The sequence below is a fragment of the Anguilla rostrata genome, chromosome 8 (assembly GCF_018555375.3).
Source record: "Anguilla rostrata isolate EN2019 chromosome 8, ASM1855537v3, whole genome shotgun sequence".
NCBI classification, from domain to species: Eukaryota; Metazoa; Chordata; class Actinopteri; order Anguilliformes; family Anguillidae; genus Anguilla; species Anguilla rostrata.
Window position 1 is genome coordinate 11,428,938 of NC_057940.1, and position 114,892 is coordinate 11,543,829.

General features: G+C 43.1%; 5 protein-coding genes, 2 long non-coding RNA genes and 2 other non-coding genes across 17 annotated transcripts in view; 3 read left to right on the forward strand and 6 right to left on the reverse strand.

Annotated features, from left to right (window-relative positions):
* The window catches only part of LOC135260803 (uncharacterized), a 19,496-nt gene extending 3,827 nt beyond the window's left edge, over positions 1-15,669 (forward strand). The window contains exon 2 of the long non-coding RNA XR_010331754.1: positions 14,859-15,669. This is a non-coding gene — a long non-coding RNA (uncharacterized LOC135260803). The remainder of the gene's footprint in view (positions 1-14,858) is intronic.
* A 14,351-nt stretch (positions 15,670-30,020) lies between these two features.
* Positions 30,021-31,653, reverse strand: LOC135260802 (uncharacterized). The gene is made up of 2 exons (XR_010331753.1): positions 31,455-31,653; positions 30,021-30,623 (listed from the first exon to the last, which is right to left on the reverse strand). It is a non-coding gene; the product is annotated as an uncharacterized LOC135260802 (long non-coding RNA).
* Positions 31,654-34,211: 2,558 nt separating this feature from the next.
* LOC135260804 (class E basic helix-loop-helix protein 22-like) lies at positions 34,212-36,370 on the forward strand. Its single transcript, XM_064346400.1, has one exon. The coding sequence runs from the start codon at positions 34,677-34,679 to the stop codon at positions 35,388-35,390; it is 714 nt and encodes a 237-aa protein (XP_064202470.1). The 5' UTR covers positions 34,212-34,676; the 3' UTR covers positions 35,391-36,370.
* Positions 36,371-50,255: 13,885 nt separating this feature from the next.
* Positions 50,256-60,963, reverse strand: LOC135260806 (armadillo repeat-containing protein 1-like). 3 transcript variants are annotated; one of them, XM_064346403.1, is made up of 8 exons: positions 60,730-60,963; positions 59,894-59,929; positions 59,373-59,582; positions 58,522-58,613; positions 57,096-57,285; positions 56,311-56,427; positions 55,004-55,078; positions 50,256-53,452 (listed from the first exon to the last, which is right to left on the reverse strand). In XM_064346403.1, exons 3-8 carry the CDS (start codon positions 59,532-59,534, stop codon positions 53,261-53,263), a joined length of 828 nt encoding a protein of 275 aa, XP_064202473.1. In that variant the 5' UTR covers positions 59,535-59,582; positions 59,894-59,929; positions 60,730-60,963; the 3' UTR covers positions 50,256-53,260. The 3 variants fall into 3 exon arrangements, with proteins under 3 accessions (XP_064202473.1, XP_064202472.1, XP_064202471.1); XM_064346402.1 differs by lacking the exon at positions 59,894-59,929 and having other exon boundaries at positions 59,373-59,579; XM_064346401.1 differs by lacking the exon at positions 59,894-59,929.
* Positions 60,964-61,575: 612 nt separating this feature from the next.
* On the reverse strand, positions 61,576-90,231 carry LOC135260807 (high affinity 3',5'-cyclic-AMP phosphodiesterase 7A-like). Of its 4 annotated transcripts, none has more exons than XM_064346404.1 (13): positions 89,251-90,231; positions 72,996-73,056; positions 71,574-71,663; positions 68,670-68,821; positions 68,434-68,497; positions 67,978-68,073; positions 67,433-67,533; positions 66,821-66,952; positions 66,256-66,347; positions 65,493-65,637; positions 65,278-65,374; positions 64,897-64,977; positions 61,576-64,419 (listed from the first exon to the last, which is right to left on the reverse strand). In XM_064346404.1, the coding sequence occupies exons 1-13, from the start codon at positions 89,386-89,388 to the stop codon at positions 64,223-64,225; spliced, it is 1,446 nt and encodes a 481-aa protein (XP_064202474.1). In that variant the 5' UTR covers positions 89,389-90,231; the 3' UTR covers positions 61,576-64,222. The 4 variants fall into 4 exon arrangements, with proteins under 4 accessions (XP_064202474.1, XP_064202476.1, XP_064202477.1 ...); XM_064346406.1 differs by having other exon boundaries at positions 71,574-71,660; positions 89,251-90,230; XM_064346407.1 differs by lacking the exon at positions 89,251-90,231 and adding an exon at positions 73,560-73,884.
* Positions 90,232-94,126: 3,895 nt separating this feature from the next.
* On the reverse strand, positions 94,127-94,212 carry trnay-gua (transfer RNA tyrosine (anticodon GUA)). Its single transcript is given in 2 exon segments — positions 94,127-94,162; positions 94,176-94,212. It is a non-coding gene; the product is annotated as a tRNA-Tyr (tRNA).
* An 805-nt stretch (positions 94,213-95,017) lies between these two features.
* trnaa-agc (transfer RNA alanine (anticodon AGC)) lies at positions 95,018-95,090 on the reverse strand. The gene has a single exon. It is a non-coding gene; the product is annotated as a tRNA-Ala (tRNA).
* A 116-nt stretch (positions 95,091-95,206) lies between these two features.
* LOC135260809 (tripartite motif-containing protein 54-like) lies at positions 95,207-110,249 on the forward strand. 4 transcript variants are annotated; one of them, XM_064346419.1, is made up of 11 exons: positions 95,211-95,956; positions 96,359-96,531; positions 100,310-100,487; positions 101,064-101,159; positions 101,491-101,724; positions 101,969-101,991; positions 102,089-102,213; positions 103,185-103,438; positions 105,128-105,367; positions 106,086-106,176; positions 108,588-110,249. In XM_064346419.1, exons 1-11 carry the CDS (start codon positions 95,792-95,794, stop codon positions 108,596-108,598), a joined length of 1,590 nt encoding a protein of 529 aa, XP_064202489.1. In that variant the 5' UTR covers positions 95,211-95,791; the 3' UTR covers positions 108,599-110,249. The 4 variants fall into 4 exon arrangements, with proteins under 4 accessions (XP_064202488.1, XP_064202489.1, XP_064202487.1 ...); XM_064346418.1 differs by lacking the exon at positions 106,086-106,176 and having other exon boundaries at positions 95,207-95,956; positions 103,188-103,438; XM_064346417.1 differs by lacking the exon at positions 106,086-106,176.
* LOC135260814 (corticoliberin-like) lies at positions 108,965-109,952 on the reverse strand. Its single transcript, XM_064346429.1, has one exon. It carries the CDS (start codon positions 109,950-109,952, stop codon positions 109,458-109,460), a length of 495 nt encoding a protein of 164 aa, XP_064202499.1. The 3' UTR covers positions 108,965-109,457.
* Positions 110,250-114,892: the final 4,643 nt, after the last annotated feature.

The window sequence follows — 114,892 nt, forward strand, 5'->3', positions numbered from 1 at the left end:
TTTAAAGAAGACTTGCAGTCTCTTATGCTTTGCTAGCATCTCTGAAGTGTTCGCCATTCTGGCTCAGAATCCAAATCTACAAGGAAAGCACTGCAGCAGCCATTCTGGCTCATACTGTTAGAAACCCAGTCTTGCAGTGGAAGTGGCAGCCATTGTGGCTCACTCTGTCAGAAGCTCAGTCTGCAAGCAAAAAGGCAGTCATTCTTGCTCACACGGTCTGATGTACAATACGTCTGCTGCAATTTCTGATCCTTAATTGAAGAAGACAAATACAAGGCAGCCAACAAGGCAGAAGACAAAAAACACTCAGTAATGTCCCTTAATTAGAGACAATTCAGACAAAACATACCATAGACCTTGTTACAGAATGTGGTAAACAATATACAATATTGTATATTGCAGGTAGGTTGCCCCAGATCCAGGCCTACCTGGGATATACTGTCAGAACTCTATTATATGGACATGCCACTGTCTGTGTGTCTTCATGGCTTCTGTGCTATTTCAATAGTCTGTGTGGTGTAATTACTTAACCTCTCCTGTTCACACTTTCTTCAATTAAATTTGCAGACACAATATAAAATACACCACAAGGAATTAAAATTGATAGACTGGGGTGTTTCCATAGAAACGTATATAATTGTGATGATAGCAGTATAGTACAAACTGTGAATATGTCCTCTGCAGAAATACTTTGATTCTCTTGGCTGACACATACATCAAATAAGCCAATATAAAAAAGGCTTATTTGAAGACAGAGAAGATAATAAAAACTTCAAATATTTGATTCATTTCTCAGTACACAATGCTTCAAATGATTCTAAATGATTTTGGGCACAACCATTCATTAAAAAGCTAATAGGTAATCTATAATAATCTTTTAATCAGAAAGCAATTAAATTGTATTGGCACAACTGGTACTGGAGGTAAGCATTAAAACAAACCTGACCACACAGGTCATACAATTTAATAACCATTTACTGTAATAACTGCTTGCTACTCATTTGCCTACTTTTTTAGAAAGTGAGCCATACTTAATTATTAGCTACTGCCAACTGTATAAATAGCCCTTTAAATAACATGTGGCCATTATATCCTTGTAGTTAATGACATCCTTACTTATTTGACCTTGCTTTAACAGAAGTTCTCCTCTTTAAATATTTTTCATGTTTAATGGTGTTTGTTGTCGTACAGAAACTGCGATGTGGTGTTTGTAATGGGAGTGTGTGGGGGCCTCGGCCTTGATGACCCAGAGAACACAACCATTTAAAACTCTCTTCTCATGCCCCTGGTCTTCCCGATAAATAAAGTTAGAACAGAAAAAACAACTTCCTGGATTCCTGACCTTGAGCCAACGTCTCATCAACAATTAAAGTATCAGTCAAAGGGTCAATTTACTGCTCTGTAATCACAGGAAGACAGATGTTAATGTACACTTTTAACAGCCCACAACCAGGGCAGGAATAATGAATCACAGCATTTTAAAAGGGAATTTAAATGACTCAAATTGGGTTGGGGGCAAAGGTTGCATTGATTTTTCTGGTTGTTCCGTTTGGAGCTCTGTCCATTCTCGAATTTAAAGAGATGCATGTTGGGAGATTTTTTTTTTAACCTTTATTTTACCATGTAAGGTCAATGGAAACACAAGTCTTACGTACAGGTTACAAAGGTCTGTCTGGGAAGCTACTTCCCTAGCGCAGGGCAGGGAAAACCCTTATAAATGCCACAACTGAGAACCTTCCAGAGCAAAACTCTGAATCAACTGCAGTGTTCAGTCCTCCCCCCAACAGCCTCATTTCAATCAATCCATCCATCCACTGGTTCGATCGATCGATCAATCAATACACAAACAGCTAAGTGCAATAACTGAGCTACAACATTCAATTACTTTCTGTAAGAACAAAGGCCACCAGGGACACAACCACTCAGACAGAACTCATTCCTAATTAAACCATTATGACTGGGAAAGCAATTAAGAATTACATTTATGTTTCTGTGGAGGTGGTAGGTGGACAGTTCGGTCTCCTACCATGCAATTCAAGCAGCTGCATCATATCTTTTATTTAAATATGATCATAAACAAACATATCTTGGATGATCTCAATGAGGTCTGACTATATAGAATGAAATACAGAAAGCAATAATCCAAAGATATATTATATAATAACTTTTTATATACAATTTTTTTCCTTTTTTAAAAACTGACTTGTGCTGTGCTCAGAAAGGGCTGTTGTAGTTCTGAATATTGATGCTGCGTAGTATTAGTGGTGGTCATCGATTGAACCCCTTGCCTTTGTGGCAGAGTGACACCTTCAGTCACAGAAGCTTATCATGCGGGAATCCTATTGCAGAATAGTGGTCAGATCTAATTGGACCTGGGGCCTTCTAGGAAGGGAGGGAAGGTTTCAGGCAACGAGGCATTGTTTTATTGGCTAATTATCGTTGTTTTACTAAGCAAGAGCAGCTCCTCAACTGGATTCCAGCAGTCTGCCTGCGTCGGCTGCACACAAAGTGTGCTGCTGCAACGCAGCGACTTGCACAGCCAAACTGGGGGACTGCGGAATGAACAGAAGCAGCCAATGGGCAGCCTTCGTTTTGGAGAAGAGTTTGCCTTTGTGCTGTCCGCGCTCTAACAAATTTACTGATGATGTTGCAGGGATAAGACAGGCCTTCTGATACAATCAGACCTTCCAAGTTGAGAAAGAGAGAGAAATTAGGGTCAAAGATTGGGGCGAAAAACTGCGCATATTGAAACCAGCCTCAGAAGCTGGACTTGTAAATGTGTATGCCTAACCACAATCCCCTAGGTTCTGGTCATTCCAATAGTCTAATTTAGGGGGCTAATGGATTTTTTTTCTTCACAAGGGATTTCCCCACACAGTAACACAAAACCACAACCGCCATCTTCTCTGTAATGTATCACTAGCACTGATACCTGAGACTGGGTCCTATGAAATTACATTCACAATGGATGTGATTAATAGTCTTTAACTGTCTGCTGGTGTACACGGTTGTGTTTCCATGGAGATAGGGATATTACAGCACATCCAAGAATCATTCTTTGCCAAATGCTTTGTGCTAGTTAGTGTGAAAATCCACAGTACTAATGGACTGTTTTGTTCAGCACTTTATTTGAAACCAGTGAAACCTCTAGACAAAATTGTGTTGGTTTTAGAAAAGAGAATCCTGATCAAAGCATCTATTGTTCTCACTTTAATTTTTTTTAAAAACACTGATGTTTTTTTGTAATTTTTTATTAATACTATTTTTTGCAATCTGAGTGTTAATGCTCTGGATTAAGGTTACGGTCATCTGTTTCACACATACAGATATACAGATATACAGAACTTGGAAATATATTTCTTTGTATCACTGCTATCACTCACACAAAGCCTCCTAACAGACTGCTGCAAGAAATAGCACGCTTAAAACGGCGAGCTCTGATTGGATGAGCAGGTTAGAGGCAGCGACATTACGGAGCAAGGGATTGGCTGGGAGGACAGCTCAGGGATTACCCTGCAGGGGGTTGGGGCCACAGAGCTCATGCTAATCTGTGCTCCTAGGATCAGTTCTTTAGCTGAGCCCTGCTGTTCTCAGTCATTGTGTGTGTGTGCGCGTTTATATGCACACGCATTTGCATGCATGTTCATGTGTGTGTACATATGTGTCCATGCGTGAGTGTGTGTATGTGTGTTTATATGCACACGCATTTGCATGCATGTTCATGTGTGTGTACATATGTGTCCATGCGTGAGTGTGTGTATGTGTTTATATGCACACGCATTTGCATGCATGTTCATGTGTGTGTACATATGTGTCCATGCGTGAGTGTGTGTATGTGTGTTTATATGCACACGCATTTGCATGCATGTTCATGTGTGTGTACATGTGTGTCCATGCGTGAGTGTGCGTATGTGTTTATATGCACACGAATTTGCATGCATGTTCATGTGTGTGTACATGTGTCCATGCGTGAGTGTGTGTATGTGTGTTTATATGCGCACGCATTTGCATGCATGTTCATGTGCGCACATACATACACACTCACACATGGACATGTATGTGCATGTGGGTGGGTGGGTGCTCACCTGTATACATTCATGATCACAAGCACACATAACTATACGTATGCACATTTATGCATACATGTTTTGTGTGTGAATGTGTGGTTTGCACACCTGTGTGTATGCATCTGTGTGTGCACTTAAGTGTCTCAGTAAATCAGTAGGACACAGACAGGAACTATATCCTCAGCAAAGGATGCTCAGCAAAGAACACTTATGGTCTGTCCTGGGTGATGAGTGTGTGAAAATGTTTATCCTAATCACTCTCTAATGACAGAGTCGCCCATAGCACAGTTGATTTGTTTCCTTCTAAAAGTAGATTACTTCCATGGGACAGATTTAGCATAAGCCTTGCAGAAAACACTAGCACTGCACTTCAACCCTGATTCAGGATTTTAGCCAAGGCTAATCTGCTTAAAACAACATTTAAATGCTTTTCCTCAGATGCAACACGTGACCTCTAAATTTCTTTGCCACCCAGTATTCTTAGGCCAGAAAACAAATGTCACTTTGATTGAGGGTGTCAAGTTTATTTTGTGACAAAATAGGACGTTTCAAAATATTATTCAGAACAATGCATCACAGAACAGTTTACTGATTAGGACTGTTGTGGTATTGGTCTCTTTGGAGCAGCTGACACTTATTTTACTGACAAAAATAAATAAAAAAAATCTTCTGTACAAGAGTCCCGCTTGCGTCTGCTGTTCAGAGCTCTGTGTTTAAACAACAAATGGTGATTCAGTCCCATCAAATGAATTCAAACGGTCGTTTTAAACTGCATTAAAAGCAGCCGGTTCTTTCTAAAAACCTGTGACTGTAATTGCATAAAATGTGCCATTACTGGGTCAACCATTGGTAGATGTGGTAATCATATGAATAATCTGGATGAGAGCATCATTAACGTAATGTAGTGTAATGAAAGGTTCGCTCACAATATCCAGCTGCATGATGTGTAAAAATATGAGGTGTGCATTGCAGTTGTTAATGGCGCCTGCTTGTGAGTATGTGTCAGTCACCCTGCTAGTGGGGAACCATATAATTTTACTTCTTTTTCATGTTAGAATTTTAAAAGTGAAGCAGAACCACTCCTTTCTGATTTTAAAAAAAAACAGACAAGAAAATAAAGAGTGAGCCCTAACTGCAGTGGTCCTCGATTTTAGTCCTGGAGAGCTGCATGAACTTCTGGATTTTTTGTTTTTAAATTACATTTTTCAACCAGACCGAGGAAACCGGGTGAGGTCAGTGCAACAAATTAAGTGCTGAGTACAACAACAAAAACCAGCCAACCCTACAGCTCTCCGAGAGCAGGATTGAAGACCACTGCTATACTGTGTTAGCGTTTTCTGATCTATTAGCAGGTGTAATTTTGTATCATGCCACCAGGGGGCTTGCAGCCCCTTGAGTCTCTGCTGTGTTGAATGGTTCTCTCAGTGGTTGCAAAGAGAACAGGGAGCGGGAGATCTTGCCTCTAAATTTTTAATTGGCTTCAATGAATTTTAAAATGTTTCTCATGATTAAGAAATTTACATAAGAGTGACCCAGGAGCAGCTGTGTCACCCTTGTTCAGTTGTGTCTTGCCCCCTTGCATTCCTTTAAAAAAATTTGCTTCTTGCATTTTACCTCTATTTGAGAGCAGATCACTATTTAATTTATTAGATTTTTTATTTATTCAGAGATTTGGTGAATAGAATAAGCTAGAAAATATTTTCATAACGTTTTTCGATCACGGTTAGAAACTCAAAATGAATGTATCTCAAATGTGGTATCTAAATGATCTAATTCGATGTGCTCTAAGAAATATTACCATGCATAATCAGAGATAAACAGGAGTTGGTTGCTGATGGGTGATCTTCAGCAAAACCTGGAAGGAAATTATGAAATAAAAACTAGCTGAGGACCACTGTCAGTTTAAAGCAAGCCTTGATACCCCTTCACCCCATGGACCACCATTGGTGGACTTTATCTCTGTATGTGATCCTCCATTGCATGTAGATGTGTCCCCTGTAATGAGACTAGGAGGCACCATCTGTGCGTTTAAATGGAGGAAGCAGCTTGGAGCACACTGCCACTTTCACCTTTGACCCCGAGGACTGGGCCTGTGTCATGTGCCCTGGGGGGGAGCACTGATACCAACACCTCCAGCAGACATGAGGTCAGAGTTCAACTCATTTGAAGGGGACCGGTGAATATTAACAGCATCATCCATAACCTTAATATGAGTTTTTCACCCTCCTGTCCCAGAAAAAAGGAAACTCATCAAATGATTATTTTTGACCATGCGCACACACACACACACACACACACAATAATATATGTCCAAACACACGCATACACACAGCAGAACGTAACCTTGTTTGAACCCCAGTTGGTTCTTTTTTTTTGTAATTTCTGTTTAGGGCCTTTCTCTTTTTGCTATTGCGTGATCTCATCGGGGTGTGTGTGTGGGGGGGGGGGAGGGTGTGTGTTATAGCTCTCCTCCTCTCACCAACACATTTTAGTGATTTCACTGGAGGGCTGTGAAGGGAGCGGCACAGGGAGAAGAACTGTAACAGGCAGCCCATCCAGCAGAGAGAATTACACTGCAATTACACAGGCTGCGCCTTCAGTCCCAAATAAGAACAGGGGGGATAAACACGAAAGGACTCACTGCAGCAATGGCCTCATAGTCACTGTTCTCAACAAAACACTTACTATACAGTTACGTATATAGGACATAGATACCTTAGTTAGATATAACGGGTATATGGATGGATAAAAGGAGAGATAGATAAATGTTAACCTCATTATTATTCTGTGTCTGTTCCTAACTTGGGCACTTGTAAGTACGTGTTGTATGCCTGTGAATCCAGCAGAGTGATAAAAAATGTTAGTGCTAAAGTGTGTTAATGGATAAAAACAAATGGCTTGAATTTTAAAAAAGATAGTGTGCTTAACTATGCAAACCTAACACGCGGTCAGAATCCTTAAGCGAGGGCTTACAGTCTCTGATTGGGGTAATTGATGGCCACTCAGAATCTGATCTGCGTCCAGCTCCGGAGAAGGGATTTGCCTTAAAGCTCCTCGGGGTAAAGCCAGGATAAGTCAGCTCGGTGCCCTGAGCTACATTTGGCCCCCGCGGGTCCCCCTGCGTCTCCACTGACTCCGCAGCAGATGCCTGCAATCTGACCATCATCCTGCACGTCATCCAAAACCCTGCATGCTGGACGAGGGACGCCAAGCCCGCGGGATTCCCAATCAATCAATCAATCAATCAACCAATCAATCAACCAATCAGGCTTTTTTCTTTTAATGAACACACTTTGAGGGACAAACACTAATTTGACGACATATCCACAGCGTACAGCCACTCCCCCAACCCCCACGCAGAAAGGGCCGGTGTGGGTGCAGGCTTTTGTTCCAACCAAGCAGTTTCACACCTGATTCTACTAATCAACCTTTGGAGTCTTTACTAAGGACCTTGATTAGTAGAATCAGGTGTGTAACTGCTTGGTTGGAACAAAAGCCTGCACCCACACCGGCCCTTTCTGGCCCGAGTTGAGAACCACTGCCCCACGCTGTAGCCATGCTGAAATCAGAGAACGCTAAACATATGCTAAATATAATATTGTGATCGTTATGATTTATGAAGTACTTTTATAAATAGCTGCCAGGCACTAAATAGCTATGTGACACAGATCCATAGTGACGTCAAGAACACCTTACTGTATGTGAACATAAACCTCCTACTGCCTGCCTGCCCCCCACCTCCCACCACCACCACCAATATCGTCTGCCTTTTTCCTCAGTCTTTTCACTTTTACAGATTTGTGGCTCTTTGTATATTTGATGTACAGGCTACTAGTACTTTAGTTTGCAATAAAAAATTTAAAAAACTGCCTACTGCCACTTCCCCGCCCCGCCCCCTTCCCAGCACACCCCAACCCCCCAGACAAAAGAAACCGCACTGGATGAAAGTGCAGCAAATTAACATTTTCATTTCATTAGGATACCTAATGGTGCGCGTCCACTGACTTTGCGGCAGATGCCTGCAGTTCAACTGTCGTCCTCCGTGTCGTCCAATCAGTGCGCAATGCATTGTGTGATTGGTAAAAAAAAATAAAAATGCTCAACAGGAATTGGGAGTTCTGATGTACAATAATAATAATAATAATAATAAACCAAGGCAATCTCTTGTGTGTTTGGAACCATTTACTTGGAACTCTCTTGTGCACATTAAATCACATGAGCAATGCAGAGATTGCAAAATAAATAAATAAATAAAAAGTTGAGAAGGAATCCAGGGTTTTTCAGTTGATGATTCCACGTGTGTGTCACTGTCCACCGCCTCCCACAGGGCAAACACAAATGACTGAATATTCACACGCAGCCCACGGCCCGCGGCGGAAATGCATTATTCACAAACTCTGCGTCGGTCGCTGGAACAGACGTGTCACTCGTGCCACCGCGAATTGTCAAATGTGCATATTTAACCCCTGGAGAGGAGCTGCACCACCGTGCAATTACGGGCCAGGTCTCCTGGATGCAAGTGCCATAATTGGGGGCAGGGGGTGCTGGGTAAAAAAATATCTCGAAATAGCGTTCAGATAGCTGTAGCCAAGCTGTTTTATTATTGTAGACACCATTGTTCCGGTGTTGCAGTTATCAGTATGTTTTATCATTGATACATTGATGTTTAGTTGATTGATCCTCGTTTAGTATTTTAGGTTACATTTTAAGTCAAATAAGCATTTCTGTAAATATCTAACAGTATTTTTGGCCTTTTTATAATTCTTTTTTTTTTTTAATGGAAGTTTCTATAATCAAACACCTGACCTAAACTAGTGATGTAAAAAATATTTTATTTGAGGATTACAAAATAAGAAGCTGTTAACGTAATCTTGACACTAATCAGCTCAAAGGAGCAGAGAAATAGTCCAAATGTGAACATATAATGTGATGTCAGCAGTCAATGTGAATATCTGTGGTGTGTTCCTTCGTCATGGTATATGATGGTGGATTATGGATTGTAATTTGAATTTTTCCTTTTCTTTTTTTTTTTTTTACTTTTTCTGGCAGCTTACGTATTGTTTAATGAGTTCCGACTGTTCATTTTTCAGTCTCTAGATGCTAACTTCGCCAATTACAACTACAACAGTCAAAGTTTTTTTGTGGTTATTTGACAGATGGGGGGATAATTCAGAGAGCACATGCCTCCTTGCTCAACCAGACGAAAATCTGATTAGAGAAGTTCAATAACGGAGGACAAGGTAGTGTGAAGATTAGTGCAGAGAAAAGAAAACAAGGAGCACTGCTCCATTTTTAATGAAGGTCATGAAAAAGTGCAGTAATAATCTAATTAGCAACACAGCACAAGAAACAAATTACACACAAGATGAAAAACAAAACGATCATGTGATTAATTAGTTTCTCCCTGAAATGTTTTAATTTGGGGTGAGCTATAGAAAACAATTTTACCAGACTTCCTGAATATGATATTTTGGAAGATAAATCACTTTTTTTCCCCATTTTAAATGATTCCAGAAAATATGCTAAGATTACATATTTAGTGTAATGCTAACTTTCAAAAATTCAGCTGTTTCGAAGCCGCATCACCATTGTCTCATGACAATGTTTTAAAAAAGGCAGTAAATGAATTGTCATTCAGTCACTTCAAATGCAGTGTAGATTAAATTTCTTGGGGAAGAACTTTGCAATTGCATTTCCACAGTTTTCAGCAGTAACATACAGCAGGATTATGTTGATACAGTTGTTTGTATAAATTTAAGTAAAATGTTTTTTTTTTTCATTAAATTTAAAGGAAATGCTCATACTCCTAACAATATGTTTTATCAATATTTTGGTTTGTATTAGAGTACATTTACTGCACATATGCATTCTCTTATTTTGTCTGTCCTTTCTTGCAGTATTTTAAGTATACGTCAGTGAAGCACTTTGGAATGCTCGGACACGGGAGATGATGTCATTGTTGGCATCTTGGTCTCTGATAACTTGGCTGAACCTGCAGGGGGCATTAGAGAGCAGGCCTCCCAGCGTTTTTTAAAGTCTAATCAATTAAATGAATCCATAACTTCATTCACATCTGACCTCTCTTAAAACTCTGCCCTCTGAAACCCAGGTAATGTGATATCCACACCAAATTTAAAGAGTGTATTGAAAGTTGAAAAAGATTAGCCTAGCTCAAACTGCAAATGCTTATCTTACATACGGTGCATACCCTTCTAAATGTGCAGAGTGCTCAGTACAGCGTAGGATCGCACTTTAAAAACAAATGGCCCTGCGCATGTTCAGGCACGCAGCAAACAGTTATAATTCACAAATAATAAAAATCGTTTCTTTTTTCCAACTGCTAACTACGTTTTTACTTGTTAAAAGGTTTGCAGGGCGGACGCTGCAAGGCTATAAATCTATGGACAGGGCCTTCTCACAGGTCAGATGAGGAGAAAGTGCTGAGTCAGCGGCATGACCTTGATTAAATGCTTTTGCATTTCCTGGGCAGTGCTTTAAACCCTCACTAAAGAACACTGGCCTGAAGAGGGTTTTACCCAAGTGCACTTTGAAGTGAATTACTTTACTCCTCTCCCCCTGGGCTCGTGAGAGTCTCTCTGGGACTGTTAGGGGAAACACAAGGTAGTTCCTGTTCCATTATGCAAGCAACCTCCGTCCCCACTTTGCCAAAGCTGCAGCCAGGGGAGGGAGGGAGGGTGGAGGAGGGAGAGGGGGAGAGAGAGAGCGAGAGAGGGAGGGAGGGAATGCAGGAGAGAGAAGGACAGGGGGAGAGGGAGGAAGAAAAAGAACAGAAAAGAGAAATGGGGAGAGACAAAAGGAGAAAGGGAGAGGATATTTATAAAATTGGGGTGCAAGTGAGGACAGAGTGAGAGACGGGGTTGGAGAGAGGGAATGAAGAAAGGAGAAAGCTAGGGAGGGTGGGGTGGGGGGTAAGAAAGGAAGAAGAAAATGAGAGAAGAGAGAAGAAGAGAAAAGAGGGAGAAAAGAAGAGCATAAAGGGAGAGATGAGAGGAAAGAATAGAAAGAGAAAGAGGTATAGCGTGCAGAAGAGGAGATAAAGAATTGGGAGCTACTTGCGCTTGCCCAGTGCACAGACTCACAAGGCTCCACGGCCCTTCAGCCTGCGGAGTGGCCGGACGGCACCCCTGTCCCAGCCGGGGGGGGGGGCGCTCTGTCACGGCGGGACCGTGGCACGCCTCCTGTGCTTATAGCGCCACCGCCAGGTTAACCAGCCCCGTCCAGCCCACTCGCTGGGCAGACGCCCGGCGACAAAGACCGCCCTCATTAGCCTCTCGCTAGCACAGAGATCGCTGAGACAAAGAGGCATTCACTGCACCCCCCTCACACACCCCCCCTCGAAACACGCACACGTCCTGGCAACCAGCCAGCATCCCCCCCCTGGCCCACCCCTCTTCTCCACGTGTGATGGCACTCGCCAGTCCGGGTACCGGCGGTGGGACAGGACTGCAGGCACACGCCAGTGTTGGCACCATACCAGAGTGCCTCCATCCCGCCCCCCCCCCCCCCCCCCCGCGCTACCTCTCCCTCCCCCAGCCGTTTCAGCCACTCCTCTCTCCCACCCTGCAGCACCTCCAGTCATTCTGCTTACAGCAGCATCGTCCCCGCTGCATGATGGGGGAAGAACTCCCCGAAAAACAGGCGTGTGCATCCTGCCCATTATAAGCCTACGGAGTTCAGGCTGAAGACCCTCTCCCCCCACCCCCACCCCCCCCCCCCTCCCAGCCAGTGGAGGTGGGCTGGCCTGCGCTGCGACAGCTACCCCTGCCTGTGACTGGAGAGCCTTATCAGCCAGCAAGCAGGTGCAATTCTTTAATAAGACGCTCTCGCAGGGCATTATGGGTGAATGCCAATCATCTTGAATTTTCAGCTGTTTTCTGTTTTCCGGAATTATTCATGAGATCCAGGGCTCCCTGGCTCGCAGCCAGCTGATACAGCACTGCGCTCTCTCTCTCTGAAAAATTAGAGCGCAGTCTATCCCAATTTATCAAATAACAACGAGTACTACATGGACGCTGCGTTTAACACGATAGCACGCTTCAGCCTCAGACGCATCGATTACATTTGTGAATCTATGCATCCACCATTTTAAAAAATGCTCCTGGTCTCCATTAAGTGCAGTTTCCCCCCCCCAAATCTCATATATAAATGTCTATGGTCTGTATCAGAACACCACCGCTAATATTCCCCGCTCCCCGCGGCTTCCAGTCGGCCATGTTTCGCACGTTTCCCGCCGTGGGGTCAGAACGGTTAAATGATTTATATTCAGGCAGGCCCCTCCCTATTATTAGAATGGCAACAGAAACAGCTGGGCAGAACGCTGTGATGTCATGTCGGAATGCTTTGTTCCGCCGGTGTGTGTGTGTGCGCTGTGTGCGCGGGCAGCCCGCGCGTGTGGCGCTACCTGGGTCTGCGGGAAGCGACCTGCTGCCTAGAGCTGCAGACGCGGCGTGCAGACGATAGCTTTTTTACACTCGTTTGTTTTGTCTGCACCTCTCATTACATTATGACCTGTGACCTACAGGAAGGAGAAGATCACTAGCCAACATCTCCACACTCATTGCTGGTTTTCTAAGTCAGCAAAATGTTTTTTTTTTTCTTTTTTTCCAAAATATCTATACAGCCGTGCGTGTGTGTGTGTGTGTGTCTGTTCACGTGCTTCCACGCACTCAGGCTTGTGTTCTCCTAAATAGGACATAGCGCGCGCGCACACACGCGCACACACACAGAAGAACACTAAAGGGCACGCTACAGAATAAAAAAATACATGCAGTGATACTGTACATGGGTAAGAATGCATAACATACATGAAGGCATTTATCAGAAATAGGGGTTCATTTCCCTGGCGTCCACTCCTTTACAGTGTGATTTGCAACCCCCTTCCCCATTAAGTGCTCCCCACCACCACTGTAACCCATCGGGGACATTTGAGCTGAACGGCGGTACAGTAATTCACCAACATTCACAGTCCCCCGTGCCGAACGTGAGATAAGCAATTTGACAGCGTTTACAGTTTTGCGTGCGTGCAGCACGAGGGGGTCTTATGCTCTTATATTTTTAGTAAGCCTTTGGGCATTTTCAGGGTCCCGCACGGTTGCCTGGCAACCGTGATAGTTGCCATGGAGACTCACTTGTAGGCAGCGGCTGCGATCGGCGTTAACCCCAGGCGCGTTACAGTCCTCTTTCATTCCGACACTCAGACAGCGGTATATGGGACAACGCTTTACCGCGTGCAGGAAGCGGCCGGCTATCGTTGAATGGATATCTGTTCCTGCATTCTCGGTCATACTGCTTTGCTGATGTCATATGACCACACAACAGATAATTAAACATAACGGAAAATAACTATTTACGTAAATCCGCATGCAGTGGCGTACAATGCTCTATGACAAGGATTTTCAAATAGCTACAGTGAGGTACATCCAGTCTAAAATAAATGTAAAAGATTAGATGTTGACGTCATGGCAGTATGACACATTATTCTAGACAACAGACAATGAATTGGATAGTGTTCAATGATAGGCCCTTTAAATATTTAGGTTGAGGGTACATCCAGTGTAAAATAGTCTTAATGTGAAAGAAAATGGGAGGAAATTCAAAAACACCATGCTTACACTTCACAAATCTCTTTGTAGGATATTTTGTAATAACATTGCCGCAGCAACTGCATACAGTTGTTGAATTATTGTTGTGGTTAAAAATAATTCTGGTAAAGCAATACAAAAATCAGGGTAGCTGGGGTGTAAGAAACATGTTATGCTGAGGGAAATGCTGTCCTCGTACCGATAAAAGCCAGTGAACCAGCTGACCTACATTTCTGTACAGATCCGAATCGCTCTGATGAATAACTGTGGATTGAGTAGCTAACCCCATCTGGCTGCTTCATCTTCTCACGTTTAAAAAAAAAAAAAAAAAAACTTGATTTGCAAAAGGCAAAATTTCAGGCCGGCCAGATTTTTTTAAGCCTGAAAAAAATATTTTTTCATACATGGTTTTAATTGGGACAGATTCCCACCATCTTCAGAAAGAGATGGACAATTCTCTGAGCACCTCAGACAGCTAAATGTGAATTTCAGGTTAAAATGCATGAATTAATACATTCGTGTTTTTCTTTTTGTCTCATAATTTGGACATGGATATATTGGATTCATTTATCATTTAGGACAAGTTGGAAATGTCATACAGCGTTCGTTTTGTCTGTGTGACTGTGTGCTTGAGTGCTTGTGCTCCGGCCTGCTGACCAAATAAACGCATGCACAATACAGCATTGACCTTCCAATTCATATTCACAAAGACATTATTAAAAACAGGACTTTCAGGTGGAATAAAGTCATCTCTTACTCTGTACAAAGATGTATCATTCCAACGAGAGTGCCTTAATATCCTACAGTGGAGTGGGTATTTTTATCGAATGCATTACAGGCTTTTTTAAGAATTATCAATCTGAAGAAGAGATATGATAGATTGATTAGGCCTGTCAATTTAAATCCTAGCATCTTGTTGCCTGTCTTACCATGTATGCTTTTGTGAATTAAACTCACATCTCCAGACCAATAAGCACACAGTCAAAAAGGCACCTTACATGTGCTGTAAAAGAGAGGTAAGTATAGTATATAAAAGCTTCATTTCCCTCAGAGATAGCCATTGGTAGCCTCTTACAGTGCCACTGCTATTGGCTTTTCAGATTTTTGTTTGTTTGTTTTGTTTCATTATTTAATTTAATTTTTCAGTTGGGCGGTTCTGGATCTGTGACTCGCCTCTAATAATTTGCAGGGTCGCCACACCTTCCTCCGCTGCCGCGTTCGTCCAGCTCTCCGATCCCGCGTTCGAGAATCCGATTAAGGCGCCGTCCCGAGGTCAGTTTGCCGCGTCAGCATTCGCGGCCCAAACGGAGGGAGATGTTTATTCATCGCCGGCGGACGGCTTGGCAGGAGCCGCTGGGAACGCAGAACCGCATTCCAATGAGGTCTGCAGAAACGGCGCTCGTCTCTGCGCACCAGAGGCCTGGAACGAGTCCCCTGTCAATCTCATTCACAGCGCTTAGTCTTCAAGAGCGGAAAATATCTTAACGTAAAAAATCACTTACATATGCGTAAATACAGGAAAAGACAATGCACAATGAGTGTGCATTCCCAATAAAAAAACATATTTTCACAAAAGTCAGAAATAAATATTAACCATTTTTGTGGCCAATTTGTAACTAGGCTGCTGTCATAGAGAAGAGAAAGTCCTTATCAGTCTGCTATAGTGAACCACTATGTTTTTCTTGAGCAAATGAAGGGGTTGTGGCTCTCTGTTAGAGGTGATCAAAGTAAGAAATGAAGAAGACCATGAAACAGGTCATCTGTTAGTGGATAATTACCTGGTGTATAGTTAGCATGTTACAACTATCTTTGATGAGGTCATCCAAAGGTTACCTAAACCTTTTTCAGCTCTTTGAGCTCCTTGCTCATTAGCAAGTCAAATATTTCAACCATGCGATTTCAGTCCCACAGAATTTCAAACAATAAAGCTTTATAAAGGGACTGAAAGATATGCAGATGTAAATGTTTGCCTACAAATAAAACACATGGACTCAGTAATATTGCTGGTCTGCTAAAACATTTTTTTAAAAAGATTTAATTGACTGAATTTGATGAATAAAAGTGTATTTCTGATGTCTGGGAGGTTATTCCCTACTTTTCGGGATGTGGGGGCTTTTCAGCAACCCTTCAGTTCAGGGTCAAGTGTCATCTGGTCATGAAGGAGGGGTGGGCCAGGACCTCAACGGTCACAGCGAGCCATGAAATCATTTCCCCTACTGTTGGAGACGGACGGTTTTGCGCTTTTCTTAAGCTAACATCGTACAGTTGTACATTTCATTAAACACTCTCTTTCCATTTTTGTTTTTAACGGGGATTCCTAGGAAACATAAAATATAGCCCACCACCTCCAGCACTTGAGTCATCCTTGGAAATGGCATGTAAAGCCCCCTTATATTTATTTATTATATGACCAACAGCATCACAATTTTTGTATCTCACAGAACTACAGTATAGGCCTCTTTGATATTTTGATTCACAGTATGTACACTTCATACTGGATGGTACAGCCCATTTTTAAAAGTCTTCCTCAAGAAGTGATCTGTTGTTAGTAATGTTTATCAGTTTGAAAGCCTGTTGGTATGCAAGCAAAGCTGCTCTTCTGCTTAATTTCAGGATTGAAAACAAGCAGGTGTTTTAAAGTCGACTGGAGAAGGGAACACAGAACTCTTCTTCCCAGCTCTCACTTGGCATTGGAACATATGCTTTCACAAGGAGTCTGGTTATGGCACGTTTATGGTGTTATGTTATATATTTTACAGTTTTATGTTTCTCTGTTTAGGGCTTGTTATGAAACTATGCCTGTAATGTTTTTCGAATTTGTACTTTGGTTTTTGGTTAGCATAGTTAGCTTGCTCAACTGCTTCGGTGTTGCTAAATCCTTACTCTCTGGTCCAGGAATGTAATTTAATATAAGCCAGCTCTGTCACTATTGTTTACATAAATCAGGCACAAATATTTTTTCATATATTGTAAATTACCCTGGATTAGAGCACCTCCTAAATAAATGCAATATAATGTGACATAAGGTAAATATTGGCTCAGACAGGGAAAGGCTGCTTCAGACATTATGCAAAATGCATGTTAAACATGGGTCAGTGACTCAGCAGGAAAACACACTGTAAACCATACTGCAGAAGGACAGTGTGTCACCTACAGGTATGACCAAAGAAGGTGCAATGAGATTCTGATTGTAGGTGGGGTTGAACCACTGGAAAAATTACCATCTGGAAGGAGAATTTATGTATGACCTACTTTAATATAATCTCGACGGTGTTCAGCACAGCGCGGAGGAATTTAATCTAGGGGGAAACAGGTTGGTCAGGTAAAAAGAAATCAACAGTGTACATGCTTGAAACACACAAAGGCTCGCCCAAGACGCAACCGAGAAAAAAAAAACAGTGATTATTTGAGGGCTAAAGACTGGGGAATGTATGACACCATCATCTACACACAGATACCGGCGTGGTGAAGTATTTCAAAGAACTGCCATCATACCCGAGAGGTACAGTAGCTGGTTTGATTCGCTGAAGGCACTGCTGTTGCGACCATGAGTGAGATAGAACACGAGCAGATTCAGTAAATGTCCAGTTGTATAGCATGCAAACCGTGCAAGTTTTTTTGCGCGCGAGGGGCATTCGCACGCAAATGAACAAGGCAGCAACGCTCCTCACACAAGCTGCTCAAAAAGAGACGCTGTTTTTGGTCGCTATATTGACAAACAATTTCCGGAATAAGTTAGAAAAGCGTAATAGCCAAATTCTCGAGCGATGTTTCATACAGGCTACATGGACACTGCGATACGATTCTTGGAACAAACCAGAAAACCGCACAAGAACGATCTCTGCCCAAAGTGTGAAAGGCGAAACAACGACAGTTTGCTACGAACCCTAAGCTTATAAAATAACATAAATACTGTTGACATGTTTTAATGACATATTATGAACAGTAGCTTTGAAAATGTAGCCTACATCAATTCTAGTTTGCGTTGTATGAAAGAAAAAAAACAAAACGTAGGCTATATATTTTTTTCTTTATTTATATTTCATAAGAAGTAGCCCTCCCCCAAAAGATACATAAACAGGATTAATCACCTTCAGCAGCACAATAACTCCTGGAAGCAAACGTTAACATGTTATTACTATTTCTCGTCTGAATAAAGTAAATGTTCCTACATTTTCAGCATTTTGTTTATTTCGATTTGACATTTATTGAGGATTTCTGACACAATTAAACAAATAATAATAATAATTATTATTATTATACGAGTGGGCTACAGTGGTTGCCGATATTATTTTCTTCACGAAAATGTTGAGCAGATGCTTCATTAATATGTAACGTATTTTTATACATATTCACTGTTATTTTACAGTTAATAATAGCTTAATTAATCAATTTAGATATCGCAATTAATTATAAACGCGTACATATACATATAATTTAGTAGATAATTTCCAAATCCTTTGCCTGAACATTTGAAATGAAAAGTAACAAATGTATAAAAAATAACGAAAACGCAGTAATTAGTACCTTCGAACGTATATCTTATTAATATTTTATATAAACATAAATATTACATCACACAAATTGCTATTTAATTACATTTTTTCCATTACACTGTATGAAGTCGGTGAATTAATTGTGTGTATACAGTAGGCTACTAAAGCCAAACTTAAAACTGGACCTCTAATTTTAAATGCAGTATGCACTTACTGTGCATATTCCTATATAACCCAATCCCACCACAAGTCTAATCGAAATGAATTATTCAGCAATGGTGTGCATATGTCCATTTATCCTGAAATACCTCTTACTTGAAGCCGCCCTGTAAGCTTTCATGTCTCTCTCCAGATAGGTACGAGTCCTGTGGCTTTTCTATGAATCACATGTTTTATAACAAAGTTTTAACAAGTTACAGTTCTGGTCATCTTGCTACATCTGGAGTGACTGGTCAGTTTTTCCTGCTTCTTTTCTTTCGTATTCCCGCCCTCCTCCCTCTCTCCTGCGTTGAAAAGAGGCCTCCGGTCATTGCTGATTAACAAATGTTTTTCTGTTGTGAAGTGTGGGACAATGAGCGATGCCCTGTGACCCCGTGGAGCCTCGACCTCGCGCAGGTTTATTGTGGCGGGCTGGGAAAGGGGCTTTGGTATGGAGACCCCGGGCAATGACCCGCGCACATCCTGCGGTTTCTCCATTCATCCCTGGTCCAATGCAGTCGCCGCGCAGTTCCCATTGTTTCAAATGCAACAATGGCTTTTTTCTAAGGGAAAGTAAGCTCTTTAACAGAAATTATTTTATTGTTGTTTCCCAACATTTAGCTAACTATTTTCACTCCCCTTTACGCGTTTGCTCCAAGTCCCCATTTTGAGATTGCTGCTGTGGTGTTAACCGGTCGAAATTAACGCCGTATTTTTAATCTGAAGAAGAATTTCGATGCCAAAACTAAAGGAATACCCTTTTGCTCTCGTGCCTCAATCAGACAAATAAATTCGAACATCATTCGTTTGATGCTAAAACGGCAACGAATAGGTTACATTTTGGAAGAGAAAATTAGCACTGCAGACTTATAACATTGCAGACTTATTGTAGATTCAGTGGGGTAACCGACTTAAAGGAGCGTAATGTGGTCCAGCATGCTTCTTTTTTTTTTTGCATTTTTATTCGAACACCTCGTGTTGTTGTTTTTTATTGTAGAGAAATGTTGTCTACTTTCCATATGCGAGGACCGTTTGAAAATGTATGAAGCTGAACCTTGTTTGGCATCCTAGCAAAATGAAAAGAAATAGTCCGCATATTAACTTCCCTTTGATGTCCCCTATGTCTTATCCTCGTTCATTTCAGCATACAGTGACACTGCTGAATACGTGCAGAGAGGAACACTATATAGGCCAAACAAGCGTCATGTATGTTTTCCGTGTGCCAATTCCACACACGCTCAAGGCATGGTTCTCCCTGTCTCTCTCTCTCTCTCTGTCTGTCTTACATGTGAGATCAGTAGTTTTGTATTTTCTTAGAATGTATTTACATGTTTGTCTATGCAATTTAAAAATACATATAGAGCTGCTATAGTGGGAAAACCAATTCCGATTTGACACTAGGTGTAAGAGAAATACTAAATCAAGAGAGTGAATATGTTATGACGCTTTCTAAAATAACTGTTTAGATCCAAACCTAAGACCGCCTTTTAAGTTTTTTTTTTTTTTGGCATGCCATGTAATGATATTCGCATACAGCGCTCAGTCTTCACCTTTTGAAACCAAGAGGAATGAATCGGAAAATACTACCCTATAATTAATACATCATTACATTACATCACAGTTTGCTTGCGAGTATAGGCTAAATGCAAGAAGTACGAGATTGTAGGTGCGAATCTCTACATGTATCAGACATGAAAGAAAACTTGGTGAGACGGAAAAGGCCTACCACAGAATAGCACAGAAAAGCTAAAGCTTTGGGCTATTTCTGCGTGTATTTAATGACGTTTTTCCAAAGAGAGTTGTCAGTGTGTATGCCAGTTGCCAGGTCATACCGAACAGGCAGAAGCTCTCGGTATATTCGAGGCCAGGCTTGACGCAGTACTGGATACACTCTATTCTGCTAGGTAGGGGACAAGGGGCGAGCTTTGATGGGATGAATGGCCTACTCCCGTCATCGCGCATCCTTATGTAGCCTACTTGCGCTCTTAACATGGACTGAAACATTACTCAGCCGTGGCGAGTTCCATTATTCCTCCTCTTGAACCTGAACGCACGGGAAGCACAGTCATTTGTTGTCAGAGCGTCGTTGGGCTTTTTTATTTTTATGTTTTAGTCTCTTCCAACATTATACCGAGTCCATTTTATTGTAAACAGATCACGTGATCGCCTTTTGTAGTTAAACCACATGCCAGCCTGCATGTAAGTGTCGGAATATGAAGAAATTGATTTCACTTTCACAAAATAGGAATACGAAATATCAGGCTATTCAAAATGTTCATATAATCGTGCTTATAGTGTGGTTCACATACATGGCCTACACGTGTCGATGGATACAGTGTTGACAGTTTTTGTAGCCAATTATAGTGAATAACTTGCATTATCTAATATCCAATATGATACTGAATTTATATTTTTCTCATCTCCTGGCATACAAGATTATGATTTAATTATGGATCATTTTTAGGAAACGGCATGTTATTAAAACTGTCAAACGCAATACTTAATGCAGAGATAAGAGCAGCCTGCATTGGGCAATTTGCTGTTAATAAACTTTATATTGGATAAATATACGAGACGAAGCAATGGAACAATGTGACAAATGGCATGTAGCCTATTATTAGGAGGCTCAATTTACAGTGATATTTCTGTCCGTTATCCGACAGTGTCAGAATATCCACAATACAACACATTTAAAGCATTATTTAGGCTATAGAGATAAACAATTAATATAAGACTATATAATATTAAAAAACATTGTATTAATTTTCAATTTGAATTGTAATTTCTGATCCCTCTGTACAGAATGAGTCGCCTAGTTTCTTACTGGTAATGATACTGTAGGCTATACTGCATTGTGTGCGTTAGTTTTAGGGGAGGGGGTGGCAGAGCGAGATTTAACTCATTGTTATGCAGGGCCGAGCTGCCCACCCACTTTTAAAAAAGAAAAAAAAATTCAGTCATGCTTTGCCGCGACACCCGAATACTTCACAAGCAAATGGAATCTGCAGCGAGCGAAACATGGACTGTGCTTTTCTGTCTGCGATTTCAGACATTATGTTCACGCCGGAAGCGAAACACGAGTAATTATCGTACTAATCCTTCGTCTAAACGAAACTGATGCCGTTCAATGTGGATTGTTAATCGGGCAAGATTAGCCTACAACGTGCGATCGTGTTTTGTGTCGACCATTAAACGACAGCCCGTAAGTATGGATGATTTACAGACTATTTTTTCAAATATGGGATACATTATATATACTTCCAACGATGCTTGTTTGTTCCCGTTTTTCGACAGTAACTAACAGTTAGTAACCTATGTGCTTGCCTCTCTAGCTGCTCATTTTCAGAATACCAGCGGGGTAACGCAACGTGTCTCTCAAGTTATAAACGCCCTTTTACGGGATGCGGAGACTGACACGCTGCACGTCTGGAGAGCAAGAGTATTCCCCCTAAAATTATTTAGCGATGACCACCTAACTGTCTCCGCACGTGCAGGGTAAGGTAGTTACATAATCCACAGCGAGGCCACGGCCGCTGAGATGCAGAGGCATTGCAGCACTACTGAATAGCCTAGCTTCGTGTTCCTTTGGACAATTCCATCGTCTTCGTGATCGTGCCCAATGGAATTATACAATTCTCTGGTAAATTGTTATATTTTCTGAAAGCAATGGCACATGTTCGGGGTTGTTTAAAAATGGGCTTTATTTACTGAGAGGAAGGTGTTTAACGCAATAATAGCGCTTTAAACCTTCCTATTTTTCCTGTGTGTTGTTCTCCTTATACGAGTTTACTTAACTTCCTAATTGAATTATTCATAATCTTTTTCAAAACTACCAGAGCATCAAAACAATCTTACATATGAAAGTAATTTATAATGCGATTATATACCAGAGGATGTATATATAATACCATTATACTTGAATTGCTACCACCACTGCAGAAGTTGCCTATTCATTTTCTTATCGTACGTAAAATTGCCGTTGTCTTTCATAATAATTTTGCATTTACATGTGACGAATTGTCCAAGCAAAACATAACTAAGTTACTGATATGTTTAAACAATATCCTGAATATGAGCGATATTTAGTCAAGATCTCAGAGGATTTGGCTTTGCAAAATGCAAGACACACTTGCATTTACATTTTAGGAATTTTGTACCAGTGGTGTACGGAGTGTTGTCTACACGGTTTTCCAGTATGGTCAACGACAGTCCCTTAATGAATACAAGCTACACTGTCTCTTATCAGGGATTTCTCTTTGTCACTAATTCTGTAGCCCAGTTGCACTGGTGGGTTGGAAGGGAAATTATATTAAATATTTTTCATTTTCAATGCTGTGTTTATTCATCTTTTTCTAAAAGAAAAATATAACTATAACGTAGGCCTATATATATTGTTTTTTGTTTTCATTTGAATTAAAAGTACAATTTTCTAGTATCTCTGGCAATAGTGTGTGTGTGTGTGTGTGTGTGTACGTGAGCGAGAGAGAGAGAGAGAGTGCCAGCGCGCGTGTGTGCCCGCGCTCTCGCTTGTGCGTGCGTGCGCGCGTGCATGTACGACTATAGTCCTCTTCAAAACCTTGGACAGCGAAATGTAGTAAAACTGTGGCTAAGTAGGTCACAGTAGCACTTTTCGACTTAGTCATCACACAAGAGTGTGCACGCGTGTATGAGCGAAAGAGGAAGGAAGATTTACATTCGTGAAGGCTAATTATATTACTGTGAGACAATGTAAACCCTTTTTATGCAAGCTGCGTCTCAAGATGTCGCCTCTGACTAAAACTAAAGCAGATTTTCCTTGCTGTATTGAAACATGTTTTATCTGTGGGCACGCAGCTATTATGAATATTTAAGAAAGCGAAAGACCAAAGACAAGGATAACGTGAGAATGCATTTGTGCACAGAAGTCATCGACTAAATGCAAACATAATTAGAAATTAAATTACACGGACGATTTCGTTTGTCCGAATGGATTTCAAGCATTCTCCAAATTACAACAGGTGAGGCACAGCCTGTTAAGGTCGAAATGAGGATTTACACGCACGCGCTTTAGTTTCAAGGACACAGAGAGATGATCAGGACTTTGGTAGCAAACATCTGTCTGCCTCGTGACGTCACCGACCCCCCATGTAATCCTCTTTTTGCTGAAGGCAGATGCCGTATTTGTTTGGCCGGAGAGCCATTAATCTCAAAGTCTGGTTTAGCGCACAGGAAGAAAAGACTGCAGAGTAAACCGGTGCAATTTAAAGACAGAAAAATGGAAATACATTTACGCATTTTCGTCGGCCCCAAAATTAACTACAGCGAGGAGAATGCGCTATGCTGTCGGTTGACTGGTATTATGTGGGAATTGGACGCGGTTCTTGAATTTGAGAGCCCACTCTGGAGAAAGAATGCAAACTGCTACGCAGCCACATTTTAACGACTCGCTTTGCATCGTAGTTGCGAGGGCCTGTTGCCAATCTGTTTTCTTTTCTTTGATCTCAGTTTATAATTTTCTCTCTTTCTGTCAGCGTTATTTCAGATCGTGTGCATGTTCGTAGGGAAACTGGTGGCGCTTTGTCGAAAATTCAGCTTCTAAATTGACTCGTTCTCTCGTTCTATGGAATTGATGCAACGCCTGGTAGAAAATATATTCAAAGCATACCAGTGCCTTTGTTAGCATTTGTAGTGTCGTTAATTGCACCGCTTTTGCATCTGACTTGTACGTTTTTGTGTCTGTCTCTCTGTAGGTGCTTGAACGGACGTGACTGAAGGCTATCGCCGTTATTTCGCTGTCAACGCAGACATCCTTTGAAGGAGATGAAACGGACCGCCCCTTTTCACCCAGGCTGGATTCTGGCTTGCAGTCGTTTTGAATCGAGCACCAAAATCCAGTGTTGGGGACTATTTTAACCCTATGTGCTGAAAGTGCATTGCGTAAATGAATGATCGACCAAAGCGCTTGGACGCTTAAAGCTGTTGGTTGCATTCGGCTTTGAAAATCAAAGGGCCGCACAGAAGAGATTCTACCTGCGTTTGCTGAATATTTTAAGCGAAATTCCAGATGGACCTTCAGTGTCACTTGGGATAGACAAATGTATTAAGTTCGACCTCTACGGAAATAAGATAATGTCTCCTCACTGTACCTCGAAGAATTAATAAGAGACTGCGTGGAAGAGTCACGGAATGCCTGCGGAGATTACGCCTCAGGATTAGCAACCCACGTGCATTTTTGTGTGTTTCCTCATGCTTTTAAAAATACAGTATCAAGCAAATAGGGACAACGCCGCAGCGCTTGATGTTTACACGCTTTGCCTCGTGATCTGAGGCTCGCTCTCCGTGTTCACAGCGGACCTTGATTTAATGTCATACAATTAAGGCACGCGGTGAATGCCAAAAGCGAGGCCTTCAACCTCCTGCACGCTCCATTTAAACCCCACGACGACAACAACAAAAGAAGCTAGAGAAAATGAAAATACACATAAATATCATCTCCATTTTAATATAATTCTTTGTGAGAATAGTATGCATCTAGACTGGCATTTTAAGAACCAAATAGGGGTGCATGATTCGTTCGTATATGTAGCATTGCGCTGTTCAAATAATGAATGAGAAAATTGTGAATTGTTATGTATGGTCTAATTTACTATTGAAATAAGAACCGTACGGTTGAACCGAGCTATACAGACAGGTTCTGTAGGCACGAAAGCGCTGTCCGCCTCTCTTGGTGCTGAACTCATTCCGTTGCAGTACAAATGTTTTTCGGACCAATTATGTCAACTACGACTGGGAAATAACCGCGAAACAACCTACCGCGTAAGTACACAGGTTAGAAAAAATAACAGAAACACCACCTAAATAACAATTAGAACGGCTTCTACGCGTGCGAGTCATATTAGGTTTAATGTCACCTGAAGCCGAATAAACACCTTTGGTGAGTCAGTCTCCAGAAAGTACATTGTGAACTTCGCAAAGCGGGTAGGCATATTTATGGAATTTCGCTATAAATAGTTTCCAAGGCTAATGCACAAAGTTGCATGACGTGATGTAAGGAGCCCAAAACCATCGGAAAAAAGGAATATGGTCTGATGAATCATTTTTTGCTATTTTTGTTCTGTATCTGGACCTTTTATGTTTATGTCAGGAGAATGCTGTAGTAAGCCTCCAACCCACAGTGTCTGTTGCTAAATGTTAAACACAGTGGTTGATCTGTAATGGTATGAGTAGCCATCTCATAAGAGTCATGGGTCTGATGATTTCTCTGTATGGTCGTATAGTGACAAAGGACTATGGAGCCATTTTACAAGACCAGATACAACCTATGGTGCAAATACTCTTCCCTCATGATGTGCCCATATTCTAAGATGATAATGCCCCCATACACACTGATAAACAAGAACTGGAGGCTTTCCTTCTCGAAGAATGGAGTAATATCCCACTACACTCAGTTCAAATCTAACAGCTATTGAAGAAGGACTAGAGCTATTCTAAGGGCAAACTCTTAATTTAAAACTTGAAACTCGTGTTAAGCTTCTCCATTATTTTTTCAGCCCCTGTATTTGGCCTAAAAGTAACACTTAGAAAATGAAAGTTTTAACCCTCAGCAAGATGAGAAAACACATGCAGCCATTTAAAGTTGTAACAGTCATGCGCTATGGCAACAGTGCCTATAGACGTTAAAAATCATAATTTGCATTAATTTAATGTGTGCTAAAATATCAATTAGCACATTTGTATTGCAAAGGAAATAAGATCTAGACAAGAAATTAAATTATAACACAGACTGACAAGTAATCAAAAAATTCAATTTTATGTGTAACGTGGAAATATATCAAGTGCTAAACCGACCTCTAACTATAATTCCGTTCCTTGTTGGAATTTTTTTGTTGAGTCTACTGCCTCCTAGCGGTAGTTGATAAAAGTACATTTAAGTCGATCGTAGGACCAGCATGAAATAGATACTCCAGCCTCTAGTGCTAGCAGGGCTACAGTTGCTAGAACAACTGTTAAGAATAATAACAATTATTATTATTACAAGAACTATATTTTTTATATGCATGTGTGTGTTAATGCAACAACTGTACCAACTGAGGTGTATTTGTTTGGCCACCTGGCAACACAATTCTAACAGGTGCAAAACTCTCAAGCATTCTCATGGCACAATAAAAGATTATCCTCTGTCTCACTGCCTCTCCTCTGTCTCACGGCTCTCCATGTTCCTCACTGGCGATGGCCAGAGCATGAAGCACTGGCACTGCCGCAGTCTGCCATGCAGAGCACGTGCTCTCCATAGGATTAATTAAAAAATAGAAAAAGTGGGCTAGCATATTTTGGTAAATGCATATTACCTTTTCTAAGATGACCATTACATCACATTACATCACAAAAGGTGTCCCACACATGTAACATGTGAGACAACAATGTGAAAGTAGTCATACACTGTTAAACACTATATAATGGTGACACTCATCTGCAGATTAATGAAGTTATCATACCTTTGATCTCTGAAAGAAAGGCACAAACCCAACTTGTCCTATTCCTTCATTCAGCACAGTGTCAGGTCACATGTCCCTGCAGTGTGTGATAAGTGCAGAAGTGATAAGACCGTGATAATGACTTGTGGTTACTGCAGAGGGTCATTTTTTAGTTTTTCTTCACTTCAAAGCTATTTCATAAATGCAGTTAAGCAAGGTGCAGAGAAATATATACTGTAACAAATGTGGAATGTGTACATCTGAATATGACCCAAACTCTATGACTTCCATTCATTGGTGTGAGAATGTCTCTTATAGGCATCTGGCCATTTTATCAAATATAATGCTTCAGTTAAAATATAGTTTTGGAGGCTTATAACGAAAAAGACTGATCAAAAAATAAAACAGAGCATATTCCACATAGGACTTACAAATAAGCCCGTGATCTTTCATGGGTACACATAAATATTAATGGATATGCAAGTGCTCATTCCCATTGTTCCCCTCATCAGTTGATCTGAATTTATTTCTCCATGGTACTTATATACCCAGGTAATTATGTAAATTAAGCAGGGTCCTGATGTTGTAAAGTAATGCATTCAGCTGTGATTTGCATATAAGCAAATTAGGGATCATAATTGCCAAATGCAGTTTTGTTATGTGGTGTCTTAATACATACAAATAAGCGACTATGACCTTTTCTTTGCTGTAATTAAGGGCACTTTTTAAAAAAGACCTGCCTAGGATTTATTTTTACAGATATCACACTTTTTGGCTGATATTGGTCTATTGGAATGTGTTTTTATCAATAGCGACACTTTAAAAACCTAAATCGCTCATCACTTTAATGCTTCTGTCAACATTCAATATATTCCTTGTTAAATATTCAGTTTGTTTCAACAAAAAATGTTGAGCTAGCTGCTAAAAAAATGTGGGAAATTATTATAATTCCTTTTTGATTTTAGTCATTCATAAAAGCTAAACACAATGTAAAAGTATTACACTGAACAAGAATATATCCAAAAGTATTCGTTAAAAACAAACAGATGCAATCAATGCTCCATGTAGGACAGAATAACATATTAACCCTAAGTTTGGAATGTCCTGCTATGATTATATTCGTTTCTGCAAGCCCCCATTTCAGTTTTGGGGAGAGCAGACAAGCACACGCTCTCCTGCGAAGCACAAGTGTCCTCCGCCATTTCTCTTTACTCCACCAATCAAGCGCACTCCCTCACTGAGTCAGAGGGCGGCGGTTCACGTGCACACTCACGTAGACATCTGATGGTTCGCAAGTGCAGGATGAGACATGGTCGCCCCACCAACTGTAATCCCACCCTCCCCCTGATGACGCTAGCTCCTACCGCCAAGTATGCCCTCAGCCACTGCTGCTGCAGCTTTCCTAAATATTCATACACATCATGGGCTTTACAGACAGCATTTAAAATTATGTTTATACATTATATGACAAAAAGTATCTGGACACCCCTTGGCCTCGGGCTGCTCTTCATGGTTTGGGCTGGACGCCTTAGTTCCAGTGAAGGCAGATCTTAATGCTACAGCATACGAATACAATCCTGACGATGCTGTGCTTCCCCAACAGTCTGGGGAAGGTCCTTTCCTATTTCAGAATGACAATGTAAATTAAGCGTTATTCTTAAATGCGCTAACACAGTGCACTTCATGCGCAGCCATCAAAAAGAATGCAATTCCTCCATAACTAGCAGATAATTAATTTACCATATAGCATAAACATTATGTAGAGATACGATTGCATCCACGCCAAAGTGGGATTTTATAATTAACAGCTCAGTAGTAGTTTTCTGCGTGAGCCACTATTTAATCTACAAATCGATCGTGAGACCATTTCATGAGAGAAACTCCAGGACTCAACCCAATCACCACAGCCGTGTGATAGGAGTTAGACCGAGCAGTTCGAAGGCTGGGGATTTGGTTGCCTGCTAACCTCCGTACTGCCATCTTGTGGTTTGATGTAGTTACTGCAATGTGAAAATGACCACATTTATTTGTCATTCCTGCGGTTTGTAACATTTACATTTACAGGAATGGGCAACACTCCGCTGCTGTACGTGCACAGCTCCATCCAACAGCTCACTGTCACTGACAAAGCGGGATCCTCCAGGGTAATTTGGGCTTCTTGTCAAGACAGCGTGATGCACAGCACAGATTGAGAAATTCCATCTCAACCTAGGAAGGCAAAACCCTGAAAAGCAGCATGATGCTTTTAACCAACAGTGAAATGATTCTATCAGTAAGGGAAAAGGTCCCCCTCGCAAAAGAGATTTCTATTTCAATAGGGTATTCCTGGTTAAATAAAAATAAAGAAAAAACCATGAACGCTATAATGGTGTGGTACCCAAACTGTGGCAAAATATAGTCCAAGAGTTCTTTCATGGCTGTTGTTTGCAATTGTACTATGCTGTATCATATGTTATGCTGAGTGCTGCAACCTCTTGGCCAGTGCTCCCTTGAAAAACAAAGTCTCTCAATTGGACTCATCTGGATAAATGTAAACAGACACACACTCAACCGCTGTAGCCCCAAGGCTAAAACTAATGCTAACTGTAACCACATTTGATAGGTTTAGCTGGAAGCATGTCACATCTAGAGACAGGCCGGCTTGGACAAGCTTGCATGTTTTTGAACGCTGGGCCTCTGGCATTTGCAGCAGATAATTATTGCCACTAGATGGCGATTTCAGCCAATATGGTCTTTCTTGAGACATATAATTAAATATGAACAAACTAACTTTATCAACAGTTTATAGAAATTCTTATTTGTAACGCCAAAAATGTGTTTTGACACATTTTGTGAACAGACCATCTGAGTGGGCAGAGAGAGAACAGCAGGAGTTGGCATCCTTGGCTGGTTCCTCTGCAGCTGAACGTGGCTTCAGTTATATCCATTTATAGTCACTAAAAAAGGTGTTATTTACAATCTAAATCAACTTTGTAAAATTTCACGGCTTCTCTTGGGAGTATTACTATTGGGGAATCTATGCCTTAGGACTTCTGAATCAAATTAAAGTATTACTGGATAACGGTCTTCCTTCAATACACTAGCTTGGTCAGAGTGGTTTTGAAATTAAACATTTGTTTCTAAGCCTTCAGGCTGTACTCATCTTACTGAACTGTACGGAGATCAAAGGTGGGTCCATTTTTGCATGGGTCTTGAACAACAAAATGGGTCTTAATTAGGTTTTATTAACAGAGAAATAACAGCAGAGTTCATAGCAGCGAAGACAGAACAAGTTAAAAACAATCATTAACTATTCTCATAAATAGAGGAGATAAGAGGGTACATAAACGTTCATGAAATTCTGCTGGGAAGTCAAATTAATCAAATCAAATCAATTTTATTTGTATACGGATTTTTACAGAGAACTGTCACAAAGACACTTTACAGAGTAACAGAAGAATAGCAAGAAACAGACAAAGAGTAAAAACCTGGCCTGAACCCCCAAAATATGAAGCACATGAGGTACAAAAAAACTCCCATTTGGAGAGAAAAACACCAAATGATGGTGAGAAAAAACTCCCAGATGGGACAAAACCCAGCAATACAGAGGGAGCCCACCCTCCACTGGTCTGGTGTAAAGCAGAGGTAATCGTCTGTGCCAGGTGATCGGTTGTTTACTAGAGTATGCAGTTTTCCGGACCTTTTCTTCAGAGAGCAGCAAGATTGAATAGTTTTTTTCTGGGCTGGTGTTAGCTGAGGTCAGTCCAGCTGTCCAAAATTGTTGTCTTCAACTCAGGCTTTCTGAAAACACTGTTTAAGTACATGGAGCTGTGCACAAAAATTATTTTATCTTCATCAATATGAGTTATCATGGATGACTTCTTATCTCATTTAATTAATGTTTGAAGGAGTTTTTGCATTTTGCACAAAATTTAAATTAATCTGTTTCAGTCTCTTATCAGCAAACTTTGTTTGCTTTTAAAAATACCACAACAGAAGAATAATAAGTATTTCTCAGATGAATGGTTTGCGTAGTTATAAATTAAATTATTAAAAATACTTCCCTCATGGATTACATTGCTTTTTCTTGTATGAGTTCTCCAGTTTTATAAATGAAATTGGAAATGAATATATCTATATGGTCAGTTTTCAGACTCTGCTTTGGTTGGGTGACAAATACTTCCCACTATCAGTGACCCAAAATCAGTGACTAGTATTGAGGAGACGTTCTTCTTTATCTGTATGAAATGTTTCAAATGCATTTAAAGTATGCATTTCAGAGACTTTTCACCTGAATCAATTCTCAGATGATGATATAAACAAGACAAGCGACTGTTGAAATCCCCACACTTGTTTACCGTTTACTCGCCATAAATATAAACATTTTACCCAGAAGGGATGAATTATTGTCTCAGTAATATTCCAAGCTCTGAACAGCAAGAGCAACAACGGGCATTAGAAAATCTTCATTGACAACCAGAATCTGTGTTTTTCATTTTGCGCGCTTCACCGTATTTTGGCCAACATTCCCCGTGGGATATAGGCTAGCTGTTATATGCACATCATGGCGCGACGTAAACACGTGTGTGACTTACACGCTTCCTAAACATCTATCTCGCAAGTGAGAAAGAAAAATTCAAACTAAGGAGCATAGCTTACCTGTATTCGCCAAACCTGCGTTGCTGTCCCTCGGTCTGGCTGAAATTTTTTGTCAAATCGTCTGTATGTATTAATATAAATCTTACTCTGTGACCAATTCACAATATACCAAACTAAGTTTCTTCCTCCATAGCATTCAAACTGCAAACGACTTCAAACTTCTTCTTCCTTGATGTTTATTACGTTCATTTATCCAACTTATGTGTACATTACCGCCACCTACTGCGCTGGAGTGTAGAGACAAGAAGGCAGGCTACTCAAAATCTTAGTGGCTAAGTTTGCCCACTCAATTTTGTTTGTTAACCACAAGAATTTAAAATCTTCCTGTTATAAATTTTCTGATCTGAACTGCAAAGTTCAGTCAATGTTCACATGTTCCCAGTCAGGGGCAACATAATGGGGCTAATAGTGGAAGTGCTTACCCAGGGCCCCAAGGGGGTGGAGTCTGACAAGGTCTGGGCTAAAACATTTGCTTTGGGAAGGGGGCCGACAGAGACTCCATTTTAAAAGGACCCAGAATTTCCTGTTATACCCCGGTTCCTAGTACCCACATATATATTAGATTTCAATGGCTATCGATCCTCTACACATAACAAATAAACAGAACATAGTCCACAACCTCAGGAACCTGGGGTGCATTGTGAGTTAATTTGATCCTGTGTGTTCCATGTGTATTCTAACTAAGAGGATATCCTCACTCCTGTTCATCATTGTAACTCGTGTTACTACTACTCCATTCTGCAGTCTCCATAGAGATGTTCCCCTACTCTCCACAGCCCACACGTCCGCCATTACATCTCCACACAGGCATTGGCTTTTGGCCTCGGCACCGCCTCTGCCACCGCAAAGGCAGACATTAATGTCAACCTGCCTCACTTCAACGGCTGCTTTAGCCAGCCTGTCGGACACTGCATTTCTCTGGACCCTGAGAGACGAAAGCTGAAACCCATGTGGCCCTCAAGCCCGTCAGCGGTTTCTTCAGTCTAAGTGCGTGCGCCATATCCAGCACTATGTCTTATCCACCATGTGTTCTCCACATGATGACTTGAAAGAAGCAACAGTGTAGTATAACAGGTAAAGAACTGGACTTGTAACCTAAAGGTTGCATGTTCGATTCCTGGATAGGTCGCCACTGTTGTACCCTTGAGCAAGGTGCTTAGCCTGCAGTGCTTCAGTATACACCCAGCTGGATGCACTGTAAACGCTATGTAAAAGTTGTGTAAGTCACTCTCAATAAAAGCATCTGCTAAATGCCTGTAATGTAATGTAATGTGAAATGCTGTATGCCCTGCAGGGCCACTGAAGAATCAGAGCAAATGATAACTCTATCACGGCCTTATGTACTCCTTTCAGTACAATAGGACGGAGTGTAGCACAGTGGGTAGGGAACTAGACTTGTAACGGAAAGGTCGCAGGTTCGATTCCCGGGTAAGGACACTGCCGTTGTACCCTTGAGCAAGGTACTTAACCTGCATTGCTTCAGTACATATCCAGCTGTATAAATGGATACAATGTAAAAATGCTATGTAGAAGTTGTGTAAGTCGCTCTGGATAAGAGCGTCTGCTAAATGCCTGTAATGTAATGTAATGTAATGTACAATGTCAGTACTCCACTGTGCATACAGATAAATTGTTTTTCTTTCAGCTATATTACATCTGTCTGAATACTGAATACATTAATTCTTTTCACCATGGTACTGCCTCTTTCTTCCTGAGCCTTTTTTTCTACAGGACTGTCACCCTAGTGACCTGTCTGGTTATTACGCCCAGCTACATCTTCTTCTGCGTCGACCATACGTAAGTTTGTTTTTACAAAGCCTATCAAACCTTTAAATGCATTTTTATGTTTAATGTGCATTCTTGAAATAATATCCACTTAAAGGTTTAATGAAAATATACTATCGATCTTTGCCCAAGTTTATATGTAGAAGCTACTGCAATAATGACCGCCCACCTTGCACATGAGTGACAACATTCTTTGAGCTTGTTATTGCAGAAATTTGAACGACTGCAGTAGAGCAGTGGATCCCACGTGCCTAACGTTCCAGTTAAAAGATGACCAAACGGCTGAGATCACGCCTACATAATTTGGCTCGGTGGAGACTTGTATGAATCTGTATTACAGATATTGTGCCCGCCCACTTCGATCTGGTATCAGTAAAATAGTTTAACCTTATGGGGAAATGAGAATTTTAATTCGAATTTATAATTTTCAAAAATTATCTAATTTGGTTCACATTACATTTTAATTAGTGGTTATAATGAAAAGAGTCTCGCACCTGGGGCCCAGACTAAGCCTAGCAATTACAAGGGTTTTAATGAAAACCTTATCTTTGTGTTCACAAGAATCGGGGTAGGTTACCTTTACTCAAAGGTCCGGTAAAATTGATTTTACAAACCTGGGTCAAGCTACATACTACAACAGAAAGGTTCTGCCTTTCAATGTCCATATTTAATAAACCAGAAAACAAGAGTACCATTAATATGCCGGCCTTCAGTTAAAACCACCGGTGGCAAGAGGTGTCAAATTAAAAATCTAATTCGAAATAAGCACTGGTGGTTAATCCCGTTTAAAAAGACAGCTGAAAATGACTTTTTTCTCAGACAATTGCTATATGCAGCGTTGTAGGCACTCATTCGTACTCACTGAGGGGGAAAATTTCGCCACATGTAACGCTAAAGGCATTTGTCAGACTACCAACAGACCCCTGGCAAACACACACAGTCAGCTGCCAGTACAGATGGCGGTGAGATTAACAGACCCGCCGCCTTTTATAAAGCAGCGTGCAGCTATTCCCCTCAAATGACTGGACTGTTCCGAGAGGGACCGATAACGCTTGGCTTTTATTAGGCTATTTACCATTTCAGTCTCATTTACCGTTAACCTACTACAGAGAAAGAACTCCATCCTAATGCGTAAAAATCTTGATAACAACGTGCTTAAGTTCAAACGCTGATCGCGTTCAAAATCTCGTGTGGGTGAATCAAGACTGGGTACGGGCTTGCGGACAGCGCTACAGTTCGAGCCGCTACCCACATCAAGTGACAGGAAAACGTCGTTTGAAGATTACTGGCTACGTGAGAGGTAGACTTTTAAACTTTAAACGCGACGATAGGTGGAGGAAACAGCGGGGGGGAAGCCGACCCATAAAAACTAGCCAAGGCACCGGAATACGAACTTGAAGAGATCTGGGTGTTTTCCACAAAACTCTCAGTGCGCAAATGGAGGCAATGCGATCTATTACCAATATGGATCTTCCACCTCAGAATCTCCTGTCATCAATCAGCTGTTTCGACCAAACTGACTCGGTACCACATCAGCCAGGAGGACTGGTCGCGGGCCGAATTGGGGCACTTGGCTTACCTACCGGATCTATGAGGGAGAGGTACGGGGAAAGTGGCGACATGAATACGGTAGCAGAGAGCAGCGGCGGGGAGCAGAGCCCGGACGATGACAGCGATGAAAGGTGCTACTTGACAGACACAGTGGCGTGCAGTGGTCAGTCTTACGTGGGTAAGAAACACGGAGAGCAGAAATCGCTGAGGCTGAACATAAACGCGCGCGAGCGGAGGCGTATGCACGACCTGAACGATGCGCTGGACGAGCTGAGGTCAGTGATCCCGTACGCGCACAGCCCTTCTGTAAGGAAACTCTCAAAAATTGCTACTCTGCTCCTGGCCAAAAATTACATCCTCATGCAGGCGCAGGCATTAGAGGAAATGAAAAGGTTGGTGGCTTATCTAAACCAAAGTCAAGGCATTTCTACAACTTCTCTGACCCCAGCACCTGCACCCAGTCCAGCCTTGGGTGGCTACGAACAACAAAGCCGTTACGCATTCGGTGCGGGACTTACAGTCTCGTCGTGTGCCGATAAATGCGCACTTTTCAGCAACCTCACATCCAGTGTCTACAAGCCGTGTGCGGACAAGCCCTAAATGCAAAAAAAAAAAAAAAAAAAAAACGAAAATGACTCAGAGTCTATTTTAACAAAATATTTAGACCGGAATCACCTTCACTCTACCAGGAAAAAAGAAAAATGTTTGTAGGCCTAGTTATCAACTCACCCAAAGTGGCGCAGTTTGAAAACTAATTTCTGTATATGTGTGTGAAAACCATTATGGCAAGTTACAAGTGATTTTAATTTGATCGTTTTAAAAAGTAAGGTTTGTAACGGGACATTTTCGATTTCATGGAGGGTATGAATATTCCGTGCTTACACAGGGTCCCAGTTCATACATGAGGGCTAAATGCATCTTTAACATGTTATTAAGTGTTAATCAATTTCATCTGCATAATCATTTGATCTTACTGCCTGTGGTATTGCTATCCATTATACAATTATCATGCTCAATGTAGGCCTGTGTATACTTGACTTATTTCCATCAAGGTAAGCATGATAATGCAGTTGTCATGGCAATGTTAATTGAGTGATTTTAGCCAATGTATAGCCCACGATTGTGAAAGAACGGAGGCAGCTACGGCTGTTGAGGGTAACTGTCTGGAACTCCAAATTCCCAAATGTTGGATGATTCTGCAAACAACCAATGCTCATTAGGCAGCATGTAACGTCCATGGTTCTGAAAAAGTTATTTTGTCCATGCCCTTAATTTTCCCAGAGTGTTTGTTTCATCACTTTAACATTGATTTATTCGGACAACTTGAAACTGCCTGTTCGCTGCATTGGTAGCCTACTGTTGTGGGAGAAGGGGGTGTTATATTTTCTGCTGGTGTTTTTAATTCCACTAGGCTTAATGCAGTATCTTTCTTGGGGTGACGTTAAACTGTTTAAGCTGCTTGCCAGATCAAAGGCATAAAATCACGAGGCTACATATGTTGGCTCACACAGTGCAGCACACGAAGAACACCTGTAATTATTATTGTTTTCGAAGGCTTTATTAAAATATTTTGAACAAAACTGTTTCATTGTATCGTTCACTGGCTGTGTTTTGATGTGATTTTTATTTGGACGAAGTTTTTCGGAGAAGTTTTGCTTTTTATTGATTATAACGATTTCTAAACATCCGACTATTGCTTAACGGTTAACAACAACTATTTGAAAACTGTCTGTAATGCCAAAATGGGACAACCGAAATAATTCGATACGGCAAGCACTTAAACTCCAATTCTATCCTCCATGCTATTAGAGAATGTAATTTAAACACTGCTCAATGCCTTAATTAGGTATCTTCAATCACGAGGCACGTGGTGTGGTGACACTTCTGTTAATTTATTAGCTATTCATCGGCCTTTCTGTGAAAAAGGAGACGCCTTATGGGATTGGAATTCACAGTGAAAACTGATCACAACAACATTTTATTCAACTGAATCCATTGCTAATGGTTTTTAACGTTTAAAATGCACTGTGTCGTCAACATTGTCGTATGAAAAAATTTAGTCTATTATTTGTGGCTTAGAAATGTCTAGGTTATTTCAACCCATACTAAAGCTTAGTCAGAAATGCTGTAATATCAAGAGCTAATATAATAATTTTAAACAACTGTGCAATAAATAATGTAGGTTCAATTAAACTCTGTTTGATCCATTTTTATATGTTTTATGTTTTCAGATAAAACATCTCTCGGTGTTTTTTAAAAAAATAATTAGATTTACAATTTCTGATTTAAATATTTATGTTGGCTATTTCCACGGCTCCCGGTCGGTCTCGTTCATTTTGACAAGCACTTCAGTTGGTCTTAATGAACTAAGTATGCAAATTTGTTGAAAGTATGAAAACCCTTGTAACAGTGCGAATGCAGTAGCACATTGATGCTCTCTGGCCCGCAGTTCCATATGAAACTAATGGCGTATGACATATGTAGGTCTACCGGTTATCATGACCAATCAAATGAGAAACAAACATCTGATAAACTAAAAATCCTCTTTGGAATTTTTGTTACTTAAAATTTTCAATTGTATTTATATTGTACCATTGTATTGCATGCAGGTACTGTCGTAAGATTTTTTTAGAGAGAACGTGGGATTTCACGATCGCAGAATCCCAAGGCCTATCTTACAAGGGGCTGTAATGTCTTATAAGAACGAGTACTGTCGATACAATGAATGTTTAGACATTAATTTCTTCCCTAAAACAGGACTTTCCTTTCTGGCCGAGTACAGTCTGACGATTCCCGCTGAACTTGAGCAACGGTTCGCATCGTTTCAGAACCACGGACAGCACCATCAACGAAAAAATGAATGTATGTCTCGATAAAATTCATTATGTTTCTAAATAAAATTGTGGTCCTATAATATTTAACGTTGTACAGTAGGTTATATGATACCAATGATTCCTTTTGGTGAAAATTTGAAAGAAGATACATAATTTCATTTGAACAACATTGATTCTTGTCCCTTAAGATACGATTATTTTCCTTTCAAGGAATAAACCAAACTGATCTTTAATGAAAGATTCAAATGTTTTAGATTGGATTCAAGTTAAACTGGTGGACTTGTAGTTCCCTAGATCAGAAAAATCCCCCTTCTCAGACGTTGGTATTATACAACCGTGCTTCCGGTTACCTGGCATTTCTCCAGTTTTAAGAGAATGCATAAAATACCCGTTAGTAGTATATAGATGAGTTTCCCGAGCCCTTTGAGTACTACTGGACACATTCCATAGAGGCCTGCTGTCTTATTTGTCTTAATTTCCCCATAATTTTTCTAGTAGGCCTACTTCTCAGTCTTTTATCTCAATATCTGCTACAACGTTCTGAATACTGGATATGCTTTCATTCACACTAGTAGCTTCTTCTCTGGCAAAACGCTCAACCAAGTAATTAACTGTTGGTGTATCAGCAATATCCTGACATAGAATCATCTGTTTCTATTACTGAGGCTCATTTACTTAGCAAACTCGGAGAGACCATTCTGCATGTAGCTTCGCCGCTAACTCTTTCTGTTCAGCTGATACAGGATAAATACAGGATTAAAAAGTAAATGAAAACGTCTCTCACTCACTCTCCATATGTTGTGATCTTGAATTTTTTTAGCCACAAACACTTCAGCAAAGAGCCATTATCTGGGTGTTAGACACTGGATTAACCTGCCCACTCTCCATCAAGACAGGACCCTGCTTTGTTTTTCTAAGGTACAGTGTCGTGTGCGGTGTACTGCGAGTGACAGCATGACAGGTCTACAAACAGGACTGTTGTTGCCGTGGTGCCTCCTCCACCTGAAGGGCCCGCCCTCCTCTTGGTGCTGTCAGATCAGAAGCAGTAACAGGCAGTGTCTGACCGCAGGGCACAGCTGACACTGCTCACAGACCTGGAGGATAGCGGTCCAGATTCCACACCTGAGAAGGCTCTCATTGGGAGCTGTGTCCATCTCAGACACTCACACATGCACACACACACACGCAGGTATGCATGCAGACATGCACACACACAAACATGTATATACGCACGCATACATGCACACACATACATGCACACATACACATATACATGCACACACATACATGCACACACATGCATGCACGCACACACACATGCACGTACACACACACACACACACGCACACATGCACATACGCATACAGGGGTCCTCAGTCATGATCCTGTCATGTGTACACAGTCTTGTAAACATAATCCACATGCCAGCAGAACCACATCTTGCTTTTGGGATATTGCCTTCAACTGCATAAACTGGACAAAAATGTCAAAACCGAAAACAACTGAAATACACAGTCTGGTTTGTTGGGTGTGTCTGGCATATACTGTACATATGACTGTCTATTACAGATGCATGCATTTCCAAACACAATCTGAATGCATATTTCTGTCCTGGATGGCAGACTATGCCCAGCACTTGTCAAACAGGCCTCTGTGTCACAAACATCACATCACAAGCAGACAAAGGACAGCTCACAATATCCACGCGGGTGGACCCTCCAGTCAGAAAAATGAAATAGGCAGAAGATCATTCTGCTTCGGTATGCCAAAGTGACTCCTGACAGCATCACAGAGAGGATGAAGAACTGTTCCTTTGTTTGCAGTTCACTCCTGCAAGTAAGTTTTAAAAACACATTCATGTTGTACTGTATTTGTATTTCGTTGAGACATTTTCTCTGTGGGGTGTGTTGGATGCATATTTCTGCATTCCTATTTGGGTGTTTTTTACAAAGCAGGAGCCACTTACACAGCTTGCATTTTAGATAGCAATCCATTTATGTGGAAGCAACTTAGGTTAAGCACTTTGCACAAGAGTACAACAGCAGTACTTCACCTGGGAATCAAATCTGTAACCTCCAAGTTTTTAAAGTCCCTAAACCATTGCACTGGATTGCATCCCATGTTTAAAATCAGTGCTGACTGCATTAGGATCTGAAAAAAGGATTAAAATAGAGCAAAACACTCAAACAGAAAGGGAACATGGAAGTAAATGATGTGAGTGTTTTGGGCAGCATGCACAGGCCAATGCTGCCCACACCAGCATGCTGCCAAAGCATATCTGCATCTTTGACTGCTGCGTCTGAGATGCTGTACATACCACATCCAAAACATTTATACATGCTCTCTCTCACTCTCTCTCTCTCTTCCTCCTTTTCTCTCTATCTCTCTCTCTCTTTCTCCATCCTTCTCTCTGTCTCTCACACTCTCTCCCTCCTCTTTCTCTCACACTCCCTCCTTCTCTCTCTCTTCACTCTCTCCCTCCCTCTCTCTCCATCTCTCTCTCACGATCTCCCTCCTTCTCACTCTCTCATTCTCTCCCTCTTTCTCTCTCTGTCACTCTCTCTCTCGCCTCCTCCCTCCCTCCCTCTCATACCTAGTATCAGTTCTATGTGAAAGGATGGCAAACCCGTGATTTCCCATGAGGCAGCGGGGCACAGTGGGGTCGTGCAGGGTTTTCTGGGGGTAGATGGGGGAGGGGAAGGGGAGGCTTGCCCTTTGTCACAAATGCGCCCTCCTCCAAACTTCTCCTCCAAAGCATTCTCTATCCTGTCAGGACCAATTAGACAATCGGACTGTCACCGGAGTACTGAACTGTGCTATATCACTGTTCTGTCACTGTCGTCCCGAACCAATCAACATTTGTCATTAACTTTGACATAAACAAACACAAGTGTTGGAACATTTTGGTGCTTGCTGAACATGTTAAACTGCATTTGTGAAAAAAAGCAAGCATTTATATTTCATTATGAACTAATAGACACTGACATGGCTCTGTACGCCACATACTTTGTAAGGGCTCTGGGTTCAAAACACGTTTTTATTTTGTTGTTGTTGCTGTTGTGGACCAATCTTTCCAAATCTTTCAATGATTTTCAAAATAGTGTATTTTTAATAAGAACAAAGAAAAGATAAAATTTCTGTTTCCGATGGTGACTCTGACACTCGCAGTCGTTCAGCTTCTGTGTGATTCCTCAGGCTAACGCTGTCTGAATTAGCATTCCTCTAACACAGCCACACACTGAGCTTTCGCCCACCCCAAAAAAGCACACCCTCAAGCTGCAAACCTCGCATCGTATCAACTAACGCCAGGCTGAAGTCCTTCTCTGAAATGACCTCTACACAAATCACATGATGCAACATAAGAACGATAGTCAGTGCCGTTGTGTCCTCATATTCACTTAATGAACGAAACCGGTTTGATCCGGAGTGGAAGGTGGGTGTGACCGGTTTTATCCACCCTGTGATGCCCGTCTCCACCTTTCCTCCCCACAAACCCGAGGGGCAAAAGCCACATGATTAGAGTGGACAGATTACAGGTTCCCTGACCAACTGAATCTGTCTGAAGCCTTGGGTTTCACACGACCTTCAAAGACTACATATTTTCCAAGTGTTACAAAAATAAGCAAATAAACTAAACAGCTGAGCATTTCCCCCACTACACTTAATGATAAATTACATCTTTGTGAGGGTCAGGGGTTTTTTTACAATGAATTCATTGACCTCAGTTTTATTCATTACTCAGCTGTCACCCAAAACCCATTCAATCCTTTGACCCTGAGACCAAGACCACTGGCTTGCATAATCTGTCAAGAGCCAGTGTGACTAGCAGCAGGGCACGTTCTTGTACCCCAGGGGCAACCCATTTACAGCAGCCATCAACATTTATGAAAGATGCCATGATTCTTATCACTCGACGGCCCAAACTAGCATTGTCTGAACTGGGGCCTCATTCACTCTAATGCTGCACATAGTTTGTTTGCGCACTGGTGACCTCCTCAATTCAGGTCCAGGAGTTGACTTCATTTATTAGAAAGATAATTCACCATCTTCTCTTTATAATAATACATTCATGGTGAAGTCTATTTTTAAAAATTGCCAATCCCCAAACCATATCATACCGCTCCCAAAGTCCCCGCACATCTGGAGCATAATCACTAACAGATGGATGACTTCCCGGCGAGGAATCACTCATTAGCCCGATGCTCACCACACCAGATGGCACTGCCACCGTGCACCAACCCCAGAAAGACTCCGTCTGTGCCTTGCTCTGTCGCAACAAAATTAGTTCAACAATCTTTCCTCTACATACCCTACAAAGAAACGGACTTATTCTGCGAATATTCAGTGAATTCGTCGTGTAGTGCTTTATTCACAATTTTATGACGACAAATAACACTTATTTGTTTAAAAGGTCACTGGGCCTTTGGGTTCAGTGTTTGTGGTCATTCACAAAATCCTGTTTCTTGCACTCCACTGCGATGATGAAGGCACGTAACTGAAGTCACTTGTCACAGCAGAAACAGGATTTTGTGAATGACCGCAACAGAGACTGCAAATATTTTTGTGAACCCTCATGAAGCGGGAAGGGACCAATGATCACCCTCAGGAAGGTAACAGCTCCAGTGGGGCACGGTGGGGGTTCTGGATCCCAAATCTGTACCATCTGCTCGTGAGCCAGGACCCCAGTGCTCAGATTCAGGGCATTTCCCGCATATTCCAGCAGCAATCTATGGCTAAGCTGTTTCCTAAATTTGTCAAGAATATTTTCCCCGGGATAATTCTTTGGCAGAAACGGGAGCATTAAAGCGGATTACTTTCATCTGAGCACCGGCAGTCTCACCAAGCCTGCTCACCGCACACCCTTCATCCAAACTGACATTTTCAATGTGACTGTCTCCTTCACAGGGAAACAAATACCATCTGTGAGGCCCCGAGTCTATTTAGCATTGTTAAATTCCACCCTCTATGCTGTGCACCGCACCTGACAACGCTGCTTAAAATCCCAACCTATTCCGGCTTGCAGGCCGGCGAATTTGAGACATTTCCATAAACGGTCTCATCGGCTGCGTGTTGTGCATTGAGATCCGGAGGACGCTTTGCGCAGGACGTGCGTGAGGAGGCTTTGCAGGACGTTCTTCACATTCGCTCGGCCATCTGCTGCCTGTGACAAGCAAGTGTGAACGTCCTCCTCGCACGAAGGCAAACTGCTCACACGGCCTTATGGCGCAAGACAGAGAAATCTCACAGCATTCCTGTACATCCCAGTACTGCACAGCCTTTTTAAATGTATTAGTACATCCACGCCTAATTCATGTCCAGTAGAAGGGGATTCTTGGCTGATGCATGATGGGTAATCCTCATTCAGATGAAAAAGATTTCCAATTGTGCAGGTTATAAGCAGGCGCAAGGCACTTATTACATTCCATTTATCTCCTCAGTGGCCAACCCTGTTCCTGGAGGGCCACAGGGTCGGACCCAAAAAGCAGGTGAAGTAAAACAAATGAGTAATCAACAGCTTTTTTTTGGTTGATTATGTACTGAGCGGCAACAAAATCCAACAGATGCTGGATACTGCTACCGAGAGGTTTCAGCCAATGGGGAAGAGGGAGCAGTGAATGTGCCGTCAGACAGACTGACAGACGAACGGACTGACGGACAGGTGAGAAAAGATTACCTGACACAAGATAACGCAAGACAAGACAAGGCTTGCTTTGTCTGGATGAGCACTGCACAGTTTTATCATCATCATCTGGGTGGCTAGTTCTGCTCATCAAGTTAAATAACACAGAATACAGTCAGTGCGGCCTCAGCTGACCATGTTTTCCACAGCTAAGCATGAATTATGACATTTATCACATTAATGATTCATGCTGCTCTACTGTGGCTTTTATGGGTGATTATTAAAATTCCCATCCTGTGGGCTGTTCACAAACGTGCATGAAATGAGAACGCTCATAACGGTTATTAGATGATCAGAGAAAATTGGACACAGGCCAGTTACAGAGAGATGGATCGCCTCTACCAACCAAGTGTAAAACCTGTTTCATTCAGCAGGTTTTATGCACTGTGACCATGTGCTCAACTGAGGCAATATTTTCCTGGTTTTACTAACCATTCTTTTATAGTACATTCATCTCAGTGTACACAGCTGTAAAATAGCAAATGGTTTCTCAGGATTACTGTCTCCAACCACTCTCCAGTCTGAAAGTTAATTATCTGGATTACCATTCAGTAACACTTTCTCTCAGATTTTTTTTGAATCAGTCATTGTATTATGCTCGTATGTGACCACCATCTGACTAGGGTGGAATTCCCATCATAGCTGGTCAATGCCACATTCCAGACATGAACCAGCCACATCTAGTTCAAATCCTGGCTATGGGGCTAAGCCCATAATCAATTCACACAATGAAACAACTCTTGTTACAACAACTCCTGAAATACTTGTTATGATATAGTACATCTACATAAATGACAGATGACAGCCAGGCAAGTCCAATGACAGAAGAACGGCATCAGCCTACCATCTGTAATTATTATCACACACTTTTTCGTTCCTTGTTTAACACTTGCTTGATTTAAATCGGAAACTGCACAATCAAGACCAATGAACCCTCCCCCGTACAGTGTGTTTCACAAACACAAATTAATTCCTCGTCATTTATCAGAACCTTTTCCGTGTATTTGCGCTGCACCCACAGAGTGTTTACAGTTTCCCGCGGTATAATCATTTTGTCCTCAATTAGCAGTGTGTGCTGAACATTGAAAATGACAGATGTTCCTACACTCTGTCACAGTCCTGGTATAATTTGATTGTGGAGACTGAAGCACCCACACAGCGCTTGGCCCTCTAGCCACATGTTGGGGTCTGTTTGCAGACAGCTGGGCTCAGCTACAGTTCAGTGCAGAATTGCTTTCCATTGAAGAGCTGGACATGCTCCAAATCCAGGTTTTGGCATGACTCCATATCCCATAATGCAATGAGACCCGAGGGCTGGTGGGTCGGTTCAGAGCTGCCTACCTTCCACTCCAAAAGTAAAGAAGCAAAAAGTGTATGTGTGTGTGTATGTGTGCGTGCACGCGTGTGTGTGTGTGTGCGTGTGTGCGTGCGTGCATGTGTGTGTGTGTGTACATATGTGTATGTGTGTGTGTGTGTGTGTGTGCGCGTGCGTGTGTGTGAGTGTGTGTTGGAGGGCTAAGTGCTGTGATTACATCAACTTATTTTGTGTAAATGTAAGAAAAAACCCTCTAAATTATATTTATGTTTAACAGCACTAAAAAACTAGTCAGCTGTACAATCCTTTCAAGAATCCAAAAACATGATCCTACTCCCATTGAAAAGTATTTTATTTAAATAGTTGGATCTGTTGCAGTCTCATGACACTGGACTGGAAAGGAAGCACTGGCAGAGAGAGATAATTATCTTAATTAATGATAATGGGTTTAATGATTCAACATTGAGGCTAATTGATGGTGATTGATTGCATGCTGCCTTCCAGTGGGGGAAGCAAAAGAGGGATTTAAATCAAGGAGAAGATGACCAGTCGGCTCAGCACCAGCCCAGAGAGAGCAGGCAGCACACTGTTTATCTGTCTGCTGTGGAACCCACTGCAGTTTACATCATAGCAGGGAACTGCGTTTATTACTCAGAGGCTGCTGGGTGAAATTTCGAGCGATATGTTGCTTCTTCACTGGAGTCATTTTTGGGTAAGGTAATGAGCCTGAAACGCTTCAATAAATATCCAGTTTTATAAATGTTCACAAAATTAATAACAATATAGTAACTATCCATGATTCAGACCATTCTGGAGTTATAACCTGAGTGGAATAGGATAAAAAAGGGACGCAACATCTGTAACTTTTTTTTTTTTGGTGACAACATCAGATTGAATGACTTAATGATTTTGTTAATGTTGTCACACTTTCTTACTCAATCAACAAATATACTTGGTAGCTAGCTTGGTAGCGACCTAACCCTCAAGACTGTTGTTTCACTTAATTCTAAAGTTCTTCTTGAATATTCATGTAAATATTAATATGTTAAAATTGCTTGGCCTCACCATACATCCAGTATGTTGCCCAATGGAATGCTATTCAACTACAGCTTCTGAACACCATAATCCATCGACTTCCATTACAACTTGTGGAGCTTATTAGTCCTTTCCCCATCTTTGGCCTAGCCACTTTTCCAGAATGTGTAGAGTCCTGCCACCCTCCAGCACCAAGTGGTTTCTGTGATGGTATACTAATGAGCATTCTAACAAGCAATTAGTCACCATGATACATTTGAAAAGTTTTAATTAGCACAGCCATCAACGAGATCTCCAACCACAGAGGGCCATAATTAAAAAGGATGTTTTTACACATACCGATTATCACAAGTGTGCGGAGACCAGAAGGAAAAAAGAGAGCAAAGCATCTCCACTGTGAAATTGAAGGCTTGTCACCTACTGCAGAATGGTAGCAATATAAGGCCACACGCACCAGACCAGTGGAACCAGACCATTCATCATACTAATACTAATTTTCTTATACTAAAATGAGCAGAGCCCTATTGACAGCAAAGTTCACTATGTGACTGCCCCCATATACCAGGGGGAAATGTAATCAAAGTCTACAGTATAGAGAGCCATCAACAGGGATCTGTCCACTGTCAATGCTCCGTTTTATGACTGGTATTCTAACAAAGCCTGCACAGGGTTACATTTATTGACTGACAAATAAGCAGTTTGTCTGATTAAAGTGTCGCGTGAATTCATTGGTGAAGAGTAATTAGCCTTCGCATCTCCATGTGGTTTTTATTTCAAAGTAACAGCGTCCCTTAGATTTTGTTTTCATTAGGCACATGCTTGTGATAAATAATTCCTGATAGTTGGTTAATACTGTTAAATCTGTAGTCAGTGGACCTACACTGAGCTATATTTGCCTTTCCATCAAATGCAAATTAATGATAATATCGGATTTGAATCTCAATATCCCCAATGACAACAGTTGGAAAGTAATTACGTGGTGCTGGCGGTCATTTTCCCAGGTTTGAACAAAGCGCCAATTTCGTTCATTCCATTAAAATATCCCCATCATTTCACATTACTGAAGTCACAGCGTTTGATTTTAAGATGGCTGCCAGCTCTTTCCTCATAACTTCTTAGTCAAGGCAATCTGAGCTTTGAGCCATTATAAGGGCTGGCAGACCATCTGATTGGATGCTTTGAGATGACAGCAACATTATTTCTCAGTATCGCTGTATCTAATGAATAACTATGAATTATGTTTACTTTGTTATAAATTATCATTCTTTGTTACGGTAGGTGGATTTCTTGTAGCTTTTCTGAATGTTTACACTCCATTGGTGCAGGCAGACATTGTTTATGTAAGTTCATGTGCTTCTTTTACTATCAAATAAAATCTGTTAAAGCTAGATGTTATATTAAAGTCAAATACATTTTTATTTAGATTGTATCTCCATGTATTCCAGGGAGGGGTTCCCACATCCTGCTATTAACACAGGGAGCCTATGAGGAGCGGTGTTTCAAATATACACATATACACAACTATATACGCATACGTGCATGCTCACACACACGTTTGTATTGCTATACTTGTGAGGACTTCCCATTGACTTACATTCATTCTGTAACCTCTAACCCTAACCCTAACCCCAACCACGACATGCCTAACCCTAACCTTAACCTAATTTTAACCCTAACCCTAAGTCCTAACCCTAAAACAGCTTCTTGAACTTGTGGGGACCAGCAAAAGGTCCCCACCTTGCGTAATGTTCCTCATCTTTCTATCCTTGTGGAGACATTTGGTTCTAACAAAGATAGTAATACATACCCACACACACAGAGACACAGACACAGACACACACAACCACACAGACACACAACACACTTAGATTCTGTGTACAGTTGAGGAATTGATATGCCTCAGATAGGCCGATGACGTTTTACACAAAATAAAAAATGTGCCTTACTAAGCATAACTCCCATTATCCATAAGAACACAGTATCGCATGGTCCAGTTCAGTCTCAGTGGGGCAAATGTAGAAATATAAACTGATCTTCCAAAGGTAAAAGGCTGCAGCCTGTGCCCCTATACTGGAACTCCACATAACCACTTACATCAGCCCTGAGCTCAACAGACAATATTGCCCTCTTCATCTACTCGTAAAGACCAAGAACTATAACATTTAAATTAAATAACAAACCCAGGCTCTTCAGCGGGGTTGATCGCTGCTTCAGAAAGCAATCTCTGGAGCTCATTTGATAAACATTACCAGCATCGCATCATTTCCCTGGACGCAAAAGAGTAATTTGCCGCTCCCCCAGTTATCAGGGCGCTGAACCCTGAATAAAACTGTCAGACAATCTCGCCGCGGAGATGTAGCTGGAGTCTCTGGATGTACACCCAATCATTTCCTTTTCGCGCGCCTTCCGATAAACCGCGCTAAAACTGTCGGGAATTTGTTTGCGAATGGCGAGCCCAGCCCAATATCGCAGAGAGCCCGGGGGAAGCGGTAAAATAAACACTGATTGGATCTGATCAGCGGAGATTATTTCCCAGAATTTCACTATGTGCCCCGAACACTCCACTGGCTGCCTAATGGGTTCTGTCATCGCTTGTGTTTAACTCTGTTGCGTTCAGATTTTATTTTAATTTGGTGTACCATCACCGTTTTATTATGATTGGCAGTGGGATATTTCTCAACAGAACATTTATAAGGGTAAAAAGGTCAAGACTATACATTTCATATATATATATATATATATATATACACACACACAGTATATATATGTGTGTGTGCGCGTGTGTATGTATGTATGTGTGCGTACTGTAGTTACAATAGGTTTATTCACACAACACACACGTGGTTTCAAAGTGATTGCTTCATAATGTTTGCTGCGTTATGCAAAGATGAGCTAATGTACTGAAATGTGTAAATGCTATTGCAATTCCATACAGTAAGAGCTTTAGCCCAGGTTAAGACTGTCGGGCCAGTGACAGTATCCTGAGAAGAGGTTGTTTGAGTCACCTGTGAGAGAGCCTGGCAGCTTCAGCTTCTCCTCATTTAAGCAACCTGCATGTGTTCTACACAGCGAGGACAACTGGGACGGTTAGCGCCTGACAACTTCACACAGCACGTCTGGTAGGCTGCTGTTCGGACATTACTGGGAGCTGACTTTACGCCGCCGGTCTGTTTATGTGTGCAGAGAATACTGCTACTCATTCAGCGTCCCAAGCTAAACTGGGCCCTATCAACCCGGGATGTCACATTCCAAGCTGTTAAAACAAGGTGCCACATTGGTCCTTCGTGCAAGAACCTGTCACGCTGATGGACACTCTTGCTTCCTCACACCTTTCTGCATCACAATGCACTCTTTTACAGAAACTTTAGCAAGCTGGCTAGCAAGTTCAACCTGTTTTCAGCATCTGTTGGCTAGCTAGTTAGCATATTAGTTAATTAATCAGCTTAATAGCTGTAAAGAGAAATACAATTTTTTTTTAAACAGGAGGGAAACATCAATTTTCTAATATCACACTGGCCTATGAGCTGGCACTCCTAAAAGCTTATAAAGTGTCATTATCTATCCATCTGTTATTGGGACTTAATTTTTTGATTGATCATGCAAGATATCACATCTTTATTTAAACCTTCAAGATCTGGACCACTATTCAAAAGCATCTGACAGCAGAGTACTGATCTAGGAGCACTGTGGACTTTAAGCTCATAATGATTAAGGTTAGGACACAGACAGAGAAAACCTGATTCTGAATCAAGATGCAAAAACAGGCCTTGACCTCTAGTCTTTAAAACATTATCTTAAAATGAACAGTCGGCAGGGCTACGTATGAAAAGGAAAGATAACTAGCCAGTTTATGCAAAAAGATCATGTCTCATAGGGATAAAATGAAAATGAATTATAATCCCTCCTCCCTCCTGAAATAATTCATAATTGTCTTTGACTTGTCAAGGTCGAACATATAAATCAGAATGCACGTCTGTTAATGACGCTCATTAGTATGCAGATTGCCAAGCCGAACGTCAGCTGTCTTACAGATCACCTGACCATATGAAATAAAACTGCCTTCGTTCAGCAGCCAACCCCCTCAGGAAAGGCCTTCTCCCGGCGTAACTGTCGCTTGGGGGGGGGGGGGGGGATATCCAGATCACATTTGTCTGGCTAATTCTAGTGTGGAAAAGAGACCCAAAAATCCCAGCCCATCGTTGGCCTTATTAGCACAGTAGACCCGCTTAAAATGGTGAATAGACACACACATATGACAATGAAATAACAATTCAAACAAATGGCTTCTCCATTCACACAGTACTCACTGGTCAGAATTTTTAATTGATGACATCGCTAACAATGTTATGGTAAACCCAAAATAACCCAACACCTCCTGCGGTGACAATTAATAGAGGGTACTCAACTCCTTTACATGTTGTCATGGTGGCCCCAATCCACTATTCCAAACTCAGGAGAACCCCAAAGCGCTTCACCCAATACCGTCCAGGGTTTTAGATCCGTTAAGTTCTCTTAGACGAGAGGCAAGAAAAAATTGGAAACTGCCTAACCTTCATGCAGCTCTAGAGGGGGGGAAAAAGAAGAAAAAAAATCATACAGGCTTGGTTTCAAATTTTATTATCCAATGTTCTCTGCAGGTATCCGTCAATGAGACAGGTAATGCTTCTGAGATCTCATGACACTTCACATACTGTACAATACACAAACACACTGTGGATGCAAAGCTCGAACGCATGAAGCCGGCAAAGCCGCTAACGAAGACTGTACTCAACTCCAGGGGTCACTTGGCTGCAGTGATGGTTTTTCTCTCATTGGCTCAAAGAGTAGCTCCCCTAAAGCAACAGTACCTGGCTTTCACCACTAGATGGTGCAAAGGGCCAACAGAGCAGCTACAGCCCCTGAACATTCTTTGCCTTGCATTTCTTCAGGAAGAACATAAAATATACATTTATATACAGACATACCTGAACAGATTCCAAGCACAAGTCATTGACATGGAAACACGATGGTGCCAGAAGTGATTTTAAAAAACAAAAACCATTGCAAATATTGGTTCTGTACATATCAGAAAATGTGGTGTTTAACAGTAGGTGGGGTGAAAATGTAACAGACTTTTTAAATTAAAAAACACTTTAAGAATAAAGTCAAAAGGTTGTGCGTGCAGCAACAAAACAAGTGTATGGACGCCACTTCAAATCTTTAATGCGGGGATTAGCATTAGGATCGGACCCTTAGCAAACATCAGTGGAATCACCACATACATTTCCCTTGGTTAGTACTTATGCTACATACTAAGGTAAATCACTGGATATTAGTGTAAATATCAACATTCGCAGTTTACACTTCGCACACTTAATAATCTGAATGGTTTCAAGCCAAAATGAAGGGAAAACTATCTGTGGGGTGACAACCGAATTTTGATACAAACATTGCATATTGTGGGGGAAAAAAAGCCAGACACATACTTGTAAGACATCGTGGTACGTTTCAGCCAGACATAGGCATGCACACAGCAAGCAAATGGGTCTTGTGAGTAAGATCTATACATTCCTGATGCGTCCAACCAAGCTCTAACCCTGGGTTTCAGGTGCGCGTAATGCTGCCCATGTTCAGTGTCTGAAAGCAGACCACAGCAGGTCCAGGCACGTCTCACAACGTGACCAACTGACAATTCAGGAGCATTACGAGATTAAATGCAGAGTGCTCCCTCTCCTTAGTTTGTGGCTCACCAGCCAATGCCATTCTCAGCCAATCAGCAACTCAGAATCTGTCCGGTTACAAATACCTGGAGGACATAATGTAACCTGTAAGATCTGAGCACGTACTTCAGAATTTTGAAGAGGCACCATTTCTGAGTGAATAAACCTGATTTAAAAAGAGAATTCATGTAATCTATTTGCTCTGTATCACGGACAAAGTATAAAGGACACTGCTGGCTGCCTGATTTCTGTACCACACTTCAGATGCAGGCATTAACAAAAACACACATTTGGCAAGTTTGGCAGTTTCTTTTTGCTAATCAATCTTTCAAGACTTGACAATGTTGAAAATCAGATAAGAACTTGATCAAAAGGGTCAAACTTAATTTCAGAAAAACACAAAAGTACTTAGAACATGGTTAAATAAACTGGCAAGCATTACTCGGGGCTTATCCTTGAATACACAGTTCAGAGGAGCACTGTAATTGTTTGCAGGAGCATTGTTGACCTTTATAATGCACACAGATGGTTAGAAAAACAAAAAAAGAGAAATAGGTGATATAGCCAAAATCAAGCCGTCAAAAAGAGAGACAGTATCTACGCAGAGCTGTGAACAGCAGTTAACTAGGGAAGTAAAACAGCGAGGCTCAGGGCACACACCACCCTTAACTCAACACCGTTTACACACGTCTGCCTTCTCACCACTCAGGGCTAACCCCTCTGCTCACTAAGCCAAACCCCTGTTCCTCTCACAACTGTGCACAGAACCTCCTTAACACAGACGGCCAAGCAAACGAAAGTGACAGTGGGGGGAAAAAAAAAAAACAGTCAACTGCCAAGTGAGCTAGCAGTGCGGATCTCCATCAAACCCCTGAGCACACAGAAGTGAGCCTCCTCTCACAGCGACAGGAGGCCCAGAGCCCAGAGAGAGAGAGAGAGAGAGAGAGAGCTGCACAGCACTCGCATAATCTGACCGCAGCCGGCGCGCTGGCCCGCTACGACTGCGTCTGCTCTGTGATCTTCTGTTTTAGATAGAGGGATCTTTTAGGGAGAAAAATAAAAGAGAGAAGACAGAAAAAAAAAAAAAGTTTTGCCAGGATTCCAAAAGGCACACACGACAAAAGTGGGCAGAAACCGTAAACCCAAAGAGAAGGCAGCAACCATGAGACACGGGGTTTTACAGCATGGAAATTAAATTAAGGAAAGATCCAGCGTGGGGAAAAAGGTCGAGAAAAAAAACAATGTAAAATAATTTCAGAGGTATCAGGCAAAGGCGAACACAAAAAGGAAAATGGAGCTTGTGAAGTTAACAAGTGCAGCTCCACCCTGGGCGGTCTGTGCCTGTGGGCGGAGCCTGCAGCCAGGATGGGGGTGGGATCTCCACTGGAAAAGCACCAGCGTGGGCCCCTTTGGTTTTCTCTTGCGCTTCGTTTTTAGAAAAAGATGGACCCGTTTCAGAACCAGAGAGCGGAATGTGGACATTTATTCAACACCTACCGCGCCCGCCTCCACCAAAAAAAAAAGTTTTAAAAAAAAGTTTGAAAAAAAAGAGATTAATAGAAAAAAAAAAAATTAAGAAACCACTTCTGAACCCAGTTCTCATCAGCTGATGTTTTCAGTTCTGTGAGCTGAGGATAAAAGTGTGCGTGCTTGCACTCATGTGCGAGGATGTGTGTGTGTGCATGTGCGTGTGCGTGTGTGCGTGTGTGTGTTCTGTCGGTTGTTGTTCTAGCTCATTTTCCCATCCTGCTAGTTTATTTAGAGTCGCTCCTTGCAGTCCTGCACTCCACAGACAGACAGACAGGCAGCCAATCGCAGTACAAGTTATTGAGTGATTGGGCAAGGAGTGAGGAGGGCGGGGTGGGTGGGCGGGGTCTGCGAAAGGGGCGAGGTTGGCAGCCAGCTCGTCACCAGTAGAAGGAGCGGGATAAAAAGTTTGCGGCGGTGTTCAGCCAGCCGACGCCCTCCTGGGTGGAGCCCACGCGGGACACCGCCTTGTCCGGCTCCTGGGAGGGGCTCTCCTCTTCCGGCAGGTAGTCCGGAAGATCCGTGTTCTGCTCCACCTCCACCGGGCCGTCCTCGGGGAACGGCACCAGCACCTGGGCCAGGCACACAATCAGCTGGTCACAACAGGTCTGCCAGTTTTACCGCAGAGTCGCCTAACGTACATGTGCCTTCAGTGAAAGGAAGTTTCGGGCTCCTTCAAGTTCATATTCTCCTAAATTCAAAGACCTATAAAAACTGTACAGTGGGCTGTACAAGTGCTGTCCACCAGCAATGCATCACAACAATGGACTCAGCACCCCTGAAAATGTCAGCTCTTACAACCCCGATACAAAACCCCAGCCATCTTAAGTAGAATAAGACAAAGGGGACAGTTTCATAAGAGAATAATTGATATAAAATGTGGGCATCAAAATATTTTTTGAAGAGCTCTGAACCCCCTGATATTTTTTGTTAATTTGGAAACCTTCTTATAATCTTAATGCCTTTAAGAACACTTACTAGTCTAGTATTTTTTTTACTCCTGGTAATTACAGGAAACATCCGTTTCCTGCTGTGGTTGGCAGCTGCTTCCCCCTGGTGGTGTAATCATGTATTGCAGCACAAACCTATCTACTAGTGTGTTAATATAACCTTAGAAACAAATGGAAGTGAAATGAACGTGTAACTCTGCTCTCAATGGCTGACTGCAGTTTAGGGAGCAAATGGGAGGCTGTCACCTGCTGGAAAAGTGTGGAAGAGCAGGAAACAGCAAAGGAAACAAGACCAGGTTAAAACCTAGTATATGGCTGGACCTAACACACGTGATCCGGCCGACCAATGGTGTAACTTCATCACTCACTCAGTCAGTCACAGGTCATTCGCATTTGTAGGGCTGGCCCCACTTTTGCGGTCCAGCCAAAAATAGGATCGGTAGATCGTGATGCTGGATTCAAATGTTTGGTTCACTGCTCAGTGCTTCCAACATGGAGAACTCTATCTCAGTCTTAAGTGAATATTAAATGAACAAAGAGTGCACTGTGAGCCCGTTTCACTCTCAGTCAGAGAGCCAGGCAGAGCAGCTAAGCTGCTTAAAAAGAAAGCAAGGGAATTACTCTGAAGGGCCACCCTTCCTTCCTGCAGTCCTTTTTCTCCTGCCTGACACTCGACCGTGTGACTGGACAGATGATTACTCCTGAGGGAGAAGCTCCCTGTGCTGTCCTTCACTCATGCTCTGACTGAACCGGTTCCCCTGCCCTGCGCTGCCCATCCCTGTGTGAGTGAGTCAGTGCTTTCAGGAGGGCTGGGAAACGTGCAGGGCTGCAGTCCTCTTACACAAGCACAGCTCAACGCCAGGTCCAGCAGTAAGCTCATAAGGGAAAAGGGTGTGTAGTACACAGTTTAAGAAAGTACCTCCAGATTCTGTGGCCAGCAGGAGCTGGTTAGTCCTGTCTTAGCCCACAGATTTAAAATTGATAGTCAATATACCTGCAGCTGAACCAGGATTCTGTTCTGTGAGTTAGAAGAAGGGGCACAGGAAGCCCTTTGTGTGAATCAGTGAGGCTCTTGCTGGCCTTGTGTGATTACATTTGTGTGATGACTTTTGACCTTGTTAAGGACACAGTGTTCTCTCTGAGTGTAGGGTGCCCTCCTGAAGCCAGACTCACCTCCTCCCCATCCTCGCTCTTCACCACCTGCTGAGCTTTCATCACTTTGGTGGAGGCGATGGCCGACCCCAGAGCCTGCAGAGAGAGAGCGAAACAGAGCACTTTTAACACCACGCATCAGCACACTGCTGGAGTACCCAGAATGCACAGCAGTGCTCTAATAATACACGCCCTGTCTGTGACTGCTCCAGGACTGCAAACTCACACTGGGTCTGTTCAAAGACTGCAGACTGACTCTGACTGGCTCCAAGACAGCATGCTCTGTGACTGTGACTGTTACAGCCCAAGACAGCATGCTCTGTCACTGTGACTGCCCCCAAGACTGCACTCCACGACTCTGACAGCCCTGAGAATGCATACTGTGCATACTGATCTCTCATTACTAGTCTGGAGAGAGGAATCAGTGAACAGCACAAAGGAGTCAGTGTCATAGATTACAGAAGTGCAGACAAGAGTCAGTGTTCCACATTATTATACTGGACAGAGGAGCCAACCTTCTACTATACTGGACATCTGAATCTCTGTTCTGCATTAATAAAATGAACAGAGTACTCACCACTCTACAGTACAATAGTAAAGAGAAGAATCACCGTTATAAGTATTATATTAAATGGAACAATTGGATTCTAGCTTCCTACACAGAAAAGAAGAGTCATCGCTCTACGTTTTGTCATTCAACGGGAACTACGCTGGAGTTCCTGTTGAATGTCACCAGGAACTACTGGAAAGAGGAGTCACTGGTCTAAATTACAACACTGCACACCTATAATAGATAGAGGAGTCACTGGTCTACATTTCTATACTATATTCCTATAGTAAATAGAAGAGTCACTGGTCTACATTTCTATAGGATTGAATAGTGGAGTCACTGGTCTACATTTCTATAGGATTGAATAGTGGAGTCACTGGTCTACATTGGGGAGAAGAGCCAATACTCTACATTACGATATGAAACAGGAGAGTCGTTTATCTACATTACTATACCAGAGAGGAGTCACTGTGCTAAATTACTATACTGGAGGGATGATGTCCGAATAAGGCCCCACCATGCCTGTGAAAAACCATAATGGAGAATTGGATTACTGCAATGTAGAGCCACTGACCTGCACTGGATGTACAACACGTTATATCTACATACCGTAGTTAAGTTAGCATTTCTTTTCTCTTTTCTGACGATTTCTCTTGTATCCAAGTATTATCAGTAAAGAGATCGTTATGAAGCCTAACTAGTCATTGCACAATTAGCTAGAAGGGAGGAGGGGGGCACACTGAAAGCCCCAGATGGGGGGGGGGGGTTTGGCTCTCACCTCGGCCTTCAGGTCGGAGCGGATGCGGACGATGCAGCGCTTCACGGCCATCTGGAAGGTGAAGCTGATGACGCCCCTGATCTTCAGCAGGGCCTCCTCACACAGGCTGCGGCGGCTCTGTCAGCGGAAAGGGACGGGCCGCATTACAAACGCATGCGTCAGAAACATCGCATTACAAACGCATGCGTCAGAAACATCGCATTTAAAACGCATTTATCAGAAACAGTGCATTACAAACGCACGTATCAGAAACAGTGCATTACAAACGCATGTATCAGAAACAGTGCATTACAAACGCATGTATCAGAAACAGTGCATTACAAACGCATGTATCAGAAACAGTGCATTACAAACGCATGTATCAGAAACAGTGCATTACAAACGCATGCGTCAGAAACAGGGCATTACAAACGCATGCGTCAGAAACAGGGCATTACAAACGCATGTATCAGAAACAGGGCATTACAAACGCACGCACCAGAAACAGGGCATTACAAACGCATGTATCAGAAACAGAGCATTACAAACACATGTATCGGAAACAGTGCATTAAACGCATGCACCAGAAACAGTGAATTTCAAACGCATGTGTCAGAAACATCGCATTTAAAACACATGCACCAGAAACAGTGCATTACAAACGCACGCACTAGAAACGTCGCATTTCAAACGCACACATCATAAACATCGCAATTAAAGCACACGAATGCGAAGCACTGTTCAGAATGCGGCGATGGGACAAGGCCGCATTTCGAACGCGCTTGTTTGAACGGCCAGCCACTCACCGAGTCGTCCAGGCCGTCGATGTGCAGCACCACGGTTTTGGCACGCTTGTTGGTGGTGCCCAGGAAGAACTGGGCCTTGCGCCGGCAGGAGGCCCCGCCCTCGGGCTGGTCGTCCGCGGCGCTGCCCGCCGCCTGCAGGAGCTCGTACACCTCGGAGGCCAGGAGCTTGGTCTCACCGGGGGTCGTCGTCCTGGCAACACAACAATCCCGCTTATCGCAAACACTGAACAGGAACAATCTGCATTTCAGTGGACATGGTACAAAAAAACTAGATATCCTCCAGCTCATTTTAAATCGGTCAACTATGCACAGACTTAAACTGAGACAAAACATTCATTCATAAGGACTGAAAACAACTCCTAAATTAGCTGTGCAATGTAATTTATCATCAGCTTGCCTTTGAACTGTAAAATTGGTCCATTTCTGTTCTTGGGCTGGGCCACAGGACTTCCCTTTGTACATTACATGCTGTGTGGGCACATTTCCCTTAAGGCAGCTCAGCTGCACACTTGATATATTGGACCACAGGAGCACTGTGGAGCCACCGGGGTCCAGCTAAGGGCTCTCTGGTTATGAACACAGGACTCGCCAGTCACCAGCTTGTTATTCTCTCTCCCTGAACTGAACCAGTCAGGACTTAAGCCTCAGAAAGGGTTTCTGAGTAGAAAAATGCAGGTATACAGGATAAATGCCCCATGTAGGTGAGAAAATTCAAACCCCCCAACTTATCTGAACATCTAAACGAGTCGCGTTGTAAATCCGGACTCAGTAAAGTCCTCTAAGCTGTTTAAACATATTACAGGGGGAAACACAAGGTAATTTATTAGCTATCTGAATGATAAGCACTTTGAGAAAAGTGTACACAAACACTGCTTTCAGGCCGGTATATCCACACAATAAAAAACACAAGCACACACAAAGACCTTCATTCATAAATGCTGTCTGCTAGATTCACTGGAGCAATTAAACAAAGCCACTGGAGCTTTGGGTTAGCACCTAAAACTACTCTGGGCCAAAGTGCAAGGAATCATCCATGACTGATCACAACTGCATTAAATGCACATTTTCTACCTTAAAAAATTTAATAAATAGCTTCATTTAACATGAACACCCCCCCCCCCCCCCAATCATTCTGCATCATTTCAGAAGTAGTACACCTCAGTAGTGTTTATGGGTAAACACGCTACACAGCTCTGCCTGACACAAAATAAACATGGAGCCAGATCTATACCCTGATCTGCTACACAAGAGAGAGCACACTTGAGACAGCACGCTCAGCAGGGATCAGAACAATGAACTCTGGCCATGGGAGTGAGTGGTGGGGGGGGGGGGATCTGGTGGTGTCAATCAAAGAAAGCAGGCATATGCAGGACTTCCCCTGTGTGAAACACCCATATCCCAGGTACTTCCAGCCAGAGGGACTTACTTCTGCATGACGTTCTGCAAGCTCAGCATCATGCCCAGCTCCCCCCTCATCTTCTCTCGGTTGGCACGGCATTCTGCCAGGTAACGAACGGCCTGCAGACAACAGTGACATGCATCAGTGAGGAGGGGCCACGGCCACACAACAGCGTCATGTGACCCCAGTAACAGGCAATTACACTTTACACCACTGACCCACATTGTCCCAAAGGGCTGAACTGGAACTTGACCTTTGAACTAAAGGTACAGCCTGCCACCGCATTTCACCATTATGTGTGTGCGAGAGAGAGAGCGCAAGCGAGCTAGGAAGAAAATAAGTGCGGATGTCTGTGTGTGTGTATGTGTGTGTGTGTGTGTCTAAGTGTGTATGATGAAGACAGAGGGGGGAGAGAGAGAGCAAGCTTGGGAGAAAGAAAGTGCAAATAAATGTGTATGCGTGAGTGTGAGATAGGAAGAGAGAATGAGTAAGAGTGTGTGTTATTTTCTTTTAATCCTACTGATGCACATGAGTCTTTCCACCGACAGCAAAGAAATTATTAAAAACACAGTGAATACTGGTTTATCCGACAGCACAAAATGAAAGACCCGAGCAGTGGATTTTAAGATGACTGCCTCCAAGCTTAAAGGAGTTTAATAAACACAGCTGATTCTGACAGCTAGTAGCAGAATCCCACATAATATAGAGAAAACAAACAGCATTTAGTTCTGCCATTGACCTTGAATCATTTTATGAATTTAACGCATGCTTTCATTCAAAAATTAGTTGACGGTTAAAATGCACCTCTAGTTTAATCCTGGAATTTCGAGTCGAGTGGTGTGCATCCTGGAAAAAGGAGGTGGGTATTCAGAACTTACCAGAAGGGCAGAGTACACCACCTGGGGGTTGGGATGGTCTAGAAAAAGGATGAGGCCGGGCAGACAGCCTTGATCCTGGACGATCGCTCGCCGGTTGAGTGGGTCGGCGGCCAGGTCACGCAGCTGGTTAACCACGGCCAACGCATCCGGCTCAGCGGTCATGGTGCGCTCGACTCAGTGTGCCATGAACGTCCAAATATCCCGCTTCTGCTGCAGGGACCAACAGTAACTTACGAAATCGGATGCAGGCACAATTGGAAGACGAGGTGAACACTGCATCAAGTTTTTAACACTTGGCATGTTTAATGGCAAAGGAAAATGTCCTTCTGGTTAGGCCATGCTAATCTACAAGCAATGTGACATGATAACAAAATCCTCCTGTGATAAAATAATTACACAATAAACATTAACTTGATCTTAGCGAGCTAATGATCCATTTACTTCAGGACTGGTGCAGTTGAATATTACAGGTGCTCAATATAAAGAATACCGGTTACACAAGGAGCAAATAGGCCTAATACATTCGGTGGGTGGTACCAAGGTGAGTTCAAGCCTAGCTGAAAGAAGATTAAAGTTTTAAAAGTATAGTATTTCTATAATAGCTAGTTGCCCGGCTGCGTTACGAACAATTGTTCTTGAATTTCACATGACGTCGGTTGACACTGTCGTCCCATTTGTATGGAAATTATTTAGGCAAGTCATAAACAAAAACAAATCAGGATAGACCAGCAAAAAGAAATACATCTGCCAAAACCTGACCGGCTGATGATTAGCACTAATAAAAAGCAGTGTAGCCTTAAAAGAACACAGCTTGCTACGGTGTTTGTTGGTCAGCCAGCTTGTCCGCGATATATACTTTTAAAACTGCAGCTAATGTCTCCGGCATTTCAACCCAAGTAGCAGTTCTGCTAGTTAGCCACACAATCACGAGTATTATTGTAGTGTCCCATGTCTCCTGATTCGGAATGAAACAAAAAGCTGTGGCTTTGTGCTGGGTAAGATGGATATAGTATAATACACTATATAAAGGACAGCATGTTTTGATGAGCCATAAAGCCAGCGTAAAATGAGTTGGCTACCCGGCCATTTTAGTGGTTCGGCTAGCCAACAAGCTCGTTAACGCTGCCATCACTAGCCAGCTGAATTATAGCTCGCTAACGTTAGCTATTCTTTTGTCTTCGCACTCTCCACCGACTAAAAGGAAGACCATCTACTTAGCGATCGGTGTTTCGCTCTGTTGCTTAATTAATAAAAGAACACATAGCGAGGACAGCGTAACTTCAGTTCGATAATTATTTTGGCACAGCAATGCTTTCATCCGACGCTGTCGGGAAACACCCTGGAAAAGCCAACATACCTCGGAGATCCGTCTTCGGCTGAGAAATGTGTCTTTAAACATATAGCGATATAACTTGGGAAGGATTCACGTAAGGCTGGTTATACATATACACCCGTATGAACAAGGTAGTGTTACGTTTAATTCTTGAGTGCGTTAATCTAAAAACAATAGCTATTTATTTTGCTTACGTCTGATCACGTTATTTTTTTCCACTTAATCAATGCTTTGGTAAACGCGTCAAACTTACGGTGTTTCTGATTGGGCAAATAACGCGGAGTAGCTTCGACAAATAGCCATTCAGCGTCTGCCTTATAAGAGTTCAAAGATCATCCATAGAATATATCATAGAGTTCGGTGATATAGCAGAATGGTTTTCACCGATCCCTTCTTATTCGCATCATACACGTCATTTATTACAATATAAATATTACAACTATGAAAATATAAATAAAATACATACAGGCGAACGTTCATTCACTTTGCTGAGGAATCCCTGGAACCTTCTAATGAATAACAGTTTTAGAATCCCAATGACAGCCTGCCTTTACTGAGTTGTAGCTGTGTGATTCCAAATGTACACAACTTTATTAAATCCAAATACTGTTTGGATGAAATATATTGCGGTCTCCACTTTTCCGTGGGAGCAGGCATTTGTTCTTGCACAGTAATAAATCACTAAATGCAATTAATCAACAACTCAGGGCCTCAATCAACACCTTGATTATTTTAATCAGGTACTTTAGGTTTTTGTTATATTGCCAGTACTAAACTCACACCAACCTTACTTGGATAAATGTTGAGATCCTAGCTGTAACTATCAGCTTCCAGTCATATGCTGTGAATCACTAAAAAAAAGGCTACCTGTTGTTTTTAAGCATTTTTATTAGGCAAATCTTTATCTGGCAATAAAACAGGCAAAATTTCTGCATTTGTAGAGTTTTATTACTCAAAATGTAACTGCAGTGGGCACATATCAAAAGGTCAAAACATCAAAGCTTATAAAAATGGCTTGATGCTAAAATCTTCTCCCCAAAATGGCTGTTACAAATTGTAAACAATTTTATGGAACAGTCTTAGTAGTAATTACAAGGGCAATATAGAAATAAGAGAAGCACCCAGTCTTATTTATAATAATAATAATAATAATAATAATACAAAATAAAACCAGAAACACAACTGAACCACCATAGTCAAAAACAATATTTAAAAAAACAAAATATGGAATGTTTGCTAAAATACATCTTACTACAGTTTTTTTTAATTTTTTAACATCAACAAAATCAAACCTTTTAACCGCAAAAGGCAATTGGACAGTGCAGTGAAGACCATGCATCTCTTATTAAGAACTGGTTTGGTCACTTAGCATTGTGCATAGCTTGGGCATCAGTTGCAGTTTCCCTGGTTGCATGTTTAAACATCAGCTCATACGAACACACTCCGATAGCTTCGGTCTGAGTTAACCTTGACTCACTGCGGGCAAAGTATGCAATCATAAAACCATTACGGTTAGAGTTATCTACTAACTCTTTACAAAACAACTTTTGTAACCAAAGGCCATGCTTTACAAAGGCTGATATAATGAGTTATGTAAAAAAAAAAAAAGCCTAGTCCCAAATGTGACCCAGCGAATGTCACTCAACTCAAGGTCAAACCTTATGACCAGCATTCCAGCACACATGCTAACGAAGGCATGAAGGCATGCTAACACATGCTTCATGTGGGGAGAGGGCTTTAGGAACAGGCTACACACTTTGTGCAGAGTGACCATTTATGCCACTCATGCTTTGCATTTAAGGGGAGAGAGGGCCCCCTACAGTAGCTTCCAAGCAGTGTTCCCCAAACTAGGAGCCCAGGACTCACATAATGAGCAAAAACATATTTTTGTAACCCTCCGCCCCCTTCTCACTCATCAGGTTCACATTCTGGTGCAAATTTGAGCCTGACAAGATTAGAGACTGATGAGTTATAAATCCAACCAAATTCCAGTGATTTTGCTGATAAAGCAATGATCAGTTGCTTCCTCTTACAAATTACAATCTTGTGGGCTTGACCTGAAGACAGTGACTGAAGCCAACCACTGACCAATGACACAACACCGTCTAAAACTTGGTAAAACCAACCAGATTGCAGGAATCTAATCTCATGAACGGTGAGACACAGAACCTTTCCAGACACAGAATACAGACAATCTGGGGTTGAGACAACATATCCTCAAATATGTAATTAACATTTTTAAACCATGTCAATACAACTGCATGTAAAATGTATTTAACTAGTGCAGATTTTAACCTTGCTGGTATGAATGCCAGCAGAAAGTATGATGTAGAGTATGTCATTTAATTTCTTTCTTCATATTTATACGGCGACCCACAGCTTTAGAACCACAGCTTTAAAGGAAGTTTGCTTTCTCCCAGATCCATCCACATAAATTGACAGACACCCTGAGCTAATTCTGTTCATCCAGGTTATAGCTGAACCTAGTGTGAGAGAGCGGTTTATTCCAGTGTTTGAAAGGCAGTGAAGGCTAGGTGCTTTTGTCATCCCAAGGAAGTGATGCGTTCTTGCTTCCTGCGATCCAGGGCTTAATCCCCCCCCCCCACCATCCTGGGTGAAAATGTAGTCCCTGCGGCTCTCGGAAGCGACCCCGTGGGCCACGAGTCCGCATTGGGCAGCGCCCGTGGAAGCGGAGGCAGCTTCTATGGCAATTTGGCTTGTTTGGAGCTGCACTCGAGACATTTGTTCAAACAACGTGTCATTGCTAGGACACAGTCCGCCTAGTGCCAGTGGATTTTCAGGATTTTCTGTGCTTAAAGGCAGAACAACAGAACCAAGATGCTTTAATACAGAATGCACGCATGCACGCTCACACACAAACACACAAACACACACACACACACACACACACACACACACACACACACACACACACACAAAGTTAAGACGCTGTAAAGACACTGTCTTCAGTGGTATCAAAAGGGAGTGGCTCTTCACTTTACAGTTTTTTTAACACAAAAAGGAAGATTCATTTCAAATCACACAGGCTGCGCTGGAGTCAGGAGCCTCTGCTCTGAACACTCATTCATTATTCATTTCACTAATCACTTTCAAAAGTCATTAAAAACAAGAACATTTCCCAAAATGGCACACGAACCCTCTCACCCTGTTCCCTTTAGGCCTCTACCAGGGTGGCCTGTGCAGTTATAGAGAAACAACAATATAACTAGGAAAAAATTAAAATAAAATAATAATAAATTATTAATAATAATAATAATGTTCTGTCAAAACAAAAATACAGCAGAAAGCAACATGAGGTATCTATGTATTGCTCTATGTGGGGGGAGGGGGGGTAAAATAAAATAAATAAAAATCAGTGGTTTATAGAGGTGGGAGACAGGCAGCCTGATGGCGATGAAGGCATTTGCGCTCAGCGCTGGAAGAAGCTGTTCAGTCCTGTTCTGACCCCTGACCCCTGACCCTGGGGCCCCAGCCAGACTTGTGCAGGGGGCAGAGGTCACGACTCTCTGCTTCCCTGAGGTAATGTTTTGGAGTCCGTGTCCTGCTCCTCTGTGCCTTGCGCCTGCTCCTGTAGGACCCCCTTCCAGCAGGCCTTGTTTTGGGCCAGGTGGCCCAGCATGCTTTGGGACAGCCGCGTGTCGGAGAAGCGATTCCACTCCGTGAACAGGGGCTCCACCACAAACGTCATGAAGCCTGCAGGGGGCGACACACAGATCAGGTCAATGGGAATACACAGAAACACCGCCCACATCACTGAAAAGGTGCACACACACCGCCCACATCACTAAAAAGGTGCACACACACCACCTACATCACTAAAATGGTCCACACACACCACACACATCACTAAAAGGGTTCACACACACAACACACATCACTAAAAGGGTCCACACACACAACATACATCACTAAAAGTGTCCACGCACATCACCTACTTCACTAAAAGGGTCCACACACTCCACCTACATCACTGAAAAGGTGCACACACACACACACCACCTATATCACTAAAAGGGTTCCCACACAAAACCTACATCACTAAAAGAGTCTACACACACCATCTACATCACTAAATCCGCAGACACTACCTACACCATTTAATACCCGACACACCACTTATGTTATCATTGGGATCTGCTACCCATATTTAAAATGAGCTGGTAATCTTACCAATCTGGATATTTGCAACAGAGTTCAGCCGGCTGTCACACAGCGGACTGACTTCGAGTTTCAGCTTCTTTTCAATGTCCCCTGTGGATGAAATTAAATGAATAAATCAGAAAAAGCCCTTGCAAGAAAACACACTTACGCGAATTAACTTACAAGGCTATTATTGAGAGCAACACCAACAGCAAAAAGAAGAGGAGAGACTATGGATACAACAAAACGTATGGATGCTGCACAAGTGAATGAAATGAGGTATTAAGCACTGAAAGAGAGGGAATGGAAATAAAATAAATTACTGAATAAATAAGAAAGAGAGGCAAACGTTCAGCTGGCATGCAGTCCCACCACTGTCCAGTAGAGGGCAATGTGTGAAAAAGAGCTCACCCTGCCGAAAGAATTCCGCTGTTACTTTCTCACTCCACTTTTTGCTGAGCTCCCAGGGCCGGCAGGGGTTACAGATGTCCGCACACTTTAGCGCCATCTACAGGAAACAGAGAGGACCACAAGCTTAGGTTCAGGCACAGACTGGTCGGGTGATACGGAGCCTTTGTTTTTTAATGGCAGGGAGAGGCCACCAGGGGGCGAATGGATGCACGCACTTGGAGAAGGAAGTGCCGGTGGCTTGCGTTCCCCATGCAGAGGTCCTCCCTGTCCAAGTGAGACCGGAATCTGCACAGGTAGTCGTTTTGCCTGCTGATGTCTGTGGCCAAAATGAGAGAGCCAAGCTGCCCCTCCATGTTCAGCCTGCAAATGCGCAGTTCAGTGCAAAAAGGTTATACTACACTGGACTGCATTAACTGACATTATATATTTGGCTAGCAGATCTTTGGTTCACACATCTTACGCTTTTATTAAGACAGACTGTCTTAAGTTGTATATATTTAATGAAACAACTCATGCAATGCAGGGCTGACCATCCCTGTTCCTGGAGATCAACCATCCTGTGGGTTTTCACTTCTGCCCTAACAAAGCACACCTCATTCAACAGCCAGAGATCTCATTGAGCTGCTAATTAGTAGAGTCAAGTGCGCCTAATTAGGGTTGAAATGGAAACCAACAGGGAGGTAGATCTCCAGGAACAGAGTTGGGGAGCCCTGATGTAATGGATATCATTCAAGAGTCATCCACTTGGGTTTATGTGCCTGGTATTAACCCTGTATTAACTCAATGATCACAAATTTGTGATTAGAATATTCTTGATTAAACATTCTCATGATGAGGTCACAATCGCTACTGGTAATTGAAAGAAATGGAGTTCTAGAACACTGACTTGAGAAAAAACATTCCAGAAAACCTATTCTTCAAAGGGTTGAAGATAGATAACGGTCTCCCATGAAGCAGGTGGCTGTTGTGTGAACTGACCTGTCCTCTGACGGAAGGTGGGAGAACAGTCCAGACTCTCTGAGCAGGCCCACTGCTGACCTCCAATGGTGGTTCTCCAGAACCGAGGTATTCTAGAGAGGGTACAAACCCGAGCATGCTCCGATTAGCACCAGCAACCAGCCATCTACCTCACTACAGCTTTCATAAAAAGGAAGTTAATACAGATACAAGCATATTCATTAGATACACCTTTTCAAGACACAGCAAATGAACTGCATGACTGCATTCAAACAGACTGCCCTTCATCTCCATGACTACCTGTGGAATCCTGGTCGCTCAGGCATGACCTTCTGCACAGTTTCTGCTCTGACCTCATCATTTTGACCTTCGACCTCATCATTCAGCCTCATCACTTCCTAATTAGCCCCATCATTCCCTGAGCTTGGACCTTTTTTCGCCACTTTGCAACTGATAAAGAGCAGCCCAGAAGGAGCACTTTGCTGCAGTCAGGTACTCCGGAGGAAATGACCCAGTGCAAAAAGTAAACAGCATTAAAAATTCACATGGGCCCTAGCAACGTGTACTCTGCAGGGGGCGCTCTTACCCTGTACAGAGCTGCCAGGTGGTGGTTGGTCTTGATGAGGAAAGGCTGGTTGACCCCCGGGTGGTCCAGGTCGTGGGTGACGGCCGCCAGGAGGCCCAGGAGGATGTCACAGGAGGTGAGAGACTGGGCCAGCTGGACACAACAAGGCATTTTCAGCACCAAGCACTCAGAAGACCAAGCAGCTCATTCGCTTACTATCAGAGCTAAAGGCACGCTACAAAGCACCCAATCCATAACAGGGGTGAACATGGGGGTTAAATACATGCTGCAAAGCATGCAGCCCTTACACAGTGGTGAACATGGGGGTTAAATACTAGTCAATGCATGATGTTTTTTCCATAAACTGTGCCTTCCAAAAAACATATCTACATGTATCTACATTTTTTGTAAGTGCAATTATATAAAAATACTTTACGCCATGTTTCACAACATGGCATAAAGTGTGGCATTCTCACAACCCCATTAGTGGTCTCATGACACAACCATTTACCTTGTTCTGTAGTACTTTCTTCCGCACTTTACAATCAAAATTTGACCATCACGCCATTAAAGAGTGCACGCCTGTGATACTGGCCTGTTTGTTACAGTACATCTCTGGTTGAGTCTGCTCACCTTTGGCTCCTGCAGGTAACAGTACATAGCCTGGGTCACGTCCGCCGCGTGGACAGCGTTGTGGTAAGGGTTCTGACTGCGGTAGTCCTCCTGAACCATGACTGAGAAAGCACAGCCAGGAAGGGAACAGGCGGTTAGCCTAGCACCACCGTGGCGTCAACAACCAGCATAATATACAGCGATGGTGCTTGCGGTGGTTGCTAAGCAAAAGGTAAACGAGTCATGTCTTTTCTTTTTGGAGGGAGAACGAATGCGGGAATACCTATGGACCACTGACCTTTCACTTAAAGCTCCTCCCACAAAACATGCCAATCACACCACACTACACTCCACGATTAAAAAGACCTCAGGAGGCATGCTAAAGATGCTACACAAAGCTCAACAGCACCACGCCCCTTCAACTAAATAAACTGGAACCCTAATTAAATACGCACCCTAAATATTCTGTGTTCACAACCAAATTGGGTAAATCTTCTCATCAGGGGAAATCATTTTGATATAAACCGTGACATGCGTTAGAATCTTAAAATAAGTGTAAAAGTTACCCAAAAATCTGCGAAGTTTCACCATGTCTAACTGGAAGAGCTGGATCAGTCCATATTGGTTTATAAGATGGAAGGTGAGGGAGACCAGGCTGTTTCCTGCACAGACACAGAGGGGAAATCAGTGGAAAAAACACACTTTCTGCATCTCTTCAACTCTGCAGCCTTCCTTACCAGATACAAATACAGACAACCAAAGAAAACAGTGGCACTTATCCAGAACAGACAGCAGGGGGCAATATATACCACCCATCATTTAACACGGCTAAGTAAACAATCACCATCAGAACACTAAAGTAGACGATCTTTCTGTGAATTTTCCCTTTTCAGATGCAACATTTCCTGATTTTCTATTAAATTAGTGCCAAAGCAATTCAAGGGCACTCATGACCTGTTTTTGCAATGCACGAAAACAGCCATAAGGAAGAAACATTTACTTGTGAAACAAAAAACACGTACCGTTAGTTAACCTGTCAAACAGAAATATATCAAACTTCCAGCCGCCAACCTTTTCCAGCATGCACTGCAAGAGGAAGAGGGCAAAGAACAAACAGAGAGAAAAATAAATCAATCAGATGAACAGATGACTACAGCACTGAACATATTGTATTGAGTGCGTTTGCGCTTTCCGCCTCGCTGGTTTTCTTCTGAAACGGACGCAGAGTTCGGGTGTGCCCAGTTGTGTTGGGACGCACCTTGGCCTGGCCGGTGTAGTCGCGGTCCAGGATGGGGAGCGGGTTCAGATCGGGGAGCCCCCGGCAGAGACGGGACGAGTGCTGGTACCTCTGAAAGCTCAGCAGCCGCCGGATGTTCCGGGAGGACGCGGGTCCCGGGCCGTCCGCTTGAGCTGCAGGAAGAGCAGGGGTACGGGTCAGCTGACCGCTCAAAAAACAAGCACCCCTGTCCCACTGTAGAGCTGGAACCAGACTGGCTCATTATACCCTTTCTCACTGTAGAGCTGAACCAGGCTGGCTCATTCTACCCCTTTCCCACTGTAGAGCTGGAACCAGGCTGGCTCATTATAGCCCTTTCTCACTGTAGAGCTGAACCAGGCTGGCTCATTATACCCCTGTCCCACAGTAGAGCTGGAACCAGGCTGGCTCATTATACCCCTATCCCACTGTAAAGCTGGAACCAGGCTGGCTCATTATACCACTTCCTCACTGTAGAGCTGAACCAGGGTGGCTCATTCTACCCCTTTCCCACTGTAGAGCTGAACCAGGCTGGCTCATTATACCCCTGTCCCACTGTAGAGCTGGAACCAGGCCGGCTCATTATACCCCTGTCCCACTGTAGAGCTGGAACCAGGCTGGCTCATTATACCCCTGTCCCACAGTAGAGCTGGAACCAGGCTGGCTCATTATACCCCTGTCCCACTGTAAAGCTGGAACCAGGCTGGCTCATTATACCACTTCCTCACTGTAGAGCTGGAACCAGGCTGGCTCATTATACCCCTGTCCCACTGTAAAGCTGGAACCAGGCTGGCTCATTATACCACTTCCTCACTGTAGAGCTGGAACCAGGCTGGCTCATTATACCTCTTTCTCACTGTAGAGCTGGAACCAGGCTGGCTCATTATACCCCTTTCCCACAGTAGAGCTGGAACCAGGCTGGCTCATTATACCCCTTTCCCACTGTAGAGCTGGAACCAGGCTGGCTCATTATACCCCTCTCCCAACTGCCCAGTTAGATATCTACAGTACAGCTTTCTCAATATAGGTTTGAAGTTTGTTCGACTACAGTTCAAAATAGATTTTTTTTTCAGTTATATTTTCTGCTCAATGCAATAATTGTCAGTTTGGGAGCTTATTGATTTCTGTCTTAAACAGTTAACTGTTTTAATAGCTTTATTGTACAGGGAAGCACCACAGAAATAAAGGTCATTTTGTCATGATTTTAGACGCAAACAAAATGGCTGGGTGAAATAGACTGAATGGCCTGTTCTGTAAATCATAAATGTTCTTATGTTCTAATGTTACAAGACCGCATTCATATAAACAGGTCTATCGTCAAATGTATCTTGAAGACAGGGCCATTGTACAAATGGGTATGACACACAGCTGATGTATGCAAAAAAAAGAACACAAACAGCTCATGGAGATTTGAATTTTTTTTTTAAAGGGGGGGTGGGGGTTACCAAAAAAAATATGCAGACAGTAACGCAGACGGACTGAATGAGCAGCACAGCAGAAGGGATTTGGGTCCGTCCCCGCCACCTCCGCTGCAGCCTGAGGGGGTCGAGCTCGCTGCTGACTCAGCGCCCCCCCCCCCCCCCCCCCCCGGTCTGGCCAAAAGTAAAAAAGCGCAAAAGACCCGCTGTGTCAGCAAACACAGCACGGCTCACTGGAACAGCCCGCTGCGGCTACCTACTCAGCCTTCTAGAAAGTTCTCTGCTGCTTTAGAAGGGACTGGACTGCAGCCAGGCTTGGATAGATTTTTTTCTGGGGAGGGGGGGGGGTGGTTTTGTGTTTGGGACAGGGTGAGTCAATCCTTCCGTTGCTGGCTTTGTTATTTTTGACAAAGAAAGGGCTTGGTGTTTTTTTTTTGTGGTTTTAATATCAGCGATAAGGAAATGGTACTATGGTCTACGTCTCTTGGAGTTACAGTAATGAGGTCAGAAGAGGTGGAGAAGTCAGGTCTGTGCAGCTTCGGCGGCTGAATTCGTAACCCCAGAGCGCACCAGCCGAGATATCGAGCCGACAGAACGATACAGAGACAATGCTTTCAAAACGTGTGACTAAGCGCGGTGGCACGAAAACGGTCGCACCCAGGCCAGCCGTGTCACCGCGGGAACGCCCAATCACGGCCCTCCGTGCATCTGAAGGGCACATGGCTCCAGCGTGGCCTCATTTTCAAAGCCGAAACGTGACTTCTGACGGGAATCCGCAACATGTAGGAATTTATCCTTCCGGCCTTTCGTGCATGTGTGCGTACGTTAGCCTACGGTTTGCATGGGTGCTGGCCCGCAGCCTACACCTCTATAAACTACACCTGCGTTAACTACGTCTGCGCTTGCTTTCAGGCCCTGGGGCCGCTGGCACTGAGCCAGGGCCATGGGAGGAGGGGGAGGGAGGGAGGGGGGGAGGGGGGGGCAGATGCTGGCATGCATTTCAGAAGACATGCATCACTTCCAATGTTGTCTTTGATGAGCAAGGCCCCAGATTAATTTCAGCTGGCAGCGCCTTGCACATGTCTGGCCTTCAAAGAAAGTACCGGAATGAATTACAATTGTAAGGTCATCTTTCAGAGAACTGCACTGGTAAGCAGAAGATTGCAGGTCTGAATCCGGGGGAGGGGGGTGGGGGTGGGGGCACAGGGTGGGGCCATTGAGCCCTTAAGCTAGGAACCTAAATATTATCCAGCTGTCTATATGACTGAACTATGTAAGCTTCCTTAAACAACGGTGCTTGGTAAGCAAATTATTGCAAAAATATAACGAGATGACATAAATTTGGCGGCTGTCGTTGCCGTATTCAAAAACATTAAGTGAATTATGTAAACTAGGCAACATCGCTAACTGGGTGAATCAGAGTTTAGTCTCATTAAAACTTATAAGTAGGCCAAGGTTTGGCTGCGTGCAAACAGTCCTCCGTACTTACAGTGCAAAATTCGGAAGTCGACATTCAGGTAGGGATGCGAGCCACGTCGTTCTGGTTCAAACCCCACCTGGCGTCTCACTCTCACATCTCCTAGAGCAAAAACAACGACAACAACAAAACAAAGTCCTCAAGATACATGTAAAGTGGACTGTTTATCATTCACCAGACCTGGAGTCATGGGTAATATTCAGGCCAGCCAGAGCAGAAAACAGGTAGAAAACTGAAACTGTTCTTTAATTTGATCATTTTAAAATTCTCACTGATGGTAGGTACAGCTCCATCTCAGCTTTAGACAGGGGTGCCTTTGAAAAAAGAGGCTGTGGACTTGATGATAAAAGTAACACCGTGTAATAACCACTGACCTGCAGTATTTCCACTCTGGCCAACAATGTGGTTGATGTCACAATTTTGGGTCTTACAATGGGACATGTCACAATTTTGGGTCTTACAATGGGACATGTCACAATTTTGGGTGTCAGAATGGGTGATGTCACAATTTTGGGTGTCAGAATGGGTGATGTCACAATTATGGGTCTCATAGTGGGTGATGTCACAATTTTGGGTCTCACAGTGGAACATGTCACATTTTGCAGCATCACTATATGTACTGTTGCAATTTTGGGCCTCATCTGACGTCACAATTTTGGGCATCATTGTTGATGATGTCACAATGCCTAATTGTTGGAAATTGTAACAAAGTTCCTCATTATTTGACAATCTTTGTACACATGAGAGCAAAGTCTGGTGCGACAATGCAGTCTATGAAAAAAATCTAGCATCAATTTACTAGAACCAGCTAGTCTGGAGTTTAGACACTGCCCATTCATGTATACAGCTGGGTATTTACCAGGGCAATTCAGGTGAAGATCCCTGCTGAAGTGTGCTACAGTGAAGTTCCCTATAAAATAATAAAACCTACAGCCATCAAGCCATAACTCATGAGCCCATTTACCCACTGCATCGTACTGCCTTCACACAGCACCACAGAAAGCAGTTATAACTGCCGCACCATTCAAACAAATATGTGGCATAGCAGTGTTGTTTGGGACAGGAGCTGCACCACTCTAAAAAGTTAAATGTTCATCACGAAGGCACTCATTTTCAAGGGGTCTTATCCTTGATTCCCTGAATTAATTGAAAAAAAAATATTTCAAGGCATTCCTGCTAGTATAGGCCTAGTCAAAATTGCTTTTCAGTGATTTGGGAAATCCACATAGGAGATTAAGAGGGCAAGACCACCAAAGCATTTCAGGCTAAACAAGAGGATTGACCAGCATATATCGTCCACAGGAAACATTCTTCAGACACTGGGCAGACAGTGCTCAATGTTTTATTTTTGGAAATGAATCCTGCCTGCGAAGAAAGGCTGTTTTTCTCCTTCGAAGGCGAACAGAGGAGAGGTGAAAGAAAGGCGACACGTACCAAGCATTCGAATGTAGAGGGCGGTCTGATCCGAGCTGTCATAGGAGATCGCTCCTCTTCTCTGTGAAAGGCAAACAAGATAAGCAATCAGCAAGAGATGAAGTCCATAAAAAATAAAAAAATAAAAAAATAAAAACATAAGCACAATAACCATCAACCCTGAATGAAAAGAGTCCCATCTTAAGTCATAACAGGCTACGTCATCAGAAAAGTGAAGCGGTGCACTTTGAGTAATCCAAATTTACAGTAGCCATGTACATAACAGGTATTTCAAATTTTCTCTTTCTAACAAAAAAAAAAGACCTTTATTCCTGAAGCCTGAGAGGGTATTTATTAAATTAAAAAAACTATTGTCGTCACTCAGAATGAGTACAAATTATTGGGGGGAAAAGAGAAATTACTGGTGTTCTTTTTTTATCAAGAGATAAAGGAGCATGACGTCTGGAGCTGTAAAACGGAATGGAACCCAGAACATTCAGTGTTCTGAAAACGACCGCGTTGTTCACGTGAGAAATCAAACAACGCCGCAGCACGTGATAAATTCACGCTCCGTGCTCAACTCACCACAACGAGATCATGAAGCGCGACGGTAAATAAAAGAATCTTTTTGAATTCTCTTCGAGAGGATTCAAACTGGGGCAGATGATGCACGAGTGATTTCTAGAGGCCGTCGTTCTGACTGCCTCGCTGTTGACCAATGGAACAGCAGTGTAATTGAGCGTGACACAATTACGGCCGAGCCCGGAGAAGGCTGTTACGGATTATAGCCGCTGGCTCAAACGATTTTGTGTCTTGGCGTGACGGTTCTCAGAAAGAGCAAAAAATTAAATCGCATCACATTCTGCCCTAAATCAGCGGATCAGCCCAGAGCACTCCCTCTCTCGCTCGCTGTGTGTGTGTGTTTGTGCGTGAGAGAGAGACAGTATATAAAATATATAGATAGACGGACGGGTTTTTCAAAAGCAGAATCTGCAGTTGGGAAATCTGTTAATTACGCATGGATTTCCTGTAGTTGTGACATCACGCTGACGTAGATTACGGATGCCAGCAGATTTTCCCATACCATCAAAAAGCATTTGCATGGTTAACCCTGTCCTACATTTTCACAATTTCATCCCTCTAACAACATCTGACATCTCTAAGAGAATCGCCCCCTGTCCCCTGTCCTGCAGTGATATACTGGTTAATACCAGACATGCATTTGGGCCTTGATTCTGAAGCAAAGGCCTGTGTAATGGTTCACTTTTACCTGCAAACACAAGAGCCCACTCTCTTCCAAGGAATGACCTGCGCTCCAAAGGATTACACATGGTCTAGTTTAAGTGGGTTTACTTTACACATTGTCTAGTTTAAGGGGTTACTCCTGTTCTAGATTAATGGGTTGGTCCTGCTCTAGATTAAGGGATTACTCATTGGTCTACATCAAGGGGTTTAATCCTGATTTAAACTCCCGCTCTAGATCAAGGGTTTATTTCTGCTGCAGATAAAGGCATTACTCCTGTTGTACATTAAGGGGTTAGTCCTGATCCAGGTTTAAAGGGATACCCCTAAATGTTGGTAACCCTGAATGACACGCCGCTGGCTTTACACACTGTCCTCTCCGGTCCCAGGCCCAGGGAGAGACAGGCTGGCCCTGTCCCCAAATGCCACCAGCTTCTCCCAATGACGTCAGCCGGCCAGACCGATTTGCATGAGCAGCGTCTCTCCCAACTCATAATAAACGCACCGCAGGAAATACAACACTTCTTGTGAACAAATTTGCCAAGGGCTAGCTAATAATGCTATGCTAGACCGGAAGCTTGTGAATACAGCAGAACTTCTGTGGTTTGGTTTTTCAGATCATTTTATTCAGCTTTTCATTTACTGAAATTTCGCCAGTTGAACAGGACAGCCAAAAGACTAAGATGAAACACGGAACATACTGACAGGCCACAAGAGAATATCTGCCATAACAAAGCACTCTTTTAATATATTGTGCTATGTTAGATAATGCGTTACATAATACAGATCATTTGTTGCCATGCTCTAAAACAGCACTGCAAACACAGTTAGCTAATCTGAGCAACTCCATAAAAACATAAAGGTAGGACCAGGAAAGTGGGTGGGTTAAATGATCATGGCTGGTTGCCAGATAGCTTTTCAATCTCAAATATTTTTTTCTTTCAATCCCCTGAAAAATGAACAGGTATCCCTTCATATACGAGCCTCTCTCAAAGCTATACACAGACCGGCAGGATCAGACTGAGGCAGCACTCTGTAAAATGACCTTCGATCAACTCGGTTGCATGGAGATCTAGGGTGGGTTCTGAAACCATTGTTTAACTCGTTTTATCTAGCGTTTGTGAATACTGATACCATTCACACTGCAGCTTTTCCCATTCACAGGAAACCCCTTTTTCTGTATCTCGTAGCTGTAATGCTGTGCTTGCTGTCTGGGAAACGGGCTCAGCCACAGTCGTTAAACAGATAAAGCTGTGAGGGAAGCCCGGCCGGGCTGGGCCTGGTCTGCAGACGGGAGCTCTCGGCTCCAGAGCGGTCGTCAGCGGCTCTTCAGGTACAAATTCCTTGCAGAAGGACAGAGATGAGCTGTGCCTGCAGGCCTGGGCAGCGAGATAACATCTCCCATCGCCCCCGCCCGCCCGTCCCAAACCCCCCCCCCCCCCCCGCCTCCCGCCCTCCTTTCAGACCCGTGGCTACTATTCCAGGGATCAGGAGGACTGATGCGCCAGCCATCTGTGACACGTTAGTGTTTTAGTGTCAACACAGGGCGGTATTTACTGATGGAGCGGCCCGGAGCGCCACGGCTAGCTGGCGGTGCGCGGTGACCCTCGGCCGCGCCCGTACCGCACTGCGCAGGGGGTCCCCGTGGAAACCCCGGGCCGGAACTCCGCAGTGAACTTGGAAATGGGGGGTACGTTCAATCTATCTGCCACGCACTTTGAGAAACAAATTTTACATTTTTCTTCCCCCGGTTTCAGTTTTTATAAATGGCAGCACCAACGCACAATGCTGGCATTGTGAGTCATTTCTGGCAAACGTTTCTGCCGTTCCACTTTGTTTTCTTAAGAATTATTTACGCTTAACTTTATGATCCAAATTTCATCCTCCATCAGTTCGAGAGAGTGTCGGGCAGTTCAATTTGTATATTTTGTCATTGGGTAGGTGTATGCTTCTGCAATATACCATCCCAACTTTGCATAACTAATCCAAAATAGCCAGGTACCCCACTGATAACACAACCATAGAATTTGCATGAAGTCATGTTGTGCTATGAGAGCACCACAACAGATCTTTCAGATCTACAATTTACCAAAAAAAACCAAAGTGTATGCAAACACAGATCCTTAAACACGCACACACACACATACATACATACATAGTCACTCACACACACACGCACTCTCACACATATATACACTGACTCACACAATCTGTCTCTCACACACACATGCACGCACGCACACACAGATTCACAGACACACACGCGCACGCACGCACGCACACACCAGGCCTGCTCTCCACAGCCCCTGCAGTTCTTCCACAGAAAAGACCACGAATCCCCAGAGCAGAGGAGTCAGCCACATCTTAAAGGGGAGTTCAGGTGGAGATCTGACATATCCCATATGCGACAGCGCACACACAGGAGACATTACCTTTATGACCGACTCGGATGTGCTAAAAACACAGCCAGCCTGGAGCTGAACTCCCCTCTCTAACAGCAGTATTGACTCTGCAGTGGACGTCAGGGAAAGGACAGCACGTAAACTGTAACATCGCAGGAGGCTTCCACCCCCTAAAGGGGCAATTACTGCTCCCTAGAGAGCCAATAATATAGAGCACTGGCCAGAAATCAAACTTCTGGTGCACTGGTGCATATGCTGAACTGTTTGTTTGTTTTGTTTTTTTCTTCCCCCCAACCAATTATTCTGGCTCAACCGGTGCTAGTCAATCTTTTTATTTTAATAACCTGTCCCGTCCCAAACCTGTCCTAACGACAAGCACACCGTCCTGAAGCTACTTGCACAAGCGTACGAGCAGAAAGCTACAAGGAAGTTACACAACGAATAACAGCAAACGACAAGCAACGCGGTGCCAATAAGCACGCAATCACATGAGCGCACACTCATTAGCAGAAAGAAACCTTCCCTAATTACGCTGCCGAGTGCCGTGTCATACAGTGAGCAATTCCAAGGGTTACATTTCTCGTCAACCCATTTTACCGTTTGACGTAAGCAATAGTTTGAGTCTAATTGGAAAAACCTTTCAACCTCGTATCGTAAATCCAAGCGGAACAGATTAGAGAAAAAAAAATGCCGAGCTACTGAGTAATACGCAAATACACTGATGCACTTCAATGAAATGCACTGTGGTGACACATATACAGTATATGCACATCTACAAACCCTTACAGAAATCAAAATACTGCAATGCATTGAAATAAAATGTATTGCTATTGCAACATCTCAATACGCGAGAAAGTAGGCCAATACACATCATTGCCGTTTTCAGATATCACAGTACATTTTTTCATATTTTCCAAAAAGGCCCACGTGCACAATATAGCCTAGTGCAGTTTTTTTCATATCCATAGATTTTAGCCAGATCTGTCCTTCACAGATTGACTCATCTGCAGAAATGTTGTTCAGGGTGCAGAGACCCCATCAAATATTCGCAACATAAACGGAATGAAATGTTCAATCTACTGATGTTTCTTTATCAACACAAAAAGGCAAACCAAAGCGAGTAAAGGAATGAATAAAGGAGGAGCTGGTCGCTGGGGCAGGAGCCAGCGCTAGCGATGGCCCTGTGAGAGGGGAGAGGCAGAGCGCTGTGAGACTGAGGGAACCGTGGAGAGTGAATTCTGCAGCGTAAGCCTTCTGGGTGGAGACGGACTGCAGGGCGCCAGCACCACCGCACACTGCCTGCAGCACCGCACACACCGCCTGCACCACCACACACACACCGCCTGCACCACCTGCACCATTACACACACCGCCTGCACCACCGCACACTGCCTGCACCACCCAACACACACCGCCTGCACCACCGTACACACCGCCTGCACCACCACACACACCACCTCCACCACCGCACACTGCCTGCAGCACCGCACACACCGCCTGCACCACCGCACACTGCCTGCACCACCACACACACCACCTCCACCACCACACACCACCTGCACCACTGCCTGCACCATTACACACACCACCTGCACCACCACACACCGTCTGCACCATCACACACACTGCCTGCACCACCGCACATACCGCCTGCACCACCGCACACTGCCTGCACCATCACACACAGCCTGCACCACCACACACACCACCTCCACCACCACACACCACCTGCACCATCACACACACCACCTGCACCACCACACACCGCCTGCACCATCACACACACAGCCTGCATCACCACACACACCGCCTGCACCACCACACACACCGCCTGCATCACCACACACACCGCCCGCACCACCCAACACACACTGCCTGCACCACCACACACCGCCTGCACCACCACACACACCACCTGCACCACCACACACACCGCCTGCACCACCACACACACCACAGGCTCTGCAGGGCCCTTATTTGGCAGGGGTACCAGGTGCTGGACAGGCTCACAGGATGAGACTGTGGAGCCCTAGCTCATCTGCAGGGCCCTTATTTGGCAGAGGTGCCAGGTGCTGGACAGGCTCGAGGATGTGACCGACGAGCCCCTGCTCGTTAAGTCTGTTCTCCCAGCTGCGGGGCATCACACACAGCTCACGTGGCTTCGGATATACACCCCCCACCCCCTCCTCCCTCCCTCCCCTCCCCCCTCCTCACGTGTCACATGGATCTGCGAGGGAATTTTTTCTGCTTCACGAGCTTCCCTGGGGGCTAGCTCAATAATAGCGGCAGGCTTGGCCGACGTTTGCAGATGAAGAAAGCAGCCGCTAAACACCAGACTCACACACCGTTTAGGTTTCAAAAGCACACACACAGGCTGCCCTGAACTGGGTATTAAATATGCTACCAAAAGGAATAATAAAGAAAAATTGTATAACGTTCTATAGATCATACAAATGTAATACTCCATAATAATATGGTAATATAATCAAGAAAAGAGTCCAGGTTTATCTTATTAAAGTCTGTAACGTAGAATGTGTAAATATAACGGAGGAAGATGTCATAAGCCTTTTTCGGAAGGGGGACCAGTGGGGCTGTCCCCCACTTGTTCTTAGCCGATTTTTCAATGACTGAATTTTAACTTTTTTTTTTTTTGAAGGCTTATTTTCCAGCGATGCCCTGATTTCTGCGTAAAACAGAAGCAAGATAACAGGGCAGGTTGGGCTTGTCAGATACGCTGTCACGGTACGCTAATAATCAATGAGCAAATAATGCAGATCAAAGCTGTGTGATCCACAGATTGATGGAGCTACCACGCTACCATGTCTTTTTACTGAGTCACACGAATCAGTGACATCACACAGCGGCTCAGCCTACAACGGGGTTCGCAAAGCCCCGATTCTCACCTGCTGCGGCTGAGAAGGTTATAACCGCGAGGAGACAGGAGGCGACAGGAAGGCCACTATCAGCCTGAGACAGGAGACCGGGGTGCTGTGAGGTGCTGAGGGGGTCAAAGTCCACGCGGACGGTGGAGGACGGCGACGCAGAGACAGGACGGACAGCACGGCGCTGCTGCAGGCGCCAAAGGCTGCCACAAAGGCTGCCACAAAGGCTGCGCCAAACTGCGCTACCTCGGTCTCCTCTCTCTGCTCTCTCTCTCTCTCTTCTCTCCTCTCTCTCTCTCTCTCTCTCTCTCTTCTCTCTCTCTCCTCTCTCTCTCTCTCTCTCTCTCCTCTCTCTCCCCTCTCCTCTCTCTCTCTCTCTCTCTCTCTCTCCCTCTCCTCTCTCTCTCTCGTCTCTCTCTCTCTCTCTCGTTACCCTGCCTCTTCTCTTCTCTCTCTCTCCTGCCTGATCGCCGTCTTCCTAGCCGCAGTCATCCCCCCTCTCCCCCATGAAAAGCCCTCCCTCGCCTCTCCTTTCTCTCTCTCTCTTCCCACCAACCCTGTCTTGCTGCGTGATGCGTTTAGCGAGACGCAGTAGAAGCTGTGATGGCAGCAGGGAGCGAGGCATGGCAACGGCGACGCCACGCTACGCGGCGGGCAGGGTCAACACCACGCCAGCTCCTGCGTCCGGGGTCGACTTATCGCCCGCGTCATAATTTATCATCGCCAGCGCTAATCTCCCGCTGCACAAGCGTAGCGCACTGTACGTGACCAGAGTGCTTCCTCTCTCACCACACCCCTCCCCCCCCAACGCACAGAAGACTGCGCAACCGCCGCCATCCCTGCAGCTCAAACCCGTCGCCAGCACTCTGCGCAGCTGTGCGGAATGAAATACTGCCGGGGCCTTCGTCCTTCGTGCGAATTCAAGAATATGACTTTGAGGCTTTTTTTTTTGCCAGGGTGCATTATACATGCACGTTCTGCCCCCGGTGTGAGTAGAGAAAACTAGCCCTTACAGCACAGAAATTCACTGAGGCTTGAATCCAAATCTTTTCTTCTTGTTATTTATTTTATTTTTATTTTTTTACTTTACAAGAAGGTTCTGGAAACATCATTAAGAATCGTTCAGTTACGCGCTGCCCTGGCGGTACAGAGTTAAGCGCGTTAAGTGGAAAACAGCGTCGCACCCTTCGCATTCCTCTTACTCCGTGCGCGCAGGCCGTCGGAGGCGCCGGACACGTCTCCACGCAGGGCCGCCGCCTTCCAGACGAACCTCGTCGCCACGAGAGCCGTTTCCGCGCGGCGTCACGGATTCCCGGGAAACGGAGAAACAGTAACACGAGAGACAACAGCCGCGCCGTCACGCATTCAAATCAGATGAAAAGTTCTGGCAAACGGTGACCACGCCGGCAAAGACAGCAGCTGCAGCCCGCGTCCTTTATGGAAACTGACTACACCGTACCGTAATATATTAGGAATATGTAGGTATTTTGGACAACGTAGTGATGTGTTTCGCAGCAGCGCAATATAATCCAATAATAAGTCTTAAAGTGGCAGTAATTTTGATACCTGATAACATATTGTGAAGTGCTGCAATACAGTTGAATTATTTCCACATAATTTCAAATATATTCCAATATCATGTGAGATGTGCAGGAAACCTCTGGTTTCATCAATCTGAGTTTTAAAGCCAAGAGGAATGACAAACCGGAAACAAACAAAAAAACATTCTGCTTTAGGCGCAAGTTAGAGGGAAGTAGTTTGGCAATTCCAGTAAGAGTGAATCACAGCAAGAGGAAACTGTTCCCCAAATCACAAAAGCGCTTTCCCAGTACTGCTGTAGAGCTCATAAACACCACTGTCACTGCTGCATATGAATATTAAACATTATTTTTTTTATGGTTACGGGAATCAATGAACTTCACATTCCCAAGAGGCCTCCAATTCATTTATAAATGTAATTTGAATGTAAAATCTTGAAAACTCGAAACCCATGAAAAACCCTTGCCTAAAGAAAACGCGTACGCAGTTTAAAACGTTTATCTCCGTGGTTCTGTGGAATTGAGGGTTTTGCGCCATTTTTCCCCCCCTGTGCCTGTGATCACAGCGCTGCGGCTTCGACTGCGCAATTACCTCTGCCAACTGCCCCGCGGCAAAAACACCACTCAGCTCTGCCGAGAGACCGAACTTCTTAAGACTCATTTTGGGCTCACGGTTTCGCTTTAACACCCCCCCACCCCCCACCCCTCCCCCCATCCCCCTGAGAGTGCTTCTTCTTCTGTTTCTGTTTCATCACTCTTCAAAACACCTAGCGTAAAGCGTTCAGTGTTAAATAAACTCTTACAGGGCACATTCTACTCTGATAGAGCACTTGTGGCGTCTAATAGCCCTGTACACTTTGTAGCTCCATTAATACTGAGCAGCAAAAGCAAACAGGGTCAGTGTACACAGGGACGACTATCAAGCCTGGCTCCAAACCGAAGGCAGCGTCCGCAGCTGCTGAGCTAGCCTACATCTGACCTGCTTGGCGGTCAAACTGTGAAGTCACTGCCATCTGTACAGCTCTAAACTGGGCAAGCTCCAACATTTTTAAACGCCAGAAAAAAATTAAAAAAAACTCATTTGGTTTATGGAAAGCCAAAAGTCACTTGACACAAAAAAATAAAAAATAAATTGAAAAAAAAAGCCAAGAGACATGGTGACATTTTGATTCGAACAGCCACCATGGAGTCCAACGAGCATGTTCCTGCTTTCTTAGGGCTCTGCGATTGAGGCAATACTGTTCAACTTTGCTTCAGAAATTCAGAGCCCCCCCTTCCCTCCCCCCCCCCCAGGGAATTGTCACACTCTGCCGAGAAGCCTGGAGACACGGAGCCCCGCCCTGCCCAGCCCTGCCCTGCCCTGAGCAGGCGTGAGCACAGCCTTGTACACAGGGGCTGTCTGGATGTGCTGGGCCTGCCATACGGCCACTGAGCCCAGCTCACAGTCCCCTAAACTGCGCAGTCATAAAGCCCAGGCTCCAAGCTGCACAAGACCGCATGCACCAAGAGCTCTCATTAAACAATCACACACGCGCTCTGAAAGCAATTTAAGGCTCCAGAAACCAATGAAACTCCAGACGGGGCTATTTCTTTGAAGAGGCCATAGGGATAGGGGCGGGGTCCATGAGTTGTGCAGTGGCTACAGTGTTAAAAATACATAAATAAAAACTCTGATGCAATTCAGCACGTCACCGCTGACAACGAGACACCAATAAAACACCCACCCCTTGTGAAGTGATGTCAGGGGGTCTCTTTAATACTGCCATGTTTTAACTACGATTACAGCATGCAAAGGCAATTTTTGCAATATAAAGCAAGCCTCTTTAGCCTACAGCCACAACCATACGAACACAGTTTCTGTGGTTCCAAAACTTTCCCGACCATTGGAAATATCAGCACTGACCTAAATCCACAGACCCCGTGCCACTATTACCTTTCTATATTAACCAGGGGAATGCACTCATGACTCTACATAGAACGGCACTCTGGAGGGGGAAAAAAATGTGAACCACCACAGCCACACTGACAGTGCAGAGGTTAAAAGTGGGCTACATGTTGTGGGAGAAGCCCCACAGAAAGAGGCCCTGTCCCCCTTTCACATGCTTACAACACCAATTTAGCACATCACCACATGAGAGAGCAGCCATATCATGACTCTGTCAAAGATAAACACTCGCTTAAGACAGAAACTGCCCTTTAATTTCAATGTAATTCGTTTCAAACATTAAAACAGCATGCTAAGCTCACCCTAGCAGAAGTCGAAAAGATGCAGTGAAGTGGCCTACATTCAACAGCAACGTGGAAGAAAAAGTGAAAAACCATGAAATTCTGCATGTGATATCAGGTTGATGCAAAAGAAGAAGAAAAAACATATTGGAAAGGTTTCTCTACAATGCGGCTTTTCTTTAGCTGGCTGCCCTCTTTGCTTGCCTTAACAGGTAAAAGAACAGCTTCGCCCAATCAACAGACTCATAATTAAACGTATATCAATGGGGGCTACTGAGTGGCACGTCCAGTGGGTGCCCAGTGTGTAAATGCATGAACTGGGATGCGCGCACACACGCACTCGCACACACACACATACAAACAAGCATGACCAAAAACACACGGAGATAATGACTTAGATATGGTTCCACATATCAGTGCGTTAAATAGCCACTTCACTGCAGGCTGCATTTGGAATTAATAAAAGATGAAGAGGATCGGCCAGATGGTAGCGATCATTTTACGGGGTTTTGACGACACGAAAACGTCCGAGAGCCTGGGGCCGAATGTAAACTCTATTGCCGCTAAGCGGCTAACAGCATTCCTGGTACGTTGCTTCACACCAGAGCCAGCGAGCGAGCCAAACGCGAATGAGGTTAACTTTCTAAAGGCAAAACCGTGGCTTTCAGGAAACGCTCGCCTAGCAGGAAGGATGACGTCAATTTAAGCACCTACATTTAATCCGTTAAAAAAGACAAGAGAAACTAGGCATTCCATTGTGGACACAGGTGTGAAACATAAATGGTGGTACGTCACCGAAGAGAAACTATCGGGAATTACGCACTGTTCTCTGAAAATGCAGGCGAGCTAGTTTAAGACAAAAGAAAGCCGTGGCAAGGGCCGTGCAGCGACTTCACATTAAACTCCAGAGCTGTTTTGTGCTTCTGGGCTTTCACAGACAGAATGGTGCTTTTGCTCTACTGCTCTACCAAAATGAAGAAGGGGACAGAAACAGTGTGATACTTTGAGGCAACAATAATGACAAGTATTGTCAAACTATAACTAACAAAGCATGCTTTGGAGAGAGAATGAGATTACCAGATAACAACCACTGTCGAACTACAGCTAACAAAGCGCGTTCGAGAAAGCGAACGAGATTATCATTTATAACCTTTTGTTATCACTCAGATGATTTGTACTGGTAACAGTTACACCATTATGCAGTGTGAGGGAGACAAAGAGAAAGAGGGAGGGGGCTGCGGACGGGGAGAGAGAGAGCAGAGGAGGGGGAAGGGAGAGAGACAGAGCGAGAGAGACTCGAATGTGACACTCTCTGGTTTGAACAGTCAGGCCTTGCTGGACCTTCCTTTGGTTTCTGTGTTCCACTAGCTCGCTCAAAAGCAACAACAAACCTGTTACCTCCCACACACACACACCTGTGTTAATCCTGTGCGCTGACAAATCTTGTGTTTCTAAAGCTGAGCATCAGCAGCACGGTGTATACGCTGGTTTTCATCCCTGCTTAGCTCTCGCTGGCTTCAGTGTGAGTGGGCCACTCACTGGCGACTGATAAGTCTTCTCTACATCTAAATCAGCATGACACACTGGGCCCCCAGAACCAGGGCTGGGAAACGAAGGCAGTGCTACTTAACCTGGGCCCAAGAGAGTCGAGGATCGCTGCTTCTTCTTTTCAGCTTAAACCCAGCAACCAATTCAGGCCCAAGAACCCAGGTGTGTTATCTGTATAAACAACTGCTTTAATTGACCATCAACAAATGAGTGCGAAGTAACAAAAAAGAAGCAGACCGGGTGAAAATGTGATGACAGAGAGAGAGAGATAAAGGGAGGGAGAGAGAAAGGCAGAGAGAGAGAGAATGCACATCAAGTGATGGACACATGCTTGCAGGCTTTTGAAGACATTTGATTCCCATGAAAGCCCAGTTCCCCAAATAGACGAAGCAGCTGAACCGAGGCCGGCAGACTTTCTGTGAAAGAGAGACACACAATGTCTGTGTTTGATTGGCAGAGCGGTAAGGGTCAGACCGCCAATGACGTCGCAAAGCGTGGTCACACTGTGCTGGTCAAGAACAGGGAGGCAATGTACAGAGATGCAACCCCCAGACTCCCCTCCACTTCCCTCCCCCCCTCTCGGCTCATGTTATTTAGACCACAAAGATCTGCATGATCTCAGAATGACACAATAATCTGTAAGGTCAGCGTGTCAATAGGTCAGGGCAGCCAATGTTACTGCATCGGTAATTAGAAAAACTAGAAAGGAAAGTCACAATTTCTTGGCACTCCAGTTTGTTCATATCCATTTAATACACTGTGTTTAAATACAGAAGCTGAAGTAACAGACACGCACACACACGCAGACACACCATACAAAGCAGGCCAATACATTATCAGCGAATCTGGTCACAGTGTTCAGGGCTACATTAGTTATCATGCTAAAGTTTACTTGGTGCGATTATCCAGACTGCTGTACAATTACAGCGTTAAAACAAACACTATCCGTGGAGGTGCTTCTGGGGCTCTTGAGAAAGGGCTAACACGCTTATCCTGAGCGTACGTTTCACATCTAAAAATCCGGGCCAGTTCGGTAAGCCGTGAGCAAACTGCACCCAGGGAAAAGTGGTGCTTACTCAGTGATGTGCGGTTTACCTCCATCTCCATCAGCTTAAGTGCTCACCAAACAGCTATCCCTCACAGATTAGTGAAGATTTGAGAGCTTGGTGTAATGGGCTCGGGCTGGGGTGTGAGTCAGGGGTTTTCCCCTGCTCCCAGAGCGACAGTAGCCCCAGAACCGGGATAAAATCTGATGCGTTCCGACCCAACTGCAGCAGTGCTAACACCCATAGTGCACTGCTTCCACCCCCAAACGCTGCCCCAAAACAAAGGAAAACCCCATTTTCTCAGGCCAGGTCCAGCACTTGCATCGCCCCTTTCCAAGTAGTTCATAGGGACGTGTGCAGTGTTTACTTGCCTTCAGCAACTTGGGGGAAGGGTAATAACCACACTGGGGATGAAGGACAAACAGATGGAGAAGGATTTAATTAAAACCCTTTGAAGAGTACGTTTTTTGGAATGTTTTTGAAAATTTTGGTGTTCTAGAACTCCACTGCTTTCAGTTGCCAGTAGTGACTGTTACATCAGAATTAGAATGTTCACTTAAGAACATTCTCATCACATATTTGTGATTTTGCACCTTAAAAGGTTAAAGCAATGTGGGGCTGTGGGTCTGTCCAATCCCCCGCCATCAGTCCGTCGTGTCGACGAAGCGGGTGAGCCAATCCTGTTTCATACAGAAGCACCGCCGTTGCTTAACGCACTCTGATCTCACCGGCCACACTTATACTTCCTCTTTCCTGTAAACACAGTGAGGCGAGGCGCGGCGCAGCACAGCGGAGCAGCCGCAGTCCGAACGCGAACCACCAGGACAGCGGCTCGGTCGGCCGCCGCTGGCGGAACCAAAGGAATGCTGGGAGACAACTGAACACAAACACAAACGAGGTTCGGGCTGAACTCATGCGATCTCGCAATAGAGAAGCGATCTACTGGACACCTAGCCAGGTAGCGCTAGCCGTCACAGGCCAGACCTTGCTCAGTACGCAGTCATCAATCAACTAGCGGCCTGCGGCTGCGAGGCCATAACAGGAAGGCCCGTCAGAAATGATCCGTTCCCAAAATGACATGCCCTGCGGGGAAGAGAGAAAGGAGGGGGGGGGAGGGTGGGTCTCATAGCTGTCAAACAATCTCATCAACTCAAGTTCCTGAAAGAGCCAGAGACGAATAGGAGGGAGGGCGCGGGGGAAGGACAAACAAAACGTGACAATCCATAAACAAGCTCTGAGAAGATCTCTGCCGTGGGTGTCAACGACTGCATACTTCACTGACACACTGTAAAGGGACGGCTGACGTACTGGAGTTTATTATCATGGGATTACTTCAGCTTTAGTGTATTTAGTGTCTTGATTGACTCAGACAGTGTTTGTGTGGCTAAGGATACGTTATTTATTTACAGAAGTTTCTGCAAGCACCTAAAACACCCATGATATTTTAGACGCGTACCAAAGTTTCTGATGACCCGCCGGCTTTTTACGATGGCAGGTATCGGGGCAATCAAGGTTTTATTGTCAAAAGCACGAAAATACATTTCAAGTAACTCCACGGCTGGCACAGTGCGGGCATGCATTTCAGAGTACTCTTAAAGCACCTACCCAGAGCCGGATTGTGTCAAAGCAGAGCGGGAAAGGGCTTCATTAACAAAGCCCCAGTCTTAGCACCTGTCAGTGCCTTTGAAACTTATGACCACGCAAGTGACATGCAATAAAAAATCTTTTATAAGTAAAGTTGATGTCAATGTCCTTGTTTCATTAAACATGGCATGTCACATGGTTGTATTTACCACCCATTACACTGTTAGTGCCATAAACCTCATGCCATTTCCTCTTTCATTTGCTCTACCCCATTGGGTCAACCACATCCAAAAATGCCAGGACTGTCAAGCAGACTAACCCTTGGTAGTGTACAGAACTGCAGCACCAAATAAAACTTAGCTTGTTACATTAATACCAAACAACCCATCCCTTGTCCATTTCATACTGTTGTAGTGTTGTTTGGCATAAGTCCACAGTATGATGAACACATCATGTTCCTGCTCTTCAAGTAACCCCTGCTACTAATAGATGTGGTAAGAGTCTAAATGTCTTCATAGCTTCATTTTGGACATGCACCTTCAGGCCCCACCACCACGTCCTCTCTCCCTCTCACAAATCATGAATCACATTTTGTGAAGGGAGTAACCGACATCGAGAGAGGCTTATCTGAAGGTCACTGTGACAGCTGTGAGTTTGTCTTCAAGGTCCCGTACTGTTTAACATGCTGAGAGTGCACTCCATAAAACAGCTAATCAAATTCCTCCCCTCCCTGAAAAGCACCTGAGCCACTTCCCGATGGATCATCGCTGCAACCAGGAGAGGCATATCATCCTTGCGGAATTTCGCAACGCGTTTGTTTTGGAGTAACTTTCTTTCCGCTGGCCTACTGTTTTCACGCGCCCTCTCAAAAAGGCTGTGTGTACATTCTTAGTGTACGCAAATACTGGCTGGCAAGGGCACTGAAACGACACATAAACCGTCTACGAATGGTGTCTCGTGTCGTGTGCGGCCCAAACAGGGGGCTGCTGCCCCTGAGGAACCTTCGGGATAGTATCGGAGGGACCATCAGTAAACACGCCTATATTTCACTGTCAAATTACGCACGCGGCAGCGGCCGAAGGTCACTTTCAGCCCCAATCTCACGAGCGCCGAGGCTGAGTGTCTCAAAAGCAAATGATTGTAGAACGTTTTAATTGCTACCCAAAGTGACATTACATAGAGCCTAGCGGTTAATCTTAAATTACACAATTTGTGAAAAGCAATGAATATACTCCATACATATATATATATACACTTCTGAATGCTCCTGCAGCATTAAGGTTGTTTATAAACTATATTTCATCAAATGGGAAAGTGTTAACAATACATTATAATACTATCTCTGTATTTAAGCCATTTTGATTGCACTCAAAAGTTCACATGAATTCGGCACGCAAAACAGCCACACAGATGGATTAATTTGGACTTCAAAGCGCGGTAGCGCTGAACTCCACTGCAGTGAATGAACTTAAGGGGGGACCCTCAGCTCGTACTTTCTGAGCACCGAGCTGCACTGTAGTTAGGGCACGAACCAGTGACCCGGTCTCTAGACTCCGCCGCACTTCAAAGGCGTAAAACCGCGTCACGTCTGTTTATTTTTTAAACCCTAAACCATATATCAGTAATTATTTGTAACACACAACTGTTTCACATCCGTTACCTGTACGAATACATCACTGTACTGTAGCGGGCTAGTTGGTTGGCTGTCCATAAGTATTCAATACTTAAAAAAAAAGTTACACAGTGAGGATAACAGCCTCATTAAAAAGTCAGGGGAGGGAAACAAGTGTAAATGTATTTCACTTTACCTGTGACAGCTTTCTGGGGTCGGGTCCCCCGAAGAGAGAGGAGCTGGAGCTGAAACTGATGGCCCCCCTTCGGCTAAGCACATGCTTAGGAATCTGTCTGTCCAGCGGTAAAACCGGCAACTGATAGCATACTTCCATTGAACAGCCAATGTTGAGTCCAGCACAAAAGTGAATGAAAAACGTAAAAATATATATGAATGTACATATATTTTTAAAGTTAACGCAAGACGATGTCAGTGCTTTCTTAACCCAAAGCAAAGCAACATGTACCTAAAAAAACAAACAGTTTTGAGTTAAAAAAAGATAAAGGGTTTCTTGTTCGGAGACACTTCCAGCTTGCACGTGCACCGTCATTGATAAAATGTGTATTCTCTTCTCCTTGCGTACTTCATTGTATCCCATTTTATTCAGATTGGTATTTCACTGCCTCCGTTACTCTATTTTGCCTTTTTTTATCCCAGATCCAGGCCTGCAAATGACGAGGCCTGTGTCTTTCTGTGGATCTCTTTGGCAATTTGCTTCCTCATTTTAACAAAACAAAACAAAAAACCTCACAGATGCCTCATTGTGACAAAACCCTGGGCAAAAGAACTGATCAAAATCACAAATGCTTCTTCGTTAAAAATTATACTGAACAGATCAGAAAACCTTCCTCAGGGTACAAAAGGATTTGCCATAGCACAGGATCGTCGGAATCCACCCTGTGCTCACGCTGTAGCAGGGAGAAAAAAACATTTATTTAGTCCATTGGAAGCCTGGATTGCAGCAGTAATTCACGATCTGTCAATTCTGCGCTCTAAATCAATGAGAGAGCAGCCTGAGGATAAACAGACAACGTCCAATTAATCGTTGCACCACCGAAACATGTATTTATAGCCAAATGAAAACAAAACAAAAATAAAAAGGGGAAGCGACGGCAAGAGTAAACCACCAAGAGACGTGTATTTTCTGTCACTACCCCAGTGTCTCTTCCGAAACGCAAGCTCCTGCCACAGATGCATACTATTCCATGTGGCGCCGTGTTTGATTGGATAATGTGCTACCATACATCTGTTACAAAGTTTCCTATTGGCTGGTGAAGAAAAATGGTGATTCCGAGACAATGTAAAATTTTATTATGGATTTCGAGGACTTCCACGACATCTAGGCATTTAATTTTCACATTTTTATCAGATTCATCTTTATGCCATCTGTTCTCAAAGCTGAGGCATTGGTAATAATAGTTAATATTTTCATATATTAAAAAATAATATAAGAGACTGCAGTTAATGTATCAAAACCTAAAGAACACTTAGTGGCGAAAATATGTGCAGGACCTGTGTACTATAAAAACTGCGGTTTCTTAAACGGGGAAAAAGGCTATCATTTAAGATTAAAGCCGGGATAACCTGCCAGCTTTGACTGAATTAATATCGGCAATGTGCTACAAGTGAAGCCTTCCCCCACTCTTCTTACATTTTGTTTATGCTCTGGTCAGCAGATGCAGATGGACAACAGAACTTCTCTGTTTGGCTACTGTCCTTATCCTCCACACACTTTACTGCACAAGTACTATCTGAAGGTTTTTCAGTCTTGTCTTGTTCTCAACAGTACATTGGGTTAATGCGTTGGACGAGGATGAGAGAGAGAAATGAATTCAGTCCAACTGGTGATTTATATTTTTCATTTTGTGTTGCCTACAAGAAGTCTGATATTCAAGCCATAAATAGACAAAATAAATAATCTGACATTTATATTGGGCCATGTTCCTTGTTTTAACCACAAATATGTTTTGTCAGCCCCACCCCACCCCCCATCGCCCGGCAATGATTGCAGTGCTCAATACCATTGATTCAGAACACACTCATCCAGGCTCACTGGGTTCTTTTCCAGTAACATCCTGGTGTTTGGGAAGGGCATTCTGTTTTACACTTGTGAAACAGAGGGTTTTTTCACTGAATGCCGAGCTCACGTGTCCCTTGTTTTGACCGCAGGTGTGACAGAGTGTGACGGGGAGATTAGAGGAAACACACCCTCGTTTTTGCTTCCAGGAGGGTGTGACCACCGCAGCCCCATCATTACACAAATATGACCGCATGCGATGGTTTGCGTCAATAGATTATGCATCCAGTGTTTGGGAATGCTGAACTCAAACTTGTTGGCCTTGTCCTGAACTTGAAGTCACTTAGTGCACTTTGTTTAAATAAAAATGCATTGCCATGCACTGACGTATCTGCAACAACACGCTCCAAGCTTTATGTGTTAATACTACAGTAGTTTCACATGTCCTGCTATGATCCTCACCTAAAGAAGATACGCCATGTAATTCACAATGGACACAAACACTTAGTCGGCTGATGCTTCAGTATGCATTGTGAAAAAAACTAAGCTATTCGTCCTTTTCTTTATCAGTTTAAAAAAAAAAAAAAAATGAATAAAGAACACAGACAACCCGCAGCAAGTTTTTACTAAAGCCATTTTTGTCTGAGAAAGATTCTTAATTATTAGTATGATTAAAAAGACTATTATTATTAATATTTCAGTTTATAGAGGTCAATTCCTGATGGTGTGAGATCTCGCAGAATCCCACTTATGATGGTACTGGGCTTGTACAACAAATTTTTTATATATTATTTTTTAAGATTTTTTTTTTTTTTTTTTTTACAACATGTGGTTTTTGTGGAAATACAAATTTTCAAGATACAGTCTTGAAATGTCTAATGGCATATATTACATATGTCAATATTCACCATTTTATTTGACCAACAACATAACTGCTATTTTTATGGTGTCATAACACAGTAGTAATGTAAAATATGATTATTTATGTCATACAGTTTATAAGGCAAGGTAGCATGCTTCACCTTCTAAATGAACAGCATGAACTGAAGTAATTGTATGAAGGTTCCAGCAATGTCTCCATCTGCTCCACTGTACATTTTGCCCGATACACACACACACCCAAAACAATGGTTTCATTGTGCCTTCTGAGTTCTGTCATATCTTGATGGGCACTTAGTATGATTTACTCTTGCGAATACATTAGAGCATCCACGTGATCCACAGAGCAAATATTTACATTACCACACATGATGTGACTGATGTTATATCAGCACATGTATCAGCCTGTAACATTGTGCAGAACAGAACTGAGGTGAAGGGGACCTGTTCCTGGGTTGTTCTTAGTACACGGGTGGCAGAATTAATGATCCCTTGATTTTCTTATCACTGCAGACTGCCAGTATCAAAGTGATATGAGTTTTCAGACTTCAAAACTTAAATAAGTAAATGAAGTAATGGCAACATAAAACTCTGCAAGTGCAGAGAGATGAAAAAAAAAATTTTTTAAATGGCAGAAAAGGTAACTTATGGGGAGATATATATTAAAATGTGTAAATAAATCTGCTGAGAATTTGTTTGCACTTTCCAGACAGCACTTTCTTGTGCACTTCATTACATAGTTTTAGATAGAAGCTGAAGAAAAAGTACCATAGAATCTCAGAAACTCATTGTCCCCCTGCAAAAATTACTTGATGGTATGTAGGTATGGTATGTTTTAAACCTCCGTCCTCTGAGATGATATTTCAGGGGGCTTTGTTTTCAATTAAAGATTATTCAACGTGCTGTTTTCACAACATGTTGATCCCAAGGGAGGGGGCCTTTATGCTTAACTGTGTCCCACAGTGCCTACTGGGAAGCTACAGTCGTTACGGGGGGATCAGGTGAGAATTAGGCCTCCACCTGAATTTCCCTGGAGAGATGTGTTAACACCACTGCAGGTGATTACTTCTATCTGCTCTGCTATACTGCAGAGATCCCACTCCCCCAACCACTGTGGTAAGAATTGCTATGACAACGGGTATGACGTGAGTAAGAGCGCCCTGAAACAATGGAACTCCCCATCAGCAAAATTACTTTTTACGTAATTAAAAACTAAGTGTTTCAAAATCAAATCAGGCCACGAGCTGATAGATTTCCAATGACGATACGCTCAGTGGCCTAAAATAATCGTCAGATCGGCGAGTGTACGTTGTTTGGAAGATCATGAACCATTAATCAAAGCTCTGGCTCACTAACATATTTTTTAAATGCCTATATTACGAGTAGTAAGGTTTTATTAGCTAGGCCTATACAGCACATCAGATCATTTTGGTTCGTGTTTCTTGTAGCTGAGAATCCTTTTGTCTGTATAATTAGTGAACTTTTAATTAAATATACGTTTTCAGTGTTCACAATGGACATGAATTATGCGGATGCCACAAGAATTCTCAGTTTGCAAAAGCGGCTTACCCTTTCCGGTACTCGTGTAAACAATTAAGAGAGAATAACTGGGTGTTTAGCTCCATCTTGTGGTCATATGGTGTCAACACAGAAATACTTTATTCTGCTCTTGGTACAGGTTGGCCCTGATGACCGCATAGTATCTGGACAGACCTTCATACCGATAACACAAATGTAAACATTTATTTATTTATTTATTTATTTATTTATGTACCTGCATGCAGACATTACGTGTAACAAATGTGTCATGCGGCTAGGTGGTGCTGTTTTCACATAAATAGAATATTTCGCAACGTTATTGTTCGTACTGTCAATGTTATTTGAATCTTTACATCAGTGCAGCAACATCGTCGTGTGCCGTTGATTCAGATACATTTTGGATGTGAATATGGTGTGAAATCAAACTTCTAAAGCAAGATTTTAATCAAGGATATATATATATATATATTTTTTTTTTTTTTTTTTTTTTTTTTTTACAAATTGGTGGTGGCGCTACCGACAAAATGGGAGCTTTTGTCTTTACCTGTTTAGAAGAGATAAATAGTTCTGGAGCGAAATCGCTTTTTTCACAGAGCCTGTTGCAGGCTACAGCAAAACGTTATGGGAAAAGGAAGCCTCCTTCGAGCCGGATTCGAACCAGCGACCTAAGGATTACAGTGTATCCTCTACAGTCCTCCGCTCTACCAACTGAGCTATCGAAGGGGATGCAATATTGTGTGACGCCCAAAGTAGAACTTCTTTTAGATTTAATAATATTATAATTTTGAGCACGCCACAATAATGTGATTTGATTGCATTAACCAGAACGTTTTTTGATGGTCAATTCTAGTTCCTACAAAGGCCAGGGGCATATTACCATTGTTCCATCGTTGCTGCGTTTATAGCAGGCAAGTATGCACCACTTCTCAATAGATTGATTGAAGAATGATCTGATTGAAGAGACACCACACCAACTTTGCGCCCTTGGCTAATAAATCCGATTCTGATTCAGATTCTAATATCCAAAATGTTTGGCTTCAGAGTTCAAAATAAATTCTTCTAATGGTGCGCCCCCCACTTTTTTTCATGACAATCGTTACATGTTGCCCCATTCCAGCACTTTTTTGGTCATTTGTATTTGTCCTAATACTGTAGCTTATTCTTCTGCCTAGTTGGCTTTTCAGAGGTTAGGTCTGAATAGTGTTCACTGTGTGAACTAAACTGTGTTCTTGGCTTGAAATAGCTGTACAAAATAAGTATTGTATCTTACTGAACCTGTGTTTAGCAGTTGTCTATGACTATGAAATGCACTTTTGTACGTCGCTTTCGATAAAAGCGTCTGCCAAATAAATGTAATGTAATGTGCCCATTGCCACCATACACTTCTTTCAGACATTGGTTCAAAATGTGAAACAAACACAATTATTTCAAGATACTTATTCTATAATCAGCTTTTTCAGTTTCTATATGCTATGGTCGGTATGCAGTCTTTGCACCGCTCGAAACGCTTCCAGGGCAAAAACGATACTGGAGAATGGGGGCATCGATCCCCCTACCTCTCGCATGCTAAGCGAGCGCTCTACCATTTGAGCTAATTCCCCGTTGCTAGGGGGGACACTTTTTTGTTATTAGTACTCACACTACATATGGTGTCGACTTAATGAGGTCATGGGGTCGGTGCCCTTCATAGATTGGAATTTTTATAAGGATCAACCCGGGGAAAACACGAGACAGCACAATAAGCGTAGGCTACACAACCATACCCGACCCATTGTTAAAAACAAGATATTAATTACTTTTTTTCCCACGTTTTACTACCCTTTTTTTTATTTTATTTTTACTTCAGACAGAGAAAAAAATTATGCGTGTTTTATGCTTTTTATGTTCCCTTCCAAGTTATTCGGAGGCCAACATATGAAAATCTTCGTTCTCGTTGAACGAATAATGCAAGCGTTAGCCTGTTCGAGATATGTAGAATTCTTTGAAAGAAGAACGATTCTTCTCCCTGCTTCAGTGGGGCAACAGCTGCCGGGACCTTTCCTCCTGTCATTTTCATATATGGACAAGTTAGCATGGCAACCTTTGACGTAGAGGTTTCTAAAAACAGCACTGACACTCAGTGGACTGCCAGCCAGAGAGCAATATTTCAGACGAAACTCTAAGGACACCGCTGTTGAAGAAGGCCTACGGATCCGGATTGTTCTTTGGAAATAACTAATTCTTCGTCAGATTACTGCGTTGGGGGCTGAAACGCTTCTCCCCCTAAAAAATCAAGAACACATAGAGGTTTTGATAGTGTGCAATGAGTATCTCTTTAGAGTACTCGTATTCCAAAAATCGAGACACCATGGACAGCTTGGAGAAGCAACTAATTTGCCCCATCTGTTTGGAGATGTTTACCAAACCTGTGGTCATCCTCCCGTGTCAACACAACCTTTGTCGAAAATGTGCCAATGATATTTTCCAGGTATGTGATATATTTCCAAGTATGTTGATTTTCACCTGTTGATTTTTACCCGTGTTGTCCTTTTTTCAGTTGAAACCGAAATTCCTTTGAATTTACTAAATAAATAAATACGTAAATAAATAAATAATGCACTTACAAACTTGCTTTGAACTCCTTCTGTATAGTTGTCTTCATACACTTTAGATCCCACGCATCAACAGCGAGCTGCTTTGTATTTGATTGTTACCACATCGTTTGCTTTGTCTACTAATGTGTGGCCATCGCGCGCAGCACAGATGTTGTTTATAGTTGTACTCTTCGTGAACACAGAGGACTGGAAGTAGCTATGTTTTCACCTTTTCTCCTGTTGCCATGACAAAATTTTAATCAGCCTAATTGGTGCTCTCCTGCTGGTTTGTGTAGGCCTCAAATCCATATCTGCCAACGAGAGGGGGGACAACGGTAACCTCTGGTGGTCGTTTCCGGTGCCCGTCCTGCCGGCACGAAGTCGTTCTGGACAGACATGGAGTCTACGGGCTTCAGAGAAACTTGCTGGTGGAAAATATCATTGATATGTACAAGCAGGGGTCCACAAGGTGAGAAATAAAGTCTGCAAATGTAAAAAGGAATTGACCAGGTGCACAAGCAGGCGGGTTGCCTGGGGATTTGGGTCCCATTAGAAGATTTCACACTGATCCCCATTAGCCCACCCCTGCTCAGTTAGAGCACAATTCTTTTGGGGCCTGATTTATTTATGTTCGCCCCACAAATGAGTGTTATCAGTCCAGGAATGTTCAAAACATTCAAAACAAAGCTGCTTACTTGACCCCGGTCATTTTCTTTTTTCAGTGTCCTCAACATGCTATAAATTATGTGATACATTGCATTGGATATTGTTTAACAGTAATCTCTGTTTAAATGTGTCTGTCCCTATTAAATAAACATTAAATAAATAAACATGTCTTATGAAAAGACCAAAACAGATAATGTTTCTGTCCAACTCTCAATTAATCTTGTCAACACCAGTATACCGGAAGTCACAGAACTCATGGAACTTGTTGTTCAAAAAGTATTAAAACAAGTCACAGAGACATACTATTGCTTTGGTCAGCATAATTCACCATTACAAAGAACCTGGCCTTTGTAATTCTTACTGAAACAACTTCATAAAGTGACAGTGATTGCTTTGTTGATATGTAGAAAGTAAGTTTGTTTTGGCACCAAAATACTGACAATAGTCCCCATCAAAATGAACAGCTTGCTCTGTTTTGAAGTAAATTGGGTTTAAAATAAATAAATAAATAACATTTTTAAAACGTTTGGTTGCATTTTCAGAAAATAAAAATATGCCTTTCTGAGCTGAATTTAATGACTTAAACGCTCAACTGAAATGAATGGCTTTCCTGGTTGAATGTTAAATGGGGGTAGGAAAACATCAAAAAGTACTGAGAAATGTCAAATGTACAGAAACATCTCTGGTTTTGGTATTTTGATAGGACGATGTTGACGATAGTGAAAAAATGAAAATGACCAGTGTTATCCTCTGATGATATGATGCTAAGTAGTGAAGCCAGTAATGGCTAGGCAGGTTTTTTACACATACCCAAGACTTCCATGACTGCTCACAGGTGTTAAACTGGTGTAATGTGTGTGTGTGTGTGTGTGTGTGTGTGTTGCTGCCAAAAGACACTTGGTCCCATTTTACTGTAGTGCTTTCTTTTCAACAGTTTTGACTCGTTTGCATGCTGTGCCATTGTACACGCCGTTTGAACTTCACTCCAGTTCAGTGGTACGAATCAAAGGGGGATACATTCTGAGAATTTGTTTTTTTTGCCTTTGGTCAGCTGATGTTCAGGTTGTGTTACATTCAGCTTTCTGTTTGGGTGTATGAAGATGGCCTGTGTTGGTGTGGTGTAACAGGGGACTGTGATAAGCTATCGAGGAGTGGTTGCTACTCATGGACGGTATTTAACTTCAGAAACCCTGGATACCCCCTGATAGGGTTCTCCGTTCTGTTAAGGTAGTTTTCAGGGAACAGAGGCCCATGCAGGACCAAAGAGTTTGGAGTTTGCGCTTTGGAAATGGTCCACTCAATTGGTTACTCTTGGAAAATATCACCAAGGCACTGTTTTATGCATCAGATGGTTGGAAATCACTTCGTTTTATAGCATATCTGCTGAGGGGATCTTTAAAACCATGGCACTCCAACTATTACTTTGACAGGGTACGATAACACATAAAACCACTGTGTATTCAGACTAGCCTACAAATACAAATTATTCCTTTCATATGTGATTTTATATAATAATAATAATGTTTGTGCTTGTTCAGAGCAGTCATTTGATCATTAAGACAAGGTTGTCCATTTCAGTGGGGCCTGAAGTGACATGTTAGTTGAAACTATTTTTATATGTAGGCCAGTGAAGCAACCGTGAAGTGAAGACTATTTATATTTGGCAGAAGTATTCTGCCAACATCAGTGCAGTATATCCTAATGTCAGGAAGCAGGCATATATGCCCTGTTTTCTTGCTCAAACGCACACATGTTGTTGATTTTGAAACGACATCTGTACAATGCATCCCGCTTTCCTCTGTGATTGAATGTCAGAACACAGGATTTTACTGTGGGTGCTTGTCAGCTATGAGCAAGGTGATCCTGTGCTATGTAGGTCGTGGTCCCAAAATTAACCGACGTAACTGACATACATGTTCAGTACCTGACACTATTTTCCCTGCAGAAAATAAGAAATGAAAAATTTCTAAACTTGAACTGAAAATACACTGGCAGTGCATTAGTTGAACATGAGCAATAGCTGGATATGCACAGTAGGTTTGAGGTTTTAGGTATACTTTTATCAGGGCATGGCAGTTATTTACAAAACTGCAGAACCACTGACCACAAAATATATACAGATATACTAAATGCTCCTCAATTTTTGAACTAATGGTCCATTGTCCATTGACCTACAAGCAATGGGTTTTATTTCTGGAGCCCACAGGTACTGCAATATAACAATAACCCATACAGTTAGCATCTGCAGTGCCCATTTTCGCCTGAAACTTCCCAAAGAATGTGGTGGATCGGTAAATAGGCCTACCATTAACTAGTGAAAATGAAATAGCTTTCACACTAAGACATGTGGGCATCTTTATTGGGGTGTAATGTCCAAAGTTTGAGACTGCTGTGGAGTCTAATGTTAGTGTACAGTAGCTAAGTGTTACAGAGTTATTACACATTGAATGAGCTTCAGGTTGAACTATATGATGGTAAAGCTGAGTTTATGTTGCTTTCTATTGTTTTGTCTGGTAGTGTAAGGTTACTGCATGAGACAATCTGCTCTAACCGGCTCCAATACAGAATGGTTTACATATGACGTGTCTTACGGATATGAATGTTGATGAGCAAGTATACCCCTGTCCTTGTCTGTTGAACAGGTCACAATAATCTAATAGTGTTTATTACAATTAATGGTTATAATCGGGATACACACTTTAATATTAAGAAGACAACCAATTGTCACGTCTGGGAAATACAACCACAACTTGAATCCAGTTTCCTGGACTTTTAAGTTCTGTTGACCTGGTACCTTGTAGTTTCTGCTATGTCCTTTTCACATGGGTTGCGTTACTTTCAGAGAGCGCTGTACATACGTCCCTTTGCTCAAGTTAGTTTTTAATTTGATCCCATTCCAGTTAATGCCTGTAAGCTACCAACATCTTTCCAGCTTGCATTTTTAATAGAAGCATATCCCACTAGTGCATTGAGAATTGGGTCTTGTCAGAGTTGGTGTATCAACAGTAAGAATAGAAAAGAACTTTGAGTGGCAGTGTTTTTGAATTTTGTATTGCTTATGATCACAAACAAAAAATAATTGGAAGGGAGGGGGGTGCTAAAGAAATGGAGGTGTCCTGCAGGAGGACCACATTCTTTCCATCTTTTCAAAAAAATGGCCATCATAGATTTGCATCTACAGTATATTTCAGCTTTTGTGCCATTAAAATAACTACAAATAAATCTGCATAAGGTCTGTATTTTTTATGACTTTATATGGGCTTTGGAAGAAATGTCTACAGTTGTCTGTTTTTGATCTTGGGAAGTTTTGTTGTTTGTTCAGCCCATAAATATAAACATATGCATGTAGTGTCAAGAAAATAATCGCTGGTAACTGCACAATGACAGTGTCCCTGATCGTTTCTGTGACCCTGACTGTAACTGCACAGTGACAGTGTCATGATCATTTTTGTGACTCTGACTATAACTGCACAATGAGTGTCCCTGATCGTTTTTGTGACCCTGACTGTACCTGCCTGGTGACAGTGTCCCTGATCGTTTTTGTGACCCTGACTGTGACCTCTCCGCCCGCCTGCGAGCAGCAGCAAGCCGGCTCCGGAGCAGAAGGTGGACCAGCCTATGTGCGAGGAGCACGAGGACGAGAAGATCAACATCTACTGTGTGACCTGCAGCGCCCCCACCTGCTCCCTCTGCAAGGTGTTCGGCGCCCACAAGGACTGCGAGGTCGCCCCACTCACCAGCGTGTACCAGAAGCAGAAGGTCGGAAACCGCCGGCCTCCCTCCCCCACTCTCCCTCTGTTATTTCATCTCCCTCTGTTCCTGTCATTCAGAAACGATTCTCTCCCTCTGTGTTTTTTCCTGCTTCATCTCAGAACTGTTGCTTCACCGTCTCTCCTCTGTTAATTTTCTTTTGAAATATGGAATAGGGTCGCTTTCCGAGTCAGCGTGGTGTTAGTAACTGATGGTTGGGTGAACTGTTGTAGTGGCACTGGAGTGGATGTGTGTATGCAGCTCGGCAGTAAGCAAAGGTGTGTTTTGCTGCCCCACACCCCAACGTGCTGTTCGCTGTAACTGCTGCCATTAATGTAGCAAATGTTTAAGGATGTTTTGGTCTCTTACTGACATTGCGTAGTTACAAGGTGAAAGACGTTAAAAAAAGTGGGACCCTTTGTTGTTTCATTTTGTTGTCTTTGTATAATTAACATGTGACTGTATGCATCTGTGTGTGTGTGTGTGTATGCACGTGTGTGTATATACATGGGTGTATATATGTGCATGTGTGTGTGTGTGTGTGTGTATGCGTGTGTTTGTGTGTACGCGTCTGTGTGTGTGCAGTCAGAGCTCAGCGATGGGATAGCTATGCTGGTGGGAAACAACGACCGGATTCAGGGCATCATCAGTCAGCTGGAGGAGACCTGCAGGATAATTGAGGTGAGGTCACAGGGACATCACAGGTCAAAAGAAAAAAGGGGCCGATAGCATTTTTAAAAAATGTGTTGTGCCTTGAATGCGTAGCGATTGAATTACTCAGAAGATTAATGGAGATTGTGTTTTTCTGTCTGAAGTCAGGATATCGACAGGGTTGCTTTATGATATTTTCCATCACCACGGTCATAAATCTGTGGTTACTTCAGAACTTATCTATTTAAGTTCCCCATGTCTTCATCACCACCCCCTCCCCCTCCAAATCTTTCTCCACAATCTTCTGAGTAATCTTTTCCCAACCAAACCTCCCTAAATTGTTTTCCTAAATTCCCCCCAGGAGAACGGGCGGAGGCAGAAGTCCCAGGTGTGCGAGAAGTTTGACCACCTGTATTCCATCCTGGAGGATCGTAAAGTGGAGATGAACTCGAAGATCGTGTTCGAGCAGGACGAGAAGCTCAGCTACATCCGTGGCCTGCAGAAAAAGTACGGCGATCACCTGGAGACCATGTCCAAGGTGGTGGAGACGGGGATACAGAACATGGAGGAGCCAGAAATGGCCGTTTTCCTGCAGGTAATGCAACCCCCCCCCCACACACACACACACACACACACACACAGACACACACGCACACACACATATACACACACACACACACAGACACACACGCATAATATTATGCTTTGATGTGAAGATCATTGTACATGGCCTACTTAACCAGTAATAAAGTGACAGCATGAGGAAGATAAATCTGTTCCAATTCATACTTTGTTGATTATGTTAAAATGATTTAATCTCTCTTTCTCCTGTCTTACAGAGCACAAAACCGCTTCTACAAAAGTAAGTTGATAACTTTGTGAAAACATCCTTTTCCATGAGGCTGGTTATCCAAAATGCCCCTACACATGACCTCTGACCTCCGCGTCCCCTCCGGCAGGATTGGAGAGGTCTCGAACACGTCCAACCTGGAAAAGGTGGAGCGCGGGTACGAGAACATGGACCACTTCACAGCCAATTTCCACAGAGAAGCAAGGGCTTTGCGCAACATCGACTTCATAAAAGGTACAGTGGAGCCCGGGAAGCTGGCGTCTGAAACCCTGGCCCTGGAGAGCCGCAGGGACCGCGGGATTTCACTGTCACTTTGCACTTAATTGATAAATCTAAGCTGACTGTACTACTCTCTCACTACCCCTGAATCTTTGGGTCTGAATTGCATGCTGATTTTAAGGTGGTACCATAAACAGCAGGCACTGTGGCCGTCCAGCTTCTGGGTTGTGAACACCTACCGTAGAGGAAGATATCACAGGGAGCCACTCTCCATCACCACCTTAGAAACACAGAATGTTTGTTAACTTCCCTTCTTACAGAGTCCAATAGGGCCCACATATACAGTATAAAGGACTGTATCAGAGTTTATTTTACACTGAACGTTCTGCTGTTCTCCTCAACGCGCCACTGTTCACAGTCCCGGCACGTCAGCAGTGTCCAGTCCTTTGGGAGGCCTTGTTCAGACCTGTAGACCTGTTGTGTTGTGAGAGAACACGTGCAAGTGTTCAGTCTCCTCCAAACCTCACGCTGCCAGCTGACCACTTCATACGACTTACAGTGTGCGATTTAGGCATCTGGCGCAGGCTTACAAAAAGGCGCATTTTACACAGGCAGGCAAACAGCACTCTTTTCATCCTGCAGCTGCGCAGTCAGTGCGTCAGGGAGCACTTCATGTGCAGCTGGTGCAGGCAGATGCGGGTGTGAAGTTGACCTGAGCGGGGATGTTGTTGTGCGAAGAGTACTGTTATGTCCTATTATGATTGCACTATAATACTATATACTGTATGAGAAAAATGTGACTTAATAAAATATACTTCATTGATTTAAAAACTCATTAGGATCTCTCTCTCTCTCTTTCTCTTTCTCTCTCTCACTTTCTCTCGCTCTCTCACACGTACACACACATTCCAATACGAGATGGATTCTGTTGTCATTCTTGCCAAGTGAATGTTTCATGTAAAAATGTTTCTATTTGTTATGCTCAGAAGAGGATGAAGACGATGAGGATGAAGAAGACGAGGAAGAAGAGGAAGGAGGAGAGGAAGGAGCGGCATTGGTGGGGAGCCGGTCGGAGGTGCCATTGCCACTGGCAATGGCCGCAACAGCCCCCCCCGGGGTTAAACCGCAGCCAAAGCAACAGCCACCCCCCCAGCAAGCCCCCCCACAGCCACCTGCCGCTGCCACGGCAACCACCCCCGCCGCCCCCCCACAGGCCCAGCCAGCCGACACCGTGGCACAGGTGAGAGTCTGACCCCCCCCCCCAATACTCCACACTGCGGGGGGTGCCCCCGCAGGAGTCTGCTCTCGCTCCAGTGTGGACATGCTAGCTGCTCCTAATGTGTGGGTGTCAGGACCTCTTGCTGTGATCTGTGCTTGAAGGAACCCCCTCATTAAACATTGTACATTGGAATTCTCATATCTCTTCCTGGTGTTTATTTGACCCCACTCAGTCTTTTGCACACATGACACCCTTTGTTACTAATCGCGCAAGCTTTCTCAGCTCTCTCTTCTTCTGTATATATACAGTATATGTACACACATGCATACATCTTTGGCCATGACAGTCATGTGATTTTCTCTGGATAAAGTCACAATAGTAGGTTTTTTGTGTAGTCTTGTTCGCAGTTGGAGTATGCTCAACGTAGTGCTCGCGTCCATGTTATTTTTTCACAGACAACACCCTGTGAACATGTCATCACTGTTTCCAGGAGAGCATTTTGCTTCAGATATACACAGAAAAATGTTCAGTGTTAAGTCAACATGTACAGAGCACATTTCGTCCCTATTGGACTCTAATGTTTTGCCTTAAGAGTTGAATTAACACTGGACATTTGAGGGCCCAGCCCCACCCTACCCTGTATACGAACTGCAGAATGAACCCCTTACAATACTTCATCCTGATAAAAAGAGGTGGAACCGACAGCTGTAAACAGTCCAGAGACAGATGCGGCATATCTCCGGGGTTCTCCTCAGCAGTGCGTCACAGAGATTACTGTTAGGACAGCCAGGCTGTGCACTGTGCTCAGAAATGACACTAGAAATTACACTAATGGTGGGTTATCGCAATACCAGCCGGGTGATGGGGGCGGGGGGTGGCGGGTTTGCGGGCAGACACCTGCAGGCTGTCAGACTGCTGCATGGGTCGGGAGGGAGTGGGGGGTTGGCTGTGGGGGTCGGGGGGGGGGGGGTGCTGTTTCCTTGCGGTGATTAAATGGCACTCTGCTACACATCATTAGCGCTGGGTGTCATCTGCATGCGGGTTTGCTAATGTGAATGAGCACAAAGTTCATCGCTGTGTGGCACTTGCCTGGACCAAAAAAAATAAAAAATGAATAAGTAAATAAGCACGTGCAGCCAAATGGCACCGCTCAGAACGCAGGCTTAAGTGAGCAGCTCTTAGAAAGCTGGGCCAGTGAGCTGTCTGTGTGCTGTGGCTCCTCTCATTCAGGATAGGGGAATGCATAATGGAATGCAATGCAGTGGGAGAATCCCACCAACAACAGCCAACAGAAATCTCTTTTTTTTTTTTTTTTTTTTTTATATAAAGAAATGGAAAAGCTTTTTTTTGCGCTCACATTTTTTGCATGGGAACGCGCATTCCATGTCGCCATTCCTCAATGCCACGCCTCATTCTCCATTTGCGCATGGCAGCCACATCGCTTCGGGAGCGCCCCCCAGCTTCATCTCAGAGCCCCCCCAGGAAAAGAGAGAGAGAGCGCAACCCCCTCTGCCTTCGCCTCCTGCCTGACATACAACGCCCCCCACCCCCGCTCCGAAACCCACAGTCCACACAGGCCTCTGTTAGCCTGTCTGTCGTTAGCCCCGCCTCCCACTGTGAGGTTCTGAGAGGAGGGCGTGGCCACAGGGCGCTGGTACTGAAGCCCCGCCTCTGTTGTCTCTGTGTCCCCTTGCGTGTGCCGTCCTTAAGGGCCTTGCCAAGCCACCCGACACGCAGGAGTTTGGGAGAGGCCCAGCGGACCCCTCCCTGTACCCCAGCTGGTACAGGCACCCAGCGGGGCAGGCGGCTGTCCCGCCCGCGCGGGCTGGGGAAGGGGCGGCCCCGGCGGAGGCGTCGGCGCTAAAGGAGGGGGTCGGGCAGAAGGCGGCAGATACCAGGGGCCCCGGCGCGGCCAAAAAGGAGCCTAGCTCCTCAACGCCGTCCTCTCAGGTCAGTGACCCCGCTGTGGCCTCTTTCTGGAGGGGGGGGGGGGCGTTTCACAAGCGCGACAGGCGCGTCACCCGGACAAACGTAAATCACAGCTATTTTTGTCCGTTGAGCAGAACAGACAAATAAGCAATAATTTACCTGTTTAGCGGCTAAACTGCACAAACAGTTATTCAAAACATTAAACATCTGTTGTTATCTGTTACAGATGAAAAGACTTGACAGGTACTGGGCAGTGTTTCCCTCTTGACCTTTGACCTCACAGGACATAGCCATTTGGCACCAAGTAGAGGAGCTGCTCTTATAAAGCATGTGTCATATCCCAACGTGACACACTCATTTGTGTTATCTAATATATTTATTTTATCTTCTGTGGAATAATCTACTCACGTTGGTGCTGGGAACAAACCCACTTGTAAACGTTTCAGTTTAAACGGGCAAAACTTTAAATGATGTGCAGCTGAGATGTGAGCATATTACCCTGTATGGATGCAAGCATTTGGAAGTGTCTAATTAAGTGAACTAATAACTTATTTCTAAATGTGTAATAACAGCTCAGCCATGACTAACATAGCAGTTTTAGCTCATGCTACCCTGTGAGCATTAGAGTACCGATGGGTGTTCTCACTGTTAATGTGGTCTGTTGTCAGACCACTGGTCAAAACATGAATGGCTTTAGTCTTATCTATTTATTTGTTTGTTGTTTTTTTTTTTTCTGCAGGAATTAGCTTTGTGCCTGACAGTTCTGGCTTTGTTTATTATACTGCATCAGCTTTGGAGTCTGGTACAGACTGCGATTTTAACAGTTTTGGGTAGGATTATTATTTATTTAATTTTGTGCATTGAACTAATTTTTATCAGAAATGTAGTTTCCCCTGTGTTCTTTTCTCATTGGAAAAAACCCAATGGAAGAGGCCAAACTGTTTTGCTCACAGAATATCCCTGTGATTCCAGCTCTACTGACAGGTCATTGTCAGAGACGCTGGCATGCTGTGAAACTACAATTCTGTGCCAAGGCCTATATGTACTGACCCAAATTCAGTAAAATGCAAGCCTGTTTTAATCTTGGGTGCCCTGCTGGGTAGCAAAGTGGCTTCAGTGACACTGATGTGACTATAATCTTGTGAATATGTCAGTATGCAAGCTGTTTGCCGCCATCTTTAATCATGATTTAACCTTTTCAGTATAAAAAACTTATGAGAATTTTTTTTATTTTTTTTATATTTGGTTACTGCATGTGTTAACTGAACTGAGAAAGGTTTTAAAACATTTATTATTACTCTTATTATGTATCTGGAAGAGAGGCTCTGGCCAAGAGCATTGCACAAAGCCGCCGTGGCAGGACAGATATAGTACATGTTGTAAGATCGGTGAGAATGTAGGCACGAGGCTGTGTAACAAGTAAACAGAAAATATCAAGTTAAAAACCAATGCAATGATATGTGGATACAGCCTAAGCCATTGCAAGTGTGTTCATAACAGGTTGGAGGAACTGAAATTTCAGATTGTGAATGCAGAATAATCTTCTCATTAATTTTTCAGTTAATGAGTGGAATTTCAGGTTATTTCCTGACCTGAACTGGAATTGATTCCAATTCTGATAAATAATTAATTATTTTTTAAAAAGCTGTAGTTTTTTAATGTCTCAGCCTTGGTATGGTTTAGGGGTGTTCTGTTAACGTATGAATTTGGACATCTCTGTCTTAAAGAATCATGATCACTTTCTGTACAGTCCTCCAGTCCCCTGACACAAACGGTAAACATGCTGTTTACATGGCTGTGCAGGCAGCTGATTGGTTGAACTGAAACTGTGAGATCATAAGGGGCTGTTGCGTAATCCACTGCAGGATTCTGGGCCGGTGATGTGTGCACATCTTTGGACAGGGTGGCATGGAAAGTCCCTGCGCATTGCAGTGAGACAGGCTCTTGGAAGCGACATGATTTCGCTCGGAACCCAGGGCAGCTCTGTGCTCTGTTTACCGGCTGCAGTGCGTCATGTTTTGATGCAAACGTTTTGAAATCATTGCGGGATACTTCACTTTGTTTATGTTTGTTTTTTTTTTCAAGTCATAAACTTTACTTGACTTCCCTAGCCTCCTCATACCTGATGGCTAAAGCCAATCAGGGTGGAGCTTAGATAGTGCTTGTACTGTAACATACCTTTGGTGGATTGGTCATTGGTTGGAATCTTTGCAGAGAACTTTGCCAATGGTGGCAACTTGTTTTCACAGTAAAATGATCAGTGTTAAATCAAAATTCACTGTAATAAAACAAAAGGCTATGTCCAGAATTATTATTATTATTATTATTATTATTATTATTATTATTATTAATAATAATAATAATAATAATTATTATTATTATTATTATTATTATTATTATTATAATGTGGGTAGAGGAAGAAATTATTAAACTGGGGTTAATAAAGTGGCTGGGTTGAGAGAGCCAGGTTGGGATTTTTTCCAGGACCCCAGGGAATCCCCTCGACTGTAATATGCCCAATGGGATCATTATTAACAACCACAGAGAGTCAGGACCTCGACTTAACGCGTCACCCGAAAGACCAAATCCTCTAGAGCACGTTGTCCCTCTTGCTGCCCTGGGGTTGTATGTGACCAGAGGAAAGACTGTCCCCTGCTGGCTTACCAACACTACTTCATTATATACTTTTCCCACTAAGTCTTCCATTCAAGTACTAACCAAGCCCAATTCTGCCAGGCAACAGGAGCACGGCACATGATAGTAGTACGGCTGCCGGTTGCAGTTAATTAGAGGCCCAATTTCTTATCCGCTAACCTCGTGACTCGCACAGTGAACCGCATGGGGAGTTATCTAACTTGATGACTTCGTGAAGGATTTGCACGGGGGGTTGCTTGTATTAGGTTATGTTGCTTGTATTAGGTCACTTCCAAGTTTTACCTGTTTAAACTGTCGCGCTTAAATATGATGTAGGCTATGTTGCAAACACGGTTTTACAATGGAAGAAAATTGTGTGACGTTCCTCTATTCTCGCAATTATATTTATATATTTTTTATTCGCCTAATGAAGAGAAAATAACATAGGTAACCAGTATTAAGTATTTTAATGACCAGTATTTTATCTTTTTGAAAAAACTTTAAAACTATTCGGCGTTATGTGACATTGTGATTTTAGTCATTATTTTGTATTTTTTCTTCAAGGCGTTCATATATCATAAATATACTTTGTTATTGTCTTTTTCAGGGGTCTTCTGATACTGCTGCAGGTGGTCAGGGAGACAACAACCAAAATCCAGAGGACAAAGGTGGAGAAGGGCCTCGCCATGTATTCTCCTTCTCTTGGCTAAACTCCCTCAAATAGTGTCTTGCCTCTCACATTTAGGCACAAAAATACCTGTTGTCTCTGGCTCATAAACGACTAGAGCCGAAACAGAACTCCTCCGAGGGTACCCTGTCCCCGTTTTCTTTAGGCACACACACGCAGCGGGGAATATTTTTGAGGAAATTTACTTTATCCCACTTCTACACTTTGATCTAACGTGAACACTATTGTATTGAAGACACGTATGCACGCACGTTGAAAACTTGGCACGCAAAAACATACGCAGCAAAGTGCAAGCAGAACTTTGAAGACTTTTATTTCAAAATATATATATTAGACATTCTCTTACGCAACGTAAATGTTTGGTTGCTCATGATGTGTTTATTGTCAAACTCAAGTTAATAGTAAACAGCGAAACTGAATTTCAGAGAAGCTTTCCATTTAAGATAGGCCTGCGTATTCCTGAAATCGATAAACTTCCAAACAATCAATATGGATAGCTGTTTTCAAGGAAAACAAATATCGAATGTGTAGAAGCTCTCTTCGAGTAGCATTTTTACAGCAGTTATACAAGTTTAAATAACATTTCCTTTGTTTTATGATACAGTCTGGTTACTATCAACTGAATTGCAATTCAGATTCTTCATGTGAGGTTAACGCTATAAAAATACATATAAAAACAAATAAACTGATGAACAAATAATGGAAAAAGGAGGCGTGGTATAGAATAATGTGTGTTTTGTGCTAAATGTTAAAAATATCCTTTGGCAGATGGATTTCATTCATGTCCACTCATTTGCCGAAAATGTCCATCATTTTTCGGTTGCTATGCGCTTGTTGAGCTAACTGTTCAGCTCGAGCCATTTCTAGTACTTCTCGAAGCAAGTGGAACGTCAGATCCAGTGAAATTGGGGGATCGTCGGTCCGCTTTCCTCTTTCCATCGAGTCGTCGAGCTGGTCAGTGTTGCTGCTCGCGAACCGACGGATGTTGGCAACTTTGCCTTGCAACAGACGCTGGGTGAGCTGTAGCTGCAGCGCTCTCTTGACAGTTGTGGAGGACGCGTCTGGGGGCATGAACACTTGTGGGTTCTGGTTCGCGCTGCCGAGCCTAAGGAAGTACTCCTCTCCTAGTCGCAAAAGAATGGGAAGAGATAGCTTCTGTAGGTCAGATTGTGGATCAGAAGAAGCTGACTGAACAGCGCCGGGGTTTTCGATAGCTCTACTTTCATAACGAGGTAGGACGGCAACAAGCAGTACGACGGTGAAGACCAGGAACGCTAGCTTCATGTCTGATCGCCTGGAATCTGGGAAAGAGACCATTTCATTATATTGATATGCTCTCTTTCTTGAATGAGCTTGATATTAGTTTAGGCGCTTCGATTTATTTTATTTTATTGATGAATAGTAGGAAGGGATGTGAAGTTATTCAGGAAGTTATCCAACACATCAGTAAAGACCATTCAATTAATGTTTGCAATGCACTAAATTTCAGTTTTATAATGTTTGCATTTTAGAGTGGTTTTGTTAGTACGTGATAAATAAAAAATGTGCTAAATTACTTTCAATAAAATAATTTTGTTTGAACGTGGCTGTTTCTTGGGGAGAAACAATTAAACCACCGCCATCTAATTTATTTCAAACATTCACAACATGAGAAGTGGTTGGTAGATTTAATATGGTAACATATCTCGTTCGAGAACTGTTGTAATAGGCTAGTGCAACAATAGTCTAGTAGTGTCTTACTTAGATGCCTATTAAACAAATGTGAACTAAATAATTTAGGCTTACTCAATTTACGATGTAAGCCAAATAAGCATACACTTATCAATATATTTACAATTCTACAGAAGAAAGAGAAATTGTGTCATCAAAACTGCAATTTGCAAACGAAAGTTGAAATTCCCATACCTGAGTGACACCGTTACAAGTTGTTTTTTTTTCTGGAATGAGGTTTAAATTCGACGAGATGCTTTCTTCTTTCGGCTTTGTCCGCGGTCCCACAAGAACCCTGGGAGAGGATGTCTTGAAAGACTGAATGGCTACTGGACTTTTATAGCCTGGACCTGACAGAATTGGCAGTCATTCGGCTCACTATGTGCGTATGCACACATGAACTCAGCGCACACCTGCACGGTCAGGGGAATCTCTCGCCTACTCCGTAGAATAGTTCAGACGGGATGCGTCATCAGTGTAGTTTGCCTTTGGCAAAATTCCAGTTATATCAAACAAGAGTCTGGTATGTATACATTTTAAGATCTCCAATTAAAGTTGCTTGCCCGTCGTCCAACTACCATAACACGGTTTGTGCACAAACATTGGTTATTTTAAAATGGGTATTTACATAATTGCTGTCGTCGCCTGCTTTTCAACGGTTAATACGGTTGTGCATTAATATTAATGTTTCCTTGTGCTCGATGGACCTTAGTTGTCCCACTTTAGAAGCGAACCCTAACTGTTCTTGGCGAGGCTACTATAATGAGCTTTGGACTTGGTACTTTCGGCAGACCACAAAATGTTATTGTATTCCCTTGCCGTAATTAAAATGGACAGTTTTATGTGGTTGTGTACATCACCAATGAAAAACTGCCTCACTTGAGGAGCTAGGAGTGATCTATTTCACACTGCAGGCGCATTACTACTGTAGAAGTTTTGAGACCCCATCAGCTCACTGTAACATCTGATTGCATTTGCCTTTATCCCCACTGTCACCCCCTAAAAGCTGACAAGAATTCCTATTCACAAGTTTACACGAGCCAATCAAGTACACATTATTTTTCAGCCGTGCAGACCAAAGAGGTTGGGATTGCACATAATTCTCTCTGAATTTTTTTAAAGAAGAATGTAGGCGCAACTAACATTTTTCCAAAGGAGTACACGTGTTCTTAAATTAAACATTTTAAGAGCACACTAATTAGTAGACGCGCTTATTTTTCCACTTGGCACAAATCAAAGTTCAGGAATGTCTCCTGGAATTAGAGCACTGTAGACCCCTGCGCAGCAGTTTGAGAATCCAGTGTTCAATATTAACCAATGCCAGAAAATGTTTTATCATACTGGGATGTCCAAACATTTATTCTTGAGCGTGAACAAGAAATTCTATGGGTTGACTTGACCAGGATTTTAGTCTTCTGCGTCTCGAAACTCCGTTCACAACAGGTGAATAGACGAGGTCCACTGCTTCTCGATGCGTGCATCTGCGCAAGCAGCGCATGGTTAACATCCCCAGTGTATTATGACGTATATTTTCAATAAATCCTACTAGTTCAAACGGTAGCGAATGCACGCCGGGGAGCAGCAGCAATTTTCTCATGTAGCTTAAATGTCTCAATATCTGGGGTCTCGCGCACTGGATTGTAGTCTCCTCAATGCATGTTTTTGCGCACAGCCAAGCGCAGCAAGCAATTACACCTACTGAAATAATAGAGCTACTGGTAGTAGGTATTGTTATACCAAACTGTTACGGTGAAATAAATTACCGTGTGATTTAAAAAGCACTCTATTATTTTACAATCAATTACAAAAAGCTTACAAAACCGGAAGACATCAGTGTTTGTCTCAGGAATACTACATTGCACTATCACCAAAAAGGCATAGAAGGCCTTCGTTAGAAGGCATAGAAGGCCTAACATCCGTTAGTCTACTGTAAATAAATGTAACTAACTATATATATGTGTGTCATTTAGATCTTTTCCTCTTGCCATCTTGATCCAAAATTGAGGTCAATCAGCCTGAAAGTTACTCAGCTCTACCTTCGGTCATGACCAACCTCCATGCCAAATTTCAGCCTCCTGGGACGAAAACTGTGGCTGCTACGGGGTGGGACACTTTTGTGGACCAACCGACCAACCAACCGACCGATCGACAGACAGAGCTATAGAGCTGCCGGTCGCAGCTAATAAAGAGGCTTACTGTAGCCATGAGGGTCAGAGGAGCCATTCTGAAGAGGTGGGCACATAACTAGCATGTGCTGGCCATAAATTGAGCAGTTGTTGGCCATAAAACCTATTGCAACAAACTACAATGCACAAATTTAGTTCCTCTTAATAATGTCCATCTGACCACCTTTACATGAATTTATGAGTTCATTATTACGGCTATCAGGTGCTGTTGTGCGTACATGTTATAAATAAAGTTTTTTCAAAATGAACTGTCTTGCTGTCGTAATTAACCCACTTTGACACTTTGCTGCCATGAATAGGGAATGAAAATTAGCATGTGTTATATCAGCATGTTTAATATTTATAACAGATAACATTCAAGCACACCAAAAGACCAGACCAGAACAGAGTTAATCAATTTGAACCTCTAGAAATACACCAGATGTCCAGCTATTCCCCAGTACTGCAGGTCCAGAATTGCACGCTGACTTCTTGTTCCTCATTTTAACAAAAATCAAATTAATTTTGGAAAGTATAAGAGCAACTCTGCATGGCCATGGCACACCTGTCAAATAGGAACAGCCTGACCGTGTGGGATAAGGCAATAAAGACACCAATGACCTTTCCGGATTCAAACATTTGGATCGAATTATCAACATTTCCCCAGGAGGACACAGAAGCATCACTGTGCATTAAACAGATGAAATGTGTTGGGCAAAGTAAATTTTAAAGTTCTAATTTTGATAGGGGGAAGATAGAAAGCCATTTGTTTGCATTATTTAGTTACCTGTACATGTAATATTTTTATTGCCGTATGAATAGTAATAGCTCAATAAGACCTTGAAGCATTAGCACTTGCTAAAGCAGCATTGTCAAGTAGGCAGTTAATGAAGCAACGGAGGGCTTTCCACAATGTTTTAGCCAAACCAAAGAGCTGGTGTAAATTTATTACACAGCTGAACAGTTAAAACTGACAAAATAAAATATTGTATGCACAGGTTTGCGCCACTTACGCAACAGCCAAGCAGCATATGTTAGTAGTAAAGTGATACGGCCATGCATGAATTTTATTGGTTAATTATCTTTTCATTTGTGAGCTCTGATTGGTTGACACAAGATCTTAGGGAGCCATTAGAGGAAAGGTCGTAGGTGGCGTTGCCCAATTGGGATATTTTTTTATGCTACTGTGTTGGGCGGTTTGTCATAATTTGGACTATATTTTGTTATGTTGGGCAGTTTTTTAATCTTTCTCTTTCAGATAATGATTCACATTCATTGGTGCTGGTGCAGTTTGTTCCTCCTCTGGCTACTCCTCTGGTGTCACTGCCCCTGATGCCTTTCAATTAGTTATTTTAGTGGCCCATACTACATACTGTGTTGTGTCCATAACTCAAAAGTTGAGTATATTGTACAAACAGCTGTGAGATTTTTCTGTTGTATTGATGGGAACAGAAGTGCTTAGTTAATGAATGTAAAGTTACAGTATCAACTTTCATATCACCTCTTGATCTAAGCTCCTATCAACACATCTGCAGGACAAATAGTATATTTATGTATACTCAAGAAAAATAGTGCTAACCTTGTATTTTTGAAAGACTGTATTTTCAAAATAGAGTATGCAAACTCTTATGGAAACTTATACAAACCTGTGATTGGTTTTTCCCAACTCCCTATCCTATATGGCTCCCGTAAGTGACCTGGTCCTGGTTATACTTCCTCAGCCTGAAGAAGCCTACAAACAAAACGCGCACTGTTAGCAAACATTTTTCTTTATATTTGGTTCTTTGCATAAGGTTGGCTCTTTTTTTTACCACTTCATATTTTTGTAAACTGAAATCAGGTGTGAGTTGCTAGCACCCTGTGGCCTGCATTTTCTGCTGTTTAATTAACAGGTGAGTTTGCTGTGTGGGAGTGCGGGAGGGGGAGCTGTCGTGCTCTAATTGATGACTGATGTCCCACACATGCAAGGGCACGGAATGTTTATTCATATTTCTATGGAGATGTGGGGTTGATTGCAAATGGAAAAGTTGATTGATCAGTGTATTTTCTTTCACTGCTAAGAATGGAAAGAGAATCTGGTTGTATGGATGTGGAGTAAAACGCGCACACAATTTTTCTGAATGAGTTTGGTGCAGATTGTAAATAAAAGTCAAATGAATGTACATTTTTGTATTAAAAGGATAGTGTAACTTTTTGGGAAATTAATCTTCTGGCTATGTTTTGAATGATAAGATTGAAACCAATTTCATCCCTGTCCATCCTGTACAAAAATATTACACAATATCTACGGGCTGCATGCTAACTATGCTACCTCCATGAATGACTGCAGATGGAAGCAACGTTATCTTT

What these genes read in the sequence shown, in the direction of transcription:
- LOC135260806 (XM_064346402.1), bottom strand. Translation starts at nt 59,534, where the DNA reads ATGACCGCTGAGCCGGATGCGTTGGCCGTGGTTAACCAGCTGCGTGAC. An exon ending in TGGTGTACTCTGCCCTTCTG is followed by an intron (nt 58,614 to 59,372) that starts GTAAGTTCTGAA and finishes TGTTGTCTGCAG; the next exon opens with GCCGTTCGTTACCTGGCAGA. An exon ending in GCTCCGACCTGAAGGCCGAG is followed by an intron (nt 55,079 to 56,310) that starts GTGAGAGCCAAA and finishes CTCTCTCTGCAG; the next exon opens with GCTCTGGGGTCGGCCATCGC.
- LOC135260807 (XM_064346404.1), bottom strand. Translation starts at nt 89,388, where the DNA reads ATGGAAGTATGCTATCAGTTGCCGGTTTTACCGCTGGACAGACAGATT. An exon ending in CCTCTACATTCGAATGCTTG is followed by an intron (nt 71,664 to 72,995) that starts GTACGTGTCGCC and finishes TTTTTGCTCTAG; the next exon opens with GAGATGTGAGAGTGAGACGC. An exon ending in AGCGGAATTCTTTCGGCAGG is followed by an intron (nt 64,978 to 65,277) that starts GTGAGCTCTTTT and finishes TTTCATCCACAG; the next exon opens with GGGACATTGAAAAGAAGCTG.
- LOC135260809 (XM_064346417.1), top strand. Translation starts at nt 95,792, where the DNA reads ATGAGTATCTCTTTAGAGTACTCGTATTCCAAAAATCGAGACACCATG. An exon ending in GTGCCAATGATATTTTCCAG is followed by an intron (nt 95,957 to 96,358) that starts GTATGTGATATA and finishes TGGTTTGTGTAG; the next exon opens with GCCTCAAATCCATATCTGCC. An exon ending in GCGTGTACCAGAAGCAGAAG is followed by an intron (nt 100,488 to 101,063) that starts GTCGGAAACCGC and finishes GTGTGTGTGCAG; the next exon opens with TCAGAGCTCAGCGATGGGAT.
- LOC135260804 (XM_064346400.1), top strand. Translation starts at nt 34,677, where the DNA reads ATGGAGGCAATGCGATCTATTACCAATATGGATCTTCCACCTCAGAAT.
- LOC135260814 (XM_064346429.1), bottom strand. Translation starts at nt 109,952, where the DNA reads ATGAAGCTAGCGTTCCTGGTCTTCACCGTCGTACTGCTTGTTGCCGTC.